The 119,995-nt window shown below is 42.7% G+C and overlaps 1 protein-coding gene across 6 annotated transcripts; it reads right to left on the minus strand.

Annotated features, from left to right (window-relative positions):
* Positions 1 to 1,164: 1,164 nt before the first annotated feature.
* Tsc22d3 (TSC22 domain family member 3) lies at positions 1,165 to 61,853 on the minus strand. 6 transcript variants are annotated; one of them, XM_036175042.1, is made up of 4 exons: positions 61,816 to 61,853; positions 60,563 to 60,982; positions 3,536 to 3,587; positions 1,165 to 2,464 (listed from the first exon to the last, which is right to left on the minus strand). In XM_036175042.1, the coding sequence occupies exons 2-4, from the start codon at positions 60,874 to 60,876 to the stop codon at positions 2,234 to 2,236; spliced, it is 597 nt and encodes a 198-aa protein (XP_036030935.1). In that variant the 5' UTR covers positions 60,877 to 60,982; positions 61,816 to 61,853; the 3' UTR covers positions 1,165 to 2,233. The 6 variants fall into 6 exon arrangements, with proteins under 6 accessions (XP_036030935.1, XP_036030934.1, XP_036030930.1 ...); XM_036175041.1 differs by lacking the exon at positions 61,816 to 61,853 and adding an exon at positions 61,676 to 61,726; XM_036175037.1 differs by lacking the exon at positions 61,816 to 61,853 and adding an exon at positions 61,311 to 61,527.
* Positions 61,854 to 119,995: the final 58,142 nt, after the last annotated feature.

Consider the following 119,995-nt stretch of genomic DNA (forward strand, 5'->3'; position numbering starts at 1 on the left):
GTAGCCCCTCCGATGTGTAGCGGGAAGGTGCAACAGCCTTTGCCCACACCGCTGCTGAACTCTCAGGACTTGTGGAGAGCCAGCAATTGAAGGCATCTTTCCCTATGTGGGGTGGGAAAGCAGACTAAAAGAATACAGCTTTGCCACCTCACAGTCTCCTTTTTCTCACCAAAACACACTTTTACTTTGTCAAGTTCAAGGGTTCCAAGTGGACTATTAGAATGCACTATGTGGTTACAGTTTCAGAAGCATGAAGAGGCCCAGCTATGTTAACTGGGCTCCTCTCTTGTTCCTTCAGAAGTATACCATACTTGTTTCTTTGGGGCACTCTTGGGGGTATTTTTCAAAATTTCTCCTCAAGCTAAAGTTGGGTATCAATAGTCACTCATTCTGTAGCTCATATAAAAGAGCAGGGCGGCAGGGCGGTGGTGGTGCACGCCTGTAATCCCAGCACTTGGGAGGCAGAGGCAGGCGGATCTCTGTGAGTTCGAGGCCAGTCTGGTCTACAAAGCGAGTTCCAGGACAGCCTCCAAAGCTACAGAGAAACCCTGTCTCTAAAAAACCAAAAAAAGAGCAGGGCAGATTAGGAAGGCTATGTTGGGTGCAAATATTCCTAAGAGCTGTGTGACTTTGGACAAGTTACTTAAACTTGCTGAGTCTCAGCTTCCTTGTGTGGACAGAATTGTATAAGAGCACAAGCATGTTCTTTATGTAGCGACTATGTGGATGGCACACCATCATAGATGCAGCATAGGTCTGACCCTTCTCAGGTGTTCAATAAATATTGGACAGATTCAGCAAAACACTTTGCCTCTATCAAGTACCTACGCAGTCTATGTATACAGTCAGACACCAAATTTATTTTTAGAAAAAAGAGCAAAGTTTATTGAAATTTCAAGCTACATCTGAAAAATCAAAATCCAAATCCTGAAGACATACAGCAGGATAAGGTGTCAGAAAGTGGAAAGTGTTCACTGTCACAGAACCTCCTTACACAAACTTCCTGGGTATATCTCCCAGCCCCCCAAGGGATCAAAACTCTCCTCCTCTTATCCACCACAGGACTCCATCCTTTGATTAATCCCAAAGTTTCCCATAAGAACAAAAACAAAACAAAACAAAAACCCAAAACAAAAAATCCCCTAAAAACAAAAAACCCAAAACAACACCAACAACAAAAACAAAAACAATTAAAAAAAAAACCTTCTCAAACAAAAATGTGAAGTCCAAACTGATCTTCTCTCAACCCCATTCTATGTAGTCAGCACCAATGAATGGTGGGTTTGGCATTCAAAAGAGGACTTCACGTGTCTTCAGTGGACAGATGGGAGGGTTGCAGCAGCAAGGCATCTGTGGCTGCATTGTGAGGCTGGTCCCCCTCTCCCTTCTTTATATCTTGAGACTTAGTTAATCTAAAGGACACAGTGGATCAATTTGGTAAATTAGCACAGTCAAAAATTTAGCTTTAAGAGATAAGGGACCAGTCAGTACTCCCAAAGCTGATTAGGCCCTTCAACATGTAGGTGTATGTGTATATGTATACATCACTACACTAAGATATATCTAGCCCTATGGGTATATATATATATATATATGCATTTATGGCTATATAGAAAAACTATGCCAATACTAACCAAACAGAACTTTGTAAGCGGTCATCCCAAAGCTGTAATCCCACACTGGGCTGTGCACAAAGCCATGCATTATACTATATTAACCAACAGAAGGCTGACTTGGCTCAATCTCTCCCATCTCTGCCCCTGCCTGGGCAAGACAGAGGAGAAGAGAGAGGTTGCCTCTGCTTAAAACACAAGTGGCTTCTTCATAGGAACAGTCGTTGTCAGATGAAGCTGTGGAAGATGTCCATGGAAATGAGAAACAGACCCCTTATACTTTCTGGAGCACACTGGCATTACATCTCAAACTACTTTCGCCTTTGCCAGCTGTAACTAAGTTGCCCAGGCCCTGGAAGCCCCAGGGCCCGGTAGCACGAGAGGCTCACTGGCTTGGGGTTACTAGGCCCCATGCAACTCAGTCTCCAGAGACCTGCTCTTTGTCAGGGGTCTGTCACTGAAGTGGACCCAGATGGCCATGTCCTTGGGACATCCCTTGGCACCAGCTATGTTAGGTGAAAAGTTCTCCACATGAGATGACGCTTGGGGAGCCAAAAAACAAACTGGAAAGAACTAGGTAGAACAAGTTGTGGCTCTGCCCACCCTGAGGACAGAGCCACTTACACCGCAGAATCACCAGGGGCTTCTGCGGTTTCTGGGGCTTCAGGTGCTGGCTCTTCAGGGCTCAGCCGGGACTGGAACTTTTCCAGCTGCTCCGGGCTTGCCAGGGTCTTCAGGAGGGTGTTCTCACGCTCCAGCTGGGAGTTCTTCTCCACCAGCTCACGGATCTGCTCCTTTAGGATCTCCACCTCCTCTCTCACAGCATACATCAGATGATTCTTCACTAGATCCTGCCATGGAACAAAGCTATTTGTTAGCCATCACAGCCCTCCGTAGCACTATCACCCTGCTATCTGACCTTTATGCCACCACCATGCAAACCTCACACAGCATACTGTGCCTGAAGCTGGTGTCTTCATGCCCTCTTCTCTGACACACTTAAGACTCCTGTTTAGGAGAGCTGCAAGATTTGGGCCATGCCAGGGTTGGGAGTCTAACTCTGTTCCAGACCCTCCAAATTACTAATGACTTTCAAGTCTGACTAGGTTAAGACCCTTCTTAGTTTGTCCTGCTGCTGGCACAAATCTGGGGGAAGCCTACAGTGCACCCATATTGCTGATCTGCTTTATAAACATTCACCAACAATATGAAATTGTTACCGTCAAAACTGCCATCTATTTTGGCATTTTTTCCCCTGCACATAACCCAGTTGGTCGAGTCCCAGTTGTCTCGCAGACTCAAATAGGATACATGAACCTTGTTCGGGGGAGGGGGGAGAAGGGGCAGAACTTTCCATCCCCTTTGAATTTACTGAGGGACAGGGAACTGTGACATTAAGCTCCACAGCACAGTTGAGTAGCTTATCACTACTGCACGAAGTCCCAAGCCTCTGCAGCATTTTGGCTGTTTGGTGGAGTGTGATCTCTACCTAGTTAGAAGCAGGCCAGCAAAAGGGTGGGGTGCTTTGCTTTCTGTTTCCTCCCAACTCCTGACCCTAGCCCAGGATCTGCAGAGGCACTGCAGTGCAAATGCATCCAATGAGCTCTGGTCCCTGCCAACTGCAGGAGACAGACAAATCCAAGAGTCGCAGCTCTCACCTTGCACCACTCAGGAGGGAGCCAGAGGCTACTGCAAAGTCCTGGGATGGAGGAGGAGTTAAAAGGAGGTGGTGCAGTCTGGGAATGTCCTAAAAGGCATCCTGCTAATTGTACTCTAAGGTCTCCAGTGAGGATGGGAAGCAGGCAGTTATTTTCCTTAGGGTCCTCGCTAAACGCTTTTGCATCCACCCCCTCAGACCTGTCCCGAGTTACATAAGCTGCAGCTAAGTCAGGGGTCGGTAATGACGCAGTGATGCCACTCACCATGGCCTGCTCAATCTTGTTGTCTAGGGCCACCACGCTGGCTCCGGAGGCACTGCCAAGACAAAAAGCAAAGCCACCCATTACTCACTCTAAGTCCAAGGCAGCTATGGCCGAAGTCCTCCATCTGCCTGGGTCTTCCTCTCTCCAGCCTCCCTGGCCTGAGTTCCAGGCACTTTAGTCTTTAGGTCCCTCTCCAGCCCCTGCAGGAAGCTGCATTTCTCTAACCCCCCTACCCTTGCTTGGGCGCCGCCCAGAGTTCCAACGGATTGGAGCCCAGTGCGGTTTCTGAGGCGCCAGCCTGGGCCTGAGAGGCCTGCTTTAGGGCGATTTGCAAACAATAGAGCGCGTGCCCGAGGGAAGCCCCCGCTGCGGGCCCCAAAGGTCTCAGACAAACCTACCGATCTCCGAACCTAGCTAAGAATTCCTTCTCGATTCAGAAGCTTGCAGCCTTCTCCCAGACGGTGCAAAGGCAGCCCCAGCCCAGCCTAGCTCGCCTCCCTTTTGCCTTCACCGCGCAGCAGCCGCAGGGACGCTCCGCCGGCGGATCCCAGCACGGAGGTGACCCCCCCCCCCCCCGCCCTGCGTCCCCTACTCCCGCCCCTTCCCAGGATGCTACACCACGGGGAACAGGGACCGGTGCAAGGCTAGCGAGCTCTGAGATCCACCTTGGAGCCCAGTCCCTGTGAGCTCCGCGCCTCAATTCAGCATGAGAGCTCTGGCTAGTGGTTACCTGTTATCCAGTTTAACGGAAACCACATCCCCTCCAAGCAGAGAAGAGAAGAAGGAGATGGAGAAATTGTGCAGCTGATAGACCGCCACCTCCATGGGGGTCTGATACATTTCGGTGTTCATGATTCAAGTTGCCGGGGAGCTGAGGCTGGTTTGGGTGGCGGCTGGCGCGCTGCTATGGGATAGGCTCTGGAGCCGCAGTCCGGCCCTGGAGCTAGGAGTAGGAGGAAGGCTGCAGTGCAGAACCTGAGCAAGTCAGGCACTTCCAAGCTGAAGTTGAAGGGAAGTGGCTCAAGGGGTGTCACCAAGTGTGTCACAAACTCCACAGCCGCCAGTCCAACCCAGACTCAGAGATAATTTCGGCTCCTACTTCTTTATATAGGAGGAGCCGGCTGCGTCACATGGCGTCAGGGGCCATGCAAATGAGTCCTGTACTGGGCTTTGTGGCCCAGTTTAACCACATCCCCCTCCGTGAACCTTAGTCAGGGAGTGTAAACAGTTCAGCACTTTCTTGTGCCAATTGGCATCTCCAAAGAGGACTTTGGAGGCTGGTAAAAACCAAACTGAAGCTCATTTCTAGAGAAAGAAGCAAAGCCCTAGCAAGGAGGTAGAAAGCATTCAGTAGAGGGCAGTACTGCATTTAAAAGCTTTCCGGGTGCCAGTCAATGTGCTCTACCTGGCTTTGCAATGCTCCCCTGTCACTCTCTGAATGCCCACCCCACCATTAGGAGCCTCACTTTCTCCAGCTTACTGCCCCTCAGTCAGTCTCTTTCCTTGGACACAGACTTTCCATCTGTATGTAGGTTCACTCACTCAGCAATGCAGCTGTCCAGCAAAGCATCAGCCAGATGCTTACCCAGCCTGGTCCAAACTCCAGAACCTGCTCAACTCATCTCTTCCTTGAGAAGTACACATATGGGAATTGTGATACACTCACAGGTGTGCACTAATCTGTGAGTGTATGTGTATGTGGGAAAGGGTGCCCAAGAACTGATGGGATGGACACACACTAGGGAGAAGTAGGTGGGTGATAGACGATGTGGAAAGAAGACAGCACAGTGGAGTTAGCAATGGACTGAACCACAGATGTCAATCCTTTTCTCTCTGGTCTCTACACCCTACTCTGCAAAGAAAATACATTTAACACTATTACCTGAGATCTCATGTCCCTATTTATTTGTATTTGATGTGTATGGGTTTTTTGCTGGTATGTATGTCTGTGCACCACAGGAGTGCCTGGTGTCTGAAGCCAGAAAAGGGCATTGGATCTTCTTGGACTGGAGTTACAGAAGATTTGAGCAACCATGTGGGTGCTGGCAATTGACTGGGTCCCCTGGAAGAGTAGCCAGTTCTCTTACTGTTGAGCCATCTCTTCAGCCCTATTTTTATTTATTTATTTACTTACTTACTTACTTACAGGCAGGGTTTGTATATGTAGCTCAAGCTGGCATCCAATCACAATTCTCCTAAATGCTGAGATTATAGGCTGCACCAACATGACTTGGCTAACTAGTTTTAAAAAACATTTCTTAAACTTTCTTATAAAAAGCAAGCTGAAGAAGAAAACTACAAATCAAAGTTACATATAAACTGCCTCAGGAAAATAGCACCCTGTGATGACGTAACAGTGTAAACAGGAGCCCTGAGAACCCTGAAGCATTGACACCAAGAGGAACTTGCCTCCTGGAATCTCAAAGTGCTGATAACAGTTCCATCTGCATATGCATAATTCCTGGTTTTTCAACTTCTGTTTTACCATTCCTATAAAATATGAAATAATGAAGGATACAGGAAATCCAAAGAGAAACTCCATCCCCGGGGAAAATTTGGCCAAACTATAAATAAATGCACCTTTATTTACCCACTTTAGACTATAGGAAACTAAGCTGGTACGTTGTGGACCTGTGTCCAGTAGCAATGGGTCCAATTATACATATACCATTGAAGAGTACTTAATGATGCCATAAGAAAATGAGGTTTCTGTTGTCTAACTACACATGTTTGCATCAAAATATATTTTCCTTCTTTTGGGTATTGAAAAGGAAGAAAGGAAGGAAAGAAAAAGAATGAAAAAGGAGGTGGCACCTAAGCCTTGAGGTTCTTTCTTCTTGCTCCGCCTAAGAGAGGCCACCCGGTGGACAAAATTAGAACTGCAAACATAAGAAACAACGTGGGCAGAGAAAGGCGTAAGTGATGCAATCACCAATACTGTTTACACCAACCCAGGACTAGAGGAACATTGGGTTCCACCAACATATACAATAGTTTGCATGGTGTTAAAGCAAGTACACATAAATCAGTGCTCCACAAGCTATGGTCCAATGAAATAACCTAGTGCAATAATTCTATTGGAAAAGTACTGGGACCTCTTATCGGCAAAGGAGGTAATTATTTGCTTCAGGATATTTCTTAGACAGGTACCTGGTACTGACACCCTGGCTAAGGCCCCAGCCAAATCCAATCTGAAGACCTTGACTTCCTTCTGGCTTTTAGTGCATTTATGATACTGAACACTCACTGTTTTCAGCTATGGAATAGAGCTACACTGGTAGATTTCAATGGTAACAAATTCAATGCTCACTGCAGTTGCAAAGAGCTGACCAATAAATGCAAGCAAATCTTTTGCATAGCCCATTTGATACCATTTTAGGTAGGAGATCATGCCAACCTCAGGACATTGTTAACTTCAGGCTCCCTGAATGTGGTGTTTGCACTAAGTGGTGTGCAGCAGACAGAACAAAGTATAGATAGTATTTATAGGTCATCAAGAATGCTATCCAAAGAGGAAAAAAACCTTTTACATTAGCAGCTTAGCTGCTTTTGGAGTTCCCTGATTTATGAATCTTCCTTCTACTACCTAGGACTTTCTTAGTCTGAAAGAACTTCTGAGTTGATCTTTTAAATTGCTTTGTTAATTTTTCCTAAACTACTGCTACTTACCCCAAGATTCCTAAGGAGATGGTGAGAAGGCAGTGGGAGGTAGAGATAAGAGAGGTTGGCAGGGGCAAAATCACCAGGAAAATGGGTACAAGAGAAGTAAAACAACCATTTTGGTGCATATTACCTCATTTGGAAACAGTAACAGAGATATGCAGGTACTTTGAAGGGAAAAGAGAAAAGAGGAAATGGGGGCTGCTCACAAGGTTGAATTGAATTGCTTACTAATTACACTTCAAATAAAAAAAAAAAAGCTGAGTTTGAGATTCACTGACTGTAATAGCTACCATTAATGGAGCATCGGTTATGGGCTGACTGTGTTGGCTATACCACAAACCCTGCATTTTGGGTATTATCACTATCATTTATAAATGAAGAAACTGAAGGTCTGGCTACCTTGCACAATGTTGCTGGCATCCTACAGGCGTTTTTCCTTCACCCTTTCTTTCCTCCATACCCTTCTCTGACTCCTCCAATTCATTCCTCCAACTTCAGTAATCTCTGCTCTTTCAGTAAACCTACTTCCTGACCCACAATTATCCATTAGCTGGTATAGTAAAAAGCAAAACAAACTTTGTTTCTAGGTCAGTAGATTTGTACTAGAGTCTTAGTTCTGCAACATTGGTGGTACACAAGGGCTTCTAAAGCCAACTTTGAGGTTTTTTTATTATTTATTAATTGATTGATTTATTATGCATAGTGTTCTGCCTGCACATATCCCTGCATGCCAGAAGTGGGCACCAGATCTCATTATACAGGGTTGTGAGCCACCATGTCATTGCTGGGAATTGAACTCAGGACCTCTGGAAGAACACCCAGTGCTTTTACCCCCTGAGCTCTCTCTCCAGCCCCAAACTTTGAGTTTTAAGCATAGTCAGCTTTTCTGACACTTGGAGATGGGAAAAATATTCAAACTGTCCCCAAGAGCTTTAGAAGAGGGCCATGTTCATTTAGATCAGTTCAAAATACAGTTGAGAAGTCTTCAAAGTCATGTCAATCTAAGAAATGGGAGCTACTAATTTAAACTGGTAGTTCCAGAAAGGAATGAATATATAGTTCCAGAGCACACACTATTCCAAATAAAGTGTGTGGTCTTAGAATAACAATTACAATCTAGTCAAACCTCAAGTTTTTGGGTTCCCACTTATTGACATCCTTAATTAAACCTCCCCATTTTTTCTTATTCTTGCTATACTCAGTCTTTAGAATGAGGTCAGTTAGAAAATAGGATTAGCTGGACATTGTGGCACATGCTTTTAATCTCAAGAAGCAGAGGCAGAGGCAGATGCAGAGAGATTTCTGTGAGTTCAAGGCCAGCCTGGTGTACATAGTGAGTTCCAGGGCTACACAGTGAACCCTTGTCAAATGAAGGGAGGGGAGGGGAGGGGAGGGAAGGGAAGGGAAGGGAAGGGAAGGAGGAAGGAAGGGAGTGAGTGAGGTGAGTGAAGGACAAGTTTTTACCATGAAGTTGGTTGTTTTTTTGTTTTTGTTTTTTTCTGACTGACCCACTATCCTGTGGATTCAGCCCACACTTAGACCAATCTCTCTTCTGCTATATGCCCATAGTTCTGTTATGTGAGAAGTAGGCTTTATCTCAGTTTCCAGAAATGACTGGATCTCAGGGTTAGATAAAGAAAAAAAAACCTGATGTAAATGTCTCTAAACAAAGATTTTCTAATAACAAGGACAAGGGAGCTTGGGGGAGGGGGTTGAGACTAAATGGTTAGTTTTCTGGTTAACTCTCAGCACGCTAAAAAACTCTTCTGTTCAAAACAGTTGCATCAACTCTTGGAGTGGATGAAAGATTGCACAGTACATTATATCCATTATCTAGTCTAATACTTCTGAGGAAAGTGCTGATCTCATCCTTTTGTCTTGCACAAATGGACTCCATACAGGAACTAGCAACTCAAGGCTTCAACAGTCCAGCAACATCAACATTGAGAAATATTTCTAAACCTCTTCTTATATCCCGCAACTTATAAATATAGCCTAGATCTGGAGCTAGCCCACCAGCAGTACCTGCTAATGAGCCAGGGCCTTCACTGGCTTTTACTTTTAGCCCTAATGCCATAGTACATTGCAATGAAGCAGATATAACTGGCCCTACCTCCTTCAGGGATGACTTCCTAAAGTAGGGTGTTGTAATGAGGATAGGTCAACTCTCCTCATTTCAGAAGGCCCTGTAAGGTAGTTTGTTGTTTGAGCTGGAAGAGTATGTTCACATTCCCATTGGTCTGTTTTACTTTAAAAGCCAAAGTCATCAGGACAAGTGCTCCTGCTACTTGGGGTTCCCACAGGACAGTAGATAGGTAACTGGGAAAAATCCTAGCAGCCGAAGCCTCACATGGGATCTCAGCATGCTGCAAAAGGGTGGAGAGCAGGCTCGGGTGGGTGTGGTAGGTTGGAGGAGGCAGTGAGGGGGAACATCTTACTTCCCTTTTTGTCACACTTGAAGCATTGTGTACCACACAGCCAGAAGGAAATTATTTATAGGCAAGTCTTCCGTATTTTCTACAGGGAATGTTCCACCCAAGGATTCAGCAATATTGCTAGCAAAACACAGGGTCCTATGTCAGGAGAAGCGGAAAAGGACATAATGAGAGAGGTGTGGGTCCAGCCACAAAATAAACACTGGGTTAGGAGCTAGAAAGGGAAATACAAAATGGATATTGAGCGCCTGAGCATTAGTACAGTGTTAATGGGATGGGTCCAAAAACATCCCTCCCCACTTAATCTTCCACCAGAGCCCCCTTCTATCTGAGGCTCTATCTAGTTCTGGTTACTTACTTGTCCCATTTTCTGAAGAGGCTGGGGGAATAAGGAGGCTGAAACGCCATGGTATAATCTGCTCTTGTTTCTTTCTTATCTTCTCTCTTCCCCTCTGGTTCCACTCCAATGTGGGAGACTATAGACAGGAAGGCCACTGCCACTTACATAGTTATTTTGACTTCATGGAAAATCCCCAAAGTGCAGAAGGAGGGAAGCAAGAAGAAAAGACGGTGACAGTGAAAGTGCCTTGTTCTCTGTAGATCATGTGAATTGCCTTGCATGGCCTGAACCCAGAGCCTTAACTTTGTTGGGCAGGAAAGTGGGGAGGATGTAGATGCAAATGCAGAAGGCAGTGGTGTTGGGGGGGGGCAAGGAGACTCCTGGTAGAAAGATGGATACTCTCTTGGAGAAGCAGCTCTAGCAAATGATTTGGGGCACACCCTGGCACTGGATGATGGCAAGAGCAATGAATTGTGCCTTTCAGCTCCCTCCTGGACAGGGTCCCATGTGAGCTTCACAAACAATCTCTGAGTGACACTAGGGATAGGAGGCAGAACTGAACTCCATTTAAACAAGACATTCTGCCCTCATCCCCCGCTGCCCTCATTTCCAGAAGTAAACAGTGCTCTTGTTAAATCACCTCCATTACCCCAACTCTGATGGCTAACTATGGGGAGGTCTTGTATTGGAGTCTCAACAGGACTGAAAATATTGATGGCTTATTCAGGAATGCAGTTTAACCCCAGTGGATCTCGAATTTCCCGAACTTTGTGTCACCATTTGTGCCTCTCTCCTTTCCTTGTAAGCCTTGTGGCAGGCACAATCAACCTCTATAATTTTTCCAGGCCTTCTTCTCATTTTCACCCTTACCAATATCTATCTGTAAATTTCCTGAAAAAGAAGCTTGTAAAATTAACCCAGGTAAAAAGCAATACAAGACATGAATTAGACTTCTTTCTAGAATATCTTAAGTTTGTGGCATGTTCAGAAGTTCTCCCTACTTTTAGACCTTGGTGAAAGGTTTATGTAAAGAAAATAAAACAAGAAAGTAGGGTTTAGCACAGGAGTGTAGCTTGGAGGTCATGAGGGCCATACCACTCCCATCTCTGGGCAGCACAATTGCAAAGTGAAGAGTGAAGTTTTCTGATTTCCATCCTCTCCTCTCTTTTGCCATTGCCTCCCTGGAGCTGGTAATGTAGCAGCCACAAAATATTGAGTTTTTATAGGACCTATGTTTTCTCTGACACCGAGACTGAGTGCCAAGAAAGGTTGTAATGCAAGGCCAACATGGGGTTCACTTCTCCCTGACATATGGGTGACCTTTCCCCTTGGCCAGCTCAGTCTTAGTCTCATTCCATATCCTTTATGAAGCAGGTACTGGGGTTGTTTGTACCCCCAACCCTAGGCCAAGAGACACATTCACAAAGACAAATTACTGCTCTCTGAAAATCTCGGTGCACTGTAGCCTTACAGAGGCTGGGGAAAATAAGAGTATAATATGGCAGATAACCATGTTTTTTTGAGCTGAGGATCGAACCCAGGGCCTTGTGCTTGCTAGTCAAGGGCTCTACTACTGAGCTAAATCCCCAACCCATTATTATTATTATTATTATTTTCAAGAAAGGGTTTCTCTGTGTAGATTTGCGCCTTTCCTGGAACTCGCTTTGGTGACCAGGCTGCCTTGAACTCACAGAGATCCGCCTGGCTCTGCCTCCGGAGTGCTGGGATTAAAGGCCTGCGCCACCACCGCCTGGCCTCAGATAACCACGTTTGTTGATCTGCCCCAGCTTATACAGGTCAAGGAGACACTAGCAGGGCCTTCTTACCCACTTTGCTCTGTGAAGCCATCCTGAGAACCAAAATTCCAAATCAGTTTTTCTAGCAGTTGCCTAGGTTGCTTTGATTGGTACATCAAGGACTTGAGGCTACTAAAAATGCTTAGGAGACAAAAAACCAAGAGGACTATGTTAGGGTGGCAGAGACAACGGACAAGGGGCTTGCTAATAAGGCAGAGGACCTTGTCAGGGAGGCAGATCTAGCAGGCACGGGATTTGCAAAGAGGGCAATGGAGCTCTAAGGTGGAACATCTGGCTCCATTGTGTGCCCCACAATAGAACAGGTGACCTTTGAAGTGATACAAGTTCTCTAAGGAATATAAGGATGGTTAATAATACCAGCCTCTTCAGGGCTTTCGGCTCCTAAAGCCACAATGGGTCTTACATTGTGCTCAGTAAAGCCTCCTTTACATCACAGCAGAGTTATTCACCAGTCACTTGAGGTGGATCCTTGGGCCTCTTTTGTGGGACTCTATAACTTGTGGAGAGAGGCTCTGCAGATTTCAAAGGGTCTTGTCTGTACACACCCTTCCCTGGGACTTCCTGGATGGTGAGAAGGCAGCCCAGATGGAGTGGGAGGCTGTGGTGGGGATACAGAAATTGGTTGGGAAGTAGGGGGTACACTGCTCTTAAAACGGAAAGCAGAGAAATAAGTCGAATTTTTCCTTGGGCAGGGCCCCCTCACCATGGGAACAGTGCCAGAGAACACTGAAAGGAGTGATGGGAGTGGTTAAGAAAGGCTTCTCAACAGGTTTAAGAAATGCTGACAGGGAATACACACACCTTCTCAGGAATAAAGAGGAAAGATGCACATTCTCATATTCTACCCCCATGCAAACACCTTTCTCAACCTTTCTTACAGTCTGATTCCCAGAGATAGTCAGGCAAAGAAGGCCATTCCTTCCACAGCCTCCCTCTCCCTCCCTCCAGCTTCCTTATGTTCTCAAAGGGGTAGCAAGATGACAAGATATGACATGACAACATAAAGTCTAGAGTGTAAGTCAGCGTCAAAAGTCATGGCCTCTATTCTGACATTCAGAGCCAGCTATGTGTTGTATAGAAGTCACAAGTGACAGGATCTTAGAAGAAACTTGGAATGGCTTTCAGATGGTCATTAGAGAAACCAGCTTTAAGCATTGAACTGCATGCTGGGAACAGGAAATCCTTGGCACTGCCAGGATTACAGTTTTCAAAGTTGTCAATCATACATTATGAGAGAGTCTTTTAAATAAAGGAGAAATAGAGACAGGTGACATTTGTACACAATCAATCATATGGGATGCCTAAGCAATGACTCCCACAGGTTCTTCCTGAGGACAGTTCTAATTAGGGCCAGTCCTGGCTTAAGTGCTTTCTGTGATTGGCTACCTTTGAGTGTGATTTGAAGGGCAGAGGAAAAAAAACCTTCATCTTGGCTGTTTTACAGACCTTCAACTGTGGCGCCTATAAAGACCACCATCATCAGCATGACTCTGGGTTTCAGTGCTATCTTTTGGAGTTGTACTTTGAGGAACTGGAAACATTCCCTTGCCAAAGCAAAGCAACCCTAAAGAGGTGCCACATGCAGCCACTAATAGTTCAAAGTACTTTCTGTAGTCAGTGGCCAATCTAAGTTAGAACACAATTTAGACTCACGGAAAATAAATCTTGATAGTGGCTATGGAGGGAAAGTGATGGGCCACTCCAGTGAGCTTTCTCTAGCTCTTGTCAGGAGAAGGGAAAGGTTATTTTTAGGTGATTTGGATGCAACTCTTCTCCACTGTTTTTAAGGGCTACTGACAAAGAATGCACACATCTTTTTTTTGTTTGTTTTTTGAGACAGGGTTTCTCTGTGTAGCTTTGCGCCTTTCTGGAACTCACTTGGTAGCCCAGGCTGGCCTCGAACTCACAGAGATCCGCCTGCCTCTGCCTCCCGAGTGCTGGGATTAAAGGCTTGTGCCACCACCGCCCAGCAAATGCACACATTTTATCAGAAAGAAAGAGAAGCACAAAGCACACACACATACATACAAACACCTCCTTCTCCAGCCTTTCACACAGTCTGATTCCTAAAGACAGACAGGCAAAGAGGGGCCTCATCTTCCCTTTTCCTTGGTTGCCAGCTTTCCTATGACTCTCAATAAGGCCACAGTATGTGGCAATATAGCAAGACAGAGCACTTTAAAACAAGTCAGTGCTCAAATCATGGCTTAAAGGTGAGAGCCAAGAAAAGGCCTATCTAAATAGCTCCTGTGGTACCATAGTTAGATACTGAGATTTATTTTGTATGATGCAGTTCAATATATTTCAGCTACCTAATTTTCCATGTTTCTCACTCTTAGAAACTTGATCAGATCAAGAGAGCTATTATTAGGGGGATAATCCCAAATCTACTTTTTTTATGTCTTTTTTTTGGGGGGGGGGGATTGAGACAGCTTCTTGCTATACAGTCTTGACTGGCCTGGATCCTGCTTTGTAGGCCATGTTGACCTTGAACTTGCTCATCCTGCCTCAGCCATCTGAGTGCTGGGATTACAGGTGTGTACCGCATGGCCAGACTTTCTGAAGTACTTTGATTGTACTGTTAGAGAAATAGATTCTTTCCAAGGCACTTCACAGTTGTCTTGGGATTTCTCAGCCCTTGAAGCTGAAGAGGTTTGGAAATGGGACATCACAATGGGGATAAGAGAACTAAGACCAGAGAATAGGAAGGGCCTGACTTTTCTGAGTATCTTTCTGGTCAATGAACAGACCTTAATTCCATTTACAGAGGCTAACTCTACTGAAGGTCCATGCTTGCCATCTTACCCAGTCAAATGTGGGTTGGGTTGTTTCCTAGGTTTGCCAGAGGGATGTGACTCATTCCCCATCCGTAACTTGCTAGAACTGACTACAAAAGACTAGTTAGGGACTATTTGCTGCACACAGACCCATCCCTACCCTGATCCACAGCTGAAACTTACTACTTTTACTATCACTATCAGCCTATGTTATGATTTGAGTCTGTCCTTGGTCAGGAGGCTGCCTCCACTGCTCACCAACTCCCCCCTCCTTTAGGGTAACAGGAGGGGAATTCACTGCTCTCTATGATATGCATCTGATCTGTGACCTGTAGTTGGGCATTATATTCATTTTTATCTTTATTTTATACTGCTATATTCCGGGGCTTACAAATAAGCAAAGGCTATGCTTTTCCCCAAGGCCTGGAGTTCCTTGTTGCCTGCCAGCAACAGAATGATCTTTTTAACTTTTTCTCTTCTGTTGCTCCTTGAGACAGTGTAGTACGTGAGGCTTTAAAAGAGACATAGTTTGTGTCAAAAACCTGGAAAATCTTAGTGCCAGTCTAAAACACTAGTTATTATGGTTTGAATATGAAATTACCCCCAACAGACTCATGTGCTGAATGCTTGGTCCCCAACTGAGGGCACTATTTCAGGAGTTGGGGTCTAGTTGGAAAGAAAGAGGTAATTGTTAGCCTGCCCTTGGAAGAATATACCCATTTACCAACCCTTTCTTTCATGTTTTCTATCACTAGGTGAGTAGCCTCTGCCACATGCTCCTGCCACCATGTTGTTCTGACTAACCATAGGTCCAGAATCAATGAAAGCAAAGATAAGGGATTTGTAGTTGTTCTCTGAGGTGTTTTGTTCGATAGTGATGAAAAGTCTTACTATTATGAACAGCTCTCAGCCCTTTCTGACAACATGCATGTGAAGTAGTGAAGTCACCTTATCAAGTACAGACCTCTTTTAAAGGCCCTAAGGAGACTGGGAGGATAAAGCACAGAAGCGAAAAATTCTAAGTGCCAGCATAGATTTTTAAAAAAAACAACTTATAGTTATCTTTGTGCCAATAAGCAAAGACAGAAGTGCCTGGGTCATAGTGGGTGGAGGTTTTGTGAGCATAAGAAACCTTTAAGACCCACAGACAACAGAGTTTGTGGGCCTAACCAGGGAAAGCCTCTTGCCAAAGTTCATACACCTTGAAAATAAGATGAACACTAGCCCCACTATCCTGGGATAGAGCTCTAATAGCAACCTAATGAATCCTGGTCAACAGTTCTGACATCCTGTTATTTGTTGAAACTAATAATACTGTGGGGTTTGTTGACAGAGTTGCAAGAGAACTAAAGTAAATATGGAAACTGAGGAATAGCCAAGTATAGGCAGTTATTACCTCTATGGCTAAGAAGGGATTTTTAAAGATACTTCTTTGACTTCCTGGGAAACAAGGGCCTGAGTACAGTTAGGAGATACATTTTCAAAAGGTATCTGTTGTTACCAGTGATTCCTCTAAAGGCAGCTACAAAAAATGGGTTTGGCCCACATACAGATACTGGTCCCTCAGACGGATGGTAATGACAGAAGAGTGGAGAGGTGTTCCCCTAATGTACTTTTTTTTTGTTGTTCTCATGGCTTCAGAAGTTATTTACACCGATTATGTAGAGGAAGGTAGTTTGAGGAATTGATATGAAAATGGCATCAATATGTACATTAGGATGCATAATATTAACCAAGGCCACACAATCTCAGAAAGAAAAAAAACCCATATGTTCTCTTTCACATGCAGAACCTAGCCAACAATATATGTAGCTATGTAAATAAATGTCCATGTGAGAACAACATAACATGAAGAAAAGAGAACAAGAAAGACTAAGAACAAGGGGGTGAGGAAGGACTGAATGTAGATAATGTCCATTATGAAAAGTAGTATCCAAGTTATGAAAGAGGATATAAAGCTGTTTTCCTAGTTCTAAGTTTGTCATGGCTTTTTTGTTTGTTTATTTCTGCTGGTGTATAAGTGCATAAAATATACTTAATACTGAAAAAATTTAATGCAAAGCCCCACAGCTTCAGTTCCAAATGCCTATTCTAACTGCATAGAGATTCAAAATTAGAATTTTGCTAATAGCTTCAGTGAGGAAGAACTATAGGCAAATTAATGTATCAGCCTTTCATTAACACTTAAACTTTGTAATTCTCATTGTCTGAGAGTAATTCTATAGTTAATACATGAAAACCCTTGAAAATCATTCTTTGCAAACAAAAATACAGTTTAACTGAGTAAGTGGCCACTAATAACTTGTAAGCAAGGTCCAACTACTTAAATAAAAGGGGCAGTTCGCCTGAGAATGTACTCTTGGTTCTCAGTCAGTTTCCATCTTTAGCTAAAGGGGCTGAGTCAGTTGGGAACAGGTCATCCACAGGGAGCAGTAGAGGGTGATAAAAGTCCAGGAGCAGGGCAGCCAAATCTCAACTGGCACCAATATCAAAGAGGGATTTAGGGCTAGCAGGCCTGAGTGACAGTGGTATAACTTGGAATGGGAGGGAGAGAGAAAACCCATCTAGATAAAAATATCCTAACATCCACTAAGATAAAGGCAATTCTCTCTGTCAATGTCATCCTTGGTTTTAAAACCTTCAAGCATTCTGTTAAAATAAAAGGCCTTTCGGAGAGAAAACCCTTATAGTTTTTCTCAAGGAAGGAAGGTGATGATCTTAGCTTGGTATGAGTTGGAAAGAATACTACTTATCTGGTGGCCTAGGACATGCAGAGTGAGCCAAGGTAGTCAAGACTAGCTGTCAAGAAACCAAACTATGTGTGAGGGGCAGCTGTAAAGGCAATAAACTTTATGGTCTTTGTGGCCAACTTGGAGATAACTCAGAATATACAGACCCAGATGGACCCCAAGAAGGAGGTAAGGGAGTAGTTTGGGTGTCCTCCCACTCCTAGGGCCCTGCTGTGAGGTGTTGACAGCTGGGAGAGGACCTGAAACCAGTTAGCCTGGGGCTCCCAGCCAGCAGTGTATTTTCATCTTGTTTTGACTGGGACTGTCCTCCCCTGCATAAACACATCTACCTCAGGGGTAGAAAATGTAGAGCAGCTTAAAATAGGTGAGTGGAATGTTTCTCACTCCTGAATCACCAGCAAAGGGATGCCCTGCAGGTGGGCCTTGTTTAAAGCAAAATGGATATAAGAAAAGCACAGGAGTAAAGATCTGAAGGCCTTCCTCACCTAATGGGAGATCCCCAAAGCCTCACCTGGTCCAAACCATAAAAGCAACAGCTCTCCAGTCCTGATTACCTATCCTAAGAGCAGTATCTACTTCTGGTTTTGGTTTATCCCTCAGCATTTTGAATCTTGTCAACAATCTTAGTAGCTGTGTACTATATAATCTTAGGACTATTGTATGTATGAGAATCAGAGATTTGAAACCATTGAATGACTTTCCTGGAATTGCAGAGCACTGATGGTATAGGCCAGATAAGAATCTTTGGTATTCTATTCCAAAGTACTGGCGTGTCTCTGACTGTGCACTGTGGAGTTTTAGTGGTGGCTTGTTTGTAGTAAAGCATTATATCACTAACTTATTATACCTCCAGTCCCTTGTATCTTTTTTGAGGAGTGTTCTTGGCAGTGACTGTAACTTATACCCAATGTCACTTCTTGGGGAATTCCTTTCTTCACAGTGGCATGGAAATTGGGAAGGGGTCCTTACCAAGATTAGGAAGGAATCCAGGACAAGTGAACCCCATCTAGGATGGAATAGCTCTGCATTTTAATACACTGACTGGACATTTGGAAATGGCATACAGGTGCAAACTACCTAGGAGGCCAGGTAGAAGGGACAAAAGATTGAATAGAATGCAGTATAAGGAAAGAGCAAAGGTAAACATGTACTTTGAAACAAACTGTCACCCATCACAGTGTCTTTGTAGGGTTGGTCCCTCCAGGCTAAACTCTAGGAGTCTGTGTTTAGAACTTTCCTGCTTCCTTTTCAGGTACCTTCCTCTTGCTTTATCCTCAAGTGGCCTGTGTCCTTGACCTCCCACTGCCTGGGAGTTTCAGGGTTGGTTGGGCATTGGCTTCTCCACTGCAATGTTGCTTTCAGGAAAACTCCAGGTCTACCTTCCATAAACCAAGTGTAGCTAGCATTTAGGTTAGCCCTAAAGGACAAATTACAGAAATGTGTTTGTGTTTTCCCTGGTCAGATCAGAAGTGCTTTACTCCAAAGATGTAAGGCAATAGTATAATTTCAGATGAGGGTGGTAAAGGTGGAAGAAAATGAATATCAGCAATTTTTAAATACTGCCAAGAAGACCACGCTATACTCTCACAGAAGGTAAGTTTGAGTATATGTATAGGAATAAATACAACTATTCTCTTACAGTTGTACTATATTCTTTTTAGAACATAGTACAAATAGTGCTGGAATAGTAGTGAGGAAAGCTGAGTTTGAGTCTGGTTGTCTCTTGCTACCAAAACAATTTTGAAAAGTCCTATAACCATTTCAAGACCAAATTCCCTCAAACTAAGATGAGAAGGCCAGGGCTGCAAATTTATGGGTGCTTCTTTCATAAATGACACACCTATGTAGACTGAGATCCATAAACTCCAGCAGAATATCTTCAGTACCCACAGCAGCATCTGGCACATAGTAAATGCTCAACAAACAGAGTGACTGAATACATAGCAAAAGTGACTTTTATATTTGACACCAGCTCTAACACTTTCTGCCATGGTCTCAGATGCAGCGATTTTCTGTAGCATGAATCTTAAAAAGTCTTATTAATAAAAACAAACCCTGAGCCAGGTATTGGGGGTGAACACTGAAACATCAAGAGAAACAGAACAAGCCACATCCAACCTCACTTTGCCAATTCCTCAGCTGATCTTGTTTCCTCAAACTGGAAGTCTCTGAGTCCTTACTGGAATGGATCTCAGCTGAACTGCTGCTAAAAGCTAAAAGCTTAAAAGGCTCTAGTTTCTGGTCCTCATGCCTTATATACCTTTCTGCTTCCTGCCATCACTTCCTGGTATTAAAGGCGTGTGTCACTATGCCTGGCTGTTTCCAGTGTGGCTTTGAACTCACAGAGATCCAGACGGATCTCTGCCTCTGGAATGCTAGGATTAAAGGCATGTATCCCACCATTTTCTGGCCTCTATGTCTAATCCAGGGGCTGTTCTGTTCTCTGACCCCAGATAAGTTTATTAGGGTGCACAATATATTGGGGAACACAATATCACCACAATTTTCAGGTATACTTTGGAGTCAAGAGGCCCCAAACCAGGTGAGATTGTCAGGTCCTTGCTTACAGGACTAGGTTATGTCTGTACCATTTGGTTCACAAATAGTCTGTACTGTGCAGAGATAGTTTCTGGGAACCAAAGGAGCAAAAGAAACTCATGGAGGCCCAAAAAGTTTGCAGGATGCTGGATTAGGTGGAAGGTGTGGTATGAGGGTTGTAGGAAAGTTGGGGTCAGGCAGGAGGAGAAGCCAGAGGAGTAACTTCTATACAGTTTTTTGTAAAACAGGAAGCCAAAATAACAGAGACCTGATGGGTGTCTGGGCTGAGGTAGGAAAAGTGCCGAGTCGCATGGTGACTCAAGGTCAGGAGTTGGACCTGGTCCCGGAGCTCTCAAGCCTTTGCTCACCCCCTTGGGATTGGCCCGTGGCTCCAGGCCAGCTCCCTGAATAGCTCCCCGACTCTGCCCCTCCACAATTCCAGCTTCTTAGGCCAATCTGCTTCCTTCTCTAGCTACTGCCAAGGTTTTTTCCCTTCTCCACACAGGCTACATGAATGTCTTCCTCAAACCTCTTTCCAAGGACTTAGCTGGTTGGTGCAGTCACCCTTTAGGGCTGTCGGAGACCAGCCTTGCTTTTGGACAGGTTTGCTCCCTCCCAGTATTGCCTGCATTTACTCAGACACAGCTCCTTCTCCACTGCTTATGCAAATGGTGGAGGAGGCTTGCCAGCCACTATTGGGTTCCTTCCCTCCCAATATACCCCCTGCCCTACTCCACAGGAACCATGGCTCAAGCGCACTAGGAACATCCCCAGATTCTGAAGTGTTGAGACATTCTCCTTGCCCAGTTTAAATCCAAACAGAAGGACAGAAGGAGCAACAAGAAGAATGAAATTAAGGTATCTTCAAAGAAAGAGGGAGAGAGAAGGAGAGGGAGATGGAGGGAGGGAGGGGGGTTTATTGATTTTGCTTGGGTAGATTGATTGATTCTGATTGGGCAGATGCCCTTCCCAGAATTACTGAAACAATACTGAGGCCACTCATTAGACTAATTCTGACCTTTGCTTTGACGAAAGTTATGGTCCCATCTCTGCCATTAAAATGGCCTGTGTAATCTCTGTGATTTAATCTGTGTCTCAGTTTCCTCATCTGTGAAGTGGAGATAGTTATCTCTGCTCTATCAACTTTGGCAGGGCTGTAATGAAAATTAAGATTTGTGTGTGTGTGTGGGGGGGGGAAGACCAGCCAAAGAACAAGAGATTTTCTAAAGGGCAAAGCCTTGTATGATTATTAAGTATTAAGCTGCTTCCCCTTGCCCATGGTCCATGATAGTATCTTAAACAAACAAATAAACAAAACACCGAAAACTCACCCACATGTCCTAGGCCTGTTTCCTTCCCTCTCTAACTTTTCTCTCTCTTTTAGGCCTGGACTCTATTTAAGAGCATCTCCTGGTCAACCCTCATCCACCTTACCACCTATCATGTCCCTTCAGACATACATGTTCTCGACCTCTCCACTTTGTCTGTGGCCCTGCTTTCCTAGCACTGATCTAAAGCTCTCCCCATCAAAGCATTAAAGAGGAAGGGACTCTAGGGGGTAATGACTAGACTAGATTCAAAAATCAGCTACAAAGGCTTAGCACAATGGGGAGCACCCAGCATGTGCTCAAGAAACACATCATTGTTTGGTTACATACGCTGAGGGAGATATTTTGGTGGAGTCTGCTTTGGTTCCACTGAAATCTTGCCAGCCATAGACAACTGCATTCTCCACCATTACATTCCTGCCTGTCTGTTCTTCCCACCTATCTTTCCCTTTAGTTCTCAACTTGGAGAATAGGACAATTTACTTAATTTCCAAGAGCTGCATGCTACAATGTGATTTCAGTTCTCTCTGGTCTAGTGCCACTGAGTTTCTCTGGTGACCTCACCTTCCCTCCAGGGATCTGAGAGACTGAGGAAGCATGGAGCACACTTTTGAGTTTCCTCAGCACAAGCAATCAGTTCCCTCTGTATGATCACACTCACAGGTCTTTGTCATCTGAAGCAATCTGGACCCTTCACCTAGCATTAAGAGTTCCTAGGTTTTGACCCAGGAGTAGGTAGGGAATGAGTCTCATGATGGCAGAACAGAGACATGACAGTTCTGCTCCTATCCAAGGTGATGGCATTGCCTTGGTCTGGATTGTCTCTTGGACTGGAAAATAATAGTGAGAGTTGCCGCCACTCTTTTCCTCCCTTGTGAGGACAAAGCCCTTGCTTTTATCTAGTCTCGCTCTGGGCTGCATTTCAACCTTCTACTCCCCAAAGCAGGAAATTAGAAGCAAAAGGTGACCTTGCTATGCCTTGCCAGAAAACTGATGACAGGATGGCAATGCATGGCCTCATTTGGTTGTCTCCTGCCACCTGTCTCCCATTTGGACCTTCTTCTGGGGCTTACATGAACAGGCAGGTTGGGAGGAGGTCTGGAGAAACTGCCTGGGAATGCTGGTGTCATAATGGAGTTAAGTCTTGAAAAAACAGGGCTTGACTGTTGGACCTGTATGGCAGGACAGAACTCTAAAGAAAGCAAAGGATGAGGTTAGTGGGATGTTGGCGAGGTAGATACTAGACTGTTATAATTACTGCCAGTAGTGGTATTAGTAGTAATCATAAAAAGGGATGATGATGATGATGATTATAGCTACCACTACTGAAAGTCTGTAATGTATTCTAAATGCTTTTCATGCATTATTTCATTTTTTATAACAACCCAATGAAAACATATTATAGATGATAGATAAGGAAGCAGAAATCCAGAGAGGTTGTAACTAGCCTAAGATTACACAGACAGCTTAGGTTTGAAGATCCAGTTAACTGTAGACTCATTTTCTTCCCCCCTCATCTAGTGTGCCAGGCTCAGGTTTTGCAAACAAACAAAAAAACCCCATCAAGTTCCAGCCTTTGGAGATTGGCCACTTAAGGCCCTAAGAGACCAGTTACCTGAAATTGGTTTTTCCTTTATGTATTTTTTTCTCTAATAGGCTAACATTTCAGCTTGGAGTTTAAGAAAACCCAGATAAAGGAAAAGGAATAACAAGAATACTCCAACAACTTTTTTTTTTTTTTGCTCCTGGTTCTGCCATGAAATTGATACAAGGTCCTTGATAGGTTGAATCCATAGCCACATAGACTTTGTCTCTACATGGATAAAATCTAAGAGTGGACTGATGATGTTGCTTACTTGTATAATGCTTGCCTACCATGCATGAAGAAGCCCTGGCTTCAACCCCCAATACTGCATAAATGGGATGTGGAAGCAGGAAGTTTAGGGTCATCTTCACAAGACCCTGTCTCAAAAAATCAAAACCAAACCCAACCAACCAAATAAATAGATGAATAAGAAGGAGAATAAAATCCAAGAGTGTCAAATACTTGATGAAGGGCCCTTGACCAAGTTCTGCACTCCCTCACCCTGCCAATTTGAAAGTGTTCCACCTTCCCTACTTTCCATTTGAGGTTCATTTTTTGGTGAGTCTGCTGTAGCACTCACCACCCTCTTCAACATCTTTTTCTGGAACCCATTTCAGATCTCTATGCCAGGTGGTGGCTCCTCACCAGAATGTCTTCCAATGAAGTCTTCTCTCACTAAACATGTGGTAATATCTTTTCCAACAATTCCTTTGATGCTACCTTGCCTTGTCTTCCTCCTCCTCCAACTTTTGCTTTGAAAATACTGTTTTGTTTTGTTTTTTTAAAACTCCTGACATAAATGATCCAGTGGCTGGCTGCTTCCTTGAATGCACAATGCTGGCCTTTGGCTTACTTGGCATCTTCTGGCTTCTCTTTATTATGTTTTGTTTTCTTACATATTCAGAGATTAAAGGAGCCTTCAAGGTCAACTAGATCAACTTCCTCCATTTATGGTGAAGAAAGTTAAATTTGGGTAGAGAAAATGACTTGCTCAGGGTCACAAAGCCAGATAGGAAAAAAAGAGCCTACATCAGGTCTGCCTGATTCTAGAGCCACTGCTCTTTTTCTGTTTTCTCCTGCCATCTTTAAATGCACACCACTGAGCACTGATTCTATTTCTTAAATGTTTATATGTATATCTCTCTTTTTTCCCCTTAACAACAAAATGGCCTTGGTAGTAGAGGACCACAGGCAGGAGACACAAAATACAAAACCAGGAAGTGAGCTGCCTGTTGTCATATAGCTCATTAGTGATACCATTGAGAACAGAATCTAAGCCATGGGGTTTCCATTCGGGACCACTCCCAATACACTACAACACCTCTCTCTCTTCCCCATTTTCTTCCTTTTTTGTACCGTCCTAGAATTTTTCACTCGGAGTCCCCTTTTCTCTTCTTTCCTTTTTAATGCTGCTTTTCTTTTCACAAGCCTATAGGAGTTTAGAAATAGTTAGATCAGCTGGGTGGTGGTGGCGCACGCCTTTAATCCCAGCACTCAGGAGGCAGAGCCAGGCAGATCTCTGTGAGTTTGAGGCCAGCCTGGGCTACCAAGTGAGTTCCAGGAAAGGTGCAAAGCTACACAAAGAAACCCTGTCTCGAAAAACCAAAGAAGAATCTCTTTACCTATTTATTAACAGATTTAAAAAAAAATAAAAAAAAACAAATTAAACAAACAAATGAACAAAAAACAGACAAAGAGAGGAGAATCTGTCTTCTTAAATTCAGATGGTTAATTCTGTGGGATAGTAGAGTCACAAGTCCCTCTTTTCAGACATCCTTCTGCTCCTCAATATCATTCTTTTTCTGTTCCTTCACACTAGAAAAGCCGCCTTTCACTGATAAGAGCTTAGAGCATGTGGGCCTAGGTTCATATGACATCTCTGGGGAAATAGGAAGGAGTGGGGAATGCCTGGAATCACACACATACTATATCCCACTACAGGAGGCCCAGTTTGGCCTTGAAGAGAGTGGTGATTATCAACTGTGTTGAAATAAAGGCACAGCCTCTGTGATTCTCAGTTTATGGCCTAGACAGTGGTGTCAAGGCCCAAGTTGGCTGCAAAATGAGATCAGTTCACTATCCTCCCAATGGAAAAAAACCTTATAAAATCAATAGCACTTACAACGTCAAAAAACCTGGAGACCTTTCTTCTGTTTGTTTTTCCTTTTGGGTCACTCTTTCTCACTGATCACGTGTGGAGGTATGGACAGCACAGAAATCTGACATAAGAATCTGCAAATACCTGGTACTGGAGAGATGGCTCAGAGGTTAAGAGGACTGACTGCTCTTCCAGAGGACCTGGGTTCAATTCCCAGCACTCACATGGCAGCTCACAACTGTCTGTAACTCCATTTCCAGGGGACCCAACACCCTCACATGGACATACATGCAGGCAAAACACCAATGTATATAAAATAAAAAAAAAAAAAAAAAAGAAGAAGCTGCAAATGCCAAAACACAGCTCTCAAGAGTTTTTGCAGCAGTGAAGACCAGGGCTATGTTGAGCTATCAGTAACTGCTGAAGATCTTGATCTAAACCTTTCTTATTCCCCCAAGAAGTGGTTCCTAACTCCAAGGCACTTCTTGGCCACTGCATCTGGTTGGGAATAGTAATAATGAGTTGACCAAATCGCTAGAAGAGATGCTAAAATCTCACCTTTGACATAGTTTTGTCACACTGGGACTTCAGATCACTAAGAGAGCCCCAAACCCAGTTAGACACCACCACCGTGGCCTTCCTGTGATACAAAGTTTCACAGTTTCTCAGACTGCAGTGAGTCCTTTGCCTAGACATCTCCACTGTACCACAGACAGTGGATGCCTCCATACTATTTTCTGGCAGGATTCTTTCTGCCCTCCCCCATTAACTGGTCCTGCCTGACTGATATGTGTATCAATAGATGCAACCTTTCTACATGAGAGTTTTACGCATTTATTCTAGACTGTATTCACTTGACAAATATGTGTTGAACACCTACTGAGTGACACTGGTAGCCTCTGTCAACTGGGTTTTGTACACTTGAATACTAGAGCATCCCATGATTCCATCACCACTGAATACCCACAGGACTTGATAAACAGCATCTGTTGCTTGAGAGGAAACTCAAGAGATGAGATGTAAAGTGGGCCCTAGGACTAAGTATGTGTCATGCTATGGATGGATCCCTGAGTTTTGGGACAGAGTCACCTGAAGTGGTGAGGTAGGAGATGTTCCTTTTATACACTCTTGTCCCAGAGAAGCTATCCTGTATGGTTGTGAGGTGCAGAAGTTAGGACAATATCAAAGATTTGCATGGCTAAGGAACAACTATACCCTATGCCCTAAGTTCTGGCAGCATGGATCTCTGCCTGTTGACTTCCAAAGGAAACCAAAGGACAAGCATTTAGAAAGAAGTTACCCTATCTTTTCTGATATGTCCTCTGGGCACCTGAGATTGCTTGTGTTAGTGGTCAAAATGCATCCAAGCTACTTAAAGGTAATGAGGTAGCCGGATAAATCTTCCTGATTAAACACCCAATCTGCACCTCCCATATGTATGAACAAGATTTTGCAGCTCATCTTCTCCTGGGCACGGCCTTGGCCCTGTGCCTATTCCCCCAACCCTGCCCTCTGGGTGATCTTGCTCAAGGACACCAAGGGAGTTGATGGCAGAGGCTGGGAGCACAGCCCAGGCTTTCTGGATCCTGGCCTAGTGCTGTTGCCACCAGACCCCATTGCTGTTCTCTTTCCTCTCTTGCCCTTTATGCTCAATCTGCACCCCCTGGAGGCACATATCCCACATCCCACAAGCTTTCACTGGGTGTGATATTTCTGTCCAACACCAGTCAGCAGTCCAGCCACATGGGGCATAGGGAGTCTGTCTGGCTGCTACCCATGGAGCCAAACCTGGGACAGGATGGAGAAGGACCAGCCACATTGCTAGTTTAAGACCAGCAGATCTGGATCTTTAAGGCAGTTATTTTTATCTGGGGCCCCAAGTGTGGTCCCTGAGCTTGGCTTCCCAGAGCTAGGGCCAGGTCCCTGTGGATACCCTACTCCCAGCCTTGTTGCTATGACACATGGCTCTACAAGTGCTGAGTGGCATTGTTGGGGCCGGATACAAACAGCACGCAACAGGGTCTAGCTGTGAGCCAGTTGGCCAGCTGACATTTCAGGGTCCAAAGAGCTTGTGTGTACTGGACAAGCTGTTTATTGTGGTGCTGGCACTGCCCAACCCTTCAGACAGCAACAAATGCTCTCAAACTAGGAAAGGAGAGGAAATAAAGAATCAGTGGTAGCCAACGCAGACCTAGACTCTCTCCCCACTTGCCACTTGCTCCCCACAGCTGACATACTGCTGGTGCCAACCACTGGAAGTACTCTTTGAGGTAACTGGAAGAGTCAAGCCTCTCAAGCCTCCATTTGTGAAGACCTAGATGACAAATCATGTCAGTGCTATGTTAGCCTCCTTCTGACTGTCCAGCACTACAGAAGCCACTGCTAATATCGGGTTGAACAATTATTACTTGGGTTAGGACAAGAAATCTTGCTGTCACAGAGGAACTGGCACTCCAAGGTTGTGTACACACCCTCGGGGAGATAGTAATAAATAGGTTGTAATAGAAGTAGTAGTCCTTTAGAGTCCTAGTCTGGTGCTTTTAGATGTACTTAAGCTTGACCACATGCTGAAAAATATGTGGCAAGGGATGTATATTATTAGCACATAGGGCAAGAATGGAGAGATGAAACAGATGCGACCCCAAATGGGGTAAGAAAAGAAGTCAGATTAGAGATGTTGTGGGGAGGCAGAACTTCCCAGAAGACATTTCGCAGCTAACTCAGGAGCTAGTGTAGTCTATGCGGCCCAAGGGGAAATTACTTGGGACAGACATAATCAGGCAGGTGTTGAACTGAGCCTTAGGCCCTTGTCTTTTGTACCTTGCTCCATTCAAGATTGTAGTTACCAAACAGAATTGATGAAAGGTATTCAGAGTGTCCCAGTCAGGGTCTCTGGTTTTTCATAAAGTTAGCTCTACTAGCCCATCTGTGTGGGACAAACACTCTTTATCCTCATAGAAATACTGAGGAATAGTAATAAAAATCAGCAGCTTACAATCATTGAGTGCCTACTTTGTGCCAAATAATGTCCAAAGTACTTCACATACAATATACATGTAAGCACAATCAGACTTCCCCAGAGTCATGGGGGATAGTATTATCGGTACCATTTTCACACGGAGAAGCAAATAACTAACTCAAAAGTCAGAAAGAGACTAAGGATTTAGGTCTAGCCCTAAAGTGTATGCTCATGCTTTAGAGCCATTTGTGACTAAGCATAAGAGTGCTCTCATTTGTAGAAGAAGCTTCATGGAAGGATAAAGAAGGAAGAGTCAAGATCTTGGCCAGGGTAGAAGAACCACACATTAAATGAAAGATGGGGTGATGGGCAGCAGAATGCCTATGAGATGCAAGAGCTAAGATCATCTACATTTTTTTTTGTTCATTAGTACTCACTTAGTAGAACAAGGAAGCCCAATATGGTAACTTTGGGCAATACACAGACCAAGTTATTGATTCCCACTGAGTCAGATCCAAGCTTTAAAGTGAATTTCTCCAGCATTCAGGCCATCAATTACTTAAGCAGGCAGCATATGGCAACCTCTGGGGATACAAGATATACATAACAAGAGATCCTGCTCTTGGGGTGTTTCCAGGTCTCTGGGGTGGGTATCAGGCTTTTCCAGGGTCAACTGGGGCAAGATGTGCAGGTTGTGTGATCAGAGAATAGAATAAATCCTCTAGGCCTCCCCGAAGATAGGGCTGTTGCCTTCAGCACATAGAGATCAGTACTGTCTTTGAACTTAGCAGCCCCAGTGGATTTCATTTTCATGAAGCTATTTCCACATATGCATCTCAATGTATAACTTTTGGTGCTAGCCAATTCAGCTGAAAAAACCAGAAATCTGAAGTGGATGCAGGCTTGGAAAGAAAGCAAAGCCACAGGAGGTCCCTACTGACCCTTCTTAGTGTCTGGCAGTAGTTCTGCTACCCTAGAAAGAGAACACCTTTCTTCTGAGTTCTCCCTCTGCCTAACATTGTTGTCTCTTTTCTTGATGGGAAGCCTAAAACCCAGAGAAGTGAATCCAAGTAATTAACTAATTAATTAATACGAATGGTAAAGTTGCTGAGGTTGCTGGAAAACATCCTGTTGCTGCCAGCACACACAGTCTGGCTAGGCACCTACCTCCCACTGTGAGTTGACAGGGAGGCACTGGATTGTATCTCCCCAAGACTCTAGGTGTAGCAAAGAGCTCCTATAGTGCACACCCATTGCTCAATTTCTGGAGACAAGCTTTTGGGCAACACATTCCCTCTCAAGACAGCCTCTTCTAGACCAGCTAGGGTTTTGATCTGCTAAAGTTACTTAGCATGAAGATTTCTCTCTGGTCCAAGGATGTCTGTATATGGCCTTTCCCAATGCAAAGTGCAAGGCTGTAGGAGATGGATAGATGGAGATAGGAGAACGAAAAGGAGACCAAGAGGCACACACAGCTGGCAGAAGCCCATCTCCAGCTGTTGGGCAGGCTGTTTCCTTTGATAAAGCACTTGGCAGAACTCCCAGTTCTGTAGTTTCTGGCCTGTGAAAGCACACCCGGAGCACGAGCCTGCCTGTGGGAGGACTTCAGCCTTTCTTTGTTTTCTTTCTTCCTTACTTTTTTTAAAGTATTGGAAAATGTCCTTCCCTCCCAAGGAGCTTGTCTCTCCTTAACACCTGTCCAAAGAGAATTCTACCTGTAGTGAATGTTGCCTGGTCCCTGGCATCTTCACAGAAAATTAGTGTGATGGAACCATGTTCAGGGGCTGGGATGAGTATGCAGTGAGGCCTCTGTACAGATTTGCTGGCACGTGTATTTAAGTGTGTGCATGTATACATACAGTAAGAAGGTGCTTGTAAATAAGACTGTGTGTATTTGTTTGGGAGACTGTGCTTATTTGTTGTAGATGGCACTGCTTTCTGTGTGGCACATTATCACTGTTCTCCCTGCCTAGTTTCTTTCCAATTTCCCAATGCTTCCCTCAAAAGGACTATGAAATAGGGGGAGTCCTAGTGTCACCACATGAGAGCATAGAACAAATCCTCCCTCCCTTCAACCCCCGGTCTGGCTTTATGAAGGCCTCCCTTCCTCCCTTTCCTCGACTCCCCAAACTGAAAACCCAGGCTGGAAGGCCTGGTTTCGAAGTCCCTTGGAGAAAACAGAGCATATAATGTTGCAGGCCCCTGCCCACTCCCGTTTATAGTCTACTGGCAACACTCTTCCCCAGGCCCATAGTTTGGTTCCCTCAGGGCCTCCATGCAAGTTTCCCAGATTCTTGACATGAATCTGATCCCATCCGGGATATTTCTGAGCTCAGCATGGGATCTTCACATCCAGAGAAATCCTCACTTCTCAGGATCCCTGAAAACAGCTCCTGTTCCAAATGTGGCTGACCCCACAATGCTGTCTGCCTGTTCATCAGAGACTTCAGGTCACCTCACAGGTCAGCAGCAACGATTCTAAGATAAGGGGCTCTGCTCTGGGAGCTGATCCCAGCAGAGGTGATAGTATTTTTCTACCAGCCCATGGCCCCAGAGTGGCCCTGAACCACTGACCTGGTGGACCTGCTGCCCTACCTCGCCCACCTGCAGCCTAAGCCAGAGTGGCCCTTGGTCCTTAGAAGTGGGAAAAACCAGTTAGGAAGAAGCAAACATGACACAAAACAAACCCAGCCTTGGAACTTTGCCCCAGCTTCCAAACTGGAAGTTCTCAAACATCCCTTGCCCCCCCAAATGTTTACCCCATGAAAACAAAGAGGGCATGTAAACAAACAGGACAGACGTCAGAGCCAGAAGGCCATCTTAGGGATAATGTCCAACGAGGCCCACAGTGGAAATGAGATTTCTGCTAGTTATCAGAAAAGCTAGAAGGAGATATACCAACTCAAGAACAAGTAGGAATATCAGGGCCCAGAAGCACTAGACCCATCTATAGAGCTTAAGTGGACAGTGCAACCTAGTGTGAACTGAAGCTAGCCAGAATGGTATTGTGGGGCTGGAGTACTCTAGACCCCTTTGTCAGTTGGCATGCTTGGTAACACTGCTGGGGCAGATGAGAAGCATATTTGGGATTCAAAATCAAACCTGAATGGTAAAGAACTTCCTTCTTTTATTCCTTCTGAACTATTCTTTCTATCCAGGGCTCAAGCTCTGGAAAGAGGTATAAGGCCAGATTTGTTCTTTTCATTGATTGGGTAGGGGCAATGTGGAGCCAACCCAGTTATGTAACATTTATCAGTTTTTTGGGATTCAGACCCAATTTGTGCATTCCCACCCTACATACACTCTAGTTGAAGCCTGTGTTTGTAGCCTGAAATGGAGCATAGTCGAAGTAGATAGGTAGGAGTGCCTCCTAGCTTCAGGGAATTTTCTAAACTTTGAGCAAGTTCTGGGGTCAGATTACAGGCACATAGAAAGGTTCGCAATGTTGACTCCGGTGTGCCTAGGCCAACAGTATAATCAAACAGGTCTGTGTTCAAGCTATGAGCAGGGGCTGAAACAGAGGTCACTCCCTGCCCTGTCCTCTGTGCTATGACCAACTTTCTGCTCTTGTAAGCTGCCAGTCCTTCATTGTGACCAGTGGAAAAACAGTATACATTGTGTTCTGAGTTAAGATAATTTGGATATCTCCTATATGCTCCATTAAAATAAAGAACTCAGCTTGGAAGATAATCATGCCTACTACTCTGAACACTTAAAACACATATTGTGGAACATACCCTATACTAGGTTCGGTGGCACAAATGCACCAGAACAAAGTCCTCTTCGACCTTACACTAACATGATGATCTTCAAGACTGTAGATAGGGCCGGGTGGTGGTGGTGGTAGTGGTGGTACACGCCTTTAATCCCAGCACTCGGGAGGCAGAGGCAGGTGGATCTCTGTGAGTTCGAGGCCAGCCTGGTCTCCAAAGCGAGTTCCAGGAAAGGCGCAAAGCTACACAGAGAAACCCTGTCTCGAAATAACAACAACAACAACAAAAGACTGTAGATAGTAACTGTCACCTAATTTCACCTGATGACATAGACATCATTTTGGTTTGCACTATTTTGTATCCATGGACAATATATCCTTGCTATTGTTCCTGAGAGATTTGCCTGTGTATCTCATCTTCCCAACCTAATCTGAAGCTCCTGGGGGGGGGGGGAGAAGCAAGCCTTCTGTAGCTTTCTCCCCTCCCCCTCCTGTGGCACCCAGTACAGTGGCATGGGTTAGAGGATGACCTCAATAGTAATTGTTCAACTCAGCAACAACTGGGGAGGCCAGTATAATTTCTGAATTCATCTGCAAGTGTGTCCAGTGATGACAGAAATCTGCAGCTGGATGTATCCCTTGCAGCAAAGAAAGAGCTATTCTTGACACCCCAAGCCAGCATTTCAGTTGACTTAACTAGCCCCTCCCCATCACATCTTCATGAAATAACAAATAAGCAACTGGGACAAGGGTAGAGTACCTCACACCAAGCAGTCATTAAGCCCAGGAGCTGGTAGACATTCCACTTCCTAGCATCCTCTATCTACTCTGTTCCATCTATCTCTTGGACAACAAAGTTTTAGGTTGTTTTCTAGAATTTGCAGTTCCTTTGAATCTACTAATGCGACTCTATTGGCTGCGGAGTGAATTACAGATAGGAAAGCCATTTGAAATTAGGTATAATAATGCTTAATAAGATATATCTTTGGGGGGTTGGGAATTTAGCTCAGTGGTAGAGCGCTTGCCTAGCAAGCACAAGGCCCCGGGTTCGATCCTCAGCTCCAATATATATATGTATATATATATACACACATATATATGTATATATATATATACACACACATATATGTATATATATACACACACATACATATATATGTGTGTGTGTGTGTGTATATATGTATGTATATTGAATTTACATATGGGACTGGTTTTGATGACCCTACATATGAAAGCTGAGTGTTTAGGAATACTTTTCCTAAAACATGCTTCAGAAGAGAGGTGAGCTTTACTTATCACCTGCTTCAGAAGCAGGAGAGTAAAATAGATTAAATGAATAGACATTTTTAGTTTCTAAAAGGAGGAATCGAAGAATAGTCTAAAGACCCATGTTATAACTAAAGACTGAGATTTTTTTTTTTGTGCTATCTCTAAAGACAGAACTATTCTCTATTAACCAAACCATTAATTAGGGTCATGTTTGCACTTCAATTGCCAGCTCCAAACGTTTGTTTACTTAAACCGAGGTCACTCTAGTTTATTACAGTTATAGCCACTGGTGAGATAATGTGCTTAGATTTCACAAGTATGTGTGAATTGCCTACCTCAGCCTTTATTTTCATGGAATGAGAGTTCTCCTGAAGGCACAGGTCAGACTAAAGATAATAAATGATTTTCCTTCTCAATAGAACTAAAAACAAGGTTTTAATTAATTCACCAAAACTCAAGGATTGAATATCTATATTACATTTCTTGACAATGTTAGTCAGTCCCAAGGGTGACCCACAGGATTTCAATTGATCCAAGAACAATCTTTAGGCAGACATTTCATTGGCTTGGAGGTTGTTTCTCAATCACTGAATGCTGTCTCTCTTACTAGTAGACTCACCCCCACTTTGTTAGAAGACTGCAGTAGCCTGCGAGAGGGGTAAAAACAGAAATGTGGGATGGAGAGATTCCATGGTAGGAAACATCTCCCTAAGAAGTAAGAAGCAGAGAAAGAGGCCTGGGGGTGTGTAACAGAGAAAGGAAGAGGAGCCAAAATAGTTCTCCTCAAAGCAGAAGACTTGGTTTGTTCAAACATACACAACCTCACTGGGCATGTGCACGAGTGTGCGCCCCTCCCCCACATGCACACATGCATGCACACACAGGAGGCTTATGCATATACCTACACAGGAAGACACACATACATTCTTCACATATGCCCTTGTCATCAAGACTCTTGAGTCCCATATTCAAAGGAGACTCGCATGGAGTTACAGAAGTTATACACATAGGAACATCAACCCTACCAGGTGCTAAACTTCCAGCTGTCCTTTATCAAACATTTAAATATACCCACCACCTATTTTTATGTACCTTTTAAGAATATGGTATAAACAGATTCTTTATATACACCTAAATTATTACCAAAGCCATTCTCACAAACTCAAGTACACACACTCCTTCTCCCCAACAAAGTCTAAAAGAGTCTGGTTAAATAAATTCTTAGTGCTTTCTTCTTTGATGAATAAGATTTAAAACAGTGACTTGAAGCTAGGTGAACTGAAGAAGTATTTTTCCTGATAGTTTATTAGCATGGTGGAAAAGTCCATCAAGGACATTTGAAATCCCTCACAGAGTTTACTCCCTTGGCCTATAGACAAGACACTAGTGGTAACCTTTAGTGACTGCCAAAAGCTTCTAAGATTCTCTTGGTCCTGCTATGCTAGCTGACCTTTGCAAGGAATCCTGGGTATTTTGAACTAGGAACATTTAGTATAAAACAAAGCAAAACAAAAACAAAAATCTTTCCCTGACATTTAAGAACAATATCAATCTGCCTGACTAAACTAGCCTCGCAGGCCTGGCCTATGGCAAGCCAGTGATGAAGGAAGAACTGATTTTAAATCTCACTGGCCCTATATGTCACTTGGCGATTGCTCACTTCTCTCTCCTCATACACACACTCAGGCCTTATTTTGTTCTCTGCCAAGCATAGTCTGTTCTGGCCAAAGAAGCCTAGAACTAGGAAAAATGTTTTTGGATTCAAGTAGAAGAAAATCACAAGCTAGTTTAGAGGGATCAGTGAGTTTATGCAATCCAAACAATGTAGTACAACATCTAAGTGGTGGGCACTGTGATCCATGAAATGTAGTCAGCACAGGAAATCAAGCCTCCAGTGAGTCCCCCCTCCCCAAGTTCCATCAGCCTGCCTGTTAAAAAGTTCAACTGTGCCTCTGCTGAAAAGCAATCAGATCTGTTATTGACACTGTTTCATTCTGAATAGCACAGAAGACTAAAGGCTTTCCTTACTCAGTTCATTAGTTAGCTAACAAGCATTTTTCAAGCACCTACTGTGCATGGAGCACTGTCCCAGACACTCGGCTGTTGCTGTTGCCGCTCCTGCTATTGAATTTCTGAATACAGACTGTTGCCAGACATCCAATTTTCTGAGTGCTTGCTCTGACAGGGAACAATGACTAATGAACCAAACATCAGGGAGGGCCCTCTGATCTCCAGCACAGAACATGCCCATAAAGGCAGAGCCTAATTTGTTCAGCAAGCAGCTGCCAATTCTTCTGGGATCTTAATTACCTGGAGCAGTTTATATGGGTGAATCCCCTTGGGAGAGAAACCCTGAACCCTGTCTTTCTCACACCCTGTCATACCCCAGGCCCTATAAATGGCTTTAACCTCAGTCAGTGCATATGTGTACAAGGTCTAGGCCACAGCAATTCACCAGACAAGTATTCCCAGCACTGTTCACAGTCCTTCTTCATACTCCCCCACCCCACTCCACACGTTTCAACATATTTGTTTCACCTTCTTTGTGTGACTTTGACTAAAACTTTTTTCTGTCTCTGGGATTCTGTTTCCTCTCCTGGAAAAATGAGGGGCTGGACCTTTCCAGTTCCAGTACTTCACTACAGCTCTAGGAGCTTCAGTAAAGTCTTGTGACAACATCAGCTTTTTGGAGCAGAACTGAGACAAGGTGAGACGGTCGCTCACTAGCCTTGGGAGCTACCATCATGGAGAAGGGATTATCTCTGTTTCCTGAGGTGGGCCAATCCCAAAGTTCCACACTGCTTTTGAGATGATTCCCAAACAGGGATGGTGGATCTGGAATACTGTAGATTTTCATCCCTTCTGCCTCATCTCTCTTGTTTGCCATTCCTTTCATAACCCTTGTTCCAACTCTTGTTCCCTTTATCTATCCCTTCATATCACCCTGACTAATAATACCCTTTAGCAAGCTCTTCAGTGAGGTCAATTAAATGATCTCAAGCCTCCTAGTCTGTAAAATATAAATAATAGCCCTCTACCCTGGCAGCACTCACAGGCCTTCTAGAGGATCAAATAAGATAAAGTCTGTGAAAGTACTTTGGAAGTTGTCAAGCACTATGCAAATATGAGAGATTATTATTAATGATGGGAGGCAGTTACATGAAGTGAGAAGCAGAGTGTCAACCTGTCTGTTCTCCTCACCACTTTAACTGGGGGAAGGAACTGGCATTTCTAGCATGCTTGAGCTACGAATCACTTCTTAGGGACCATTATTTGATTAGCACTACATCCCTTTCACCATCTGCTAGCAGAGTTCAGAGTCAGAGGGAAGGCAAGACATAGGTTAACTTTGGCATGAAGAATGGCCTAGAGCAACAATTAAAAAAAGTGAACCACTTCTTTCAAACATAGCCACATACGTAAAGCCTTATTTATATAAGAGACAAAAACAGGGCTACTTGGGTTGGAGATAGGGGGAGGGGTATGTGGCCTCACTGGCTAGACTAACTTGTCCCCGAGATCCTTCCAGTGGATCCCTATGCCTTAGGCTCCAAAGGAGTGAGTACTCCTGCCAATTGACAGTATAGCAGGAACTATTGTTTAGCATATGGTTCTTCCAGGCATTCAGGGGACAGGGTGAGTATTGGAGGAGTTGGAAGGCAGGGCATGGGGAAGATGGGTAAGAGAATGCTACAGAAAGGCAGAGCTGAGTGCAACATCTTTTGTTTAGTCAGTAGCTTTTTCTAGATCTCAATCACGAATTTTCAATCATTCTAGAATGGAGCCACAGCTTTGGAAATCCATGCAAAAAGTCTATTAATAATGTAGATCTCCAAACGGATATTTTTTAAAAAAAAAAAAAAAAAGCAAGAGCCCAGGTGGTTAAGAGTTGCATATCTGTTTTCTAGGATAAGTCTGTTGAAAAAGCAGCTTCCAACTTGTGGCCCTACCGCAAATGAATAATCCTGCCATGGTGAAGAGGAAAGACCAGGAGAATATCTTTAGGTGGGCTCAGTGGTCAGGCAGGCAGATATCTTCAACCAGCCCTAAGAGCTGAGCCAAAGAGGAGTGGTGGAAACACGAAAGTAACATATTGAACAAAACTGCAAGCCCAGTGTCACAAGCAAGGGAATTGGGTTTGATCAGAATGGGGGCCCAGAAACAGGAGACACAGAACAAGTTTAGAGACTTGGAAAGTGGAGGTGGGGAAACTGAGAACTGCTTCCTCCTAGAATGCTTGCTCCATTTTCCCACCCTCCCCACCCAAACAGGCTCAGCAACAGGGCATATCTGACTGACTAGGCAGAAAATGATCAGATACTGCAGGAACAAGTTAGAGGCTCTAAGAAGGATAGGGGCATGTGTGCCCAAGATGTTCACACAGCCAGAAGATGGGTAGTAGCTGATTCCCCCAGGCAGGTGGAAGAGTGTCAAAGATTTTGGTAAAGTCACTAAACCTAGGGAAGGATATAATAATCATTTAAAAGTCACCTTAGAGTAAATTGTGTTGGCATTCTAGAAACATCCGGTGCTGGTATTTGTACATTATTAAAGCTGTTTGTAAAGGCCCAGCATCTTTCTTTAGGAGATTCTTATTCCACATGTGTCTTCCCCTGATTCCTTTTCCACATGTGGTGGCCTAGAGCTGCTTCTCAAATTACCCTGAGGTAGCTGCTACAGAGACACATTTGCTGTGCCAGGGTTGAGCAGGAAATGGGTAACCCAGAGCAAAGGATCAGCAGCAAAAACCATTTGAGCTTGAAGGAAACGAGAACATTTGGAATTCCGGTGTGCTTGGGCGGAGGGGAAGAGGTCATTATGTTGACCCAGACAGTCTTTGTCCCTGCTCTTCTAGAAGGACCAGTGGGACCATCTCAGAAAACGAGTTGGATGAGAGAATCACTTGGCTAGGGGTTACTTCCCCTGCGTAAGCTGTGTGAGCACAGACATTGAGAAGCAGGTGAAGAGAGAGGCTCTCTTGAGGGGCCTAAAAGGGAACAGAACTCAACGAGGAAAAAAGAGCAAATGAGCCAAAAATAGCTTTGTAGCAGACCCTTCTGAAGGACTATAACCATTACTCTAAGTGGTAAGAGCTCCTCCCTTAAGCAAAGGTGGGTTTGCCATTTCAAGCAACTGCCTCACGCTTGCATTCTCTGATATTTAAAAAGTCAAGTAAAACACGTACACTGGGAGGAAGAGTTGTAGTTTCTTGCCTGCATCTCTTATAAGTGCCTGCCTGACTGGTAGGAAGATGGATAGAGACACAGGCAGAATTTTACAGGCTCAAGTGGGAGTTTACCTAGTCAAGATTTTCCCAGCTCCTTCTGCTAGAGCAAACCATTATGGCTATGTAAGGCCACGGCCAGGGATGTCCTCACACACACAAATGGAGGGGGTGGCTGCCTGCATAGCTTGATTTGAGAGGATATAGATTGGACAATATCCCCCAAAGCTCAGTTTACCTGCCTCCTGCCATCTCTTACTTAGTTTACTCCCTTTAAAGGGCCATGCTTATTAGAACTGGGACATGCATAGGACAGCATGTTTGCTGTTTACAGCTTACCTGACATCATTATATCACATGAATACTGGCAGACAGCAAGATGTAGAGAGTAATGGATGGTTAAGAGGCCAGGAGATTAGAGTTCTATAACATGAGCTATAACCCTGTTGTTGACAACTCTGAGCAGCTGCTGATTGTTTGAGGAATCATTTGCTAGAAGGAAAAAAAAATTGGGGAGAAAGGATGGTGTTAAAACCAAATCCTGTATCATTTGCTAATTTTTGAAAGTGAAAATGTTTTCTCTATAGCATCAAAGAGGTAAAATCTCCTTTCACACTGAAGAATTTTCCCTCATATCATGTTCCTTCATCTCTTCCCAGGTAACACAGGGAACATGTGCTGCAGAGAAGGGAGTAGGTCTAGAGTCTGGGCGGCATCTATTTTTCTTACCGAGATTCAAGGCTTGTCAAGGCTCACCCCATGCTTCTTGAGAGAAGGAAATTCCAACAGTCATTAGGAAACAAAGAATAAGGAAGAGTTAAACAAGTGGTTGCATATAGAGGTCTGGGATTTCTCTAGTCTGTCTTAGCAAGTGCTGGGCTGAGCTGTGAGCAGAGTGGATGTTTCTCAAGATAGCTGGATATGACGTTTCAGCTGGGACCCCTTTGCATTGGGGATGTTACAAGCCATTAGGGAGGATAAGAGCACTAAAGATGAGTCCTGCTGCCCAGCTTAGATTCCCATGGACACCACTAATGCCTAATGAGGTTGCCAAGGGAGCCAGTCTGGCAGGCTCACAGCAGGGGAAGGTATGTAAAGCAAAGACTTAGTCCCAGGCTCAGCAGAGAGCCCAAAGCAATGATATGCATGGCTGGTGAAAACGCAGAAACCAATTCACAAAGACAGCAAGAATTAAGACTATATAGAGTCCAACTGAGCGAGTGGCTGGTTTCTGTAGGCTGTGGGGACTGTCAGGACCCCATTAGTTGCCATTAGTGCCAGCCATGGTGACATGGCACCAGCTGCAAACCTGCTGTGGCTGACCCAAGCATCTTGTGTCTGTCCCCACATCCTCTAATTGCCACACAAAAAGCAGTCCAAGGCCTTACTATCCTTTCTTCATCCACTGCTTGGCCACTGGCAGGGTTCACTTAGCGAATTCAGTTGCTTTCTTCAGTCTGTGCTGAGCAAGAGGGAAGAAAGCATGGAGTAAAGGAGCAGGGAGAATGGACTCAAGGAAGGAAGAGAGAGAGTCAGTATGCTGGCTTTCTGAAGTACCACTGATTATCAATGAATGTACCACTGACTGCTAAAGGGAGCAGTGCTGCCCCACCAATTCTTGCACTTTTGGGAGTCATTTCTCAGCTCACATTTCCCTCCCATGACAGATACATAAATCCCTGGCCAAAGAAACTGCCATGCCCCTTCCTGTCTCTGATGTGATTTTCCTCAGATTGATCACACCACCTTTTGCAGACTTACACAGGTCAAAAGAACAGGCCAGGCATAGGGATACAGTCACTGGGCTATGATGAGGATGGTGGAGGAGACTATCAATTTCCTGAGAACTGCTTGATTCTATCTCCCCAAGGCAAACTAAGTCCCAGTGGGTAGCTCCCTTAGATCCTTCTGGACAAATCTATGGGGTAAGTGGCCATATAACACATTCCAAAGACAAACAAATTATTTCCGTGTGTCAGAAATCAACTCTCAAGCGTTTTTTGGTGGTCTATCCACTTTGTGGCAAATACCTGGTCTCAGCTTAGTTTCTCCCTACATCCAGTTTCTTCTAGTTTTTATGCACTCCAAGGATGCAAACTCATTTTCATATCAGCCTAAATAAGCAGAAAGGCACAGCTACTAAAATATATGCGACCCATAGTGCATCTTTAAAGTTTGCTATACAGCCTTTTCTTCCATGTTAATCCTTTGTCACACATCCTACCTTAGTGATCCTATGATGGGAAATTCAACTATGCTTTCAGTATAGAATTCAAGTTTGAGTAGGTAATTTTTTTTCCCCAAAATCCTTCTTAATCTGCTTGGACTAGTGTTAAAGCACCCCTAAGTTCCCAGAAACTAGCTAGACAGTATGGAAGTGGGCCACCTGAGATTTTGGGGTCGCTATGGATAATTCACAAAATGAATAAAAACAGAGATAGTACAGATGTGGCTCTACTCATATACAAAATGGGGCCATACAGGTGGGTTGCTAAAGGCAGAGGCTACAATAAATGGCTACTACATGATTTAGGATTATTAAAGGAAAGAGCATGATCCTGGATGATCTGAATGTGAAAGCAGTATGTAGACTCTTTTGAGGTCATTTTCCTTTTCTATTCCATGGCCATTAAGCTACCAATAAAATCCTACACAGCTCTAGTTTCCAGAAGGACAGCTAGCTAAAGGGCTAAAGGTGACTGACTGGGCCTTCCACAGTCCAGCTACTTTTGATCCTTTCCAAACCTGGCATCCTATAAATGTAAGTCATTGATCAAAGTGGGATTGGGGCGACTAGCTAAAAGTAAAAAGGCATTCATGCTATAATCTCAAGCCTTTTGAAAAAGACAGTCGGCAGTGGTGGCACATACATTTAATCCCAGCACTTGGGAGGCAGAAGCAGGCAGATCTCAGTGAGTTTGAGGCCAGCCTGGTCTACAAAGTGAGTTCCAGGACAGCCAGGAATGTTACACAAAGAAACTCTGTCTTGAAAAACAAACCAAAAAATAAAATATAGAATGAAATCTCTATTGGAAAATATGGAAACTATATGATGGGTGAAGAAATACAAGCTGGTTCAAATTTATTTATTTATTTTTGGTATTTTGAGACAAAGTTTATCTGTATGACAGCTCTGTCTGTCCTGGAATTCGCTTTGTAGCCTAGGCTGGCCTCAAACTTACAGATATCCACCTGTCTCTGCCTCCTGAGTGCTGAGATTAAAGTCATCTGCCACCGTACCCAGCTAAATTTTTTTTTTTACTAAAAAAATAGATTTCATACTATAAATCTGGCCAAGAACCCATGCTTGGGAGCTCCTAGGCTCCAGGGGAGAACGCATTACTATTATTTGGCTAAGTAGACATATCAGGCTACCATCTAAACTGATCTTTCTCTACCTGTAGATTAGTGCAGCTCTCAGACTTCATCAGTGTTTCTTTGCGCAATGGATGGTGGCAAACACAGAAACTTCACAACTGGTCAAAGTGCAGAAAATAAGACTCAGTGGAGTACTCAGCCACAAATAGGACATGCATATCACAGCCCCCTCCAAGGCTTATTGATCATTGTGGAAAAGGGGGGCAGAAAACCTTGCAAGAGCCAGAGGTCAGAGATGACTAGACTGAAACAGTGTCATCTGAACATGACAGGACCACTGCACTTATGAACTCACAGCAGCTGTGGTTGCCTGCACACAACCTGCACAGGATCAAGCCAGTCGATATTCTAGTATAGAGTGGGAGTGGGTTCATTACTTCCTACCCATAACGGAGTAGCTATCAACAGTTGATGCCTTCTGGGATTAGGAGGGTCAGTCTTCTTTAAGTTTGTGACTCCTAGTAGGTGAACCAAACTCCAGAAGATGGCCCCACCCTGGGAGTATATAGGTAGCAGCACAAACTGGAATGGATAAGTTTGTTTTTTTAAGGACACAAATATTAGGAGAGGATAAGTAGATGAGGTGGATCTGGGAGGAGTTAAGGTGAATATGATGAATTGCATGAAATTCTCAAAGAATTAATTTAAAATATGGAAAATATATTTCACAAATTTGTGAAAGAAAGCTAACAAAGAACATAAGTATGATTTAAAAATCAAGTGACATATAAGAAAATTGAAAAAAACTCTGGAACTAGGGGTAATAATTTCAGAGCAGGGCTAGTTAACCACTAGAATGTATGATCAAAGAAAATAGTATTTCCTTGCTTGGAGATGTTTGAAGATCAGTCAACTCTACTTGAGCTAGTTCAAGAGACTAGACACACAACAAAGACATATAATTCTCTTGAATACTACCTAGCTATAAGGAAATATATAAATAACCCACGACTTTCATTGCTTCTGCTCAGGGCTCACCCTCATAATCTGCTAGGCAGGACTCTGAGAGAAAGCAGGATTAAACATCATGTTCTATAAGCATCATGTTATCTGTCTTAGGTTAATGGAAAGAGGAAATGAAGTAAACTTATATACACAGAGCCCATTATGGAATACCAAACAGAAGTGAGAAGTGTCTTGTTCAGTTTGATTTTATGCACATTTCCCACAAAATCTTGTTCTAATCTGTTCAAAGATCAGTGCAAATAATCCATGCAAAATTGCCTCAGTGAAGTTCCTGTGCTTCTGTAGTTTTGAACATTCACAGAAAGACTAATCTCTCATCTTGCTTCCTGGAGATACCTACCTTAGAATTGAATGAGCCAATGGACAATGCTGAGAGGAAATCAATGGAAGCAGGTAGGGACAGCCTCACCAGCTCTCTAACACGTATTAGCTGATGTTTACCAAAGTGTGGTCAAGATAGTGCTCATCATGAGTGAAAGACCTACCACTAATCTGGAGTGCTGAGTGTCATGGGGCAGAACAGGACACCAAAGATATAAAAATAGCAGGTTGATCTTATGTTTGGAATAAGGTTGTCAGAGGATGATTTCCAGCCAGGTTCACAAGAAAAAGAAAACCTCAGGCTCCTGTTTTCCCCTGGGTTTTCTTGCCATGCCTCTGTTAAAGACACAGTGTGGTAGTACCATGTCCTTGACTTAACTGTCTACTGTCAAGAAATTTTCTCGAAATTAACTTTAAGCATAATCCTTTTAAAAATGCCTCATCCTTAGAAATATTTCTGAAATCAGAGTGTATGTGCTAGCCAATCTACCCCTAATACACGTTAAATCAATAAATAGCTATAAAAATAGAAAAACAAAGTTAGTCCTTATACCACCTAAAGTCATCTTGCACACCACTAGCGTATGTTTACCACACTTGGAGAAACAGTGCTTTCTGTATCATGCATACAGATGGTTCCCATAGCCAACAAGTACTGCTTTATTCCTTTTTCCAAATGTAAAGCTGGTGGGGCTTTAGACTGCCCCAAATGGCCAGGATACCATCCTGAGCCTGGCTGCCTCCCTCCTTCCTCTCAGAGCCAGTTATTATTTTTCTCCTTTCAGGTGACAGCCTAGCCAAAGCTGGAGTTTGCTACAGAACACAGAGCCCTTATTCCTGGTCAAGTGTTCCTTCCCTCGAGCTATTTCCCCTGCCCAGAATGCCACACTAGAGTTCACTTAACCAGTACACTCTGTGGAGTGGACTTCCTCCACCTTAGCCCCAGGGGCTGTATGGGCTGGAGTGCTTTAAGCCCACATCAGTGGCTAACCTGCCCACCCATGCGCCATTTGTGGTGCTTATCGAGGTCCCATGAAGCACAAGATGCCCTCAGCCAGCAACACCTCTGGCCACTAGTCTGCTACCCGGGTGGTAAAGAAACAAAGGAGGCCCGCAGCAGGAATGCTACTGGAAGGCCAAACTGTTCTGCTTCAAGAAGGATGTATGCTGATTTGATTTGGATTAAATAGACAGGCTCTCTGACAAGCAAGTCTGATCAACACGAGAAATGGCCTGTGCTAGTGCTGGTTACATAGGTCCAGGCAGTATCTCCACCTCTTATAGATGATTTATTTGTAAGAGATTCTTGTTTGGTTGGAGAGTTAAGGTCCTTCAGTGGTTTACAAGCCTCTTTGTGGTTACTAAACAACAATCCCCCTCCATCCCTCTCCTATCCCATAATCTAACCTAAAAACTTTCAAGGTCTCTGGATGCAAGGTCCTTAGAGGAGAAGAGCTGCTCTACAGGAGGCTGAGAGCTCTGGCCACCTGGTTCCCCTGCCTCCCAGGGATGCCTAAATGTACCATCCTTGTGGTACCTCCACCATGTAGGGAACCTGAAATTCCTTTGGCAAAGAAAAACAGTCCAATTGAGGACCAAAGCCCTACAAGCATTAAAGACACATGAGATTCTTACTTGTGACTTTATTTAGAAGTATAATCTTTACTTAGGTAAAGTGGTAACACAATCTACCTCTCTTCTATTTGTTCCCAATTTTCCTTCTCCCCTTCTCTCTCTTAAATCCATTTCTCCTCCCCTCAAAAATCTCCTCCCTTTCCTTTCCTCTCATTCCTATAGTTCTTAAGTTGCCAGAAAGGATTTTACATCTTGCAGCCACTCAAAACAAAACAAAACAAAAACAAAAACAAAAACAAAACAAAACCATTGTTCTGTGGAAATAAGAAGATCCTTTCCAATCTTAGAAATCTATTAAGATTAATCTATTAATCTAAGTGGCCAGAAATCAGACAAGAAATTATTGAAGAGATGAATTCAGCCGAGACAGGCAGAATTATGAGCAAGTGTAAAGGTGAGGGTGAGGGCAAAGAATGTGTGATTAATGGTTCTAGGGATGTGGGCAAGTTGAGGGAGGCTCCTTTTCTAATTACTGTCTCCTCTGCAGTTTCCTCAGCAGTACAGATGCTGGTAGGCATAAGGATAGCAGATGACAATGTAAATAACTTGCTATATGAGAAAATCCAAGATATCATGCCAGTCATGATGAGGAGCTCTTTGATTGCTAGATCTCCTCCTATGGCCTGTAGATACTTACCACATAACCCAGGGAAGGATGGCCAGTATTGAAGGAATCTTTATGTATGTCCCAAACACTAGCCCACTTAAAGTAGATAAGGTTTTGGCAGCTCATCTATATGTTATAGATGGGAGGAAACATATATATAGAGATCTTCAGATTTTCTAAAGGATCTGCTTTGAGTCATGCAGCAGTGATTCTGGTGGGAGTTGTGGTTTTCCAGGAGTTCTAGATGTGACCAGATATCTGATGTTACCTCCCTCCTGTTCAATTGAGAATTTCTCTAAAGCTACATATGAAAAACACAATAAACGCAATCTGGGGTCAGTATCTGCATTTTAGGATGGATGGTTCTACTGGGAGACATTTGGTTGAGGGATTTATTAGCAACTCTACATCAACAAGATCCCAAACGCTCTTTTCCCCATTACTTATAAGTTTGCTCCAAGCCTAATCTCTTTGAGTTTAAAAAAAAATCAAAGCTAATATTCTGGTAAGCCTATATTTTGGGGACCATAACTCCCACATTCACAATCTTTTTTGTCTTACTAATGTGAATCTCTTGTGCCCCTTAAACATCATTCTGACATTAAGGTGTGCAACAACTGATTCAGCTTCTTCTGCAACCCAACCTTACATGTAGACAAATTTACAGACATAGTCTTCCCAAATATCTGAACTGGAAGAAAGACTAGAGACCATTTTCTCTCTCCCTCCCCATTGTATAATGAGGGAAAGCAGCTCAGAGAAAGGGAAGGGAGTTACTTACTCAAGCTCAAGCATCAGATTGGTGGCAAAGTCTGGACTCGAACCCAGATCTTCTGGATCCAAATCTGACCCACTCTCTACCACCTCGAGCTGTAACTCCTCCAGGAACTGTGCCTCCTCCCCAGGCTCTGGGTCCTCCCCGAGCTGGGGCTCCTCCATGAGCTGGGGTTCCTCCAGCCTTTCCACCTTCATTTCTCAGATGCACAGGGAAACTTTGGTTGCCTGGCTAGAGTTTTTTTTTTTTTTTCTGTGTCTCCTCTTTTTCTTCTTTCTCCTCTCACTCTCTCCCTGCAGCTTCCTGGCTAGGGCAGAAGCAACTGGAAACTCTAACAAACTCCAAAGAAAAAGTGCCCAAGGAGCCTCAGGGCCAGCTTAGGCTGGCTCTGCTGTGGAGGTAGGAAGATGCTCCCTACCCTTAGTCCTGAGTGCCTTTGGGGGCTCTTGGGCTCTGAGGGAAGACTGGAGCTCCTGAGGCAAGTGCTGCCCTCAGGATCTTCTGCGGAGGCTGGGCCAGCTTCCTAAACTAACTCCCAGACTAAAGGGGAGGGCCGGATCCTCCCGGGGAACCCAGACAGAGGCTCTGCCAGCCAGCCCCTGTGGTTGGAACTTTCAAAAAGACCAATGTTTCAGCAACTGATTTCTTTTCCAACCCGAACAGCAAGCTTTTCTGTCCCCTCTGCATGACTGTGGCTGTGGCATGCAGCCCCGGCCTGAACAGAAGAAGGATTCTAGGGCTGGGGCTCCCTAACACCCAAACCACTGGTCAATTCCATTAAATAAAATCAAATTTTAAAAACACGTTTTTGGCATTTGGTGGGCCTGAAGCTGGTCTCTTGGCATGGAGATGTTGTGTACCTACTGGGATGGTATGTGCACAGCCATTTAGAGATGAAAAGTTGGAAGATCATTGGATCAGAGAATCAGGAGACATGATTTCTATGTCCAGCTGCTCACTAATTGGCTGTTCAGTTTGGGGCGGGTACCCACCCCACTTGTGGCCTCAGTTTTCTCCTTGGTAGTGGGAGGGGTCAGACCAGATTATTGAGAAAGTATCTACAATTCTAAACCTCTATGTTCTGTTCAAGGTACAGAAGATAATAGCAGCCAATCTTGGGAAGAAAGTACAGGTCTCAAAGATGCTATCCCCAGCTGCACAGTGCTCTGAACTCCTTCATAAATTGGCTAGTAATCACAGGAAGGCAACCCTGTGCTTATGTATGTTTCAATTTCTGATATAAATGTCAAAGCCATGGCTCACCCACTCCCAACCCCACACCACCACCAGCAGGAGGGAAACCAGAAGTATTCTTAGTCCTTTATACCTAAAGGTGAATGGAGAGAGAGCTAGCCTAGTTACAGAGAAGGCCTGCCAGATTGGATTTCAGTTGTGGTTCTGGGCAGGAGAGGGTTTGTGATTGACAGCAGATGGGGAGGAGTCAGGCAGAGAAGGATTTAGGGAGAAAGGAGGCAAGGATAGACAGATAATGTTTTGTTCTTGTGCCACATAAGATGTATCTAATGCTAATGAAAGGATACTGAGATACTGGTGCTTTTCTAGGAGTGTCCTCTCTCTTCATTCTCCTAATCATCATTTCTAAATGATGACACCAAGGTCTGCTGGAAAAACTGACAAGCTCACAGTTATGTTAGATGATTGTCCATTGAATGGGAACTGCCTATGTCTCATGAACACACAATACCTGATGACCTCTGGAGCCACTTGGTAGTCCACTTTTGAAGGCTGAGTAGTCCATTGGTTTCTCAGAAGGGTCAGAACCAACCAGTTTTCCAAGAAAGTGATGAAAGAACAGAAAAATGGGGTACTATCTCGCTGGGACCTTAGATTCCCAGGACCAAGCTACTTGCTCTTCAGCACTGGACCTAACCTGTAGCCCAAACAAGGTAATCTTAGCAAAGCTTCTCACATTTAAAGCGTAAAATGAGGGGATAGCGTTTTTGGAGATGTGACTATTTCTTGTGAGTGGGGGGGGGGGCGGCAGTTTCAAGTGCAATTTCCCTTTATTTTGAGATAGCGTCTCATGAAATCCAAGCTGTCCTTGAATCTACTAATAGATAAATGAGCATGACCTTGAACTCCTGATCTTCAGGCCTCTACCTCCCAAGTGCTGGAATTATAGGCATGTACCACCATGACCAGCCCTTTGATATAACTTTCATCATGTTAGTCCTTTATTCACTTCATTGACTTCCATCCTGTTCATCTGGCAGCTAATGAACTCTTCGAAGTCTTTAAGACACATTTTTCAGCTGATGGGCCGCTGTGACACTCAGAGAATCACTCTCCCTTAATCAAGGCTATGTGATCTTGGTAGTGAGAAAATTTCCTTGGGGTGGGTTGCTCTTGTTTGACAAGGCTTCAGTGAGCTGCAGGAGATTCAAAATCCACTTTTGAGGGCAGTAATGTTGAGTAGGCTCATTTTTAAAAAATTTCTTGCTACTGATTTTGGGCAAAACACACTGTGAGTCACAAGCAATTCCTAAGGTTTTAAGAAGGCATTTTCTTTTGCAGACTCTCTACTCCTAGGTGAAGGCCCCCTTATCCTGTGTTCTCCAGCTTCCTGCCCCTTTCTATGATCAAGTGAACCAATATCTTAATTTGTGTAATTATTATTTGATATCTATCCATATTAGTAAATTTTAAGTTTCCTGGGGCAGGAAATCTGGCATGGTTTGCTCTATCCCCTGCATCTAATTTTTGTCACGTGCACGAGGAAGAAGTCCTTCTTCCCATAAGCACCTGGGATAGGCAATCTTATTCCAGTCTCCAGAATAGAGTGAACTTCCAAATTAAGTGTAGGGGATGGGAGTGCCCCATTGATATTAACTTGCTAAGAGACAAGAAAGCTGATGGATGCTGGAAGGGGCCTTAACAGTTTCTTAGTTCATTTCCACACATCACTCGGTCATACAAGAACATATGCTAGTTGTGATGACTTGCGTCTAGCGGAAATTTAATTGATACTCTTTCAAAGATTGATTTTTACTATTTTTAATTTTGTAATTATGTGTATTTGTGTGAGTGCAGGGCCCTGTAGAGCCCAGAGGTGTCATATCCTCCTGAAACTGGAGATACTGGACATTGTAAGCTGCCCAACATGGGTGCTGGGAACTGAACTGGGTCCTCTACAACAGCAGTACAAGCATTTAATTGCCAAAGCATCACTCTAGCCCCACACATGACACTCTTATTAAAAATTGCTATACATTTTTATCTCGTATCATCTGCTTTCCTTTTCTTTATAAGTTCTTGTTCTTTACCTACTGCTTTCCTCAACTGTCTGTCCCCTGCTGGCCTTATTAAACCAGCACTCTCACTCTTTTATGCAGCTATCCATTGATAGCACCACACCTGCCCCATACTGGCTGCTTACAGACAAGAAGTTCCCTCTGCTATCTAATCTTAGTTGTTCGTGCTTAGTATAGGCCTTTTTTTCTCTTATTCTGTCCCTAGTCAACATATCTCAGCTGGGACTTTTCTTATATTTGAAAACCAACTTCTGCCTCTTGATTACCCTCCACTTTCCCACACTTAAACTTCTGTTAAACCAATGATCTTAGTTCCTTAGTTTTGACAAACAGGTACCCCCAGTCCCAGGTTTACCTCCTACTGGCTCTGAAAGCCCTGTATCCCAGTCCTGACCCTTCACAATCTGATTTCCTTTGGATCCCATTGAGCTTTCAACTGTCACCTGCCTTTCCATTGTGATGAGGTCACTTCTCTCAAAGGAAAGCTATGTGGGGCCCTTTGATTAATTTCCGTACCCTCCTCAATGGTGTAGTCCCCCTTCTCCTCTATAACCAGGTTATTTTTTTCAGCCCAGGCAAGTATCTGACATTACCTTAGACCCTAGAATGGAGTAAAACCTACAGTGCTGTGCCCAGTTGCCTCTATACAATAAGAATCACTTATAGTTCACAAGAAATATCTCAAAGGAGAACAAAACAAAACAAAACCAAAAGAGCCCTCCCCTCAGTTGTTTTTTGTTTGTTTTATTTTGTTGATGTTGTTGCTATTCAGTAAATAATTTACAAAATCAAATTTTCCTCCCCCACAGGCTATACCCACTTTATCACTGGTCCCCAGGGCTAGCCTTTACACATTTCCATACTGTCAGGGACTATTTTTTTTAGCAAAGGATGACATTAAATGCTAACTGCCTCATGGGCTTCAAACTTAGCTCTTCCACTTGTCAGAATGTTGTTATTCCTCCTGCTTTGGACCTCCTGGCTACTCACAGCCTAGACATATTTCTAGGGGTGTGAAAACTATCTGCATGGTATTATCTGAAGGTTTCATAGAAATCCTTTTTGTCTGGACATGTCTTCTTTTGGCCTGTGTCTGATAGTTAGAATTTCAATACTAGAGATGTATTTCTTTAGTACAGTTACCATTCCTTAGCAAGCCTCTTTGTTATACTCTTCTCTCTTGGTAGTTTGGAATTTATATATTCATTACCACCACCATCTGGTTTCTGCCTGACTCTCTCAGATAAGATCATGCACGCCTTTTGTGCATTTCCCATTGTACCCTCAGTGTCTGACATGGAGCCTAGAACATGAAAGATGTGCATGTGCAATGAACATTTCTTGTCGAATCAGTTCATGAACTTAAATGTGAGTTCTTCAGACCACTTGTTAGAAAGGATTGTGGGCACAGGTGTCCAGGACATTGACAGGGGTAGACTCTCTAGACTCTACTAGAAAATAAAGATAGAGCCGGGCGGTGGTGGCACACGCCTTTAATCCCAGCACTCGGGAGGCAGAGCCAGGTAGATTTCTGTGTTTGAGGCCAGCCTGGGCTAACAAGTGAGTTCCAGGAAAGGCGCAAAGCTACAGAGAATCCCGTCTCGAAAAACAAAAACAAACAAACAAAACAAAAAAGAAAACAAAGATAGAATACTAACCTTAAACAATACCTTCCTTGCTCAGTTGACCTGAGGCTGGTTCTTTTGCTACTCTAGTTCCCTCTCCCTTCCTGCCAACTTGAGGCTTCCCGCCTTTCTTAACCCTACCTGAAGGCCTTCATTTAGAGAGCATCTGAGAAAGAGTTTTCTGCTGTGTAAACAAGCCTAAAATGACATCCTAGAGGGCCACCAGTCTTTCTCCCAGAAAGAATGAGCAATTTTTACACAGATACATGCACGCACTCACGCGCGTGTGCATGTTGGCACCCTGATACTACTTACTTAACTACCTTACCTCCTTCTAAAGGGTCCTTGTAGAGATGGAAGCTGAGATCCAGATATGAAGCCACACCCCAGGCTCTTCTGGGGCTTGCCCTCTACTGTATACCTAAGCTCAATCTTCTTGCTTCCAATGGTCATAAGACAAAGGTATCTTCCTGCTCCCATTCTCTAGATGCCTGTCTCTATGCAGAGATGATAGCCCAGGGTCCTGGGAGGATATCAGGGGCTAGCTTGTTCTGAGTCAAAAAGGAACAGTGAGGGACAGTGTTAAAGTAAGCCTTTCTCTCCTGCTCTTGAAGCTTGGTAACTCTGGGTTCCAGCCCAGGAAGAATAAAAAGTGTTCCCACCCCAGGCCAGCCCCTTCCTACTAGGATTCCTGCGGGGCTGGCAAGCTTCTCCTCTCCTCTCCCAACCAGCTAGCCAGCCAGCCACTAAACACCTGCCAAAGCCAACCCATTCGTTAAGGCTCTGCTGGAAGCTGCCGCCATAAAGAGACTCTCCCTTCCTAGTTTGCTTTGGCACAACCCAGGCTCCACTAAGCTTAAGACCTTTCTCTCAAGGAGCATAGCCTCAACTCAGCTTTTAGAGGCCTGCAGCCTGCAATGCTTCCTTGCCCCTAGTCCTTGGTGGCAGCTGCTCTACTCCCCAGGGCCACACCTTCAACTCTCCAGACACTGGCCTTGGCCTCTGAATGCCCTGTGTCCTTTACAGTGCCTTGGAGGAAAGGTAGGCATTCAATAAATCCACAGCCAGAGGTCACTAAGTAGCAGGCCTTTGGTCAAAAAAATAATAGATTGATAAATTGAAGTGTTTGGTGGTTCAGTATAAGGCTGAATGAGGTGCTGCCATTATTCATTTCTCTGTGCACCTGAGCAGGCAGATTAAGTACTCTGAAAACTGAGCAGTTCTTATGCTTCCCTTTTTCTTTTTCATCCCTTTCCTTTTCCCCCTCCAACTACGAACCAGGGGAGAGGGAGGAGTGACAAATTAAGTGCAAAAGTGGTGGGGTTTACAGTTTCCCTTGATTCTGGCTGTAATGTGCCTTCAGAACTTGGAATGCCCAGCTTTCTTGAGTCCTGAGATAATGGTCATGGGCTTGTCCAAGAACTCATGAGTACGCTCCCTGGACGCAGACTATGTCTGCTAGTAATTTCCAAATCACTTTTTAAAAATTTGTTTTCCTGCTTCTCTCTTTTTCTTGGACTAGAGAGCAGTCAGTCTCCTCAGCTAACCTCAGCCTGCAAGTCACTTACCTGGTGGCAACATGGTGGAACAGGCTGGGGCAAACACAAGGGAGGAGAAGAGGAGGAGCTACAGATTTAGTCACAAACTTTGAGTCAATGGAATATTAGATTGATAGGGATATGTGCATTGTATATAGACTTGTTTATTGAAGAAGAAAGTCAGAATCTAGCAACCCTCACTTTACTAGCGCGCAGCTGTACCAAACTGGTAGGTAAAAAGAAAACTCCCAAACAAAACAAAACAAACAAACCTAAAACTCATTGTGAATTTAGGGAGGCCTGGAAACTAAGAGACTTCATGGGAAATGGACTGGAGATTGGCATGTGAAGGGCTTTTCTTTAAATGGTTCTTCTAGCTTCAGGTACATCTTTCTGCCTAATGTCTATCAAACTACGGTATCCAGAAAAGTTCCTGACCTGACAATCAGATAAAAAAAAAAAAAGAAGAGGGACTTTCTGGGGCCTGTTCTGAAGCCCCTTCATACACCATCCCTTCAGTAGTGCACTATTAGGAAAAAGTAGCAGTACCCCTGCAAAATGACTTCAGTCAAACCAAATCCATTCCAGCTTGCCTGTCTGTTTACATCTACTTCTAAATGTGGGACTAAAGCGACTCACACCTTGAAGTCTGGCATTTACCCCTGAGCCAACTGTTTGCATCACATAGGGAATTGCAAGATTTTCCTTGGAAAGTATAAGCTCCATTTAATCCTGAAGCAGGCTTCTGAGTGCCTGGCCTTGGGGAAAGCCCACCACAGAGCAAGCAGAAGCTTGATGTCTCAGTAACCTGGCATTATTACATAAGGCACTGCATGAGATATGAGTCAGGCCCCTGAGGCTGGCATAGGCCCAGCCTAGTTTGGAAAGTGAGGCTAAACAGCAGTGTAGGGGAGGTGCTAAGGGGCTAAGCTAGAATGCTGTCACTGGATCCACTTCCCTCCACTCACCACTCACTCTCTCGTCCTCAGGGATAGCTGGAGCCAATTTCTGGCATACACAGCTCAGAGAAGTGGGAATCCCTACCAGACTCCTACATTGTAAGCGGTTACTCTCCATCTCCTCTGAAGAGAAGACAAAAGTAAGTAGGTTGAGACGGGCGGCGGCAGCGCTTGCCTTTAATCCCAGCACTCAAGAGGCAGAAGCAGGTGGATCTCTGTGAGTTTGAGGCCAGCCTGGACTACAGAGTGAGACCCAGGAAAGGCACAAAGCTACACAGAGAAACCCTGTCTCAAAAAGAAAAAAAAAGTAGGTTGAATACTCAAGGCTATTTTGTGAGTAAATTCTTCCTTTGGGGAAGGTCACTGTGATGCTTTCATAGGCAGGGGATGGATTTCAGGCTTAACCTATCTAAGAAATGTTACTCCCAAGAAAGGAAGGCAATAACACACTCTGGTCATCACTGACTGAACCTCCTTCCAGCCCTTGTTTTCTCTTGGACTAGAGTCTGCACACTGGGGAGCTTCTCATTGAGTCTCATGTGTTGGTTGGGACCTTACACCTCTTACAGCATTTCCAAAAGTTCACTAGCTACTTTGAGAAAAATTCCTAGCCAGAAGGTACAAGTGAACTTACCTTGCTTGCTGATAAAATCATCTCCTTCCTAGCACAGCATTTGGGAAAGCTTGCTTTCTGCTCCTAGTTTATCCCTATTCCAACTCCTTAATTAAGCAGGATTTCAGCATGGAAGGCAGTAACTTCCAGAAGCCATTTTCCCCAGGCTGACCCCTCACTGGATGAAGGTTGCTAAAGGTGAGGTTTAACCTTCAGTCCTTTATAGGGCTCCCACTAACCTAGGCGATTCCATGGAAAGCCTTGGTTGCCAAAGCTCTGGCATAAAATGAAGCCCTAACCCTTGCCCCATTATTGCAGGCATTGGAACAGCACAATATGTCCTGAGTCATCATTACTCTCTTCATCTCAAAAGGAGATTTCATCTTTCTGACCCTTGTGGTCATGGAATGCTCTCCCTTGAGTACACTGAGCACACAAAGTGCCCCTCAAATTGAGCCCAAGATTTGGTCTCTTTCAGCACACTGGTTTCTCAAGGGCTCAAAAGACTATTGCATGACACCAACCAATTTGTTATGTAAACTCAGCCAGCCATGGCAGATTACAGCTTTGCAGTTATCTTGAGGGATGCCTTACATAAGAGGAGAAAGTTCAGGTAGGAGCAGACTCACGATGAGCAAACAGTGCAATGGCTGCCATCATGTTCAGACACAGACAACCTCATCCCTTTCAAGAAATTCAGTTGGGGCTAGTATTTTGTTGTGCTCCATCATTAAATGTGCCCAGAGACCCTGGTAACTTTGGCCAGACACATCCATCTCCATTTATCTAGACGTCTTGGCCTTCAGGAGTGAGTCTGGAAAAAAGCCAACACTACCTGGAATTGAGAGCCTGCCAGTTTATCTGGAAGTACAAATATAAGCAAGGGTGTTAACTTCATTCAGGGAGGGAAAATAAGGTCACCCTGGAAAGAGTTATTTTCTAAGGTATGGGCTCACATAGGTCCTCTCTGGACCAAGCTGATAAGAAGATAAAATTAATGCCCCCTTCTGACCCTCTTTAAGAGCTGAACCTTCCAGGCAGACTTCTTGTGCTTTCTTGTTTCTTGGTGCCTCACATTGTAACAGCCCACCCAACCTGGCCTTTCATGAATCCTGCACCCTCTCTCCACTTCTGTTCTCTAAACTTGGCTTTTCCATGTCCCATTCACACTGAATTTTACTTCCTATGAGCTGTCACCCTGTCCTCAGATGAGAAACAATTTCACACAAGGAAGTAAATGGCAAGTATGGCTACGAATAAGTAGTCAAAATTTTTGATGAAAAATAGGTGAAATACCATTCCCAGGTATATACCCCAAATAATTGCAAACAGCTACTGGAGCACATACTTGTATAGTGTTAACAGCAGAATTCCTCAAAATGGCCACACAAAGTAGAAACAATCCATGTGTCTGTTGACAAATGAATGCATAAACAAAATGTGTTATAGCAATAAAATGGAATATTATTCAGTCATGAAAAGAAGTGAAGTACTGTTACATGTTACAACATGGATAAATCTTGAAAACATCATGAAAGAAGCCAAACACAAAGGATCATATATTGCACAACTCCACTTATATGAAATAACAATAGGCAAATCTATAGACATAGAAAGTACCAGGTTACAAAGGACAGGGGAGAGGAGAGACTGGGTATGTTACCACTTAGTGAGTACCGTGGTGAAAATGTCAAAATTTACATTGCAAATATTGGACCACTAAACACATAAGATATATAATGTATATGCACACAATATATACAACACAAAGCTACTCATGTAATAGTGGGTGGTAGTAGGGCAGTGAGCTTACTCATCAGCATATGGACTGGCTTCCATGTACTTGCCTGCCAGTACATGCAATTCACATCTGTGCCTTGGCAAAATGACAAATTCTTATATGGTAGGGTTCTCATGAGGTATCCAAACCCTTAATGTTAAGTTTGCAAATGCATTTGTATTTTTAATGGAGGCTGTCCCTTAATCCAAGAGTGCCTATTTTGTGTCAGACTACTAGACACTCAGGAAATAGTTATTTTAAATTACTTTGGGCCAAGGAAGGACTTTCGAAGCCTGATACCAAAAGCAAAAATCACAAAGGCAAAGAATGACAGGCTTAACCACATAGAAACTCAAAACCTCTCTATGACAAAGAATCCTGTCCTTGAAATCAAATGGTAAATTAATTGACAAAGGATTGCAGTCTCTAGCACAGGGTTTCTCACGGTGTGGTCTACATACCACTGATTCTATAGGAGAGGAGTTTCAGATGGTACAAGGACAGAGTTGAATCCTAAACAGTATAAAAATTTTCTTGGAAAAAAAACTGATCTCTAACTCTTCCTCCAGCTCAACAAGCAATCAGAAATATTTGATATTATTTCCTGAGATTTGTGTATGAGAACCCATTGGTAGCAGGTCAGCTGACAGGTGGACTCCTAGGAATTTTGGAGCTGAAAGGATTTAAGATTCAGAGTATTTGGGATGACACTGAGCAGGTATGCTCTGGGACCAAAGGCAGTTTATGGTTTATTTAGCCAGGTGTGATGGTTCATACCTGTAATCTCAGCACTTGAGAAGCAGAGCCAGAAGGATTATATATAGTTCAAGACAAACCTGGGCATGGTGAGTTCCAGGCCAGCCAAGATCAGTGTGAGTTCTAAGCCATCTTGGGCTGTATGTGAGACACTATCTCAAAAAGTACCTTAGAAATAAATTTGAGGTTATAAAAACAGCAATCATAAAACAGTATATTGCCAGTTACCTTGTCAGTTAGCTACACCTAACAAGTTAGGTAATTAAATTCATTCAAAGTTTTCATTTAAACAGCTTTTGTTTGTTTGAAATACTGCATTTAAATTGGAAAATTCAGCAAATTGTTCAGTGTACTCTATCTTCCTCCTAAACTTTCTAGTCTTCAGAAGCATAGTCAAATGATAAAGTGAAGTCTAATAATAGTGTGACGAGCCATCAATCACAGTTTCCCTGAGACTGTCCCAGTTTGAACATCAGAGTCCTGTGTCCCATGTAAGATTAGGATAGTTGGACATACTGATAATTTGGAAAGGTTCTGGAATAACATTTTTCTTTGCTTCATAGAGAAAAATTGTAGTGTTCTATGCACCTCTTTAGTGTTAGTGCTTTTTTCCTTTTTTAAAGACATTCAGTAGGCTCCAGAATCCATGATCTCAGTTGGAGCTTTGGCATTGCTCTTCATTGTGTGACATAGGGCAACTTACTTAATCAAGCATCAATTGCCTTTTTGTAAAAGTGAAAATCAGTGCTAATAATACCAGTTTCATTGGGTTTGTATAAATACTAAATGAGATTATGCAGATGCTATTCTTGGTATGCATTATAAATGAACAATAATTGTTAGCTATTAATCCTCTATGGTTATTAATTATATTACACAAGATTTAAGGGATGGTGTTTAAAACATTTCTTCTCCCTACTAGTCTAGAGGTACCATTTATATACCAAAAGGCTGCATACTCATTCTCACTGATTCCGATAAGTACAAACACTCCATCAGAACTTCTAACATACTATTAGTTAACACATGTGATTAAAACTGAAAAAGAAAAATCCACATTTAAACACCTTCATAAAAATTTTTTAGCACATGATCAGTTGTGGGGTTGGAGAGATTGTTCAGTGGTTAAGAATGCTTGGTGCTCTTGCAGAGGAACAAAGTTTTGGTTCCTAGCACCCACATCAGGTACTTCATAACCACCTGTAGCTCCAGCTCCAGGGGTTCTGATACTCTTGGCTTTCATGGGTACCTACACACACACACACACACACACACACACACACACACACACACACCATCCATAAAAAGTTTAAAAACCTTTTTAAAATAGGTTAAAGTAGTGAAATCATTACCTCAGAGTACACCAACAATTAAGTAGTTATCCATAATTACCAGAACAAAACAAAATAAAACAAAACACCACTACTGTGTACTGGCTGCATAAGTGGAAGCCAAGGAGAAATCAAGCAAGTAAAACACAGCCCTACCCTCAGATTGTTTGCACTCTTTGTTCCAAGAAAAATCAAGGCCTTACTGGGAGCTAGGACAGATCAAACCCAATGAAACAGATATATATCAAGAATGTACCATGTCTTCTTCCCAAGAATGTTGGAGGCCTTGAAATAGAAGAATTTGCTACAAAATAAGGGGCAGATTGGCTTCTCCAGTAGGAGATGTGGCCTTGAAAAATGATAGTGGAAGCACGCCTTTAATTCCAGCATTTGGGAGGCAGAGCCAGGAAGAGCTCTGTGAATTCAAGGCCAGCCTGGTCTACAGAGTGAGTTCCAGGGCAGGCACCAAAACTATACAGAAAAACCAAAAAACCAAAAACAAAAAAACAAAAAAAAAAAAAGGAAAATGATGGTGGAAAACACTCAAACAGGGACATGAAATGTCTTATTGTGAATTGGAACAAGAGGTAAAATTAAGGCTGGTTTATACAGGTAGAAACCCAGGGAATCAAATGAATCAGGAAAGCAAATGTTCATATGGCAGGCTGTCCAGCCTAGCTAGACATTGGAGAAGGCCCATAACCAGCAATAACTTTCTTCTAGTTTGCAAAGAACATGTCATTCTGTGCAAAGCCCCAACTGAACCTGGGATCTCCAATACCAATCATTAAGGAAAGAGTGATTTATCCTGCATTAATTATTAGGTTCTTACCAAAGGATTCTGTTACTCACTACTGAGCTTCAAAAAGCCTGGTAGTCTTCTGGCTTGTTCTGAGATAGCAGCATAGGACACTGACTGAATGGCTTTAGTCCCAGAAGACATTGTGGTCAGGTGCATATCCCCCTAGTTTGTTCTTTTCCTTATACAGTGCCTTTAATATCCCTATTCAGTAGCATTTCTAGGCTTTGCTAAGAACCAATTACCAAAAACTGGTGTTAGTGAAGTAGATGACAAAAGGTCTTTCAAGAAACCCAAGCAATCAGGACACTACAGAGGTGTGACAGAAAGTGAACTCTGCAAATCTCAGCAAATCTCAGTAAATGTCAGCCTTACACTTCACTCATCCAGGTCAGACCCTCCCAAGGCCTAGAAACAGAAATCACCCTCTCACTTCGCCAAAGACCTACAGGAGCCCTTGCTTTCCCAGTTGAAGCAAATGCAAGTGCTCTCTCCAGGTTTCTCCCCCACTCCCTCACTTTTGCCATGCTCTAACTGAGCTACGCCAGCAAGCAGATCATTATGACCATTAGAAGCCAGTTAAGCATTGTGCTCTACAGGATTTCAGCATCTGTGGGCTGAACACACTTGCAGTAGTATTTAATCAGAAATGAAGATTCTCTTGAAACCTATTCTGTTTACCTTGGCTTTATTTTAGACCATGAAATAATTTGATGCCTAATGTGAAATAAGTGAGAAAATTATTCAATGGCATTGAAAAAGCCTCAGAAAAACAACTTGATATAACAATATAAAGACATCAGCCTTGCTTGTCCCCACCAGAAACCCCTGGGGCTACAGTGAGGAGATAGTGGTTTTGTATTGGGACGAAGGAGGTAAACACATTCTTAGCAGTTAATAGGAGTACCTCCTACATTTCTTGGTAGTTTTTAAGATGTCCTATTTGAGTTTCACTACCATGCAAGTAATGAATGAGTGTTCAGCACTTCTTTGGGCATTTCATCACTTTGGGCACATTATCTGCCCAAAGATAGAAAGTGCCGTACAGAGAGTAGGGAGGTCAGATAACTTGCTCAGGCTCATACAAAAAGGTAGAAGCATGACTTGTGCTACCACCCAGGTCTCCCACAGCAGGGAATGTTGTTGCACTTACATAACCTGTGTCATTGAGCAAGCATAAAATCCACCCCAGTGTGCACATGGGCTCATACACACACACACACACACACACACACACACACACACACACACACACGCACGTGTGCACATGGGCTCATGTACACACACGTACACACAATGTCACTAAGAACACAAAACTTATAGAAGGGTTTCCTGAAGTTCCTGCCTCTAAATTATCTGAGTTTTAAGTTATTAATACCTATCTGGGTTATAAGTTATTAATACCAGAGTATGTCGTTGTTAGGGATAGCAGGTGCCGTGGGCATTCCCATTGTGTTTATCTCCTCCGTTCGTCCATTCTTGCCTTCAGGTTTTCTAGAAAATCTGATACACACCCAGACACAGGTCTACATGGAGGTGGATTCATTAGCCCTCCTGCCATACAGAGGTCTTGAAGCACTTAAAGTGATAATCCTAAACCATTTTTTTCTGGGGTTGCTTTTCACTTGGATTCAGAATGGAAGGCTATAATCTAGAGTGGGCCAGTCCTCCCCATTCTGCGTCTCAAAACTTCTCAGAGGCTTCTATTTTTCCCATCCTTCACCCTTGATCTTCCCCCATCAGAAGCCCACTTTGTTAATGACACTTCGCTTGTCCTCATTGTCAATGCCACCCAGCAATTTAAAAGTCCTTCCAGTTTCAGCTCCACTGAATAGGGTGGAACTCAAATTCCAAGAGAACCTCACAGCCGAATTGTCTGAAGGACTATAGAAATTCCAAGAGGGGGCACCTACAACTCTTTCCAACTCATATGGAGTCATCCCATCTTCTGGGCCCTAGTTTTCGAGCCACCATTCAAAATACACTTGCACCTGCTAAAATTCCGAGCTCTGTGGGGCTGTAGCCAGCCAAAAGGTTCAGTCATGGTAGCCTACGAAGCCGACACTCCCCCACCCACCGCCCCTCGGGAACTTCGTGGTTTGCCCCCTCATCAAAGGTGAAGATCCAGCAGAGAGAGGCGGAGGCCGTGTTCCCACCCCTTCTGGCCAGCTACCCACCTGTGGAAGAAGAGCAGAATGGAGAGCATGGTCTGGTCGATGTTGCGGTTGCAGATGCCCTCGTTGATCAGGTAGCAGGGGTCCCGCAGCACGGGCTCCAGTGAATCCTGCCGCATTATGCTGTTGATCTTGTCAGTGTTGAGGTTCTCGAAGATGAGCTTCTCCTGCAGCTGCCGAAAGTTGCTCACGGTGGGGCTGCCCGGGTTTTCCCCGCTGCCGTCCTTCTGGAGGCTGCTCCGGCTGGCCAGGTCCAGGCAGCAGTTGCAGCAGTCGAGGCCGACAGGTGAGCGGCAGTCGCTCTTGGACTGGGCCATCTTCTCAGGCTTGGCGGCTGCCTGATCGGCGAGGTCAGGGGCGGCTGGCAGGTGCGCACCCGCCGAGCTGGCCTTTTGGGACTCCAGGGTGCCTGGAAATGACAAGCTGTGAGAAGAGTTGGAAATTAGCGCCTTAAAAAAAAAAATGCCGGGACACCTTCAGTTCGGGGCCCCCTTCTGGCTGGAGCGCTCAGGGTGCGAACAGAAACAGCTGGACAAACAGCTCCCAGCGGATCCCTTGGGCTCACTTCCTCCTCCTCCTCTCCCCCCCCCCCCCCCCCCCCGCCGCCTTGGTCTGGCCGCTCCCCCCTCCACGCCACCCCCGCCGCCACCTCTCCCCTCCTTCCCCGGAGGTGCCACACGCGCTCCCCCCCCCCCCCCCACCCCCAGCGCTGTCCTAAGTTTCCCAAGTGTGAGCATGGCTCCGGGCGGACCTGCAGCCGGCAGGAAGGGCGGCCAGAGAAGGGAGAGCCCTGGCGCGCCCTCACGGGCTTCTCTCGTCTGGCTCGCGGGCTCCGGCTGACTGAGCGGTGCCAGGAGCCCCCCGAGCGAGTGTGCGAGCCGCGCGCGAGAGCGAGCCCCCGGAGTCCGTCCGTCCGTCCGTCCGTACCGGGCCGTGACAGCATGTAAATGAGCCCCGGGGGGCAGGCGGAGGACGCCCCGCCGCCGCCGCCGCAGCTTCCCCGCTTGGGCTTGAGAAAGGGGGGGGGGGAGAGCGCCCTCCCCACCGGCGCGCTCAGTCGCCCCCTCCCCTCCCCTCGGCGCCCACGCGGTCGCCCGCTCGCTCGCTCGCTCGCACCGTCGCTCGCCGGCTCGGCTGGCTCGCACGCTCGCCCGCCCGCCCGCCCGCGCTCCTGCGGAGCCCGCCTCAGCGGTTTCGCTGGCTTGCTGGCTGGCTGGCTGGCGCGCGCCTCAACACCGGGTGGCTCGGGCGCTCACCGCGCTAACGTCCAGAGCTCCAGGAGCGCGCGCGCCGCTCTCCCCGGCGCGAGAAGGAGAGAGGGCGAGGGGGGAGGGCGAGGGAAGGGGGGGGGAGGGCGAGGGAAGGGGGGGGGAGAGAGCGAGAGAGAGCCGCCCGCGCCGCACAGGTCTCCCGCTCGCTGGGACGGCAAATGGTGCCAGTCCTCGGCGCTGAGGAGCTCTCTCCTCCTCTGCCAGGACGGCCAGACGCGCCCGGGCCTTTAAACGGGGCGCGCCACGCAGCCCCGATTTTTTTTTTTTTTTTTTTTTTTTTGTAAGTAAGTGCTGAGAGAGCGAACGGCCCCGGCCTCCCCTCGGCCAGCGACTCCAAAAAAGTGCTAGAAAAACACCACACGAGTCCCTTAGACATGCCCCCCCCACCCCACGCCCCGACTTCAAACCCCCAGCCACACGGCCCGACTCTCCGTGCCCGTCTCTCCTCACTTGTCGTCGTCGTCCCCCCCTAACTCTTGCGCCCCGTCCCGCCGCCCGCGCCCCACTCGACGCCATCTCCCTCGGGGTTCCGCTGTCTGGGCTGCGAGCTTCCCCCGGGCCTGCCCCTGCTCCCTCGCCGCCCGCCGCGCCGCTCGCCCGTTTCTTCTCCCGCTCTTTCCGCTATGTCTGTCACGGAACGTCTTGGCGTTCTCCAAGTTTCTTTACTCTTTCTCCCGTCTTCTCTTCACTCCCCTCTTTGCCCTTTCGTGGACTTCTTCCCTCCCCCTCTAATTTCTGGCCGCCACGCTCTGCTTTTTCTCGGAGCCTCCTTTGACCCCCTCCCCGCTTAATTCCTTCCTTTGACCCCCCTCTCCTCTCCTCACGTCGGCACTCCCTCTTTCTCCTCACTCGTCTTTTGCTGGGGTGTTTTTTGGTTTTTGGGGGGTAAACTTGTTCTCCCGCCTTTCAGAGCCCCGCTACCTGCTGCTTCAGGTGCTCTGGCTCCTTGGCTCCTTCGAGAGACTTCTGCTCCGCAGCCCGCAAGCAGAGTCAGAAGAGGAGTGATGCGTCCCGAAATGGCGGCGGAGGGATCTGGGAGAATAAACCCCGAGCGGAGGTATAGCAAAAGGGCAGATATAGGGGTCAGTCTGGTGACCTGGCTTAGTGCCCCCGCTGTCTACAGGAGCTCCAGGGACGCGCTAGGTGATCAAGCAGGACGGCTCTGAGGGTGTCTGAGAACTTAGAATATGTTGAACGTGAAAGATTGAGCAATTATTGATTCTTGGAAAAATTGAGAAAACATCCAAAATAATCACTTTTGGTATAAAACTCAAATAAATTTTTATTCAGCCCTACTCCCTTACAATCCCCCCCTCCGCCCCCTTCATTCGCTTCATTCATGAACCCAGGACATTTGAAATAGAGCAGTATATACTGCCATCTTCTGCCCAAAACCAGAACTATTTTCTCTCTGGGCGTAAGTTTTGGCGCTGGGAGACACTACAGGTGCCTCCTGGTGGAAGAATCCATTGGGACGCCAAGTCTAGGCAAGAGTTGCTGTGTTTCAATAAAAGTGAAGTCCCAGTTGCCTGAACCCTGGTAGACTTGAGTTAAATACATTTGAGATTCCCTAGCCTACCGTGGAGGAGCACATCTAAAGTCCCAGCTACTTGCAAAGCAGAAGCAGGAGGCTTGCTACTTCCAGGCCTGCCTGAACTAAATAGTGAGACTGTCAAAAACAAAACAGAACAACAACAACAAAAAGCCGAACAAAACTCAACCCAAGCCAACCCAACCAAACAAAAAACCAAACACAAAACAACAACAACCAAAACCAAAACCCACCCCAAATAAAACCAACCCTCAAGCCAGACCTGTAATTAATTAGGAGCAAAGTGCGGCCAACTAGTTCGTGTTCTCCAGTCCTTGTGGCTGTTACATGGAGCCCAGAATGTGAGTAATTGGGGAAGGCGTTACTCTGAGCTGTAGTGACTAGAAAATCCTAACCTTGCTGTATTTCTGGCTCCTGAGAGGATCCCAAGACCGAGGATGGAAGAGGCCACGGCAGCTGTCACAAAAAGCAGTGTAACTGAGAGAAAACCCCTGCATCTTCAGACTAAGAAATGTCTATTTTTTCCCTTAAAAGCCTGTCATGTCACGTCATTTTACTACATTTCCTTCTTTCTCTCTCTCTCTCTCTCTCTCTCTCTCTCTCTCTCTCTCTCTCTCTCTCTCTCTGTTTTTCGCGACAGGGTTTCTCTGTAGTTTTGGTGCCTGTCCTGGATCTTGCTCTATAGACCATGCTGGCCTTGAACTCACAGAGATCCGCCTGGCTCTGCTTCCTGAGTGCTGTGATTAAAGGCATGTGCCCCAGGAGCCTGGCCTTTCTTCTGTTTTTTTAAATCTTCTTGTATAAAAGCCAGAGGAGGTAGTAGAATATAAAATTTCATCTGCATTGTGTAGACTTATAGCCTACTGAATTGTTTTTTAATTACAGCGTTTATTATTTTTTCTTCTTGTTTATAATTATTTTATGTTAAATGCTATAATAAAATATATTGCTAGTTCCAGAAATGTTTATTTGCACTTTGGGAACAACTAGGCCTTTGCTTCTGTGTTTGTCTGAACGCTCTTATCTTTGTGTATAACCTTGGGATGAGGCCCTGGTGGAAGTATTTCCTTCTTGGCATTTGGCACTGTTAACTTCAAGATTTTTGTCCCCTTGACATTTTCCTGTTGTAGCCCTTGTTCTCGAGAAGTGTTATTAATAATTCAGTACAGCTTTGCACACCATATCAGGCTGATCAAGAGCAAATAGAGTTGAGATACAGAAAAATCTAGATAGTAGAGAGATAGAGTTCAGAGAGCAGGCATTTGTGTGCACACAAGCCCAGCTCGTGTTGACAGACTGCATACCTCTGTGAGGGAAGGCCGACTGGACAGGGCCCCCTTGGCTCTCCTCTGTGAAGCCTTGCTTTACTGACATACAGTCAGGTGGAGAGATTCCAAACAAACATTCTTGCATAAACTCGGAAAGCAGGAGTCTGGGGCACTAGCAGACAAAGATGGTGGCTTTTTGAGTAGAGCAAAAAGGGAGTAGAAGAAACACCTCTTTCTTGGATGGAGTCATTCAACAGCCATTTACTGTGTGCCTGTCTTGTTGCAGGTACAGAATTAACAAAGATTCAGAGGTAAATAAGATCACTCCAAAGCTCCCCAGAAGAATTCCTGGTGTAGCTGGAAAACCAGATTTACAGACAGACAAAATACTACAAGTCAAGCTGAGTTTGTTGTCACTGGCCTGAAACCTTTTTTTTTTTTTTTTTTTTTTTTTGGCGGCTAAGGCAGAAGGATCACAAGTTCAAGGCCAACTTGGACAATTTACTGAATTTCTCTCTCTCTCTCTCTCTCTCTCTCTCTCTCTTTCATATATGTGCACAAGCATGTGTGTTAAGGGTTGAGGATATAGCTCAGTAATGGAGTATTTGTCTAACATGCATAAGGCTCTAGGTTCAATCCCCAGCACCTTAAAAAAATGAAGAAAAGGGGTTGGGGATTTAGCTCAGTGGTAGAGCGCTTGCCTAGCAAGCACAAGGCCCTGGGTTTGGTCCTCAGCTCCGGAAAAAAAAAATGAAGAAAAGAAAACAAGAAACAAAACCCAAGGCTACCACTACAAGTGGGGCATGATAGGCACTTAGTGATTTGTGGGCAGGCAGCAGCATACTCTGGAGAAGGTGGAGCTGGTTTTACTTTGGGGTGGAAGGGCAATCCACACATGTTCTTTGGTTGATTTATAGTAAGGATACATCCCAGTGAATCCACCATGAGCTGAAAATATCATAAATAAAACATGGAATTGCTACACTTAGTCCACTGAGCACTGTAGCTTAGCAAACACAGCAGTCCATACAACCTTCATAGTCTTGTGGCTTACTGGGAGCTACCCATCATTCAAATCCTATGTTTGAAGCAGAGTTTCTACCGAATACACATTGATATTTGCACCACCATAAAACATGGAATTTGTAAGTAGAATCATTGAAAATTAGGGACCAGTGGAGAGAGGCCTGTGGGTGAGAATAGTGGGTATGTTTGGATCTTGTGTGAATTACAAAGAGTTTTGTGTTACTAGAGGATAAAATGGAAAAGACAGAAGTTGAGAGTTGGAAAGGGACTCAGAGCTCATGTCTTGAGGGACCCAGTATAAAGCATTAAAAAAGAATTGTGCTCTGAGCCTAGTGTGGTGATTTACACCTGTAATCCCAGCACTCAAGGTAATTCTGGACTACATAAAAGATGCTTGCTAGCCGGGTGGCAGTGGCGCACACTTTTAATCCCAGCACTTGGGAGGCAGAGCCAGGCAGATCTCTGTGAGTTCAAGGCCAGCTTGGTCTACAGAGCAAGATCCAGGACAGGCTCCAAAACTACACAGAGAAACCTTGTCTCGAAAAAACAAAAACAAACAAACAAAAGATGCTTGCTAAAAATCAACCAACCACAAATCTATCCACTTCACAGATTTGTCTTGCTTCAGAGAATTATTCAGAAAGGAGATAAATATCATTTATTGAGTCCTTACTATGTGCCACAAATTTACATATCATACACATACACACACATTATTTATTTGTCACAACAATCCTGTGAAGTGGGTATGATTTCAGTGATGATGTGAACTTGAGTAAGTTAAAGAAGCTCTCAGGTTATACAAGGAATATATGATAGAGCCAGGGTTTGAACTTACAATTTCCTAACTTCAGAGCTTGTGTTCTTATCCATCAGGTGATTTTTTTTTTAAATGAAGGCTTATCAAATATTTACAAAGTGTAACATCTGTTTAAAGAAGATTGTACATTCACAGACGCACATATGCATCCAATGATTTACTGACTAATATATTGAAAGATTTTTATTTAAACTGTAGAGTACCAAGAAGGAAATTGATGGCCCTAGTGTAATATCATAATAGCTGAATTTTTGAAGGGCCATCATGAGCCAGGCATTGTATTAAGTACTTTATATGCCATCATACAAATTAATTATCCCGACAACCTGAGTTAGATGCTGCTATCATTCTCATTCAATAGACCAGGAAACTGAGCTACAAGAGAAGGATCTAGCACACCTGGATTGTAAGTACCTACCCATTAAGCGCGTATAGCCTAGTTAGGTTGGAATCAATATATCCAAGGGAGCTGAAGGCAAGTTCATTTCATATCATCAATACTCAATTTTGTTAACGTCTCTTCACAGAGGGAATCAGATTCATTAAAACTCACACACTTTCCTATCACAGATTTGTAAAAGCTGGTAATGGTAAATCTAGATCAGGGTGTTCATAGACTTTTTTTTTCTATTTTGTGCCAAACATCTTTATGACAGTAGGGAAGCTTGTGAACCACTTCTCAAAATAGTGTTTTTAGATAACAAAAAATGAAACACACTGGCTTACAAAGAAAATCAATTGTACTGAAGTGAAGATTTCAAAATATATAAAATAGAAAATTATATGTGTTTAAGTTAATATAGTAAAAGCAAGATTCTAGATGCAGCCTTGATAACCATGATAACTTCAGTATAATGGCTGTGAATACATTTAAAGATACCCCAAATAACAGTGACATAAAACTGTTAATTACCTTTGGGACAGGAGGATGCCTCAGTCAGTAATGTGCCTACTACATGAGGACCAGAGTTCAGATCTCCAGCACCCACATAAAAATAAAATAGATTTTGTGGGTGGACTGAGGGCAGGTGGGGTTGGGAACAGGAGGGATCAGGTGGCAGAGATGGGGGGAGTAAATACTGGGATAAATGACTGGAATTGGGGGGCATTTCAGGGGCAAGATAGAAACCAAGTGCAAGGGAAACTCCATGGAAGCTACTCGTAGTAATGGGGGCTACAGAGCCTGCACCGGCCATCTTCTGTAACCAGGCAAGGATTCCAGTGAAGGGACTGGGACACCAACCCAGCCACAAAACCTTCGACCTTTGTCCTGTCTGCATAGTGTTCTGGGACCTGAGCCTAGCAGACTCGTCATCAAAGAGACCAGAGGGGCTTTATCCAGCCACAGGAGGGAGCAGATGCAGAGTCCCACAGCCACACATTAGGCGGAGCTAGGGAGTCCTGAAGAGGAGCGGGAGGAAGGATTAGAGGAACCAGAGCGGTCAGGGACACCTTGAGAACAGGGCCTTCAGAAACAATTGACTAGGACTCATGGGGCTAGCAAAGATCAGGGAGCCTGTAGGGGTCTGGCCTAGGTCCTCTGCATATATGTTATGGCTGAGTAGCTTGGTGTTCTTGTAGGATTCCTAACTGTGTGTGGGGGGGGGGGGGGGGGGGGGTGGCAGTCGCTGACTCTTTTGCCTACTTGTGGGCTCCTTCTCCTCCTACTGGTTGCCTCATCCAGCCTTGATTTGATGGTATGTGCCTGATCTTATAGTAGCATATTATGCCATGTTTGGTTGCTGTCCCTGGGAGGCCTGCTCTTTTCTGAGCAGAAACAGAGGGAGGGTGGATCTGAGGGAGAGGGGAGGGGAGGGGAGAGTCTGGGAGGAGAGAAGTGTTGGGGGATATTCGATTACACTGTGAACCCGAGTTTGCATTTGTAGTAATTAAATACAATTAACTTGGATCAGGAGGCTGAGTTAGCAACTAGTTGATAGAAAGTAATCATAGAGCACCAGAGGGCATCCAGAAGCGCTGGAGACGCACCGGAAGTAGTAGGAGGGTTTTGAGTGGCCTTTTCTGTTTTGGTGGAGTGGAAGGACAGGCTTTTGGGAGATAGGAGCAAGGAGAGAAGGTTAGCTAGGTGCTACTCAACCTCTCTGAGCTAGCAGGTTCTCACCCAAACTTTGAGTCTTGAGGGTTGTTTTTTTTTTGAGGGGGGCGGGGGTTGGAGACAGGGTTTCTCTGTGTAGCCCTGGCTGTCCTGGAACTTGCTCTGTAGACCAGGCTGGGATCTGCCTGCCTCTGCCTCCTTAGTGCTGGAATTAAAGGCGTGTTAGCACCAAGCCTGGCAAAAGTAGAAATTCTGAAGGACAAGAACTATTACACTGACTGCTGTTACTACTTCTACTTTTATGATTTTAAACTGTCATAATGGTAGCCATTTGCTTCACTCAATGAGGAAAAGGGAAAGCAGCCCTCAATAGAAAACGTGCACATTGACACACTTTTGTCATACAGTTCCTTCTCACCTATACACAGCCATATGCTAATGTCATTCCCCACGGACACAATATCAACAAGCACATATCAGAAATAGGTGACACATTTCATAGAAATATAGCCACAATCACAATAACACAAATGTTCTGAATATATTGAATTTTACCATTCTTGGGTATTTTTTTTCATGTATTATTTGTTTTGCTGTGTGTGAGAGAAGGTGTGGGAGAGGGAAAGAGAGGAAGCAGAGAGAGAGAGAGAGAGAGAGAGATGTGTGAAAGTCACATGCTTGTGTGTAGGTCAACCTCAAGTGTCACTTGTCAACAACCACCTTGCCTGAGGCAGGGGCTTGCGGGTCACCACTGCATTTACAAGGCTAGCTGCCTTGTAGGCTCCTGGGGATTCTCTAGCATGTGACTGTCTTAGTTAGGGTTCTTGTTGATGTGATTTTTTTTCAAAGTTGTTTTCAGGTTTATTGAAAATATGACAGAACAGATTCAAATGGCTCCACGTGGTGTTTTGAAATTCATCCCAACCGTAGGCTGAGTGACCTGCAGGTTAGAGAGGCTGCCGAAGTCCAGAAGCTTCAGCATTTCCTTGGTGTCAGGATCTACCTCAATGATTTCCTGATCCAGGGCTGAGACCTCAGGAACATAATTATCTCTCCTCTCTCTCTCTTCTTCTTCTTCTTCTTTTTTTAGCAGCTTGAAGAGGAAAGAGTTTATCTAACACTTCCAGGTAACAGTTTATCCTGAAGTGAAATCAGAGTAGGGACTCAGTGAAAGAGCCCGGAGGCAGGAACTGAAACAGAAGTCAGGAAAGACTGCTGCTTCCTGGTTTGCTGCATTTTTTTTTTTTACACACCCGGGGTGCTTTCAATGGACTCCCCCCAGAGGATCACATGTTTCAATGATTGGTAACCAGTTGGTAGAATACTTTGGGAAGGTTTAGAGGTTTAGGACATGTGGCCTGATTGGAGGAGATATGTCACTGGTGTGGGCTTTGAGGTTTCAGAAGCCCTCCCCACTCCTAGTTAGCTCTCTCTCTCTCTCTCTCTCTCTCTCTCTCTCTCTCTCTCTCTCTCTCCTTTGTGCTTGTGGATCAGATGTAAGCTCTCAGCTACTGCTCTGGTACCATACCTGCCTGCTGCCATACTCTCTGCCACAGTGGTCGTGGGTCCTAACACTCTAAAATTTTAAGAAGCTTAGCACCAAGTTAAACACTTTCTTTTATAAGTTTACTTGGTCATAGTGTCTGTTCACAGAAATAGACCATCCTAAGGACCACCTACCGAATAGCTACGAATATCCTAGGACCACCTACCTAGGGTAACACCACCCACAATGGGCTGGTCCCTCTCACATCGATCAGTAATCAACAAATGCCCAACAAACTTGCCTTGTAGAGGCATTTTATCAGTTGAGTTCTCCCCTCAGAAGAAGCTTGTCTCAAGCTGACAAAAACAAAAAACTCTCACTAGCACAGACTCTCATCTTCCTGTAGGACATAGGAATGCAGAGGATTGCAGTTCTGTGTTAGGTTTTTTGTGTGTTCTGGGGATCTGAACTTTTGCAGTCAGGCTTGTGTGAACAGTGCTTTCTCAACTCCCCAACCCCTCTATTCCTTTAAAAGCATCTTCTTGGCTTGGCCCTTTCCAGGCCTGAGCCAGTGGAGGACACAGACAGCTTCCCCCAGACTTCTTGGTCTTGGGACACAATCAACCAGGAGCCCTGGGGCCAGGCGGTCAGACACCATCATACCAAGTGCCACCTAAGGTTTCTAGGCCTGGACACTCAAGAGAAGAAAAACAGCAGCTCTGTGCCATGCCTTGAGGCTGGGGCTGGCAGGACTTAACCAGGAACCACTTGTGACCCAACCAAGATCCCTGGTGCTGGGCAGGCTGGCACCATTATAATGAGTGAGTACAAGGTGGGGAAATAAAAGAGAGGCAGGCAGAAGGGATCATGGACTGGGGAGAGATGCAGATCTGAAGAGGTGAGGGTGGCGAGGAACAAGCTGTGGTGAACAGCCAGCCGGCCACCAAGTCCAAGGTGATGTCCAGGCCTGGGCTATTACCAAGGGCCAGGTCTCAGGTCCACGACCGTGAAGCAGATGAGGGGGCCTTGTTGATACCTGTGGCTCCTGTCACCAGTGAGGGCAGAGGCCTGTAGTCTGGGCCGCCACCTGGGGCCATGGTAGTACCCAAGTGCCATGCTGCCTGAGGGACTATGCCAATCTGAGTGGCCTGTGCTGCCACCTGAGGTCACTGTGATATCCTGGCCCTGGCTGTTTCCAAGGACCATGTCTGAGTCCGTGGTCCTACCATAGCCAGTATCTGTGTTGATGTCCCTAGTCCGTGTTGCCCAAAGGCCAAATGGATACCCAGGGTGTAGGCCACAACCTGTGGCCATGAGGGTATCTGAGAGCCATGCTGCCACCAGGGCCATGCTGATCTAAGTGGCCTGCGCTGTCAGATGAGGCCATAATGTTCTCTGGGCCAAGGCTGCTGCCAAGGGCTATGTCTGGGTCTAAAACCCTACAGAAGCCAGGGTCTAAGTTGATGTCCTTGACTCCTGTTACCACTGAGGGCCATTGTGGGGGGCCGCCTCCACTTTTTCAGGGTTCCTATGAGGAGGAGAGAGGCATAAGGAATTAGTAGATAGAAAGATAGAGGAGATGAGACAGAAACACAGGATAGCATCGGGAGGATCAAAATCCACCAGCCCCTTCTGTCTCTTCAAAAGAGCTTTTTAAAAAAAGATTTGTTTATTTATTTATTATGTATACAGTGTTCTGCCTGCATGTATGCCCTGCAGGCCAGAAGAGGACGCCAGATCTCATTCCAAATGGTTGTGAGCCGCCACGTGGTTGCTGGGAATTGAACTCAGGACCTCTGGAAGAACAGCCAGTGCTCTTAACCGCTGAGCCATCTCTCCAGCCCTCAAAGATCTTTTTATAGGAATGCCAAGGGGCATAGTGCACAGCCAAGTACAGACCCTTCCAATCATCTAGTAACCACGCACGTGGTCAATCCATCCTCTTATGCAGGCCTGCTGGGTAAAGCAAGCTCAGATCTCTCTAGGAAACCTCTGTGGGCTCCCACAGGCAGTGGGGATGACTGAGGTCTGGTCAGCCACCTGAGACCATGATAGTGTCTGAGGACCATACTGCTGCTATCCAGGTCATACTGATCTGAGTAGCCTGTGCTGCCACCGGGGCCATAATGATGTCAGGGCCCAAGGTGATGCTGAGGGCCATGTCTGCAGCTGATTATGCCCATGGCCAGTGTTAGCAGAAGGGATCATTGGAATCATGCTGTGCTGCGTCAGCCCCATCCTTCACTGCGATAGCCAACCCTGCCCCTCACTGGATACTTTAGCAGGAGTTGGCCCCCTGCACTCAGGAAAGATGGCCCCATCCCTCACTACAGGTGTGTACCTGGGTAGTACACTAGAATGGATCCTGTGGTCAGGGAGTGAGAGCAGGAGAGCTCACCCCATTTCCCCTTGTCTGCCATGTGGTGGCATGGGTGAAGGAAAGATGCCCTCCCCCTCTCACCCATCACCACCTGCAGCAGGTGAGAGAGCAAGAGTGGTTGAGCTAGCCCTGACTCTCACCTGCCACAGCACACAGGAGAGCGGGCCCTGCACTCTGCCTGGACAGCTCACTAGAACTGACCCTGTTGTCAGGACACAGATGAGCTGACCCTGAGGGGAATGAGAGCGGGAGAGCTGACCCCCCCTCCCCCTCCCCACATTCCCCCTCTAGCAATCAGGAGAGAGGGCCCTCCACTTCCCCTGGGCAAAACAGGAGAGCTGGCCCTGATGATGTGAGTGTGGGCGGCCGGATCTGAGGGCCCGAGAGCGGGAGAACTGGCCCCACTAGCCGAGGCAGTGCTGGAGAGCTTGCCCAGGTAGTGTCAATGAGGGAGAGTTGGAAAGCTGACCAACCCAGCTACCACCCAGGCCCAGAACCAGGACTATGAGTTAGCCCACCCAACATCCACCTCATCTATGGTCTGCAGGAGCAGGTGAAGGGGCTGGACCTTCAGATCCAAAGCTGCAGGATCTCCATGACGCAGGATTTTCAAGAGGAGCCCCAGTGAGAGCCCAGTATCGAGGGTGTAGCAGAAACCAGTGGCTTTGAGCCAGACCAATGACTCGTGGCAATGAACACTTGCAAGTAAAGATGAATGGACTAAAGGGTAACCTGTATGACTCAATGGGCCACACTGCAGCTTCCATTCTTTTCTGTTTTGTTTTATTTTGTTTATTTTTTTTTGGTTTGGTTTGGTTTTTCTTTTAAATTTGATTTTATTTTGGAGGGAGGTGGCAGAGGGCAGATTTGAGGGGATGGGGAGATAAGTTGCATCAGAATGCATGGTGTGAAATCCACAAAGAATCAATAAAATTTTTTTAAAAAAGCAGCTCCTGATGTTCACTATTTTTAAATTAATTTTGGCAATTTCCTACATGGATGCAATGTATTGTTTCGCCTGCATTTATGTCTGTGGACCATGTGTGTACAGTGCCCTCGGAGGCCAGGAGAGGGCATCAGATTCCCTGGGACTGGAATTACTGGTGGTTGCTCACAGCCTTGTGGGGGCTGAGAATCAAACCCCTGTCCTCTGGCTGAACAGCCAGTGCTCTTAACCACTGAGCCATCTCTCCAACATCCCGTTACTCTCTCATTTCTCTGTCCTTTCCTCTTAACACATGCATGTATGTTGTAACTTTTAAATTTTTACATAGAAAATGTCTAAAACAGGGATTTTAAGAAATCTTAGAGTACATGTATTTAGATAAAAAATATTAAATTTTCATTTTCTTCAGTCTCCAACTAAAATTTACATTTTTTCACTACAAAGGCAAAGAACAAGTCATAGTACTACCAGTGTTTATGGTTTTTCTTTTTCTTTTCTTTTTGATTTTTCAAGACAAAGTTTCTCTGTGTAACAGTCCTGGCTGTCCTGGAACTCAGGCTGTAGTCCAGGCTGGCCTTGAACTCACAGAGATCCACCTGCCTCTGCCTCCCAAGTGCTGGGATTAAAGGCCTGTGCCACCACTGCCCAGCGGTTTTTCATCAATAGAAATCAATAATAGTTTTGTGTGTGTAACCCATGTATGTGTAGTGTATGTGTGTAAGTGCGTGCATACAGCATACATGTGTGTGTGTGTGTGTGTGTGTGTGTGTGTGTGTGTGTAGAGGCCAGAAGTTGTTTTTGAGATCACTTACCACCTTATCTCTGGATACAGGGTTCCCTTACTGAACACGTGCCTGGAATGGCTAAGTAGAAGCTCTGGGAATCCACCCTTAGTGCCCCTACACATACACACCTGGGTGATAACCTCCAGACTCCACTCACCTTCTGCCTAGGATTACAGTCTTGTGCTACTATGCCCATTTCCCCCCCTTAAACCTGGGCACTACCATATTTGGCTTTTACTATTATTTTATTTTTATTTTTTAATTTATGTATATTTTAATTTTAATTCTTTCATGTGTTGCATCCCAACTGCAGTTTTTCCTCCATCTCTCTGTTGTTTTATCTCCAGCACAGTGGCTGCACCTTCCTCTACTGCTATTTCAGCCAGCAACTGAGACTCTGCAGTTACCCGCCTGCTTCTCTGCCAGGGGCCTGGCCTCTCAGGCCTGGTAAGAATTCTGTTCCCGCAGGCACTGGCTTGGCTACTGCAGCTAAAGGGAGCTCTAACTAAATCTCTTTATTGTTCTACTTATAAATAAAACTCAAGACTCAGCCGGGTGCTGGTGGTGGTGGTGGCGGCGGCGGCAGCGCAAGCCTTTAATCCCAGCACTTGGGAAGCAGAGGTAGGCAGATCTCTGTGTGTTTGAGGCCAGCCTGGGCTGCAAAGTGAGTTCCAGGATAGCCAGGGATACACAGATAAATCCCATCTCAAAAGCCAAACAAAACAAAACAAAACAAAAAACAAACAAAAAACAAGAATTTCTACTTTTTTTTTACACTCCCCTCCCCCTCCTCCTTTTTCTCTTCTCAGGACAGCAGACATCAGAGAAGTCACAGCATCTCAGAGAAGTCAGCTCCCTTATAGCCAGCAAGTTTGATCTTCTTGATCAGGGGAAAGGAATGAAGGAGGGAGATTCTCCAGTTTTCTCATTTGCCAGAGTTACCATGGTTTGGCTATATAAAATAAATGTTTTATTGTAACGGCAATACAAGATGATTTTAGAAAACTGATGGCGTAGGATGGTATGATGAATTCTCACAGCTCACCCACAACTTTGCCATCCAAGAGCAAGTTTTCTCTCAGCTTTCCCTTTCTATATGTGCATTTTCACGACACAAACTTAATAGCTCAGAGAACATTGACTCCCACCCCGGGCAGCTATTGTTGACACCTCAGTACCTCTGCTCCTCACAGCTCTTCCCCCCCCCCCCCCCCCCCCCCCCCCCCCCCCCCCCCCGTCTCCAGACGTTGTAAAGAAGCAAATGCTTTGATGACAAAGCCCCCTTGCTGAGGCTCCACCTGTACGTCAGTATACTCGGGTCACCCCTGATCTTTAGCTCGACTATCTGAGCCTTCTGCCTTTTATTAAGTACAGGATGGGTACCTGGGAGTGTGCACATCCTTTTCATGGTGAGGACTGCAGAGACACAAGTGCAGAGCATGAGAGTCAGCCGCTGGAAGAAAGCAGCCCACACGCTTGGACACTTAGAACATCTGTGTCCCCCGTGGGTTCAGAGCTCATAATTCTGAGTCTGTAAGACAGGAATCAGGAAACCTGTTTTGTGCGGTTTTTCCCCCTTTTCTTTTTTTTTTTTAAATTTTTTCCCTTTTCTTGGTTGCTTCTATTTATTTTCCTATGCCTTATTTTGGTACAACTGACAAAAATGCATGTACAGTATACAAAGTAATATTGTTTTGTTATACATACAAATGTGAAATTATTTTCTTCAATGAAGCAAATTAACATATCTATCATGCTCTCTAGAGATCTGTTTTGCAGAGGTTATTTGTTATTGCATCCTGATACGTGTGTGTGTGTGTGTGTGTGTGTGTGTGTGTGTGTGTGTGTGTGTGTGTTTTCAGGGTGGGAACAATGGCAAACAAAGAGCCATTTACAACATACATTTAATAAAGGTTGTGAAAGGAAGACACACAGGTGTTGGTAGAAGCGATACAACGTGGGCATACCTAATTTACATAGGAAGATTCAAGGATGGCTTTCTGGAAGGGACATGTTGAATGGAACATCAAATAATGAATTGGGAAGATTAAAGTAGTTTTGAATCTATTTTCTTTCTTCTTTCCTTCCTCTCCCCACTCCCAAGAGACTCTCATGTCACGCAGACTGGCCTCCAACTCACTAAGTAGCTGGTTGAACTCCTTACCTTGCTGTCTACTATCTCCTGAGTGTTACACAGATGTGCCTCACCATACCTGCTTTTATGTGATGCTGGACATTGAACTCAGAGTTTCATGTACCCTGAGCAAGCACTCTTCCAAGTTAGCTATATCCTCAACCTGGTACTCAAAGCCAGGTGCAAGTTTTGGATCCCCTCCCTATATTCCCAACCCTCTGATTTTTCTTTCTAAGATTTTAGTTAGCACATGCATGTGCAATATTAGGTTTAATTATGGCACTTTCTTTTTCTTTTCTTTCTTTCATTTCTTGTTTTGTTTTGTTTTGTTTTTTCTTTGTGAGACAGAGTTTCTTTGTGTAGCTCTTGCTGTCCTGGAACTCTGTAGACCAGGCTGGCCTGGAACTCACAGAAACCCACCTGCCTCTGCCTCCCAAGTGCTGGGATTAAAAGTGTGCAGTAGCACCACCTGGCTAATAACACATTTTCAAACATTTTTTTAAACTTTTTTTTTTTTTTGCCAGAGCTGAGGACTGAACCCAGGGCCTTGCGCTTGCTAGGCAAGCGCTCTACACTGAACTAAATCCCCAACCCCTCAAACATTTTTTTGTCCATTCTCTTCAGTGATTTCCACCTCCTAACCCACTAGGAGTCTTCCACTACTTTTTTTAATATTTATTTTTTAAAATTTTATAATTAATTTAATTTTACATATTAGCCACGGATTCCCCTGTCCTCCCTCCTCCCACCCACCCCTTGCCCTACCCCCAATCCAGCCCCCATTCCCACCTCCTCCAAGGCAAGTACTCCCCTGGGGATTCAGCTCAGCCTGGTAGATTCAGTTGAGGCAGGTCCAGTCCCCTCCTCCCTTCACCTAGGCTGAGCAAAGTGTCCTAGCATAGGCCCTAGGTTCCAAAAAGCCAGCTCATGCACTAAAGACTGGTCCCGGTCCTACTGCCTGGGGGCCTCCTAAATAATTCAAGCTAATCCACAGTCTCACTTATCCAGAGGGCCCGATCCAGTTCCATGGGGGCTCCTCAGCTATTGGTTCATAGTTCATGTGTTTCCATTAGTTTGGCTATTTGTCCCTGTGTTTTTTCCAATCATGGTCTCAATATCTTTTGCTCATATAATCCCTCCTCTCTCTCACCGATTGGACTCCTGGACCTCCACCTGGGGCTTGGCCATGGATCTCTGTATCTTCTTCCATCAGTCATTCATTGGATGAGAGTTCTATCACGACAGGGTATTTGGCTGTCTGATCACCAGAGTAGGTCAGTTCAGGCTTTCTCTTGACCATTGCCAGTAGTCTATTGTGGAGGTATCTTTGTGGATTTCTGCGTACCTCTCTAGCACTTTGCTTCTTCCCATGGGGTCTTCATTTATCATGGTATCTCTGTCCTTGTTCTCCCTCTCTGTTCTTGATCCAGTTGGGATCTCCCGCTCCCCTAAGCTCTCTTTCCCTCCACCCTTGCCCTTCATTACCCCTCCCTCACGTCCAGTTTGGTCATGTAGATCTCATCCATTTCTCTGTCATTGGGCAATCCCTGTGTCTTTCCTAGGGTCCTGTTTTCTAGGTAGCCTCCCTGGAGTTGTATAGCAGTCTAGTCATCTTTGTTTTACATCTAGTATCCTCCTATGAGTGAGTGCATACCATGTTTGTCCTTCTGAGTCTGGGTTACCTCACTCAGGATGATTTTTTCTAGATCCATCCATTTGACTGCAAACCTCATGATGTCATTGTTTTTCTCTGCTGAGTAGAGATGTACCACATTTTCTTTATCCATTCTTCAGTTGAAGGGCATCTAGGTTGTTTCCAGGTTCTGGCTATTACAGACAATGCTGATATGAACATAGCTGAGCAAATGTCCTTGTGGTATGATTGAGCATTCCTTGGGTATATGCCCAAGAGTGCTACAGCTGGGTCTTGGGGGAGATGGATTCCCAATTTTCTAAGGAAGCGCCATATTGATTTCCAAAGTGGCTGTACAAGCTTGCATTCCCACCAGCAGTGGAGGAGAGTTCCCCTTGCTCCCCACAACCTAGCCTTCCACTACTTTCTGCGTGCCTTCAAGTCACTTTTATCCTATTGCCCTTCCCCTCCCTGCTGCCTCAACACCTTTCTCCTCTCTTGTAGTCTCCCTTCATTAGACTTCCATTGTCTCTACACTTGCTTACATACACATAAACATTAGAAATTAGGACGCACATGTGAGAGAAAATATGTGGTTTCTCTGTGTGTTTTGACAATTTCCTTTTTCTTTACAACAGAATGAAATGCCATTATGTATAAATACCACATTTTCATTATTCATTCACTCTTCTCTTGATAGACATCTATGCTAATTCTATTATCTTCCTATTGTGAATAATGTAGCAATAAACATGGATGTGTAAGTATCTCTGTGGTAGGATACAGAATCTTTTGGGTATTTGCCAAGGAATGGTATAGCTGGGTCATATGATAGATCTATGACAACAGCTGTACTAGCTTATACCACCACTAGCAATGAATAAAGGTTCTTCTTTGCCCACATCCTCACCAGCACTTGTTTTTACCTTTTTTTGATAATAATAATTCTGACTAGGTGAAATGGAATTTGAAAGTAGTTTTAATTTGCATTTCCCTGATATCTAATGATGTTAAACACTTTAAAAAATACTTGGCCGGGTGGTGGTGGTGCACACCTTTAATCCCAGCAATCGGGAGGCAGAGGCAGGTGGATCTTTGTGAGTTCGAGGCCAGCCTGGTCTACCAAGTGAATTCCAGGAAAGGCGCAAAGCTACACAAAGAAACCTTGTCTCGAAAAAACAAAAACAAAAACAAAAAAATACTTATTGTGTGTTTCTTCTTTTGAAAGCTGTCTATTCATTTCATTAGTAAATTTGTTGATTGGCAGATTTTGTGTGTTTGAGTGTGTGTGTGTGTGTTGTGCATGCATGTATAATTCTATGTCCCTAGTGACTGGGATTACAGGTATTTATCACTGTTTCTGGATTTTCAGCTTGTTTTATAATCCCTCTTAAACGTTCATGTAATGAGCTAGTAGATGTATAAAACTTAGTGCCCACAGCATAGTAAGTGTTCAATAAACAGTAGACATCATTATAACTACCTGAAAATTTCAAAGAAATTTCATGACACCTTCTAATTGATATGAGAAATAAATAAGATCATTATAGTGTGTGAAGTATTTAATTTGATATCTAGAGTATGACAATTATACACCAAATGGTGACAGTTAACAGTATTTCTATTTTTATGTTCTTGTGGATTGAGACAGGATTTTCTCTTTGATCTGGATTGCCTGACTCTGCAGTTTGTCATGTTATGTCATTTTAGATGTGATGTCTTCAAGTGTGCTTATAGTTAGAGCTTTTCTGATAACAACTTCTGGTCCACACCACTGATACCAGCCATATGGAATGCTCAAATAGCAGTTTCTAAAAATGCATTTAGAAAACAGAGATGTTGATAATGGAAGATGTGGAACAGAACTCTGGTTGCCTTCAAGAATATTTTCTGTAAAGACATGACTTAGGTTTTCTCATCATCTCAAAGCTGAAGAAAGCCAATTGATAGAAGTGGATCAAAAGCTTTCTTTATTTTTCTTGAGTACTTTTTGATGTTCTGATTAGATGATAGAATCTAAGTAGGCCAGAACTATGTTCTTCAATCCAACCCTATCTCAGAAATTCTGTCCTCACTGTGGTGCTTACTTTACTCATGTTTCTTAAGCTAGTACAAATCCTTAGTGCCTTTCCAGAATGTCATGCCTACTTTAATGGGCATTCATAAATAGTGGTCATCAGACACTGCTAACTTGCTGCCACATTAACTCAGAGCTCCTTTGGATACAATTCATTTTACTGCTGCCAATTTTGGTGAGAAGATATGGAACTCCTTTTTTTCATGGTCTTTCATTACTTGCTTTCCAGTTCTTGTCATCCTGGGACCACATTTTTACTGGCTAGCTCATTTTACCCAACATAGGAGTCTTATTCCTTTTTGTATAGAACAGCTATAGTGGCCGTTCCCTGTGCTATAAAGAGATGGGCTAAGGCCAGAAGGAAGGTGAATTAACTCGAAGGCTGGATGCCAGAGTATGGAGGTAAAGAGGACTGGGAGCAGCTGCCCAAAATGGCTGCTAATTGTATGGCAGGAAGAGGGTGACTGCTTTGGAGATGTAACTTGTGAAGCCTCTCATACTGTTTGAAAACCTGAGATACTGACTAGTGGTTCCTTAGCTAATATAATAGAAAATGCTTTGTTTGTCATTGTTGCTGTTTTTTAAAAACATTACGCCTGAGCTATAGCTCCCTTCCTATTACCTCTTTGAATCTTCATACTGTGAACTCAGATTGATCTGTTTGCCTTGTGTTCCACTTCTATTAATAGCGCATGTTTTTGTGTGCTTGTGGCCCTGTTCTAGTGTGTTTGGGTACATCTGTGTGTGAGCACTCATATGGAGGCTAAAGTGACCTTTGTTCCACAGAGTCACTCACCTTGATCTATCTATCTGTCTGTCTTTCTGTCTGTCTATCTATCTATCTATCTAATCTATCTATCCATCCTTCTCTAATACATTACATCCCAACAGAAGTTTCCCCTCCCTCCACTCCTCCCAGTTCCCCCATCTCCCCTCTCCCCCCATATTCACTGCTTCTCTGTTTCCCTTCAGAAAAGAGCAACCCTTCCAGGGATATCAACCAAACACAGCATACCAAGTTATAATAAGACTAGGCACAAACTCTCATATCAAGGCTGGGTGAGACAACCCAGTAGGAGGAGAAGGGTCCTAAGAGCAGGCAAAAGAATTAGAGACAACGCAGAGCGGTTTGGTCATTCGTTGGAGGAAGATCTTCCATTCTTCTCAGCAATTGTGGCTCCCATTTGAGCACTAACAGCAGCATGGCGGTCCCAGCAAGGGCCTCAGACTTTAGCTTTGGGGAAAGAAAATGGCCCTTAACCAAGCAGACCACTCGGAAGTCCACCTGTGGGAAAGCCCCCCCCCCCCTTCGCCATCAAGGCGGCCAGGAAAAGCGTGCCCTGTACTGGTGGGGTGAAGAAACCTCATTACTACAGGCCCTGGACCGTGGCTCTAAGGGAGACTTGTCATTACCAGAAATTGACCGAGCTGCTCATTTGGAAGCTGCCTTTCCAGAGGTTGGTGAGGGAGATCGCCCAGGATTTCAAAACTGACTTGAGGTTTCAAAGTGCAGCCATTGGTGCCCTTCAGGAGGCCAACGAAGTGTACCTGGTGGAGTTGTTTGAAGATACCAATCTGTGTGCCATCCACGCCAAGAGAGTCACCATCATGTCCAAAGACATGGGGAGTGGGAGGGGGGAGCTTAAGTCGAGGCGGTTTTTATGGCATTTTGTAGTAAATTCTGTAAAATACTTTGGTTTAATGTATGACTTTTTTGTAAGAAGTTGTTTATAATATGTTGCATTTGTGCTGAAGTCATTCCATCTTTCACTCAGGATGAACGGGAAGAGTGACTGTTCACAGACCTCAGTGATGTGAGCACTGTGGCTCAGGAGTGACAAGTTGCTAATATGCAGAAGGGATGGGTGATACTACTTGCTTCTCATGATACATGTTTCTGTATGTTAATGACTTTTTGGGTAGCTATTAAGGTACTAGAATTGATAAATGTGTACAGGGTCCTTTTGCAATAAAACTGGTTATGACTTGAAAAAAAAAGAATTAGAGATAGCACAACTCCCACAAGAACACCAAGCTACACAACCATAACATATATGTAAGACCTAGCACAGACCCATGCAGGCTCCTTGACTGTCATTTAAAATTGGGAATTCATCTACCTCAAGACCCATCTATAGCACTCTTAGGCATATACTCAAAGGAAGTTCCATCTTACCACAACAATTGCTCAAGTATGTTCATAGCAGCTTTATTCATAATAGCCAGAAACTGAAAATAACCTAGATGTCCCTCAACCAAAGAATTGATGAAGAAAATGTGGTATATTTACAACCTAGGTGTCCCTCGACCAAAGACTTGATGAAGAAAATGTGATACATTTACACAATGGAGTATTATTCAGCTGTTAAAAAAAAAGGATACCAGGAAATTTGAAGGCAAATGGATGGAACTACAAAAAAAAAAATCATCCTGAGTGAGGTAACCTAGACCTAGAAAAACAAACATGGTATGTACTTAGTTATAAGTGGATATTAGCTGTGAAGTAAAGGTTAATCATGCCACAATCCACAGACCAAAAGAAGCTAAGTAACAAGGAGGGCTCAAGTGGGGATGCTTGGATCTCCCTGGGAAGAAGAAATAGAAGAGATTTTTGCAAATGGACTCGGGGCAAGTGGTGATTGTGGTGGTATTGTGTTCCCCAAAATATTGTGCATGCTAATAAACTTATCTGGGGTCACAGAACAGAAGAGCCACAATATTAAACATAGGGGATAGGCAGTGGTAGCACATGCCTTTAATCCAAGCATTCCAGAGGCAGAAATCCCTCTGGATCTCTGAGTTCAAGGCTACATTGGAAACAGCCAGGCATAGTGACACACGCCTTTAATCCCAAGAAGTGAGCCTTTAATCCCAGTAAGTGACGGCAGAAAGAGGAAGATATTTAATGCTGAGGACCAGGAACTAGCAGCATTTGGCTGATTAAGCTTTTAGGCTTTGAGCAGCACAGTTCAGCTGAAATTCATTTGGATGAGGACTCAGAAGCTTGCAGTCTGAGGAAACAAGACTAGCTGAGGAACTGGCGAAGTGAGGTGGCTGTGGCTTGTTCTGCTTCTCTGATCTCCCAGCATTCACCCCAATAACTGGCCTCAGGTTTGATTTTATTAATTAGACCTTTTATGATTCCTGCTACAGGTGATTGGAACAGGGGGGATCATGAGAGATCAGGGGAAGGATGGAGAGAGAGAGTATGGTGAGATTTTTGAGAAGGTAACTGGGACCCAAGACTCAACAGATTAGGCTAGTCTGGCTGGCCCCAAAGATCCACCTATCTTTGTCTTCCCAGTGTTGTGATTACAAGCACCTGTTACTCCATCTGGCTATTTATATAGATGCTGGATATCAAACACAGATCCTTATGCTTACCTAGCAAGCACTTTACCAACTGAGAGGTCTCTTTAGCCCTCCTTTTAGTATTTCTTATTTGCCTCACAGGCATCTCTGACATTCTAGATTTGGTTTATATAATCCTTTGTGGCCACTTTATCCATTAACCTAAAGGCAGCTTCTACCCTATAGGCAGGCTAACTTCTCCAAGTTCATTCTGAAGTCAATTGTTTGGAAGGTGACATGCATTTTTCCATAGAAGGAAAAATGTGATAAATGGAATTACATTTCCAGGCCAGCCCACAGAAGAATTTTTTAAAGCCCAAACACACTAGAAACATGGGCCATTTGCAATGAAAAAGTAGGAAATCTTGGTAATCCCACAAAATTTGGAAGGCAACCCAATGGAAGGCAACCCAATGGAACAAAAAATATTTTAGGTCGACTCTGGCATTGTGGTCAAGGAGGCAGGCAGACAGAGCTCCCAAAGATATCCAGAAAGACAAGGATTCTGACAGGCTGAATAGGATCTTAGCCTAGTTCTTTTCTATTTTGAATTTTGCTTCAAAACTGGTGTTTTTTTAAAAAATAATGATTACCATACAGCGAGCACCTACTGCATGCCAGACGTTGTACTAGTAGGTAGCTTATAGAATTCCCCCCCCCATTTCATCTTCACAACATTATGAAGAAAAGCCTATAGTGATCTATGTTTTCAAATGCATTAACAAAGAAGATTCCTACAACAGTATTTCTCAAACACTGCTGTGCATGTGAGTCTCCTGGTGTTTATGAGAAGGCAGATAACTGTTTAGCAGGTCTGGGAAGGAGCCTGACATCTTGCCTTTCTAACAAACTTTCTGCTGATGCTGTGTCTCTGGGTCGAAGGACAACACTTTGAAGAGCAAGGTCATATAGTATAAATGACAAACATCCATTAATGTCTGTTTCTTACTAAGTTTCTTGAAATAACCGTCTACACTATAGTCACTTACTCGCTTCTGCAAGGTGCTCAAGGCCACTGTCTCTGCTTTGTCTGTTTCAGCTTATGTTTAACTGTTCATTTAAATACAGGTGTTAAATATATATGAGCATATTCTCCCATCGTGAGCTCCAAGTCATCTCAATTGGGCATTGATTTTTCTTAGCACAAGCTAGATTGCTGGGCACAGGGTTTCTGGCCTCAACAGCTGCTCACAGCATCCTTTAGCCTTCCCCCCAGCAGTCTTAGAAAGGGAAAGCTCTTTCAAATTTCCTTTCTCAGAGCCACTGCCTTCATCTGCAGCAGGAAACAGCATAGCCTTTTAAAGAGTTCAAATCCGTATTCCTTTCACATAGTTGAAACAATACCAAGTATTAGTCGAAGGCAGTCACTGGAAAGATTTTTTGCAGAGCCCTCTCAGCAATTCCAGAAGCCCAGTAAAATTTGTTTCCTGGAAGGTTATTTGATTTTTCTTGCCACCTTCCTCCCTTTAGGATTTTGAATGTGATCGTTTTTGAACTATTCTTCAGGCTCCCTTCTATTTTTAGAGGCTATGACTAACTCTTCCCCAATAGCGTGAGTCAGAGAGAGGCCCTTCTACTCCAGCCAAGCTATACACTTTAGGGAGGAAAAAATCTTTCATAAATGTCTACAAAACCACTTGATGGTCTGTGGCCCTTAACAACATCTCTCTCTTCTCTTTAACAGTTTGGGAGGTTAGTCTTGGAGGGTAGCCTTTCTAACATCCTTAGGAGGTAGCTGTTTATTTTGTGTTTACTAAAAACAAACAAACAAACAAACAAAAAAACTTTTATAGAGCAATCTTACTTTTACCATACAGAACAGGAATAGCTGTCGCATCCCCTGTAACCAGGCATACTCATTTCCTATGTCAGTTCTTGGCTCCCTTTAGCCCTCCCCCACCCCCATCATCTCTCTGTCTCTCTATTTGTGCAGTACTTCTGATCAAACCCAGAGCCTTTCACACGCTAAGCAAGTGCTCTATCACTCCTTAGGGATTTGTTGGCGGTTTTCTGGATACACCATGTGCTGTAAATATCCCACTGTAAAATAAAGCCTTCAGGGGAATGCGGTGCTCTCTGTGTTTTGTCCAATGCTGGGTACATTGGAACTGTCACTTCCTGTGATCTTCAGATACAGTTTTATGATCACAGGAGCTTAAATAAGAGTGAGTCACTTCATATTCATTAGGCACCAACTTTAGTCAGATTCCTAACATCTATTAAGAAACCAACCTCCCCAAATGATCAATGTTTAGAGGCTCTTTCTTATCCCACAAGGCCAGGAGACAGTATGGCCTCTCAATTCCATGGAATATGTTTTCTTTCTTTTTAAAAAAAGAACATATCCTATCAAGGACTATAGAGGTCCAGCCCCTCAATAGTCCCCTCCCAGGGTCCAGGAAGAATCTGCAACCAGCTGATAATTAATCTTTGATGAAAAGAAATGAATCTATGTACACGAAACTCCTTAGTTCATACACTTTATTGTTCTGTGATAGTTCTCTCTACACAGCTTCTATTCTGCTCTCATGTCTAGCTCCTTTCTTGCCCAATTTCTCTCTATATTTAACTATTGCCCCCTCTAGGTTCTATCTTCATGGTTCTATCTTAATTTCTTCATCTAGTTCTGTCCCTTCTAGGTTCTCATCCATCTAGTTCTTTTCCCTATCAGCTCTTCTCCCATCTCCTTCTCTCTCATCTGGCTCTTCCTCATCTTCCATCTCTACTCTCTAGTACTCTCTTCTAGCCCTTCAATCTAGTTCTTCCCCATCTCAGTTTGTTCCTATCAAGTTCTTACCCATCTACTTCTTCCATTCTCTTTTTTCTCTTCTCTTCTCTTCTCTTCTCTTCTCTTCTCTTCTCTTCTCTTCTCTTCTCTTCTCTTCTCTCTCTCTCTCTCTCTCTCTCTCTCTCTCTCTCTCTCTCTCGCGCGCGCGCGCGCGCTCAAAGTCCCGGTATAAAAAAGGGAGGGTCTGAGCTAAATTGTGTAAAGCTATTACTTAATGTCCACCTGACCTAGGTGGTGTCTCCTTGTGGAATTTACCTTAAGTCAGGAGACTTGTATATGGGCTACTATCACTGTTAGTCCTTGAAAGCTGGGCGCCCACTTGGGCGGTGTTTCCTGTAGTCCTTGAAAAGTGGCTAAGGGAGATATCTGATTCTAGAGAAAGCCTTTCCTGAGGCTGTTCTCCAAATTCCTGGAATGTGTATGTCCAGAGAGTGATCAGTCCTCACTGTTAGCCCTTCTTAGGGAAAAGTCAATTGGGAAAACTATGAAGGCACACATGATTTTCATAACAGAATACAGCTGATATATAACAAGCAAAGTAACACCAAAAACTCCTTGGGATTTGGCTTCCTCTGGAGGAATTCCCTGATTCCTCCAGGTAGTAACTTTGTTATAACCAGCTGAGTTTTTATGATATATTCCTGCGGCCTATAGCAATATCCAGGGATTTTGAGTATTGATTTGTTTTTATTTTGTGTGCATGGGTGTTCTGCCTGCATGTGCATGTGTGTTCTGTGGGAATGCAGTACCCAATTAGGTCAAAAGAGGGCATCTGATCTCCTGCAACTAGAGTTACAGATGGTTATGAGGCACCATGTTATTCCTTTCTTGCTGTTTCTTTCTTTCTTTCTTTCTTTCTTTCTTTCTTTCTTTCTTTCTTTCTTTCTTTCTTTCTTTCTTTCTTTTTCTTTCTTTCTTTCTTTTGAACTAAATCCCCAACCACTTTTCTTAAGTGCAGAAGCTTGCTCCATTTCCTCACCTCCTTTAAAAACTCAGTTCCTGGCTGGCCAGTGGTGGTGCACTGCTTTAATCCTAGCATTTGGGAGGCAGAGGCAGGTGGATTTCTGTGAGTTTGAGGTCAGTTTGTCTATAAAGCATGTTCCAGGACAGACAGTACTGTTACACAGAGAAACCCTGTCTTCAAAAACCAAACCAAACCAAACCAAATATACCCCAGTTTCCAACCTTGCTTCTCTGTTCACAGAATAACACCATTACTGCTTCTGTTGAAAGAAAGACTAATGGCCTTCTCTTTGCCAAACCCAATGAACAAATTAAAGTCTCTTTGCTACATGGACCGTAATTGATCACTCTTACCCTACTTCTAGTTTTATGCCTCTCTTGGAACTGCCTATTCTTGAGTTTTATGGTGGTATTTCTTTCAAGATTCTCCTCATTCCTCTTATGTTATTTTATGGACTCTTCCTTTGCATCTCTTAAAGGCCAGTCTTTCTCAGTCTATATTGTTCTAATTAATCACCCACCTCATCTACTCCAATTGCTTTATTGAGCTTAAATCCCTACCTGTATCATCAGGCCTTTCTCTTTGAGCTTCAAACTGTACATACTCAACTGATACCATGTAGATCACAATATATCTCACAGATACCTATAGACAAAATAGTGTGTCTTAATTTAATCTTCCATATACAAACTCATACCTCCTGCTTCTCTCTACTCATCCTTTTTATGCATTTCACTGCCACCAATTTGGTGACTCACGTCTATCTTTACAGTTGTCCAGCCCTGAAACTTTAGAGTCATAATAATTCCTTCAGTCAGTCACCATGACCTATTAAATCTATCTTCTAAGTATCGGATACACCTATTGTTTGTGGTGCTATATCATTAACAGAACTGGTTCCCCATCATGTCTTTTCTGAATTATTTAAATAACTGTTTTCCCTTCTCTTCACCTACTCTCTTAACCACATTGGTTCCATGAATGGATTGTCTCTAATGTAAATGAAGTCCCACTACTTCTAATTAAAGCCTTACCATGGCTTCCCACAACTAGAGTCCAAGATGTTTCATATGCCCCACAATACCCTTTACAACCTGACCTTGCTTTCCAATTTTTTCCTTATCATTTTTTATCTTCTTTGTCCAATTAATGTCACCCTGAACACACCATCATGTCTCTTCACCTCTGCACACACTCTTCTGTCTAAGATAATTTCTTGTCTTCCAGTCAAACCCTTATTCTATTTTCAAGATTGGATCCTGAGTATGTCACAAGAAACTATTAACTGATTTTCTTCTGCAGAGAACTGAGTGGGTAGGACACAGGAATAAGTGGAAGAATTACTTTGCTTATCCTTTTGTGCATTTTTGTACTATAAATTTAAGTTATTTAAAAATAAATACAACTGTTAAAAAGAATAAGGTCACACTTTGTGGGAACCTAGGTAGGCTACCTGTGCCCTCTTTACCCTCCTTCATTCTGGTCTCCCTACTGTACTCTTAGATGTGCTGCCTCCACCCCAGCCCTTTCTCCCAGTCCCCATATGATACCCCTAGACTTAGCAGGAACAAAACATCTAGGAAACTTGGGACACTATGAAAAGACCAAACATATGAGTAGTTAGAGAGAAAGTAGAATAAACCTGGGTTAAGGGCATAGAAAATATTTTTACACAAACTCATAGAAGAAAATGTAATTGTTTTTTTCTTTTTACTCTTTGCTCTTTGGGGGACCCACCACTCAGCTCCCAAATAAATACATGGAGACTTATTCTTACTTATGAATGCCTGGCCTTAGCTTGGCTTGTTTCTAGCAAACTTTTCTTAAATTATTCCTGTCTACATTTTTCATCTGTGCTTTTACCTTTCTCTATTGTGTATACATTTCTTTACTTCTTACTCTGTGGCTGTTTTTGTGGTTGTGTGGCTGGCCCCTAGTGTCCTCTTCTCTTTCTCTTTTCGTGCTCCTTCCCTTCTTCTCTCATATTTATTCTCTCTCCTGGCAGTCCCATCTATTCTCTCTCCTACCTAGCTGTTGGCCATTCAGCTCTTTATTAGACCAATTATACAAGCAAAGTAACACAGCTTCACAGAGTTAAACAAATGCAACATAAAAAATGCAACATATCTTTGTATCATTTAACAAATATCCCATAGCATAAAAGAATGTAATATATCTTTAACTAATATTCCACAACAAGACAATTTCATAAATAAATAAAATTAGATATGAAAGGAGAGACATTATAACAGACCCTGAGGAAATTCAGAGAATCATATGGACATGCTTAAAAAAATCTGTATCCCACCAAACTGGAAAATCTAAAATTATGGATAAATTTCTTGATATATGTGACCTACTAATGTTGAATATAGATTAAATAAACAACTTAGTCAGACCCATAACCACTAGTGAAATAGAAACAGTAATCAAACTCTCTCAATTAAAAAAGCCCTTAACCAGATTGATTAAGTGCAGAATTATACCTGACCTTAAAAATAAGAATTAGTGCCAATTAGCTCAAAATTATTCTGCAATATATAAACTGAAGGAACATTTCCAAATTCTTTTAATGAAGCCACTATTACACTGATACCAAAATCACACAAAGACTCAACAAAAAAGAGAAAATTAACACCGGGCAATGGTGGCACACGCCTGTAATCCCAGCACTCAGGAGGCAGAGGCAGGTGGATCTCTGTGAGTTTGAGGCCAGCCTGGTCTACAAAGGGAGTCCCAGGAAAGGCACAAAGCTACATAGAGAAACCCTGTCTTGAAAACCAAACAAACAAACAAAACAAAAAGAGAGAAAATTATAGATCAGTATCCCTTATGAACATAGATACAAGAATTCTCAATAAACTATCTGCAAATCAAATTCAAGAACACATCACAAAGATTATCTACCATGATCAAGTTGGGTTAATCTCACAGATGTAAAAGTGGTATAACATATGTAAGTCAATAAACTTAATCCACCACATGAACAGTTTAAAGGACAGAAACCACATGACCATCTTATTAGGTGCAGAAAAGGCCTTTGACAAAAATTCAACATCCCTTCATAATAAAAGTCCTGGAGAGAGACAGAGACAGAAGAGAGAGAGAGAGAGAGAGAGAGAGAGAGAGAGAGAGAGAGAGGACATGAGGCACATATCTCCATGTTATAAAGGCAGTTTACAGCAAGCCAACAGTCAATATTATACTAAATGGAGAGAAATTCAAAGCATTTCCACTAAACCAGGAACAAGATATGGATGTCCATTTTCTCCATACTTATTCAATATAGTCTTATCTAGAACAATGACAATTGAAAGAGATCAAAGGGATGCAAATAGGAAAGGAAGAAGTCAAAGTGTCCTTATTTGCAGGTTATATAATTATATATATGAAAGACCCTACTACTGATTTTTTAAATATTTTCATCAAAGTATCAGGACATAAAATTAACACACAAAATCAAATAAGCACTGGAAAGCCAATCTTCTCTAGACGATCTGCATGTTTCAAGTGGTATTGAAAGCCACACTGATGGATATGTAATATTGAACATATCAGTTATTAAAAGTAAAAAAAAACAAGAAAAAAATAAAAAAATTAACATACAAAAATTAGTAGCCTTCTTATATACACATGACAAATGGACTGGGAAGGAAATAAGGTAAACAACATGTTTCACAATAGCCTCAAACATATTTTGGAATAACTCTTACCAAGCAAATGAAAGACTTCCATAATAAAAACTTTAAGACATTGAAGAAGATACTAGAAGTTGGCAAGACTTGCCATGCCCAAGGATAGGTAGGATTAATATTGTGTAAATGTCCATCCCATCAAAAACAATCTACAGATTCAATGCAATCCCTACCAAAATTTCAACACAACCAGGGGGTGTGAAAAGACAACCAAATAATAAAAGAACTGCTGGAAGTATTGGAATTCCAAATTTAAAGTTGTACTACAGAGCTATAGTAATTAAAATAACATGGTGTTGGCATAAAAAACGGACATAATGATCAGTGTAATTAAAGAGAAGAACCAGACCTAAGTCCTCACACTATGGACACCTGATTTTTGACAAAGAAACAAAAATGCACATTGGAAAAAAGACTGCATCTTCAACAAATAGTGCTGGTCAAACTGGATAACTCAACTCCAATTGGATCAAGGATTTTTGAAATGAGATCTGCTACACTAAATCTAATGAAAGAGAAAATGGGGAATATGCTTGAACTCATTTGCATAACAAAGGACTTTCTGAACAGGATCCCAATAGCACAGGCATTAAGACTGACAATTAATAAATGAGACCTCACCGGGTGGTGGTGGCACATGCCTTTAATCCCAGAACTTGGGAGGCAGAGGCAGGCGGATCCCTGTGAGTTTGAGGCCAGCCTGGTCTACAGAGAGAGATCCAGGAAAGGCACAAAGCTACACAGAGAAACCCTGTCTTGAAAAAAAAAAGAGAGAGAGAGACCTCATAAAACAAACAAACAAACAAACAAACAAACAAAATCTTTTATACAGCAAAGAACACCATTATTTGAACAAATAGTCAGTCTACAGAATGGAAGAAAAATTATCAGCTATCCATATACAGAGGGTCAGTATCTAGAATACACAAAGAACTTCACACATACCAAGAATACAAATAGCCTAATTAAAAATGGGACACAGAACCAACAGAGGGTTTTCAAAAAATGAAACACAAATGGCTGAGAAATATTAAAAAATATTCAACATTCTTAGCCATCAGAGAAATACAAATTTAAACAACTTTGAGATTCCATGTTACCTTAGTAGGAATGGCCAAGGTCAATAAAACACACTGGTGAAGATGTGTGGAAAAGAGAACACTCACTCACTGCTGCTTGGAGTGCAAACTGGTACAGTCACTATGTAAATCAATGTGGAGGTTGCTCAAAAAGCTGGAAACAAGTTTATCATGAGATCCAGCTGCACTACTACTGTGGATATCGCTCTGTGTAAATAAAATTCTGATTGGCCATTGGCCAGGCAGGAAGTATAGGTGGGACAAGAGAGAAGAGAATTCTGGGAATAGGAAGGCTGAGGGGAGAGATGCTGTCAGCCACTGGCATGACAAGGAAGATGTAAGGTACTGGTAAGCCACAAGCCATGTGGCAACTTATAGACTAATAGAAATGGGTTAATTTAAAATAGAAGAACTAGATAACAAGAAGCCTGCCATGGCCATACAGTTTGTAAACAATATAAGTTTCTGTATGTTTACTTGGTTGGGTCTGAACATCTATGGGCCTGGCAGGTGAGAGAGATTTGTCCTGACTCTGGGCCAGGCAGGAAAACTCTAACTACACACCACTCTTTGGCATTACCCGAAGGGTTCTACACCCTATTACAGACACTTGCTCATCCATGTTCATTGCTGGTCTATTCAGTATCCAGAAATTATAAACAGCTAAGATGTCCATCAGTTGATGAATAGATAATGAAAATGTAATATATTTACACTATAGAATATTATTTAGCTGTCAAGAAAAGTGAAATTAGGAAATTTGTAGCTAAATTGATGGAACCAGAAACAATCATCCCGAGAAAGGTAACCTAGATTCAGAAAGACAAATATTGCATGCTTTTTCCTTTATGTAGATGTTAGCTTTTAAGCTTCAGATATGTGTGTTTTGTTTAGAATATCCACAGAAGTTAGGTAACTAGTAAGGAAGCAGGAGATGTTCCAAGGAAGGACATGTAGAATACAGGTTTATAAGGGAATAAAGAGGAAACTAGAACAGAAGGATTAAAGGGGGCTTGGGATGAGATGGGGTAGCTTAGGAGAGGATATGGGGAGGGATAACTAAAAAACACTAAAGGTCTTTTTAAAAGCCATATGGGAACCTACTACTGTAGAAGTTTCCCAAAATCTATACATATATAAAAGGAACATAAATGAGGTCACCATGTAATGGGAGAGACAAAATCCTAACTAGATAGCATATGCTACCAAATGAAACCCCAGATACTGTGAATGGGTTGCATCTTTTTGAGTCACTATCCAAAGGGGCCCCATGGACCCATCCAAACATCACAGACTATTGCTGAGGCTATTGGTTAACTTCCCCAAACTGATGGTGAGGTCCTATTGCTGAAGATATCACTTATGTCATTGAATTTGGAGAAAACGAGCTGTTGCCCAACTAGAAGCTTCATCCCTACTGACCAGTGTTTGTGGTGCTGGGAAGTACTCTGCATGCCTCCAGAGGAGAGAAGTAATCATCATCTCAGTCAGCTATGAACCCTGTGAGTTATAATATCAATATGTCCGCAAGATATGTACACTGGTGCAATAATGGCATGAATATTAGAGAAATAACCAACCATTTTTTGACTGGATCTAAGGACCATTCCATAAGATGGAACCTTTACAAAAGCCTGAGACTAGATAAGTCATGGGCCTAGGGGAAACCCTGCTAATACTATCCTGCTAAATGAACATAGCAGTAAAATGACCCCTAATGTCATGTTGCTATACCTACAGATCAGGTCCTCACTCAACCCTCAGCAGAGAAGCTTTTTCTTGCAGACTATAGTAATTAACACAAAGACCCATAACTGAGACTTTGGACTACTCAGCCCTGACAGGAATGTCTTGATCACACTGCTCTCATCAAGGTTCAGGGATCTAGGTGGAAAAGGGGGAAGAAAGATTACTATAAGAGCTAGAGGTTTTAGAGAATTTTCTAGACACAACAGGGCAGATGCACATATGAACTCAAAGAAACTGTGGCAGCATGAGAGACTTGCACAAACTCAAGCTAGACAAAATTCCCAACACGAAGGAGGGGAAGTGGGCACGAACTCCCATTCCTGACTAAGAAGCTATTTGCAATTGACAACTGCTGGGAGACATCAGAATTAGTTCTCCAGTGGAGCGACACTGTGTATCAACCACACTGTCGTGCAGCCCAGTACTCAGGAAGTGATGACCAATACAAACTGGACTCCATGTTTTTTAGTGACTTTTGTTTCTGTTTTTGTTGTAAAAAGAGAAAGAACACCAAGTTGGGTGGATAAAGAGTTGGGTAATCTGGGATGGGAAATATAATAAAACATACTGTATCAAATTCTCAAAGACTAGATAGAAAGGAGTTAAAAAGGTACAGAAGTCATGTCCTATTGAGTTGTCACCCCCTTAACCTCCCACGCTATACTCTTGTACTCCCGTCAGTGTTTTTCCTCTAAACTTTCACATGCATCTGTAATTAGAATAATCACACTGTATCATTGTCCCAGATCGTGAGCTCCTTGAGGAAAGGGGAAACAAACTATTGCTTTCAATTTTTAAAATTTTGGTTTTATGTATATGGATGTTTTGCCTGCATGAGTATCTGTGCACCATATTCATGCAGTGCCTACAAAGGCCAGAAGAGGACATCAGATCCTGGACTTGAGTCACAGAAGGTAATGTGGGCTGCCACATGGGTACAGGTAATCAAACCTGGGCCCTTTGGGAGAGCAGTAAGTGCTCTTAGCCACATATCCATCTCTCTATCCCAAGCATATCACTTCATATGGCTTCCCTAGAATCTAGTAGAATGTTTGACAAATATTTATTGTACAAATGAAGAAATTAGTGGAAACAAACATATTCTTTCTAAACAGAGCTTCTAAGCAAGCCTGTGATCCTGTAAGTTTGCCTATACTCTGTCCTTTAACTATATGTTGCTTCTAGAAATGATTCTCTACATGTATTCTTGTTAGTATTATCCATCACTTTGTCAGATTATGCATGGCATAATCTAATACATTTTATTTGCTTATTTTGGGGGTTGATGGTAGGTACCACAGTGTGCATGTAGAATTCAGAGAACAACTTTTAGGAGTTGGTTTTCTCCACCATTTGGGGCCTGGGTTTCGAACTCAGATCACCAGACTTGGTGGCAAGCACCTTTACCTGATAATCCATCTCTTGGGACTTTAAATATGGGGGAGAAGTAATCTAAGATTGATCAATTCAATTCAAGTTCTCTCCCACCTTTATGTCATAGGTAGATTTGAGATGTATTTGCATGTCATCTGAGTCATTGAACAAAAATAATTGGTACAAGGTGTCCCGTTTACCAAACCCCAACAATGTTCCAAGCCTTGTGTTTTGTGTTTTTATATAAAGGTTGTTAAAGTATTTGCTGCAGGCTAAATATTTTGATCCCTCCCTTATAGCTGAGGAAACTATCACTATTTTAGTTACACACCCTGCTCAGAGTCCTATTTTCAGTAAATAGTGAAGCTGAAATGTGACCTAAGTCTTGTTCGTTTGCTTGATTGTGGTAGGATTTCTCTTAGCCACATATCCACTAGGATGGCCTAGCACTTGCTATGTAGCCCAAGGTGTCCTTAGATTCCTAGCAATCCTCCTCCTTCAGCCTCCTTAGGATAAGGATTTCAGGCATGCTTCATCATGTTCATCCCTGAGCTATGATTTTTTTTTTCCTGCAAGTTCATGCTTGATTTGAAATGCCACACTAATTGAAAGGGCCCCATCTACTATTTGGCTACAAGACAATAGGCTCTCTATGATTGGCATGAGCCCCTTGGTGTCTAGTGCTCGTTACTTCTCAAGGTAGGCATTCCATCTTTGGACTTCTCTAAGCATCTTTAAAGCTCTTATTATAGTGATCCAAAATTATCACTTAGCCAAAGAAGATGATTGAAGAGGCTTTTGGTTTTCTGATAGAACTTCCTTTCCAGTCTGACCAAATTATTCTTTCACTTCTTTGACTATAGTTATTTAACTAGTTACAGGATTATCTTGACAAACAGCTTAAGCATCCAACTTATATATTTACCATCTCATCTGCAAGGAAACTATTGGAAACCATGTCCAGTGTCTGGGTGAAATGAAATCTATAACCATCACATGATCTGATTTGCTAATCCAGGAATAGCAAAAGGACATAAAATCTAAAAGAAATATTTGTTTTTTCACAGGGCCATTTATCAGTGACTCAAAGCAATAAATTTCCAGTGTCATATTTTTAGATATCATTAATAACCTGTCATAAACACACACACACACACACACACACACACACACACACACACACACACACATTCTTGTCCAGTGGAATTCTACTGCTTTACCAAATGGCAGGGCATCACATTTAAATTATATATCACATTTAAATTAATTATATTAAATTTAAATTAAATATATAAATTTTTCTGTTGTTGACACTTGGTGTGGTTGTTTAAATGAGAATGTTCCCCATAGGTTTATGTGTTTGTATGCTTTGTCCCCATTTGGTAGAACTGCTTGGGCGGGATTAAGTAATGTGGCTTTGTTGGAGGAAGTGTGCCCCTGAGGGTAGGCTTTAAAGTTTCAAAGGCCCACATCACTTCCAGTTAACTAACTCTCTCTGTCTCTATCTCTGTCTCTGTCTCTGTTTCTCTCTCTCTCTCTCTCTCTCTCTCCCTCCCTCTCCCTCTTTCTCTCTTCCTTTGATGTTTTCTCAGCTACTGCTCCAGCACCATGCGTGCTGGCCTGCTGCCATACTCCCCTGTCATGATGGTCATGGACTCTACTGTGCTCTGAAATTGTGAGCCCCTAAATTAAGTGCTTTCTTTTATAAGTTGGTATCTCATCACCACAATTTAAAAGTAACTAAGACACCTGGGTCCTTCAGGCTTTCACTCCACTTTTCTATGCTTGCATTTATATGCTATGTCTCTGTGTTTTGATATATTTCCTCTGCCTGGCTAATTTTCCAAATTCCTACATCCCTCTAAGGGCTAATAGCCAATCCCCCAACTCCTTACATGCATTCTTGGTCCTCCGAGAGTCAATGCATGCAGCTTTTCTTCTAGAAGCATTCTCTGTTGTTCCTAAGCTGAGTTAACCACTTCTGCCCCTGGTGACACAGTAGAAAGTTGACACAGTGCCTGCCACAAAGTATATCCCAAACAAATGCTACCTTCTTTCTCTTTTCTTTCATAAATACCTCTAAAATAGTATTAATAATGCTGTATTATGTTTTTCTTTTCTGACCTCATCTGGGAACTCATTCATTCATCTATTTATTTGTTCATTCAGCAGATATTTATTGTATGTCTACTGTGTGTACAAGTCATATCATGTAGGTACCTGACATGACTGCTAAAATATTTCCATTCGTTGAATCTTTTCATTATTGTACTCATAGTGTCTATCATAAACTCCTAGAAAATGGAGTGTTTATTTAGTATTTGTTAAGGGAGTGCCACTCCTCAGCCATGTTTCTCAAACTGTGTTTCTTGGACCACTTGCAGCTGGATCAAGGAGAGGTGCACATTACAGTATCAATTCCTGTCCCTTTCCACATCTACAGTCAGAGTTTCTTAAAGGTGTGTTGCAACAATCCACACTTATATTTACTTGTCTTTTTTTTTCTGAGCTGAGGATCAAACCCAGGGCCTTGGGCTTGCTAGGCAAGCACTCTACCACTGAGCTAAATCCCCAACCCATATTTAGTTCTCTATGTATTTCTTTCATTGCAGAATTTTTTCTTTTGACATCTTATAATTTACTAAAACCTACACAAAATATAAAAATCATAATAAATACAATCTTCAGATACAGCTCAAGAATATGAATCTCCTCTTCTTTTAAATGCAATTCAAGGAAATACTATCATGTCACACATAAAATCATGGCATCCACTTTTTTAAAATAAACTTATGAACCCTCTACATATTATCTGTATATTCTCGAGCTTGAGTGTAATGTTAACTCATGGTCCCAAGACTCCCTCACTGGATGATTTTTAGGGAGGCCTAGCTTACCCCTTGTATATGCAGTTTTTACTTATATTTTAAACCCTTGTCCTAGTCTTGACATTTATTAGGGTCACTGAAAACAAGAGCGGGAAAAGAGATAATGCCTTTTCTGAAAAGTGTGGCTAACAACAGTGAATCTTTGTTTCCTTGAGATACAGTTTGACTATATAACTCAGGCTGGCCTTGAACTTGCACTCCTACTCTTTCTGCTTCCCATGTGCTGAGATTACAGGCATGTGCCACCAACTCCAAAGAAATCATTTCAGTGTTTTTCACTCCTGTTAGAAATTTAGAAAAGGAGAATTCTTTAAAATTTTCTATGAACTTTTCTAAAATAGACTTTGAATATTAAAGTAATTAGATGAAACTGTCTCTAAAGTCTAAGATGACAAGCAGAATTATTGCTAATAAAATCTTATCTTAATTCAGGTCAAATTTATAATACCAGAGAGTTCTCATTTTTACAGAGCTGCTTGAATACTTTATATCTAGTATATAGGGATCTTTTGTGTGATTTAACAATATAATATATTGATCCCCATATTTTAGACTTCGAACTGAAAATCTACTGAGAATATCTTAAAAGTAGGTTGCATGAATCTGCATTTCAATCGAGTTCAACAGGCATTTCTTTTAAACAAGAATTCTGGAATCACTACAAAATAGGAAAGAGAAAGGAATAGCATATATAGGAACTGTTCGTGTAACCTAACAACACAATATATTGATCTTCATATTAGAGATGTGAATTGTTAATTACTAGAGTATGTCCCCAAAGTGTTTATACATTCATGCTGATCATATAAGTGATTTATCTGATAACCTACTCTTTAAATTTTTAATTATATTTTTATTGATTTATTTCTGTGTGCATGTGCACATATGTGTGAGGCACATGTGTGTCAAGATGTGGAAGTCAGAGGACAACTTTCAGAAGTCAGTTTTATCTACAGTCACCTGGCTTCAGGGAAGATGCCTTTATGCACTGAGCCACTGTGAAGACCCTAATACCCACTCTTGATGAGGGATAGTAGGGCTCACTCTCTGAGAGCATTTGATACATTCAACAGTTTCATGCCTTATTTTCCCAAGTGTACACTATTACAAAAGTGTTCTTTGGCTGGGGATAAGGATCAGTGGTAAAGCACTTGCCAAACATGTGCAAGGCCTTGGGTTCCATCCTAACCACAGGGGAAAAAAGTGTCCTCTGTGAAATAGTTAGGAAATAAAATTGGAGTCAACCAAAATTAAACACCGAGGGTTTTTTTTTTTTTCCTGGAAAGACTTTAAAGGTCAGGTGTTATGATCATGTTTTTTGCTTAGAACTACTGAGGTTGTCCTTGCAGCTGGACACAAATCTCTTAAATATCCCCAAGTGTGTACTTTCCCTCTTCCTGTAGCTTGTTTCTGTATTTTAAACTTAATTGAAGGTTTCAGTGGTCGTGTCACTGTTTCCAAACCAGACTAAGAGAAGATGTCTGCTTGATACCTATTCCACATCACATCCAGTGACTTGAGGATTGTGTGTGTAGTGAGTTCTTTCATGGAGATAACAAGGAGCATGAAAATATACTGAAAGAAATCTCTACATGGTGTATGAGCAAGCTTACCATTTAAATGATCTCTTTAATAGATTTGGAGATAGCAAGAGTGTAGTTATGAGCACAAAGGCCCATGTTTGCAATTCTGGTACTCAAAAAGTTAAGACAGGAGGAATATAAATTGGAGACCTGTTTGGGCTTAGTGAGTCCCAAGACAACTTGGACTACATAGTGTGGCCCTGTCTCAAAAAGAAAAATAAAATAGTAATGATTATAGAAAACAAAAAGAATACATTTGTGGATTTGATAGAATAATAACTAGAAAAAACCCAAGTCTTTTCTGTTTCACACAATACCATGCTGAAAATGTCATGCAGTTCCTTATTGAGACCTGCCTAGATAGCCATGTCATCGGCACAGATTGGAATTGAAGCGCTAGAGAAAGTAGACAGCACATCTAGTGCCAATCTAGAGGAGAGAGAAAAGACTTTCACAAAGATTTTGGCACTGGTAGAGGATGCTTTGCAATCAAGTTTGCAACCACAGTAGGAGAGGAATCCACCAGAGAAATCTTGCAGCACACCCTTCTTAAAAAGTCTATTACAGAGCAACACTGGGCCTGCAAATAGTCCATCCTTCAACAACTGTAAATTACATTCCTTACTGAGCAGAAATCCCTTTGATGTCCCTTTCTTTCTGAAAAGCTATTAAACAATGAACAAAAATAAAATTCCTTTGTTGTCATCTTAATTTTGAAACAAGTTGCCAGATTACCAGTTAGAACATCAGGGGGTCAAAGTGAAATGTTCTTCAGGAATGAATTAGGTATTTAAGATTTGTCTTCCAAAGCACAACTTCCTCTCAGGAAGCCTTCATTTGGGTTCTATGCCTGTATTCCTGGGGCCTGAAATGATCTCTTTTTACGAGCTTGTGTAAAATAAAGTTGAATAAATGGAAATTTTCAGTAATCATCAAAGGAACATGAAAACACTGATTTGGACCATAAAATGTCCAGAAGAGATTATGATGAATGAAAAAATTCTTTGGCCTCACTCCTTCCTATCCTATGCCTCCCCTCACACAATAATTTAATTTCAAATCATTTTTAATTGTAGGGAGTTTATATCTTACCTCTAAATAACATGACTTTATTTTAATTTGAAATATTGCTATTGATTTTCTCCCTTCGCAAAGGAAGAATTTGCTTACATAATGCTCCTGTTTGCACTTCTGTACTCTTCATTCTCTCAATATGGTTGAAAACATTTTGTTTTCTGTTGTTTCATGGTCTCTGTCACAATCTTCAAAACACCAGTGGCTTAAAAATACTCTAGTGTGGGGCTGGAAAGATCCATAAAATAAAATGAATAAATATAATTTAAAAATCAATTAAAAGATCAGTTGTCTACAAATGTGAAAGTTACTTCTGGGTTGTTAATTATATCTCATTTGTAATGAAGAAGTGTGAGTCCTCCAACATTTTCTTTTCAAATTTTTTTGGAGATTCCATTGAATTTTCACATAAGTTTTAAGATCATTTTGTCAATTTCTACTTAAAAAAGCAAACTTGAATTTTTATAGGAATTTCTTCAAACCTATAGTTCAATGTGAATATACTGTCCTCAACATTTTAAATTAAGTATTGTGGTTTTTATTTAATTAAAATATAATTACATAATTTCACCTCTCCTACCAACCCTTTCAATGCTTCCTTCTCAAACTTTTTTGGTTTTTCGAGACAGGATTTCTCTGTAGCTTTGGAGGCTGTCCTGGAACTCGCTTTGTAGACCAGGCTGGCCTCAAACTTCACAGAGATCCACCTGCCTCTGCCTCCCAAGTGCTGGGGTTAAAGGCGTGCGCCACCACCGCCCAGCCCTTCTCAAACTTTGTGGCCTCTTTTTCTTCAATTATTATTGTTACATGTATATGAATAAACATATAAATACAGCCCACTGAATCTGTGTAATGCTGCTTGCATGTAAAAGTTTTTAAGGCTAATGATTTGGTTTTGGATAGCCATGATGTTATTGTGAACAAAGTTGCTTTCTTTAACAAAATTAATTTAATTAAAATATAATTATATCATTTTATCCTCCTTCCTCTTCCCTTTCCCATGTCCTCCTCCTTTCCTGTTCCCTCTCAAATTCTCAGTTCTCTCTCTCTCCCCTCTCTCTTTCAACCATTGTTAAAACATATCCATAAAAACATATCCACATAAGTGAGTAAACATATAGATACAATTTGCTGAATCCATTCAGTGTTGCCTGAATGTATATGCTTCTAGAGCTGACCACTTAGTACTGAGCAACCAGTCAGGTACCTCATCTCTGGGGAAAACTAATTCTCTTTCTCTCAGATATTGTGGTTTTTTTTTTTTCATTTTTCTTCATTAAGAAATTTTCTACTCACTCCAATGCTATATACAGACCCCCTTCCTCCCTCCTCCCACCCCCCAGCCCTCTTTCCCAAGCCATCCCACATCCCCACATCCCTCAAATTGAGGTCTCCCATGGGGAGTCAGCAGAGCCCAGCACACTGAGCCTAGGTAGGGCCAACGCCCTTCCCACTGCACCAAGGCTGTGCAAGGTGTCACACCATAGGCACTGGATTCCAGAAGCCTGCCCACAGACCAGGGACAGATCCTGATCCCCTTGCTTGGGTGCCCCCCCCCCAAACAGTTCGAGCCAAACAACTGTCTTCTGTATCCAGAGGGCCTAGTCCAGTCCCATGGGGCTCCACAGCCACCAGTCCACAGTTCATGGGCTTCCACTAATGTGGCCGGACATCTCTGCACATCCTCCCATCATGATCTAGATGTTCCTCACCTGCAGTATCTCTCCTCTCTCTCAGTTGGATTCCCAAAGCTCAGCCTGGTGCCTGGCCATGGATCTCTGTATCTGCCTCCATCTGTCACTGGACAAAGGCTCTATGATGACAGCTAGGTTATTTGCTAGGTTGGTCACCAGAGTAGACCAGTCCAGGCACCTTCTAGACCAATGCCAGCAGACCAAGGTGGTCAGATATTGTTAATTCTTGTAGCTCTTCATCTAGGTGTGGAGCCACATGAGATTTTCCCCGTCTACACTGGGATGTCATTTGGTATTGGAAATTTTCAGATTTTCTTTGGGCAGGCATACTGTGGAGAGTTCATGGTTATAGCTTCCCTGTCTTAGCTAGAAGGTAAAATCTCACAGCAAGACTTTCTGGTCCTCTGGCTCTTACAATCTGTCCTTCGCCTCTCCTAAGATGTTTCTTGAGCCTTGTGTGTCAGAGTTGTGTTGTAGATATTAGCAGTTAGGACCAGATAGCACATGTCAGTTGTTCTCTGCATTTGACCAGTTGTGGTTTTCTGTGATGATCTCCATGTGCTGCAAAAACACAGGTATTTGATAAAGGAGGTGAGCTACACTGTATATACAAAGATAAGCATTTATAATGTGATTAGGAAGTATACTGGTTTAGGAATGTAGTAGTGGTAGGTTCTCTTCCATGACTAGCAATATGTTGTTGGTTAGGTTTATAGTAGTTTGCATGATTTTCCTCCTGTACGAGGGCCTCAAGTCCAATTAGTCAGCTGTTGGTTACCACCAAGATACAAATGCCACTATTGCACCTTTAGGTATATCTTGCTGTACTGGTTATAGTTGTGGTTCATAGTTGTGTAAGTTTCCTCTAATACTGAATCATTCCATCCTGCAGGGAAGCTTTTTAGGCAGGAGGGTAAACAACTAAAAAATAGATTCTGAAAGTCCCTGAAATTGAACAGATTCACTAGGCTCCTTCTTCTTAAGAGTAAACAGAAAAAAAAAAGAAAAAAAAAAAGAAAGAAAAAAAAATATATATAAAAAAAGAGTAAACAGAAAAAAAAAGAGTAAACAGGCCAAGTTGCTGTGTCATTCCAGTACAGGCAAGTTGCAAAAAGACTGAAACCAGCAGAGCTTCCTGGAAGAGGTTTAGAGTCACTTGGAAAAGACATTCACCATCTTGTTGAGCTGTGCAGTGCATTCCAAGTTCCTAGCCTTGGTGAACTGTCACTAAGTGGAGGTGGGCTTTGGTGACGCAGCTGTCTTTGAGTCATTTCTGCTCCTGTAAGTGACCCAATAAAACACATTTGTTCACCAAGTTGAACTTTGGTGATATCAGTACTTTGGTCCATCATGGATTTTCTATCTGAGTAGACATAAGTGTGGCATCTTCCTAGAAAAGGTCTTGTCACACAACTGCACCCCAGTTGGCTAGGACTGTTGGTTGCTTTCCTCTTTTAACAGCTTGCCTATCGCCTTCTGGTACCACAAAGTTAGTACTCAGGGAGGATTTTTTTTTGGGTCAAATCTCTGAAGTTCTATGTCCAAAGTGTGTGATATCTTCAGCCATAGAGACTTACCTTCAACTTCTAGAAGACAACCAAGGACAATAGCAATAGTCTATATTGCTTTGGCATTCTCTTGGTCTCCTCTGAGCAACAACTCACAAAAACATTTTTTCATGCCTGGTACTGGAGTTTTTGTTAGATAGTTTATGGCTCTTGGGGAAGTATATATCACCCCAAGTGACATAACTTCATTTAAATATATATAAGTGTAATATATACATATATACTTAAATGTAATTTCAGGTAAATATAAAATGATGATGCCCTATGTCTTTTTCAAGCATCATTAGTGTTATTTATCTCACCTCTCTTCCCCTCCTTTTGTGTTACCCTCCTCCACCTTTCCCCATTTAAAGCCTCCCTCACAGTTGCTTTCTTTACTTTATCTTGAATTATTTTAGCATTAGTGTTTAAATATACAATTATGGGTATTGACTTTCTATTCTGCAGTTTTGCTAACGTATTAATCCTCATAGTCCTTTCTGTGGACTCCTTATGGACACACACACACACACATACAAACACGCACACGCACACGCACACGCACACGCACACACACACACACACACACACACACACACACATACACACACACGATCATGGCACTTGTGAACAGAGACAATTGCATTTATTATTTTCCAATCTTAATTCTTTTTATTTCACTAACTTGCCAACTGCCCTGATTGGAACCTCCAGTACAATGTTGTATACATCTTGTCCCCGATCTCAGAGCACAGTTTTCAATCCTCACTATTGATGATAGTACATGTGGGACTTTCAGAGATGCCCTTAATCATGGTGAAAAAGTTCTGTTCTATTTATAGTTTGCTGAGAGGTTTTCATCAGGAAAAGAGGTATTGAATTTTTTCAAATGCGTTTTCTGAGTCTGTTGAGATGATCATGTGGTTTTTATCCTTTATTCCATTGATGTACTCAGCATGAGTTTGAAGAGTACATTGTGAGAACTGCTAGAGGAGTCTTCTAGCCACACAGTGAGAAAGTTCCTTAACTTATCCAAAATTATCCTTCACAAGACCTTGTCAAAGGCTTTTCTGATCCTAGGAAGACACACTTAGGTACAATTTTGCAGGAAGCCACTAGAGGGAGAGTTTGAGAGATACCCCCCAAAGAACCCATCTAGAAACACCTTGTGAAAAAAAGTCCTTTAATTCTGTAACTTAAAAATCATTTTACTATTTTAAAGAAGTTGCTGGAGGGAGATATTGAAAAAAATTACTAAACTCCCTTGGAGAACGTAGAGTATGCTAAATTGGCCAGAAAATCCTGACAGATGGTCCTCTTTCTTCCCAAAAGAGAGGATAAGTATGGCTGGATGGCAGGACATGTGGAGTCTCAGAGATCCTAGAAGCCAAGCCAGAAAGGAGAACATACTTAAGGCATTTGCTTGCAGGGAAGAAAGAGTTCCACTCTGAAGTAGCCAGCATTGCTTGATTCTCTGGGAAAAAAGAATTTCAGAAGTTTACTTCTAGCAACCTGAGTAAAGGAAAGGGAATGATAGGATACCAACTTTAAAATAAATTCTTGTGGTTGGAATACCAAGTATGCCACTTACTAGTTGATGATCTTAAGTATTTTACCTTCCCAGCTTTCAGGGTTGGTTTCTCTCTCTCTTTTTAGCCTATTGCAATAAGCACAGAGCTGTTAAAAATGAAATGAAATTGTGCTTTAACACTAAGTACCTAGTACACAGTAATCATTCTTTTAAAAGGTATGTTTGAGGCTGGTGTGAGGGTTCAGTGGTTAAAAGCTCTTCCCTCGAAAGCCTGATGACCTGGGTCTGATATCTGGCACACAAGTAAAGGTGGAAAAAGAGAACCAACTACACAGAATTGCCCTCTCACAGCCACGTGAATGCCCACGTGCACACAATAATAATTCTTCAAAGTTCAGATAGATATTCCTTTTTTCCCTGATTCAGCAAAGAGTGATATTGATCAGAGACAATGACTTCAGGTCACAAGTTGGAATTGGCACTAAGAAAGTCATTTTATTCAACTTTCCAGTTGAAAGGTCATGAACCCTGAATACATATGCTTGAATTCATGAGGGATTGATATAATTCCTTTATGTAAGAATAACATTTTTCAGACATGCTAATGCACAACTGTAATACAACTGTGATCCCAGCACATGGGAAAGAGAAGCAGCAGGAGTTCAAAGTTATCTGACTATATAGAGAATTCAAGGCTACCTGGGGCTACATGAAACGCTGTCTCAAAAAGGAAACAAAACAGAAGGGTAAAATTAAAGATGAAATGTAGAAAGCTTACTATCAGGATGCTAATGACAACAGAAAATTCTGCTACATGCAACTTTAAATAATAAAATATATCTTCTTTCATAACTCGTGCCCATTACCTGCATTCAGTCCTTTCGTATCCCCTAACATTTAGACTTTTTGCTCTCTTTCCTGCATGTTATATGGTACCCAAATGTGCATTTTACATAGGAAAACTGATATAAAGCTACTTGTTTTTCTAGTTCTAACTCTGTCATGGATTTTTTGGGGGTCTGTGGTAGATAAGTGTGTAAAAAATATATTCCATAGTGAAAGTGTAAAATCCGATGTGAAACTACACAGCTTCCATTCTAAATAGCCATTCTAACTGTATAGTTCACTGAGATCTACAGATTGTTGGGTCTAGTTAATTTCAGTGTGTGTGTAAAACGTTATCACTTTTTATAATAAAGTTTATGAATGCTAAAAATATTTTAAATAGCAACAACAACAATAGTGTATAATGTATTAGCTAACATAATGCCGATCTAGACATAGTGTGTGCAACATGATTTGTTAATTCATCAGCTAGATAATTTCAAGAAGGACACAAGATGTTTCGGTCCCTCTTGTTTCCGTCTAAAGTACCCCAGTCATCCTAGGCACTGTTTTTCTTGTTTATAAGAAAGCTGGGGTTGGGGATTTAGCTCAGCGGTAGAGCGCTTGCCTAGCAAGCACAAGGTCCTGGGCTCGATCCTCAGCATAAAAAAAAAAAAAAAAAGAAAGAAAAGAAAAGAAAAGAAAAGAAAAAAATAAAGCTGTTTGTAGCAAGTACTTTTTTGTTTTGTTTTGCTTTTTTTGAGACAGGGTCTCACTATGTATGTAGTTCTGACTGTCTTGGAATTCACTCTTTAGACCAGGCTGGCCTCAAATTCACAGAGATCTGCTTGCTTCTCCAAAGTGCTGGCATTTAAAGTGTGTACCACCATGCCCAGCTTGCCATAATTAATATATGTATGCTTGCTCCCATTACATGTCTCTCCTCCAAGAATAAGGCAAAATTCCTTTATTTCAGTCTCTCTGGGATCCTCATTAGTTATTGCCCATCTTAAACTTATGAATAACTGTCATCACAAGATTACAAATTCTGTGTTCCTAAACTGATCACCAGCAAGAGGAAAATTGTAGCTAATTTACACAAGTCATGTCCATGGAAATTAGAGATTTAATCCAAGATGCCCACTATCTAACAGAGATCACACGTACAACAGAGAAAAGGTAGAGGAAGAAATTATAGATATAAATAATATAAATTTACTCCAAATAGGACACAAATCTCTAGATTGGAAATTTCCCTTGAAAGATCATCACAATAAGTGAAAAGAAAATGATACAGGTATAGGAACACAGGGTTTGTAAAACTGTCACTAATAGCCAAGACTATACTAATAAAAAATCCCTGGATGACAACTATTACCTAAAGAAAGGCACTAATTTTCAACAGTTTTGCCTCTGTATTAGCTTGCCAGGAGCAATTTGTAATGACTGGAGACATTTTGGTCATTGTAATTTGGAGTATGAGTGTATGTCTGCGTATGCAGTTGTGTAAAAACATAATTACTATGTACAATTGGTATAGGTATGAGGCTGAGAGTGCTGTAAAACACCCTGCAGTGTACAGAGTAGCCCCTCACAATAAAGAATCATCTGGCCCAAAGATTAGTAGTGCAAAGTTAAGAAGCACTGTATGAGAGAAACCAGTCTAGACAGAAGCATAAGAACTGGTAAGATTGTGGGAACAAAGGTGGGGGACTTTCATTTAAGATTTTCATGAGAGGTTTGAAGAATACTACCTGTATTCAAGACCTCTTCCTACAGATATTTCTCCACCCTCTCAGCAACATCCTCGAGAACTAAAATTTTAGCAACAGTGTCATTTACAGGTGGGAATGTGAAGAGCTGTCACATAGTTTGCTATGTTTTTGCCCTCTGTTGACATTTTATATATGATATCATATATATAATGTCGCCAGAGAGTGGTTATACCACCAGGCTGGGCCATAGAATGAGGAAAAATGATGGAACAAAGCCCTCAGTTAATTAACAGCAGAAAAGTAGTGAAGAGGATGGCACATAGTGGTTTTGTTTGTTTATTTGTTATTTATATTTCTATTTCATGGGGGTGTTTTACCTGCATGTATGTGTGTACCACTTGTATGTCTAGTGAGGCCAGAAGAAGGTATCAGATCCTTTGGGACTGGAGTTATCAATCATTGTGAGGCAACACGTGGGTGCTGGGAATCAACTCTGGGTCCTCTTGAAGATCTTGTTCTCTTAACTAATAAACCATCTCTCTGACAACTGACTTTTAACAAGGTTTTGACAAGACCATCCAATTAAGAAAATTTTATTTTGTTTTTGAGACAGGATGTTGTCACTTTGCCCAACCTTGCCTGGAACATCTGAGTAAAAGCCATCCTTCTGCCTCAGTCTTCAAAGTACCTGGGACTAGAGTAAGCATCACCACATCTGACTGAGAAGAGACTTTTAAACAAATGATGGACAGCTGGATATATTCCTGCAAAAGAATCGAAAGAATGGAACTAGACCCTCAACACCATCAGCAAAAATCAGTCTGAAATGGATCAAAAACACAAATTTAAGAGCAAACAGTCTGAAATTATTGAAAGAAAACGTAAGTATAACTTTTTAAGAGTTTGGACTAGGCAGCGGTTTCTTAGGTATGACACCAAAAAGGAGGAAATGGATAAGGGAATTGAATGTATCTGCAAAGATGAGACTTTTGAGGTGAAACTGGCGAAGGAGTCGAATCTGAAGACAGGGTGAGAATGACCAGCAATTCATGTGAGCTATCTTTTTGGACCGCTGCAAAAATAAGCTCCACAGTAGTGGATAAATTCACCAACCGAAAGAATATAGAATGAAAAGAGAATAGCGGTTAGGACAGATTGCTTCAGAATACCAGTGCTTTTGAAGAAGGTTAAAGGAAGAACAGATGTCCGAGGAGGAGGAATAGCTGAATAGTTAAGAAAAGAACCATGAAACTCCAGTGTCCAGAAAGGCAACAGTGATGTGAATTTCAAAAATGGAAGGAGTGTTCAGCAGTGTTGACTCTGCTGACAAGATGAGTAAAATGAGGGCATATAAGCACCCATTAGATTCGGTAAAGTGCAGGTTATTGATGACAACAGCCATTTTGGTGTGTGTGGGGGTCTAATTATAATGCACTGGGAATAGAGTACAAAGGCGGGAAATGGAGAAAGGAGATGTAGACAACTCCATGTATGAGAAATTGATGATAAAGTGGACTAGATGAATAGTATAAAAGATTGGAGTTGGATATATGGTCAGGGAAGATTATTTAGTTGTTAAGGAGTATTGGGGCATGAATGAAATCTGATGGAAATGGTCCAAGGGAGAGGAACAGATTGATGTTATAAAAGAAAAAGAGAAAAGTTATAAAGGGAGAGATTCTTTGAGACTAATAGGATGTGATTCAAAGTACAGGAGAGGGACTGAATTACTTTGTGAGGTCTAATTTCATAATTCTAAAGCAAGACCTGTCTGTCAGATCAGTTGTGTGATATTCTCCTGCACTCTACAGTAGCTTGGGTCAGACTCCAAGAAAGCAAATGGTAGTGTGCATTTGGGGTTAGGGTTTTGTCAGTGGACTGAGGAGTGAATGGCCAAGGAAGTTGAATGTTTTTGTAAGGATGAAACATTCATACCGAACTGGCTAAGGAATGAAGTCAGGAGGCAGGCTGATGAATATGTAGAGTGGCAGTAAACAGTAGATTTGAGATCTTATAGAAGCTATGAGGATGTGAGGGCATGTGGATTGTCAGTGATGGGTAGTAGAGGATTGGGTATTTCAAATAAAAATGGCAGAAGTGGTATAATTTTTATGATGGTAAGGTCCAGAGTATTAGCATGGAAGTAAGTGGCTGAGTTATCAGAGTTAAGATAAAGATCATGGGAGACAAACAGGTAAAGGGACTGGAAATCTTGTGGTTCACCCGCGTGAATACTGAAGTACAAACTTTGTGGAGTAGGAGGTAAAGCCATTATATAGAATGAGTCAATAAATGTGTTTGCTCTTTTGCAAACATGCCATGCAGCCCAGGCTGGCCTTGAACTCACTATTGAAGATGACCTTGAACTCTACGTTTTCTTACACCTCCTGATTGTTGACCATACAACCAGTTTCTAGTCTGTGGTGATATTTTCTTTGTGATGAAATGTGGTGATATATTATTTGTATGTTTAATAAATAAAGCTTGCCTGGAGATCAGGGGAAAAGGCCAGCCATTTTAAGTAAACTAGAAGTCAGGCAGCACATGCCTTTAATCTCTTAGCAGGCAGGATCTCTGTGTGTTCAAGGCCACACTAGGGAACAGAGCCAAGTGTGGTGACACACACCTTTAATCTCAGTACCAACCATAAAGACTGGATGTCTGTGCAGACAGACAGATGGTGACAGAGCTGTGTAGGAAGAGGAAGTAAGGTAGCTGCGTTAAGATAGACAATGAGAGGGCAGAACAGCAAGGCAATAAAGGCGTGGATAGACAGGAAGTAACTTGAATTTGGAAGCTGCAAAGTTGGTGAGAAAAGGTTGGCTGGTGGCTTTCCCTACTTCCCTGATCTAAGGCTTTCACCCCTTAATTTGGCTCCATGTTTTTTATTTAATAAGACTATTTAGAAATTTGTCTACAAGAGTCATTTTTTTTATAATTGGATTTTGACTCCCTTGAGCCTAAGCTGTATTCTAAACGACGCTAGATAATTCAGCATTTACTCTTTTTCCCCTCTCCCATTCCTCAGAACAGCTATTGTATACCACTTTCCAAATAGGGCACTTTGTCACCACTCTCCTTAACACTTCTTAGATGACTTTGCTAAGACTCCATAAATACTCTAGTGCAGGGCTTCTCAACCCTTCTAATGCTGTGACCCCTTCATACAATTCCTCATGTTGTGAGGACCCCCAACCATACGATTATTTGCATTGCTACCTCATATCTGTATTTTGCTACTGTTAGGACTTGTAATGTAAAATTCTGATATGCAGATGGCCTTATGTGACCCTGTGAAAGGGTTGTGTGAGCTCCTAAAGGGGTCTCAACCCACAGGATGAGGACAGCTGCCCTAGTGGGAGGGAAGGCTCTCCTACCAACCCTCTACATATTTGCCTGCATAGGCACACTTCCATGCTTTCATGAGCAGGGAATCTGTCCATTTCCCTACCCAAGGCTATGCACTATCAATTGTTCCTGATGTCAATACTGCCTGATCTCTCCCTCATTGTCACACTATCATCGCCATTTCATGTTTTCCTGGAGACTATAAACAAGCAAGAATCACTCTCATCAGTACAAAAGCAGCAGCTGCCATCAGTACGACCACAGAACATCCCTTCAGTCCAACTTGACGGATGAAGTTAGAAAATAAGATTGGTTGAAATTGAGTTGCTCTTTTCACTTCATAATAATTTCTTTTATCTAATTATTTTGATGTAATTTCAGATTTGTGGGAAAGTTGCACCGAGTAGAAGGAAAAACCTCATTTACCTTTCCCCAGATTTCTCAAATGTAAACATGTGCCATATTTGCAATACATTCTCTCTAACCCCTTGCCCCTCCTCTCTCACTCCTCTGCTCTCCCTCCCTCTCTACAAGTGTACACACAACTACCCAGTCATACACAACTCTTCTCTTCTGCTCTGATAGTGCATTGCTAAAACAATGCCACTGATATTTGAGTCCTATCACCAACATATTTAAGATAAATGATGCTTTCCTAAGCAACCCAGGTGTAGCTACTCAAAATCAGGAAACTAACAATGATTAGCTAATGTACATGTCTAATTCAGATTTTACTCCATTGTGTTGTCCAAATAATGTCCCTGAAAGAAGAAGAAAATCTTAGTTGAGCAATATTCAATTTTCATGTGTTTTTTAATCTGGATATGTTTCATGACATTGACAACTCAGAAGAGTACAGTCCAGCCGTTTTGTAGAACATCCCTTAGGATGTGTGTGTCTTAATTAGGGTGTCTATTGCTGTGAAGAGACACTATGTCTACACTTTTAAAGGAAAGCATTAAATTGGGGATGGCTTACAGTTTCAGAGGTTTAGTCCATTATCGTGGCAGGGAGCATGATGGCGTGCATACAGACATGGTGCTGGAGAAAGAACTGAGAGTTCTACATCTTGATCCAGCAGGCAACAGGAAGTAATCTGTCTCACTGAGCATGGCTCCAGCGTATATGAGACCTCAAAGCCCACCTCCACAGTAGCACACTTCCTCCAACAAGGCCACACCTACTCCAACAAGGCCACACCTACTCCAACAAGGCCACACCTACTCCAACAAGGCCAAACCTCCTAATAGTGCCATTCCCTGACCAAGCATTCAGATACATGGGCCATACCTATTCAAATTACCACAGCGTGTATAGGAATTCTCCTCATTATTCATTATTACATTAACTTTATGCACTTTAAAAAGGAATATCATAGTGCTGTGCTCTTGGTAGGCATGTGATGAGTATGTGTTCCTTTAATGGCCATATTGTTTGACCACTTGCTTAAGATACTTTGAGAAGATACAAATATCTCATTACTCCTCAGACTTTCATCCACTAGTTTTAGCATTCAGTGGTGATTATTCCATAATTGAATTATGTTTTAAATTTTATTGACTTTTTGAGAAGTTTATTCAAGAGTATTCTATTTATATCATTCCCATCTCCTTAAGTTCTTCCAGTATCCCACCCACTCCTCAAATTCATGGTCTTTTATTTGAAATAAGAATTGTTACATGTGTGTGTGTGTGTGTGTGTGTGTGTGTGTGTGTGTGTGTAAATTTATAAATGCCAGCTGCTGAGATCGTTAAGTGTTGTTTTGATTCAATTGTTATGGTGCAACACTGGTCTCAGAACCATCCATGCTCTTTTTAGTGGTAAGTGGCCTTTAGAGCCCAAGAATTGGATGTGTATCTTTTTCCTTTTTGAGATTATAATATAATTCCAGTATCTCCCCCTTCCTCTTCCCCCCTCCAAACCCTCTCATGTACCACCCAGCTTTCTTTCAAATTTATGGACTCTGTCTTAGTCAGTGTTTTATTACTGTGAAGAGGCACCATGACCATGGAAATTCTTGTAAAAAGAAAGCATTTAATTGGGGGCTTGCTTACAGTTTTGGAGGTTTAGCCCATTATCCTCATGGCAGGAAGCATGGTGGCATGTAGACAGAAATGATAGCTGAGAGTTCTATATCTGAATGTGAAGGCTGCAGGAAGACAAGAGCCACTGGGCCTGGCCTGGACTTCTGTAACCTCAAAGCCCACCCCTGTGACAGACTTCCTTCAATAAGGCCACACCTATTCCAACAAGGCCACACATCCTAATCCCTCTAAGTAGTGCTACTCCCTGATGACTAAGTGTTCAAATATATGAGCATATAGGAGCCATTCTTATTCAAACCACCAAAGCCTCCTTTTCTTTGATTGTTGTTTTACATGTATATGCACACACACACACACATTCCTAAATATATAAATACAATATAATTTTCTCAGTCTGTATGACCATTTGATATTGAATAACCAATTGATGCACTCTTCTTTCCTGGGGAAGACTATATCTTCAGTTCCCAGAATTTATTAATTGCCTATCATCTTTGTGTAGAGTTGAGGTCTTGTGAGATTTTCCCCATCCATATTAACATGAAGTATTTCTAAGTATCATATCAGGTGATATTTAGGTATCTATGTTGGTGAGAATTCATGAGTGTATCTTCTGATATTCCTAGGAGATGCAGTATCAAAGCAAACTTCTTGTTCCTCTGGCTCCTACAATTCTCTAGTCCCTTGTCTGCAATGATCTCTGAGCCTTAGGTAAGAGAGTTGCATTGTGTCAGTAGGGACTGTGCCCCACAACTCTACATTTTGACTGGTTGTGGTTTTTGTAATGGTCTCTTGAGGAGTAAGGAAACTTATCTGTGTATATAAGGACAAATATTTATAATGTAGTTAGGGATTATTCTGGCTTAGTGGTGGCCATAGGTTCTTCTCCAAGATCCATGGCTTCACTAGCTTTAGGTAATTGTCTAGGTTTCCATTACCAGGCAAGATTTCCCTCTTATTGAGTGGGTCTTAAGTCCAATTGGTTACTGCCATGGTATGTGTGCCACTGCTACATCCTTAGGATTATTGTGCCATGCTAGTCATTGTTGTGGTTCATAGGTATCATTGCTAGGTATGACTATTGGTTGCTTTTCTTCTTTTGGAAGCTTGCATGACAACTTCTTGTACCATGAAAGCTAGTCCTTAGTGAGGAGGCTTTCAGATATACTACAGCTAGAGGCTCCTCAGGATCCTGTGTCCAAGACACATAGTTTATTCAGCAATTGAGGCTTAACTTCAACCTTTAAGGAGCAACCAAAAGCAATTGCACTAGCCTAGTGTTTGGGGAGTCTCTTAGACTACCCTAACCAAAAACTCAAAAAAGTACTTCTCATGCCTGGTTTTAAGGTTTTTGTGAGATGATCTTTAGCTCTTGGAGAAAGTAATATCAGCCTAGATCAGAAAATTTCATTTAAACTACATGTATATATTTATATACCAACTTACAGTTGTTTTTAGATAGACAGTTAAAAGTACAATTCTTTATGACTTTCTAATACATTATTACTATTATTTTATTCTTCCACATCATCCTTTTGTATTTATCTCCTTCCTTCTTCCCTAATTAGAGCCCTTCCCCATTTTCCCCATTTCCCTGATCAGATCACTTGTACTCTGTTATTTCCCTCTCTATTTCCCCCCTCAATGGTTGCTTTTTAATTTTCTGATTTCTTTTTAGATTTGTTCTGTTCTGATTTTCTGATTTCCAGGTTTAGATGTTAAGATACCTATTGTTCTTATTTGTTGTAATATCTCTTGGTGGAATGTGCTACAAAATAGATTGTATTTATACATATGTGTGTGTGTGTGTGTCTACATATGTATGTGTTTGCATTCATATTGGTAGAGGTGTGTAAACATTAATGCACATATATTTCTGTATATCTAAATTGTATTATCTATATTGATCTATACCTATATTACAAACAATTGCTTTGTACTAATCTTTGAATTCCAATTAAGCAACATAGGATTAATTTTGTTATTTCTCTGTTCTATATTGGTTCATATAGTGGTGAAAGATGAGAATCCCATTACACACAACATATTTTATTTGTCTTTTAATTTACTATTCTGTAGTTATAGCCCTAACAATTCTTGCTGAGATAATACATTTTTTAATATCTGCTAATTTCAAAGGCTACTTTGGTTTTGATTTCCTTTGACTTCTGTGTTGGACTCTATTGAGTCTACCCCTTTTTGAAAGTCTCCACTTCCTTAGTGCAGTAAACAAAATAACACTGTTCAAAGATGTCTGTGTTCACATCATTAGAATTTTTAATACATTTGTTTTACATGAAAGAATAGACATTGCAGGTATAATTAAAGAGCTTGAGACAGAAAGGTTATCCTGGTTTACTTAGTGGACTTAATGTACTAACAAGGGTCATTCTGAGAATGGGGCAGCAGAGCAGATATAGAAGAAAATGTGATCTTAAATACAGTGATAGTGAAGCTCTGACACTGCTACTGGTTTTAAGATGGAGGAAGAATCCATGAAGCAAGGAATGTAGAGGATCTCTGGATGCTGAAAAGGATAAAGAAATGTATTCCTTCTTAGAGCCTCCAGAAGCAATCAGACATTTTGAGACCTTAACTTTACCTTGGAAAGACTAACTTTAGATGCCTTATCCTCAGAAGTATAAGGTAATAAGTTTGTGTTGTTTTCAGCCCCACAATATGGTTACTTTAGCAATAGAAAACTGCCTTTGTTAGGATTTCTATTGCTGTGAAGAGACACCATGACCAGGATAGCTCTTCTAAAGGAAAACATTTAATTGGGGTGGCTTACAGTTCAGAGGTTTAGTGCATTATCATTATAGTGGGACATGGTGGTGTGCAGGCAAACATGGTGCTGGAGAAGTAGCTGAGATTCCTACATCTTGATCTGAAAGCAACAGGAAGTGAACTGAGACACTGAGTGAGACTTGAGCATGTATGAGACCTCAAAGTCAGCCTCCACAATGACACACTTTCTCCAACAAGGCACTACCTACTCCAACAAAGCTGTACCTCATAATAATGCCATTCCCTATGAGCTTATGGAAGCAATTACTTTCAAACTACTACATTCTATTACCTGGTTCCCATAAGCTTGTAACAATATCATAATGCACAATGCATTTAGTCCAACTTCAAAAGTCCCCATAGTCTATCACAGTCTCAACAATATTTAAAAGTCCAATGTTCAAAGTCTCTTCTGAGATTTATGTAATCTCTTAACTGTAATCCCCTATAAAATCGAAATAAAAAACAGATCACATATTTCCAACATACAATGGCATAGCATATACATTACCATTATAAAATGTAGGTAAGGGAACATAATGAGGAAATACTGGACCAAAGCAAGACTGAAAACCAGCTGGGCAAACTTCAAACTCGGCATCTCTATGTCTGATGTCAAAATGCTCTTCAGATCTCCAACCTCTTTCAGCTTTGTTGACTGTAACAAAGTTCTTTCTCTTTGGCTGGTTCCACTCTCTGTTAGCAGCTTTCATCAGCAGGCATCCCATGGCTCTTGCATCTTTAACATCTTGGGGTCTCCAAGGCAATCCAAGCTTCACTTTCACAGCTTTATACAATGGCCTCTCTAGGCCTGCATTCAGGGACACCTGTGAAATATGCCTGGCCTCAGCAGATTTTCTTAGTCACAGAGGAATATTATATAAGCCCTTTCTTCTATTCTTATAGCCAGGACTATGTGGCTGAAGCTGTCAAATTCTGTTGCTTACTGGGGTTGGAACATGGCCACCTTGTTCAATTGCATCTTCATCAGCTTTCTGATACCCATGGTTTCCTTCACTGCCTAAGCCTGGCTGTCCTGAAACTGGATCTGCAGGCTAGGCAGGCCTTGAACTGTGAGATCTTTCACTTACATCTTCACCAGCTTTCTCTTTTCAGTGGTTACCTTAACTGATTTAAGCTTGGCTATTCTGGACCTTGCTCCATAGACCAGACTGGCCTCAAACTCAGAGATCAACTAGCCTCTGCCTTCCGAGTGCTGGGACTAAAGGTGTGCACCATCACACCCCAATCTAAGCTTTTCTTTAATTCCTTTTCAGAAGTTGTAAGCTTAGCTGGGTGGGATCTTGCCCTGGGGTCACCACACACACCCTTTATTCCATTTCTTAATATGTTTATCTCCTTGAATACAGGACTTTGCTCCATTCTACTTCCTGGTACTCACTTTCTCCTCAAATTGTACATTTTGTAATTTCCTTTCTTAACTTGCTCCTTTTCATTATAAATCTTCTTTAGAGTTAACACTAATAACCACAAGACAGAGTCTATACTAGGCTGATTTGGGATTTCCTCTGTCAAGGGAATTAATCCAAAACTCTTCACTTTAGCCTCAGGCAGACTCTTTGGATAAGGGCCAAAACAGCCACATTCTTCACCAAAATATCACAAGAACAATCTCTAGGCAACAGACTAAAATTCTTCTCCTCTGTAACCTCTTGAGCCAGATACCCACAGTTCAAATCTCATTAAGCACCACTGTCTTCCATGCTCTTACTAGTATAACCCATTAACCAGCACTTAAAGCATTCAACTGCTTTTCTAATCCACAGTCCAAAGGTCCATATTCCTTCAAACAAAAGCATAGTGAGGCCTATCAGCAATACCCCACTCCTGGTACCAGTCTCTGTCTTAGTTAGTATTTCTATTGCTGTAAAGAGACACCATGAGCATGGCTACTCTTATAATGGAGAACATTTAATGAGGTGGTTTAAAGTTTCAGAGATTTAGTCCATTATTATGCTGTGACAGGAGGGCATGCAGGAAGACATGATGCTGGAGAAGAAGCCAAGAGTTAATACATCTTGATTCACAGGCAACAGGAAGTGAACTAAAATACTGGGTGTGGCTTGAGCATATATGAGACCTCAAAGCCCACCTCCACAGTGATACACTCCCTCCAACATGGCCACATCTACTCCAACAAAGCTACACATCCTAATAATGCCACTCCCAATGAGCTTATGGGGGCCAATTACATTCAAATCACCACAAAAACCAACAAACACTTAGCTCTATGGCATCCCACTCTTCTGTTTTTCTTACCTCTCTGGCTGTATGTCACGTATTTTTCTATGGCTACTTTTCCTCTATCACTCCTTAAATGTTGGTGTCCTCTAAGGTTCTCTCCACAGCTTAGTTCTCAATTCATTGTGCAGACTCTTCCTTGAGTAATTTATCTGCTGTTTTAATTCCAATGTGTCTGCTTGTATCCACACCTGTGTCATCAGCCCTCATCTCTTCTGAGAATCACTGGAACATCCATTTTTCAGCTCAGCAATTCCAACTAGTTGTTTTGTAGCTTCAGTCCAAGCTAATCTTGTTCTTCCTCATTTCCCCATTCCTGTGTCCCCCAAATTTTTCCTCTTCCACCTGTATTCCTTTAGAAGAACTTAGTGTCACTGTTATCCCTCATGTACAAACAGAAACCTGACCTTTCACTTCTCCCTCAGATATTTTGTCCCAAAGTTCTATTTACATTTTAAAGCCCTTTCAAATATGTGCTCTCTTCATTACTTCTTACTTAACATAATGAAGTTTTTCAGAACAGCCCTCTTACTTCAGTCCCTATCTCCTTTGAGTTTATCCTTTCCATAGCTATTTGAGTATTTATTGTACCATGAGAATTTCATCATGACAATTCCCCATTCAAAATCACTCATATATTCTTAATTGTGTGCACGCTTGTTGGAATGTCACATGGAACTTTTATGACCTATTCTGTGACAACTTCATCAGCTTCCTTTCATTCCACTCCACGTTCAGTCTGTGTGCTCCAAATATCATACTATCCCATCCTTCACACATACCCTTCTTCCCCTAAGTAGCTGCTGTTCTTTTAGACCCATCTTTCCTTGCTACCCCCTTCCAGTACCTATTATGACCCTACTTTATATAGTCTGTAGCAGCTTGTAATTATTCTACTCTGCTGCTTTTTAAATTGTCTGTTTGTCTTCCCCTTACTAAACCATAGGCTCCTTCAGGAAAGGATTTAGTTTACATTGGAAAGCTAAACCCTAGAGTGATGAGTTTGATTTATATTATGTAATATATGTATGAAAACTAATCAAATCATTGTATAGCTACAAACATATATCTTATTTTATTATATAAGTATACATTGAAATCCTTTGAAATGAAAAAAAAGATTGCTGTATTAATTGTCATATATTTCTGCTTATTTTGTCTGGACTGCATTTTCACTCTTTGAAATTTAGGTTTTCTTGGAAATTTAAAGTCCCTTCTAAAAAACTGTCTTCAGTGAACTTACCTATTCACTAACCAGCTAGTTTCCCACAGTTATACATAATTGAGGGTTTTTTTCCTTTCATGAAAATATGTCACAAATTAAAGAATTTAAGGGTTGGAAAAAACTATTATAGGCTCTGTTTTCAGTGATTCTTAACTCATCTAAATCAATCTGTAAATAAACATATCCTAATAATACAATACAATATAATAATAGCAATACAATGTGAAGTTAGTATTCCTAAAATCTTCTGACCTGATTTCAGTTCCACAGAGAAAGAGGAAGGAAAGAACTGACTTCTGAAAGTTGTCCTCTGACCTCTAATGAGTGTATACTCCCACACATCCATAACACACACACACACACACACACACACACACACACACACACACTGCATAAATAATAAATAAAACAAAAAAGAGTATTTCTGGGAGGCATGTTGAGAATGGAACAGATGCAAAACTAGAGAAGAGACCAAAGG

The sequence above is a fragment of the Onychomys torridus genome, chromosome X (assembly GCF_903995425.1).
Source record: "Onychomys torridus chromosome X, mOncTor1.1, whole genome shotgun sequence".
Lineage (NCBI taxonomy): Eukaryota > Metazoa > Chordata > Mammalia > Rodentia > Cricetidae > Onychomys > Onychomys torridus.

Coding starts and splice junctions, on each gene's coding strand:
- Tsc22d3 (XM_036175042.1), bottom strand. CDS start 60,876: ATGGCCCAGTCCAAGAGCGACTGCCGCTCACCTGTCGGCCTCGACTGC. Junction 3,588..60,562: donor ATTCTGCTCTTCTTCCACAG/GTGGGTAGCTGG, acceptor TTGTCTTGGCAG/TGCCTCCGGAGCCAGCGTGG. Junction 2,465..3,535: donor ACAAGATTGAGCAGGCCATG/GTGAGTGGCATC, acceptor GTTCCATGGCAG/GATCTAGTGAAGAATCATCT.